General features: G+C 35.7%; 9 protein-coding genes, 1 long non-coding RNA gene and 1 other non-coding gene across 16 annotated transcripts; 4 read left to right on the top strand and 7 right to left on the bottom strand.

Moving 5' to 3' along the window:
• Positions 1-27,649: 27,649 nt before the first annotated feature.
• On the bottom strand, positions 27,650-27,756 carry LOC140828748 (small nucleolar RNA R71). Its single transcript, XR_012117314.1, has one exon. It is a non-coding gene; the product is annotated as a small nucleolar RNA R71 (small nucleolar RNA).
• Positions 27,757-40,484: 12,728 nt separating this feature from the next.
• LOC140828342 (cytochrome P450 84A1-like) lies at positions 40,485-42,417 on the bottom strand. Its single transcript, XM_073191331.1, has 2 exons — positions 41,434-42,417; positions 40,485-41,144 (listed from the first exon to the last, which is right to left on the bottom strand). The coding sequence occupies exons 1-2, from the start codon at positions 42,355-42,357 to the stop codon at positions 40,524-40,526; spliced, it is 1,545 nt and encodes a 514-aa protein (XP_073047432.1). The 5' UTR covers positions 42,358-42,417; the 3' UTR covers positions 40,485-40,523.
• Positions 42,418-45,798: 3,381 nt separating this feature from the next.
• Positions 45,799-47,290, bottom strand: LOC140828341 (GATA transcription factor 5-like). Of its 2 annotated transcripts, none has more exons than XM_073191329.1 (3): positions 47,168-47,290; positions 46,737-47,068; positions 45,799-46,639 (listed from the first exon to the last, which is right to left on the bottom strand). In XM_073191329.1, exons 2-3 carry the CDS (start codon positions 47,040-47,042, stop codon positions 45,971-45,973), a joined length of 975 nt encoding a protein of 324 aa, XP_073047430.1. In that variant the 5' UTR covers positions 47,043-47,068; positions 47,168-47,290; the 3' UTR covers positions 45,799-45,970. The 2 variants fall into 2 exon arrangements, with proteins under 2 accessions (XP_073047430.1, XP_073047431.1); XM_073191330.1 differs by having other exon boundaries at positions 46,737-47,046; positions 47,168-47,256.
• Positions 47,291-54,256: 6,966 nt separating this feature from the next.
• LOC140827017 (SH3 domain-containing protein 2-like) lies at positions 54,257-58,622 on the top strand. Its single transcript, XM_073189590.1, has 10 exons — positions 54,257-54,519; positions 54,917-55,039; positions 55,275-55,344; positions 55,538-55,689; positions 56,178-56,279; positions 56,511-56,711; positions 56,803-56,865; positions 56,963-57,112; positions 57,216-57,290; positions 58,265-58,622. Exons 1-10 carry the CDS (start codon positions 54,460-54,462, stop codon positions 58,379-58,381), a joined length of 1,113 nt encoding a protein of 370 aa, XP_073045691.1. The 5' UTR covers positions 54,257-54,459; the 3' UTR covers positions 58,382-58,622.
• An 8,425-nt stretch (positions 58,623-67,047) lies between these two features.
• On the bottom strand, positions 67,048-68,038 carry LOC140828339 (B-box zinc finger protein 20-like). The gene is made up of 2 exons (XM_073191328.1): positions 67,779-68,038; positions 67,048-67,662 (listed from the first exon to the last, which is right to left on the bottom strand). Exons 1-2 carry the CDS (start codon positions 67,959-67,961, stop codon positions 67,261-67,263), a joined length of 585 nt encoding a protein of 194 aa, XP_073047429.1. The 5' UTR covers positions 67,962-68,038; the 3' UTR covers positions 67,048-67,260.
• A 22,571-nt stretch (positions 68,039-90,609) lies between these two features.
• Positions 90,610-99,660, top strand: LOC140827014 (V-type proton ATPase subunit a3-like). 2 transcript variants are annotated; one of them, XM_073189587.1, is made up of 18 exons: positions 90,610-90,929; positions 91,793-91,837; positions 92,236-92,358; positions 92,434-92,541; positions 93,691-93,801; positions 93,882-94,055; positions 94,237-94,374; positions 94,791-94,898; positions 95,100-95,207; positions 95,365-95,513; positions 96,112-96,265; positions 97,280-97,440; positions 97,514-97,720; positions 97,895-98,078; positions 98,211-98,291; positions 98,398-98,591; positions 98,835-98,894; positions 99,219-99,660. In XM_073189587.1, exons 1-18 carry the CDS (start codon positions 90,780-90,782, stop codon positions 99,421-99,423), a joined length of 2,460 nt encoding a protein of 819 aa, XP_073045688.1. In that variant the 5' UTR covers positions 90,610-90,779; the 3' UTR covers positions 99,424-99,660. The 2 variants fall into 2 exon arrangements, with proteins under 2 accessions (XP_073045688.1, XP_073045689.1); XM_073189588.1 differs by lacking the exons at positions 90,610-90,929; positions 91,793-91,837; positions 92,236-92,358; positions 92,434-92,541 and adding an exon at positions 92,642-92,791.
• A 625-nt stretch (positions 99,661-100,285) lies between these two features.
• Positions 100,286-111,506, bottom strand: LOC140827013 (cysteine proteinase-like). 4 transcript variants are annotated; one of them, XM_073189584.1, is made up of 5 exons: positions 111,099-111,506; positions 101,757-101,839; positions 101,372-101,575; positions 101,052-101,285; positions 100,286-100,802 (listed from the first exon to the last, which is right to left on the bottom strand). In XM_073189584.1, exons 4-5 carry the CDS (start codon positions 101,245-101,247, stop codon positions 100,534-100,536), a joined length of 465 nt encoding a protein of 154 aa, XP_073045685.1. In that variant the 5' UTR covers positions 101,248-101,285; positions 101,372-101,575; positions 101,757-101,839; positions 111,099-111,506; the 3' UTR covers positions 100,286-100,533. The 4 variants fall into 4 exon arrangements, with proteins under 4 accessions (XP_073045685.1, XP_073045684.1, XP_073045687.1 ...); XM_073189583.1 differs by having other exon boundaries at positions 101,372-101,839; XM_073189586.1 differs by lacking the exon at positions 101,372-101,575.
• Positions 108,681-109,987, bottom strand: LOC140826895 (uncharacterized). Its single transcript, XM_073189432.1, has 2 exons — positions 109,972-109,987; positions 108,681-109,039 (listed from the first exon to the last, which is right to left on the bottom strand). The coding sequence occupies exons 1-2, from the start codon at positions 109,985-109,987 to the stop codon at positions 108,681-108,683; spliced, it is 375 nt and encodes a 124-aa protein (XP_073045533.1).
• A 2,539-nt stretch (positions 111,507-114,045) lies between the features above and the next one.
• On the top strand, positions 114,046-117,384 carry LOC140828338 (uncharacterized). Its single transcript, XR_012117159.1, has 2 exons — positions 114,046-114,181; positions 117,185-117,384. It is a non-coding gene; the product is annotated as an uncharacterized lncRNA (long non-coding RNA).
• Positions 117,385-119,942: 2,558 nt separating this feature from the next.
• LOC140827011 (BEL1-like homeodomain protein 7) lies at positions 119,943-125,733 on the bottom strand. Its single transcript, XM_073189580.1, has 5 exons — positions 125,064-125,733; positions 123,294-124,251; positions 122,424-122,803; positions 121,938-121,998; positions 119,943-120,811 (listed from the first exon to the last, which is right to left on the bottom strand). The coding sequence occupies exons 2-5, from the start codon at positions 124,242-124,244 to the stop codon at positions 120,158-120,160; spliced, it is 2,046 nt and encodes a 681-aa protein (XP_073045681.1). The 5' UTR covers positions 124,245-124,251; positions 125,064-125,733; the 3' UTR covers positions 119,943-120,157.
• Positions 125,734-134,279: 8,546 nt separating this feature from the next.
• Positions 134,280-138,894, top strand: LOC140826893 (uncharacterized). The gene is made up of 2 exons (XM_073189431.1): positions 134,280-138,737; positions 138,841-138,894. Exons 1-2 carry the CDS (start codon positions 134,280-134,282, stop codon positions 138,892-138,894), a joined length of 4,512 nt encoding a protein of 1,503 aa, XP_073045532.1.
• Positions 138,895-144,179: the final 5,285 nt, after the last annotated feature.

Here is a 144,179-nt window from a genome sequence, read left to right as displayed (position 1 = left end):
AGAAAGTCAGTTAGACTGGTCCAAGTCTGGGTTCCTAAAGGACTAATCTGTTTAGGACCCAAATAGATATGGGTACCAAGATTATATATTGTGTTTGATTGCAGGTGACATATACAAACAAAGAATCAATCTGGTATCTGGACAGTGGATGCTCGCGTCATATGACAGGGATGCAAATTTGATATCCCAACTGATCAAATACACTGGTCCAAACATCAGGTTTGGAGACAACTCCAAAGTTAAAACCATGGGTAATGGTAAGCTTATCCATGGTAATTTTAATATCAAAATTTTTTAATAGTTTAAATTTGAAGTATAAATTAATTAGCATCAGTTAGTTATGCGAAATAAATTCTCAGTTCAGTTCGACATACACACTTTTTCAGTTAAAGACTCAACTGATGATGTCATCCTAACTGGCAATCGTTGTGGGAACACCTACAAAGTTAGTTGGATTGATCAACCTTATGCACCAGTTTATTTTATAACTTCTAAATCATCTAAAAACTGGTTGTGGTATAAGATGTTGAACCACCTAAACTTTAAATCTATTGCTTATCTGAGTAACCATGATCTTGTAGCTGGTTTACCCAAAATAGATTTTTCAAAAGATAAAATTTGTTCAGCATGTCAATTTGGTAAACTAATAAGATCTTCATTCAAAAACAAGGGTTGTAAATCATTTTCCTAATGCTTAGAAGTGCTATATATAGATCTTTTTGGTCCTATACCAGTCATGAGCTTAGGGGGAATGAAATACACCTTAGTAGTCGTGGTTGATTTTCATGATTTACTTGGGTCATTTTTCTCAAATCCAAATACCGAACTGCTGCACAACTGATTAAGCTTTTGAAAAGACTATTAAATGAAAAATCAGTTGGGATTGATCGAATAAGGCCTGATCGAGGGACTGAATTCATCAATCAAAATATTTCACAATTTTTAGAAAATACTGGGATCAAGCATGAACTCTCAGCAGCAAGAACCCCTCAGCAAAATGGTGTAGCTGAGAGAAGAAATGAGACCCTTAAAGAAGCTGCTAGAACAATGATTGCTGATTCTGGTATTTCTCAAAGGTTTTTGGGCAGAAGCAGTAAACACTACATGTTACACTTAGAACAGATCAATGATTAATAAGAATCATTTGAAAACATCGTATGAGATCTGGCATGGACGCAAAAGTGTGGTTTTATATTTCAAAATATTCAGCTGCAGATGTTTGATTCTTGGTAACGGCAAAAATCATTTAAAATCTTTTGATGCTGAATCTACAGAATGAATATTTCTTAGGTATTCATTATTTAGTAAAGCTTACGGAATTTTTTAACAAATGCACTTTGAAGGTAGAATAGTATATTCATGTTGTATTTGATGAATCTCTGCTAACTGATAAGTCAACTGATCCAGTTGAGCTAGTTGATCGCTTTACAGATTTTAGTTTGGAGGATGATAATGAAGAAGTGAATCACATTAATCAAAATATCCTTCAAACACCAAAACCAGAAGTTCTGGATCAATTAGTTGGACAAGGAATTGTTATAATCAGTTGGTGCCAACTGTGTTGGGTGCAATAATTGTCCCTGCTTGGTAGAGCGATCGAACTGTGGTGCTTGAGCTTCTGTGTGGTTTAAAAGATTTGAGTTACACCATTACCACCAGCTATAGCTTTTGGTAAAGCAGTTGGTCCTACAATTGATATCAGATTCAAAGTCACGAGTTCGATTCCCATTGATTGCAAGGAGTGAAATTATTGGGAGGGAGATTGTTGGGTGCAATAATTGTCCCTGCTTGGTAGAGCGATCAAACCGTGGTGCTTGAGCTGTTGTGCGGTTTAAAATATTTGAGTTACACAAATACTACCAAATATAGCTTTTGGTAAAGCGGCAAGCGCTCGGTCCTATAAACTGATACAGCACCAACTGAAACTGAAGAAAATATTCAATTGCCCACTGAAACAGTTGCTGAGATGGACGCAACAAATGCTAAGTACAGATGGAAAAAATCACATCCTCCAGAATTGGTGATAGGTAATCCATCTGATCCGGTAAGAACTCGGAATCAAATGTTTAATCTATTTATTCATTCAGATTTCGTTTCCCAACTAGAACCTAAGAAAACTGATGAAGCTCTTGCTGATCCTAACTGGATAAATGTCATGCAATAAGATTTAAATCAGTTTACTCATAACAATGTTTGGAACTTAGTTTCAAGACCAGTTTCTAAAACCATTATAGGTACAAAGTGGGTATAACGAAACAAACTGAACGAAGATGGTTCAGTTGTACGCAAAAAAGCGAGGCTTGTAGCACAAGAATATAGGAAAGAAGAAGGAATAGATTACGATGAAACTTATGCACCAGTTGTAAGACTGGAAGCAATCAGAATGTTTGTAATGCCCAAGATTTTATATCATGTTAAATTACGATTATAGATGTTTAATCGAGATGAGTATGGAATACTAATTTAATGTGATTGTTAAAGGGCTATTACGAGACCAGATGGGCCAAACATTTAAAGTATACAACTTTTGGGGCAGAGTTGGTGGCGCCCGAGCGGTAAAGATCGACCGCTCGAGCGCCAGTGTGCATCAAAAAATTGTCTCGGGCAGAAGACTTGGCGCCCGGGCGGTAGTTTTTGACCGCCCGAGCGCCAAAGGTGCAATCCGGAAGAACACGGACAGAACATGCCGCGCTCGAGCGGTAGATTTGCACCGCTCGAGCGCCGCCTGAAAATGGTGAAAACAAGCCACGTTTCTTTAACCGACCAACTTGTATATATATATAAGAAACAAGCGATTCTCCTCAGAATGAAAGAGAGAAAATCGAGGAAGGAGGTCGAGAATCTTTCAAAGAAATCCTTACGCCTTTTTATTCCAATCCGTCCGTTAGATTTTAAATCTGACTTCGATACCGAGTTCCTATCAACGCAGGCTACTACTGGACGTAAGTTTTACTACGTTTTAACATGTTTTCAAATTATGATGTGGTTAGAATTGAATACACGTCAGATATGTTATTCTTGACATCTTAGACAGCGTAGAATCGAAGTCAGATTAAGAAACGGACTGAATATGGAATTGTTATGAATTTCAGAATGGAATTGACTGAGATGTGATGTCAGATTTGTACAGTGGTTGATTTTAAATTAGTGGTATTAGTATATACTGGTGTGGTATTACTGGTATCGCAAGATTGTACCATTGTACTGGCAGAATTTGATAAAACAGAGATGTTGTGATTTGATTTGAATATTAATACAGAATATCGATATTGTCATTGCCAGATTGAGTATTGACAGGCTTGGGTTCGAGACTTCGACAGAGTCAGAGTATCAGAGTGAAAGGTATAAATTAGTGTTGAGTTGGGATTGCACAACTCGAGTAAGGTTTGACTCGAGTTTCCCTAAATCACATACTTAGTTTATTACATTGATTCTTGTAATTGATGAGATTGATGTTTGTTGTCTATTGATTATAGCCACTACATGTAAGGACTGCTGATTCGCTAGTCATTGATTGATTTGCTTAGATACTGACTGTATGTATTGATTTCTGAGTCGTGGAGTCATAGGCTGATTCGCCTAGTCACCGGCTGATTCGTCAGGTTATTGACTGATTCGTCTAAACTTAAGCTGATTCGCTTAATTACAGGTTGAGTTGTCTGATTATTGGCTGATTCGCCTAATTACTGGCTGATTCGTCAGGTTATTGACTGAGTCGTCAATTCTGCGGCTGATTCTCCCAGACACTGGATATATGAATTATATCGATGCCGTTAGGGATTGATTCATTCCTATCGACTGAGATTCGGTATAATTATTATTATTCAGACATCGGGATCCCTAGGATAGAGTTGAGTCGAGTCTGAGACGACGCGTCAGTGGAGTCGAGTCTGAGACGACGCGTCGGTTGAGTTGAGTCTGATATGACATGTTGATTTACATTGTTTATGCCATTCATGATTATTGAATGTTTGATATTGATTTATGTATTCTGATTTGATACAGGTTAAGAATATTTCTTATATATGCTGTCGTATATGCTTTTATATGATTACATGTTTACATGGTTTATACTGGGATATTTATATCTCACCGGAGTTATCCGGCTGTTGTCTTGTTTTGTATGTGTGCATGACAACAGGTGGGGCAGGTTCAGGGTCAAGAAAAGAAAGAGGCTGGACTAGATAGCGTGGAGATCCGGGCTTCGAAGCAACTTAGGATTCAGCACTGATATGTAGTTGAACCTAGTTGAATCCTTGTAGATAATACAGGATGTGTATGTTTATGGTTAATATGTAATTTGAATTTAATTACATTACGTTTCCGCTTTGTATATTAAAAGAAAAATTTTTAGACCCTGTTTATAATTGATTAATTAGTCCCAATGATGATTAAGAACTTGATTAGCGTCCGGGTCCCCACAATGTTCCTTGCTTATGCCTCTTTCAAGAACAGATTCTACCAGATGGACGTAAAGAGTGCATTTCTGAATGGTCAGTTGCAGGAAAAAGTATATGTTGAACAACCACCAGGTTTTAACAATCACTCTATTCCTTTTCATGTTTATCATTTGAACAAAACCTTATATGGTCTTAAACAAGCTCCAAGAGCTTGGTATGAACTCTTTCAAAATTCTTAACTGATCATGATTTTACTGTTGGATCAGTTGATAAGACTTTGTTCAAAGTTTCAAAGAATGGTCATATTTTACTTGTGAAAATATATGTTGATGATATTATTTTTGGGTCACCTAACCCCAAATTATGTGAGAAATTTGCCAAGTTAATGCAGGAAAAATTCGAGATGAGTATGATGGGTGAACTCACATTTTTTTCTCGGTCTGCAAGTGAAGCAAATGGAAACTGGTACTTTAATCAGTCAGACCAAATATACGAAAGGATTGCTTAAGAAATTTGGCATGGAAACATGTTCAGCTGCAAGTACTCTCAAGAGTTCATCAATCAAACTAGAAAATGATAAAGGGGGAATATCAGTTGAGACGACACTCTACAGAAGTTTAATAGGTTCATTATTGTACCTACCTGCTAGTCGTCCTGATATTGTATTTTATGTTTGTATGTGTGCTAGATTTCAGGCAGATCCTAAGCAATCGTATTTTTCAGCTGTCAAACGTATTTTAAAATATCTTAAAAGCGCACAAAATGTGGGTTTATGGTATGCTAAGGACCCTTCTTTCAATTTAGTTGGATATTCATATGCAGATTATGCAGGATGTAAGCTTGATCGTAAAAGCACAAGTGAATCATGTCAGTTTCTAGGAGACAGACTGATTTCATGCTTCAGCAAAAAGAAAACATCCATAGCAACTTCTACGACTGAAGCAAAATATCTTGCTGCTGGAATTTGTTGTGCCCAGCTGATCTGGATTCAACAACAACTGAAAGACTGTAACGCTCTTTACCAGTTTTAACAAAATAGCAGCGGAATTTAAAATTTTCTTAAAAGAAAGAAGGATTTAAAATACATTTCCATATATAGTCAAAATTATATATACATGATCAATAAAATGATGCAACAAAATACAAAATATCATTTTTGTGATCATGTCCAAAATGCTAGCAAAATAGCATTCTTCCTTCCTATTATGCATATGACTCCGGCTCCAATCAACGTCCAGAATCGTCGCTCTGGTCTGCATCACATGAAATAACTGAAATGTGTATAAAACTTAGCAAGTGGAACTCTTACATAGCAATGAGTACATAGCATACTCTGAAAAACATGACTTTGAAAACATTAAATACCATCAACTCTGAAGCATAAATATCATAGCATGAATAACAATAACGATGGTATTTCTCTTTTCTCTGATGGATTGATATCTAAATAGTATCTTTGTCTCTGTACCTATATCTAGGGGTGGGTACGGTACGGTATACCGTACCGAACTACGGTACCGTATACCGTACCGAAAATATCGGTATGGAAAAATTCCATACCGATACCGATACCGAAAATTCGGTATACCGCACATTCGGTATACCGAATTTTCGGTATGAAAAAAATTCATACCGATACCGTACCGACACCGAAAATTCTGTCGGTATACCAAAAAATTGTCGGTATACCGAAAACATTTCCGGTATACCGACATTTTTTCGGTATACCGAACTTAAATTTTAAAAAAATAATAAAAATAAATTATTTTCTGTATTTCGGTATATACCGAAATACCGAAAAAAAAAATATCACGTACCGATACCGATACCGAAAATTTCGGTATGGTATCGTACCGTACCGAAATTTTCGGTATACCGATTTTTCGGTAAGTTCGATATTTTTTCCGGTACGGTTTTTCGGTATTTCGGTATTTCGGTATTTTTTCCCACCCCTACCTATATCCAATCGATATAAATCGATACTCTATTGGGATATAAGCCTATGGTCGTTAATCAACTAATTGCATGCAATATCTGACTATGTATATATCAATCCAATAAATCATTTGAACTCTCTTTTAGGCATTAAACCAAACACTTTGCATACTCTTTTCTTTTGTATTCCCTTTGATATAATTGAGACATAAAATGCCTCTAATATACAACAAAGTGTAATAATACATAGCATGAATCAAATGGAAGGGAATAACATGTTAAAACCATTGAAACACAATACATATAGTATCATGTGAGCACAAGGAAATGAATTCCACTTACAACACTTGGATCACTTGATTCTATTCTCTTGATACACTTCCTACAATAATAAACCATAAAATGAACCATCAATATCTCAATAATCACAAACCCATACTACAAAACCTATTAAACCAACACACTCAATAATCCGTAATTTCTCCTAACACCATAAACCAAGAAATAACCAAAGCCACAAGCTTACCTTAGCTCCTTGAACCAACAATGACCTTGTTCTCACTTCAATAATCCCACAAGATGCTAGAATCAAAGGAAGGAAATGAAAGAAATAATAACCCTAACGTCCCCTTGAGCTGAAGAACCGAGAGAATTGGGAAAGAAATGAGGAAAATGAAGCCAACTCTTGCATTAATCACTTAAAACCGTAAAACACGACTCTACTGTTCACTATCGCGGGTGCGCTGCTGATCTTACAGCGGGTGCGCTATGTGTACTAGACAACAACCGAAAATCTGAAAACGTCGACCGCAGGTGCGCTACAATACTGACCGCGGGTGCGGTCCGGTCTCTGCCCAAACACCGCGGGTGCGGTGGCTATCTGACCGCATGTGCGGTCACCTCTGTAGCCAACAACAAACTTTTGCAACTAAAATCAAATCGCAACGCTGCTTCTCCTCATAATTCGGAAACACTCTCCATAAGAAAGTTGAACCTCTATAACTTATCTAATCACCCCAATTGGCCTCAAACCAATTGGCTCAACCTACGAATTGCCATAAACTAAATCGCAACAACGCTACAATAAAACTACACATCATCTAATATCAACAATACTATAAACCATAAATCGCAAATCTTAACATCAAAACTATACTTAAACTTAACCAAATAGTCAAAAATCATATGAAATCTTAAACCGTACCGTTCACCAGGCTTGACTATTACAATCTCCCCTCCTTAAAGGAATTTCGTACTTGAAATTGACGTCATAGTGCAAACAACTCAGGATACTTCTCTTTCATTTCATCCTCTGGCTCCCACGTGGCTTCTTCAATCAAATGATTCCTCCAAAGGACTTTAACAATGCCGATCTCTTTGTTTCTCAACACTTTAACTTTGCGATCCATAATCTGGACTGGAATCTCTTGGTACGTCAAATTCGGCGTCAAATCCAATGGCTCGTGACGAAGAACATGGGAAGGATTCGCAATATACTTCCTGAGCATGGAGACATGAAAAACATTATGAACTCTATCAAGATCTGGCGGTAGGACTAACCTGTAAGCTCGATCACCAACTCTACCCAAGATCTCAAATGGTCCAATAAATCTCGGACTCAACTTTCCCTTTTTGCCAAACCGCATCACACCCTTAAGAGGTGCAATCTTCAAGAACACGTGATCACCAACCTCAAACTGCAAAGGCCTTCGTCTCACATCAGCATAACTCTTCTGTCTTGACTGCGCTGTCTTCATTCTTTCTTGGATAACATCAACAACATCAGCTGTCTGTTGGACCAACTCTGGACCCAACATCTTCCTCTCACCAATCTCGTCCCAATACAAGGGAGATCTACACTTCCGGCCATAAAGTGCTTCATACGGTACGTGAACTCAACAAGAGGCAATTTGGAACCCTAGCTACCAGGATAATCAATAGTACAAGCTCTGAGCATATCCTCTAAAATTGGAATAACTCTCTCTGATTGACCGTCGCTCTGGGGGTGATATGTTGTACTGAATGGTAACCGTGTACCCATAGCTTTGTGCAAACTCTTCCAAAACTCTGAAGTAAATCTAGGGTCACGATCAGACACAATCGACACAGGAACACCATGAAGTCTAACAATCTCAGCTATATACTCTTCGACATAATGGTTCATGGAATACGTCGTCTTGACTGGAAAAAAATGTGCTGTATTGGTCAACCGATCAACAATAACCCAAATAGAGTTAAAACCTTTCTGCGTTCTGGGAAGACCAGTCACGAAGTCCATCGTAATATGCTCCCATTTCCATTGAGGAATCGGCAATGACTACAATGTCCCAGCAGGTCTCTGATGTTCGATTTTCACCTGCTGACAAGTTAGGCACTGAGAAATAAACATGGCAATATCCTTCTTCATACCTGGCCACCAATATAGTCTATGAAGATCCCGATACATCTTGGTGCTACCTGGATGTATCGAGTATGGCGTGGTATGTGCCTCAGTCAACACGTCTCGCCGAATATCATCACCAGCAGGAATACATATACGGCCTCTGAATGCCACCAAACCATCTCTATTCATCTCAAACTCTGAGTTACCTCTCTCCTCTGCTCTGGCTCTCATCTCTATCAACTGTACATCATTAGCCTGCTCTCTATGGATCATGTCCGTCAATGTAGCACGGATGACCAACGCTGAAAAGCGAGCAAAGGTTCCCGGTACTACAAAACTATCTCCGCTCGTTGCAAGTCTAACAACAACGGCTTCTGAATCATAGAACTCAAAGAAGAACTTGACTTATGGCTCAATGCATCCGCTATAACATTCGCCTTACCTGAGTGATAACTAATCGTCACATCATAGTCTTTGACAAGCTCTAACCACTGTCTCTGATGCATATTAAGTTCTTTCTGAGAAAACAAATACTTTAAACTCTTGTGGTCCGTGAAAATTTCACACTTTTCGCCATATAAATAATTTCTCCAAATTTTCAGGGCGAAAACCACAGCTGCCAATTCCAGATCATGCGTAGGATAATTCTTCTCGTAGTCCTTCAACTGGCGAGAAGCATAAGATATAATTTTTCCACGTTGCATCAGCACTGCACCGAGGCCCTTCTTTGACGCATCGGTAAAAACAACAAAGTCTTCTGAACCACTGGGCAAAGCAAGTACAGGAGCTGACGTCAACCTATCTTTCAACTCTTGGAATCCACTCTGGCATTCATTGTACCACTCAAACTTAACAGTCTTTCTCGTCAAATTGGTCAACGGCAGGGCAATCTTGGAAAAGTCTGCAATAAAACGACGATAATAACCCGCCAAGCCAAGAAAACTGCGTACCTCTGATACAGTGGTATGAATAGGCCACTTCTGAATCGCCTCGATTTTCACTGGATCAACAGCTATACCATCCTTCAAGACAACATGGCCTAAGAAAAAATCTGCTCACACCAGAAATCACATTTCTTCAACTTAGCATACAACCTTTTCTCTCTCAGCAACTGAAGAACAACTCTGAGGTGCTCTGCATGAAGCTCTATGGTCTTGGAATAAATCAATATGTCATCGATAAAAACAATGACAAAGCTATCCAAATACGGCTTGAACACCCGGTTCATAAGATCCATGAAGACTGAAGGAGCATTAGTCAGACCGAATGACATAACAAGAAATTCATAATGAACATACCTGGTCCGAAACGCCGTCTTAGGGATATCACACTCCCTAACCTTCAACTGATAATAGCCAGATCGCAAATCAATCTTCGAAAACACTGTAGCCCCCTGCAGTTGGTCAAAAAGATCGTCTATTCGCGGCAACGGATATTCATTCTTGATAGTCACTTTGTTGATTTCTCTGTAATCAATGCAAAGTCGCAAATACCCATCTTTCTTCTTGACAAAGAGAACCGGAGCTCCCCAAGGCGAAGAACTCGGCCGAATAAAACTTTTATCCAATAGATCATGCAACTGAGTCTTCAACTCTTTCATCTCTGAAAGGACCATTCTATATGGAGCCTTAGAAATAGGAACCGTACCCGGAACTAGATCAATCACAAACTCTACATTTTGTCCGACGGTAAACCCGGAACATCATCCTAAAAAACATCAGGGAACTCTCTCACAACATCAATATCATCAATATTCAACTTAACCATTCTATCCATATCAACAATTGAAGCCAAAAATCCATCACAACCTCTAAACAACAACTTCTTTGCCTCAAGACACGAAATAAAAGGAAGGACCAGCGAAGTACCTGCACTGGCGAGCATACCTTCCTTATTGCCATCATCTGCAAATTTCACCGTCTTAGCAACATAATCAATCACTGCACGATAGGTTGATAGCCTATCCATGTCAAGTATAATATCAAACGCAACCATCGGAATAACAATCAAATCGACATAAACCACTCGTTCATCAATTTGAACAGAGCACGCATACACAATAGATGTCGGGCACAACACATCCCCAGAAGGCAAAACAACATTAAACTGGAGGGGAAGAACAGAAGGAACTAAACCCAAAGATCTCAAAAATAGTCAGACATAAAAGAATGAGTAACACATGTATCAATCAATGTCGTAGCTACTCTGCCTGAAATTAAAATAGTGCTAGAGATCACCAAAGAATCATGGTTCATACCTTCCTTCGTCATGGTGAAGATGCGACCCTGCACCTTCTCTTTACTCGATCCTCTTGGACAGTCCTTGGCAATATGGCATGCAGTGTCACATCGGTAACAAGTATGAGTACCAAATCTGCACTCTCCCCTATGATGCCTACTGCACTTGGGACACAATGGCTTCTCTGGATCAGATGGAACTGTCGATGCTTTAGAACTCGGCTCTAACTTGCCTTTCCCTTTAAAACTGCCCTTTCCTCTTTAGCTCGAACCCTGACCCTTTTGAGCAATAGCATGCTGCCTCGCCTGTCTCTCTCTTGCAATATCTTTCTCATCTTGCTCGGCTAACAAGGCTTTAGCCACAATCTCTTTAAATGTCACCGCTTTAGACATATTGATATCCCTCTTAATCTCTGCTCGAAGACCTCTAATGAAATGAGAACCCTTGTCTTTGTAATTGGAGGCAATATATGGAGCAAACAGACAGCCCTCCTTGAACTTCAGAATGTACTCATCGACATTCATACCTCCTTGACGAAGCTCTAAAAATTCAGTCACCTTCCGAGCTCTAAGTGCATCTGGGAAGTACTTGTCATAGAAAAGATCAGTAAAATCTTGCCACTTCAATGCCGGTACATCAACACCTACCTTGGTAGCATTCCACCAAATGCGTGCAGCTTTAACTAACATGAACACTGCACAACCAATTTTGTCCTTGTCTTCATAGTTAAGATGATCAAATATCGCCTCAAGTGCTTTGATCCACTCTACAGCCACCAATGGATCAGTGCTTCCTGCAAATTCCGGCGGATCCAAACTCTTAAAAGCAGTAAAGATTCCATCGGTTCCAACTGCTTGTGCCACTTGGCCTCTCCCTTGTCCTCTACCTTGGCCTGAACCTTGTAAATGGAGCAACTGTTGGATCTGCTCACTGTGGACCTTGGCTTGCTCTTTCAGTAACTTGCCGAACTCGTCGACAACACTCGATGAAGAACTATCTTCACCCTCTGACGATTTCCTCTTAGGAGGCATTACTCCTACAATGTGCTCACATAATACATATCAACTGATAACAATGAATAGATGTAGAAGAAGACATACCCGGACTTTTGAAAGTAGACGAAGTCATATGCATTGGTCCGAAGAACGGTGCTTTAATACCACTAAATGTAACGCCCTTGACCAGTTTTAAAAAAAATAGCAGCGGAATTTAAAATTTTCTTAAAAGAAAGAATGATTTAAAATACATTTCCATATATAATCAAAAATATATATACATGATCATTAAAATGATGCAAAAAAATACAAAATATCATTTTTGTGATCATGTCCAAAATGCTAGAAAAGTAGCCTTCTTCCTTCTTTTCTATTATGCATATGACTCCGGCTCCAATCAACGTCCAGACTCGTCGCTCTAGTCTTCATCACATGAAATAGCTGAAATGTGTATAAAACTCAGCAAGTGGAACTCTTACATAGCAATGAATACATAGCATACTCTGAAAAACATGACTTTGAAAACATTAAATACCATCAACTCTGAAACATAAATATCATAGCATGAATAACAATAACGATGGTATTTCTCTTTTCTCTGATGGATTGATATCTAAATATCTTTGTCTCTGTACCTATATCTCATCGATATAAATCGATACTCTATTGGGACATAAGCCTATGGTCGTTGATCAATTAATTGCATGCAATATCTGACTATGTATCTATCAATCCAAAAAATTATTTGAACTCTCTTTTAGGCATTAAACAAACACTTTGCATACTTTTTTCTTTTGTATTCCCTTTGACATAATTGAGACATAAAATGCCTCTAATATACAACAAAGTGTAATAATACATAGCATGAATCAAATGGAAGGGAATAACATGTTAAAACCATTGAAACACAATACGTATATTATCATGTGAGCACAAGGAAATGAATTCCACTGACAACACTTGGATCACTTGATTCTATTCTCTTGATACACTTCCTACAACAATAAACCATAAAATGAACCATCAACATCTCAATAATCACAAACCCATACCACAAAACCTATAAAACCAACACACTCAATAATCCATAATTTCTCCCAACACCATAAACCAAGAAATAACCAAAGCCACAAGCTTACCTTAGCTCCTTGAACCAACAATGACCTTGTTCTCACTTCAATAATCCCACAAGATGCTAGAATCAAAGGAAGGAAATGAAAGAAATAAGAACCCTAACGTCCCCTTGAGCTGAAGAACCGAGAGAATTGGGAAAGAAATGAGGAAAATGAAGCCAACTCTTGCATTAATCACTTAAAACCGTAAAACATGACTCTACTGTTCACTACTGCGGGTGCGCTGCTGATCTTACCGTGGGTGCGCTATGTGTACCGGACAACAATCGAAAATCTGAAAACGTCGACCGCAGGTGCGCTACAATACTGACCGCGGGTGTGGTCTGGTCTCTGCCCAAACACCGTGGGTGCGGTCACCTCTGTAGCCAACAACAAACTTTTGCAACTAAAATCGAATCGCAACGCTGCTTCTCCTCATAATTCGGAAACACTCTCAACAAGAAATTTGTACCTCTATAACTTATCTAACCACCCCAATTGGCCTCATACCAATTGGCTCAACCTACGAATTACCATAAATTAAATCGCAACAACGCTACAATACAACTACACATCATCTAATATCAACAATACTATAAACCATAAATCTCAACTCTTAACATCAAAACTATACTTAAACTTAACCAAATAGTCAAAAAACATACGAAATCTTAAACCGTACCGTTCACCAGGCTTGTCTATTACAAAGACTATGCAATCATTGCAAAAGAATCACCAATATTTTGTGATAATACAAGCACGATTGCAAATACATACAATCCAGTTCTTCACTCTAGGACCAAGCATATCGATATCAGGCATCACTTCATCAAATATCATGCTCTGAAGAAAGAAATCAGGCTTGAATACATTCCAATTGATCAACAAGCGGCTGTTATCTTCACCAAACTTTTACCAGAGACTAAGTTTTCTCATTTTCGCAACATTCTTGGTTTAATTGATTTGTCTTAATTATATCAATTTTTATGTTGATTATGTCAGTTACTGTTTATTCAGTTAGTTAAACATCAGTTGGTAGCTATTCAGGTAGTCATATATCAGTTAGTTAACTATATGTCAACTGATATCAGTTCATAATGCAGAAAAAGAAAGAGCAATGAATCGAAACAACAATTTTATTGATAAAATCTCATCCAGGTTACACGATTCAGTTCTCTTTCAGTGGCATCTTGCCAAAGGGACAACCAGTTAGACAATTCATGACAGTTAATTCTTCTGAAGCCTTCGGAAGAAGCAATCTTTTCCAGCACATTCCACTCATTCATAAGCATCAGATGAATAAGACATTCATCGGTGAAAAGATCGGAAGTATGGACGACTTCAAGATGCCTCTTATACTTTCTTCAAGTTGCTCTCTGCTTGTCAGTAGCAACTAATCCATCACGTTGAATGGTCTGGAGCTCGTGTATTTTGGTCCAAGTGGACATGACCTTTAACCAGACGAGTTCCTCGATAGTTTTCTTCGAACTCTCCAAACGGCGTAGTGTTGATGCAGAAACAGGGACGTTGGAATTGCTTGAACTATCCATCGATGTTTAAATATTTTTATCTAATTAATTTGCTCTTATTTATAAATAGACTGTTATTGAAGAAATAGAAGAAGCCGAAGAGACACTAGTCAACTGAAAGCCTTTGACTTATTCAGACTAAGCTTCTCTTACCCTTTCTTTTATTTATATGCATTTATTGAGGGGGAATATTGAATATAAATGGTTAACTGAGAAGACAATAGTCATTTGGTCATCAACTGATCATTCAGTTGCTGACATAACTGATCTTCTTCAATAAATTAACTAATTAATCGATAAATATTCCATAATAAGATATGTGACTGATAAGTATGCATTTAATTGATTTCTTTCAATTAATAGTGTTTTGAAACATGGCCCCGCGTAGCCCATTTAAATTCTACACACGATTTCATCACACGTACACACGATTTTATCTTGGAATGACACATGTCCAAAAATTTGAACGGTCACATACATATTTACTTGACCTGCCTCATTTCAGTTCTTCTTTAAGAGCATTTCAGTCTACAATGCAAACCAATGTACAGAGCTTTCTTTCTCGCAGATAACCAAACTTTTAGCAAATGGAAAATCAAGTTCCAGCATATATTCTGAAAACTATGGCAATTGATTTCGATTCAGTCCTGTCTGTCAAGGATGAGGATATCAAGAATCTGTTTCTAAAATTGGAAGCTGCTGGACTGAAGACATTTCTGGGACTTTCTTCCAAAGAAATTTATCCAAAAGAGATTCAGGATCTCTATGCCAATGGATTTATCTCTGCTGATGGTAACATCACTACCACCATCAACAATCAATTGCTGATAATCGAAGAAGAATTCTTCATCAACCTCTTTCAGCTGCCTACTGATGGGCTGGCAAATATCTCTGAGGTGAAAACTTCAGATGTTGAGGAGATTCAGACTCAAATATCTGCTGATGGACGGAAAATCAAGGTTTTCGATCCCAAGAAAGAGTTGAAGCCAGAAATCTAGTTACTGGCTGACATCGTAGCCAAAGTGCTACTCGCTAAAGTAGGATACTTTGTTGCTCTCACACTCGAGAAATTTAAAGTCATGACTGCTATCATGGCTGGAAAAAAGACTGCAATAAAATGGTATCATCTTCAACCTCCTCAAGAACATGTTTCAGTCTTCGAAACAATTCAAGGGATTTGCAGTGCAGCTCAGCTATTTGCTGAAAATCAAGGGTTTGGTGGGTGACTCCTCTGAGAGGTTATGCAAATTCAAGATTTTCAATGCCAAGAGTGTTCAGCTGCCGAAGCTCATGTTGGACATCTCTCCTGAACAGTTCATTAAGGTCAAAAAGGAGATTGAGACGCATGAGGCTCCAAAATCAGTCAGGAAAGCCAAAAAGACCGTTCAGAAGAAGACAATCAAGCACAAACTGATTGTCATTGAAACTGATTCTGAGAGGACTCCCCCTTTCGAAGTCATAAAGAAGCCCAGAACGGTCAAGACCAAACCAGCAGCTGTTCTGAGCACCATCCCAACTGAATGGCTGATGCAGTTTGGAGCTGAACATCCAATCGAGGCTACTCCTTTAAAAGCTACACCAGTTGAATCTTCAACTGAAGTTCAATTACATCTTCCTGCTGCTCAACAAAAGAAGACTATCACCGAATCTGGTGATAAGAAGAAACTTTCTAGAGTTAAAGCTCCACCGATCACTATATATGGACGCACTTCTCTACCATTTGTCAGACCCAAAGGGATAGTGATTAGAGAACTGATTGATGCAACTGAATCGGGACTGATTATTCCTCATGTTCTGACTGACTCAAAGGGAAAGGGCAAGATAACATAAGATCCCAGACCTACAAACATAATTCAGATTCATATTGACCTAATCTGGAAAGAGGTCAATGAGTTTTCCGAGACTAAGCTAAATGGCTTATGATGAATTGGTCAGGTTTAGGACTGAAGTGTTTGCTAGGAAACTACAGAAGAAATCAGTTTTGAAGAAATTTATTGATCTGGAAACTATAGTCCTGAAAATGGTCAAAGTGGCCTCAGTTGTTCAAACTTTACAGAGGAAGAAGTACTTTTTTGATCAAGTACGTGCAAAGAAGTTAAGACAAATGATTGTTCAGCTACGACAATATTTTGATCCCATCAGTCCAACTACCTTTAATGAGAAAGCAGTTCATAATCAACTGGACTCGGATCTTATAACACTGCAGATGGAGATTAAACATTGGGAACTGGATCAAGAACTGAGTATTCCAGCAGATTCCCACAATCTTTCATCAGAAGAGCAAGCTGAACAAGCCGTTTAACCCAAGAGCCATCCCAGGAACCAGTTGCTGAATCTTCTGAGCAAATAACTGCTTCTTCTTCAAAGGATGCACAACCATCAACTTCTGCTCCTCAATCCTCAACTGTGGAACTTCAACTAAATACTGATGCTAAATTATCATTGGCAAACATCGAGGAAGTTATTAAATCAATTGCCACTGATATTCAGCTGATTACTACAAAAGCAGTTGAAGAGCAAATAGCAACTGAAGAACTAGCCTAACAGACTATTTTGCAACCAGCTGAAGAGCCAGTTCAGTCGACTGTCACGACTGAACATGCAATTATCATAGAAACAAAAGAGCCAGTTCAGTCAACTACAATGACTGAACAGGTAGTTCTAGCAATAACTGAAGAGGCTTAGCTGCACTTGATACTAACTGAAGAGGTTGCCAGCTGAAAAGCCAATTACAATTTTAGTTGTTCAACCAACTGAAGAACCAGTCTCCATATCAGCTGAGCAACCAATAGAAAAACCAACTATTGTCTTGGCTGATCAACATACTGAAGAAACTTCAAGCACCACTGTTGTTCTGAATCTCTCTTCTCCTCCACAGCTTTAGCAGGAATCCATATCAGAAGATGTTCGAGAAATGGTTAGTGTTGAAACTTAAACAACTGACAGGGCCTTGGTGATCTTTAATCAAGAAAACATGGAGCGAGAACCAGAAACCTCTGGAGTCAAGTCCCCTGGTATAACAATGGCAACTGAATCTATGTTCGATGAAATTCAAGCCATTCAGACCGACCTTCTCAGTATGATGAATTCCATTTCTGACATCAAATCAACCCAACTGGCGCACACTATGAAGATTGATTCCATAAAGGAGAACACCTTCAAAAATCTTCAACAGGACACAAAGGATATTACGGATCTGTTCCTCCAGCTGGATCAAATACGGAAAGACCGAACGTCAACTGAAGCTCACTTCCATACTCAAGCAATGTTCAACAAACACTTTGACTATCTGGAAAATGTTGTCACAAAGAGAATGGATTTAATGCAATAAATTCTAATGAATTCTGTTTCAAACGTCAACTCGGAAGTTCGTATTATATCCAAAAAGGTTGATGTGTTTGACAAAAAAGGGGAAGAAGAAGAACAAGATTAGGAGAAGCAATCTACGAAGAGACCCAGTCAACCAACTGATCAACAAATCGGCTGAGAAAAGAGCTAAGAAATAGAAGATCAGTTAGAGGTTGAAGTATTTGGCAGATTCTGAAGATTATTTTAGTCAGTTAGAAGATTCTTTTATTCTTTCATTTTTTGTATGAATCTATACATTGAAAGAGTTGTCAATAAAAGATTATTTTATCTACAATGAGTTCAGTTGATCAGTTCATATTTTTTAAGTTTTGTGAAACACCAAAAAAGGAGAAATTGTTGGGAACTGAATTTCAGAAGCTTGACAAACTGAACATTTAATTGATTGAACTAACTGATCAAGAAGACTGATAGCAACTGATATAAAATATGCAAACTATCGGTTGCCCATAACTGAAGATTAATGCGAAGATAATCGAAGGCAACTGAACCAGATGACTGAATTACGCAGACAACTGACTGATCAGTTGGAAACTAATCAGTTGCTACAAACAATTGTGAGCTTATCAATTGTAACCTATCAGCTGATCCTTCAGCTGTACACGTCATCAGTTAAGTAAATGGCGTTCAAACGACAACTGTACTAAAGCATACCGCAACTAATAGTGAGATAGACGCATTTCAGAAAAGCTGCAGTGTACGACTGTCAGAAGAATGTTGACGTGGCCAAAAATGGATAGAAAGATTCAAATCGCATTCAATATTACCGTTGGAGGCAAAGCCTATAAATAGAAGAGAATAGCAGCTAAGAAACTCTCGAACACATTGAATCATCCCGAACAATAAACTATCAACTGAGTTGTTACTCTGATGAAATATTTGCAAACTTCCAAGCTCACGCTTATGTATACATTTATAGCATTCAAGGCTATACTTTGAGCTTACAAGCACAAACTGTTATTTTTGTAATAATCCATCTTGAAGAGATCAGTTGTGCTAAGTTATTTCAGTCCAGTTGAGTACTGTAAACAGTTTTGCAACTAAGAGTTTCAGTTTAGTATTGTTAAGTCTAAAACTTTGTGTATCGATCAAAGTCTTTTAGTGATTATCATATCTTTGTGATAGAAGGGATGACGTAGGAATGTTTGAAATCTCTGAATATCCGTAAAATCTTGTGTGTTATTATTTTGATTTTATTCTATCTATCAGTCAGTTTATTTCCGCACTTATATAGTTAACTGATTGATATCGACTGACAATATTCCCGAGTTTCAATTTATCACTAAACTGACCCAATATTCAAAGAATTTGTGAAAATCATCGTTGTTTATTCAAACCCCCCCCCCCCCCCCACTCCTTCTAAACACTCTTTTACCTTCCAACCGATCATTCAATAATAATTCGCTGGTTGTCAGTAGTCATGATGTCCTTGAATTGTACAACCGTTTGTGTGAATTAATATATACTTTACACAAGACTATTCAGTTATCATGATTGTGTTCGTTTTAGCCATGAACACATTCATGTTTCTGCAAAAGGGTCTATAATTGAGCCTTGCAATTCCTTTGAAGGGGCCCCACTTCTTTCTCACATAGGTGATTCTATATTGCTTCTCATCAGAATCATTAAAAGCCATAAGCTAATCATCAACATTCACTGTTTCATAATAGGAATGGACTAGGGATAACACCCACAGTGATTCTCCAAATTTTTGCGATTAGGTTTTCCCATTGAACCTTGTTCTTGGGATCTCCAGTCAACGTAGGTTGGATTTTCCTTCGTACCAATTTATTCTATAGGCCTGAGCCACATTCCTCTTGACGATTTCGCAACTAACTTTCTGTTTAATCCCTTGGTTAGCGGATCCGCTATATTATCCTTTGACTTTATATAGTCAATAGAGATAACTCCAGTTGAGAGTAGTTGTCTAATGGTATTTTTTTTACGACGTATATGCTTAGACTTACCATTATACATTCTATTTTGTGTCCTTCCAATCGCAGATTGACTATCACAATGTATGCATATAGTCAGCACTGGTTTTTTTCCATCCTGGAACATATTCTAAGAAGTGACGCATCCATTCAGCCTCTTCAACACACTTTTCAAGAGTTATAAATTCATATTCCATGGTGGATCTGGCTGTTACAGTCTGTTTAGAATATTTCCACGCAATTTTCCCACTTCCTAAAGTGAATACAATTCTACTTGTAGATTTTGAGTCTTTCATATCAGATATCCAATTTGCATCACTGTATCTTTCAATAACAGTATGATATCTTGTATAGTGAAGCCCATGATCACGAGTGTACCTTAAGTATCTTAGCAATATGAGCTAAGTATGTTCTTGTACAACTCATTAAGTACATCAGACTTCCAATGACTCGAGAGTATTCTAATTAAGACATACTTTCACCTCGATTCTTTGATAGATGCTGACTAGTATCGAGGTTCTAGCCAATGCAGAGTCATCTTTATTGAATTTCTTAAGTATTTTGTCCACATAATATGACTGACTTAGAACTAGCCTTTCAGATGTCTTATGAATTTTAATTCCAAGGACCACATCGGCTAAGCCCTAACCTTTCATGTAAAATTTTGAGTTCAATAACTTCTTTGTGGATTTAATAATCTTATCATTACTACCAATGATAAGTATGCCATCTACGTAAAGACATAAAATGACATATCCAGTTTCAGTGTTGTTTATGTATACACATTTTTCACATTCACTGAATTTAAACCCCTTTCTATCATGGCTTTATCAAATTTTTCGTATCATTTCTTTGGTGCTTGTTTGAAGCCATAAAGAGACTTCACCAGTTACAAACCTTATTTTCTTGTCCAGTCGCAGAAAATCTCTCAGGTTGTTCCATGTAAATTTTCTCTTCTAAATCTCCATTTAGAAAAGCTGTCTACGTCCATTTGGTGTATTTCAATATTTCGCAAAGTGGCAATCGCGAGTATCACATGAATAGAGGTTATTCTCGATACAGGAGAATATGTGTCAAAGTAATCTAGCCCTTCACGTTGATGGTAACCTTTAATTACCAATCTGGCTTTATACTTATCTATGGTTCCATCTGATTTCATTTTTCATTTGAAAATCCATTTACACCCCAATGGTTTGCTTCTCGAAGGAAGATTTACTAATTCCCACTTATGGTTTTGTAAAATGGATTCCATTTGGGAATTGATAGCGTCTTTTTATAGAGGTCCCTCAGATGAACTCATTGCATCCTTGAAGTTTTGAGGTTCACTTTCCATCATGAAAGTGATGAAATTCGGACCAAAAGATTTCTCAGTCCTAGCTCTCTTGCTACATCTAGGTTCAATATCTTGATCAAGCTTTTGTTCTTTTTCAATTGTCTCATATAATCTTTTGGATGAACTTGGTTCTTCCTTATATTTGCATGGAAACATGTGTTCAAAGAACGGTGCATTTCTTGATTCCATCGTATTCTTGTGTATAACACATATTTGATATTCATGTACAAGAACACGATACGCGCTACTGTTTTGAGTGTATCCAATGAAAATGCAATCAACAGTTTTTTGTCATATCTTTACTTTCTTTGGAGCGGGTACTGCTACCTTGGCAAGACACCCCCGCACTCGCAAGTATTGGTAGGAAGGGCTTCGACCTTTCCATAACTCGTATGGACTTTTATCTTGCTTCTTTCGGGGCACCTTATTTAAAAGGTAATCTGTTGTTAGAACAGCTTCCTCCCACATGTTCTGTGGTAAACCAGAACTTAATAACAATGCATTCATCATTTCTTTCAAGGTGCGATTCTTTCTCTCTGCAATGCCATTTTGCTGAGGAGAATAATGTGCAGCTATTTCATGTTTGATACCGTGTTGAGAACAAAACTCAGCATATTGTGATTCATATTCACCTCCACGATCACTTCTTAGCACCTTAATTTTCTTGCTAAGTTGGTTTTCAACTTCACTCTTATATGAGACAAATTTGTCAATTGATTCATCTTTACTTTTAAGGAGATACACATAACAAAATTTTGTTTTGTAGTAAACAAAAGTAATGAAGTATTTATTTCCAGCACGAGTTTGTACACCTTTTAAATCACATATATCACTGTGAATTACATCAAGTGGCTCACTATTTCTTTCAATCGTTCGAAAAGATGATCTCGTTAGTTTTGCCTCAACACAAATTTCACATTTGCGTTGTTTATCAATTTGGAATGCAGGAATGCTTTTCATGTTAACTAGTCTACGAATTATATCGTAATTAACGTGTCCAAGTCTACCATGCCATAAATAAGAAGACTCAAGCAAGTAAGCAAAAGTATTAACTTTATTCATCACGAGCTTAATAGCCATTACATTGAGTTTGAATAACTCATTTCAAACATAACATTTGCCAACAAACATTCCATTTTTCGACAAAACCATCTTATCTGACTCGAAGACAATGCAATGCGGAAACTATGCTTGTTAAGAAGCGACACAGACACCAAGTTCTTGCGGATGTCAGGTACATACAGCATATTTTTCAAAGTAAGTTATTTTCCAGATGTCATCTTTAGAAAAACTTTTCCTTGACCCTTGATTTTAGAGATGGCGGAATTTCCCATGAATATCTTTTCCCCATTCTCAGATTCCTCAAGAGTTGCAAACATTTCCTTGTCCGAGAAAACATGGCGAGTGGCACCAATGTCATCCACCACTCCCTTGGGTTAGAACCCACCAGATTAACTTCTGATATTACAGCACAGAGATTCATGTTCGAAACCTCATGGAAAATGTTCTCTACCACATTCGCCTCTCGGTTTCTTTCGGCTTCTTACATTCAGAGGCCTTGTGACACATATCATCACAGTTGTAGCACTTTCCAGAGAAATTTTTCTTCTAAATGATTCCTTGGTTCCCATGTTCAAACTTTTGTTGGAGGAGAAAAATGTTTTCTTTTTCGATCTTTGACCATGCTCAACAACATTTGCCTTAGCAGCAATAGGAAAAAACAATTGTCTTTCCGAACTCTTGTTGTCTTCCTCAATGCGAAGTCGAACTATGAGCTCTTCAACATTCATCTCCTTGCGCTTGTGCTTCAAATAATTTTTGAAATCCTTCCAAGCTGGTGGTAGCTTCTCAACATTAGTAGCCACTTGGAATGATTCGCTCAAAGTCATCCCCTCACCGTGAATCTCGTGAAAAATCACTTGGAGCTCTTGAACTTGACTGATAACCGGCTTTGAATCCACCATTTCAAAGTCCAAAAAGCGGCCAACAAAAAACTTCTTGGCCCCGGCATCCTCGGTTTTGTACTTTCTGTCAAGGGATTCTCATAGCTCTTTAACCGTTTTCTTTTCGCAAAACACGTTGTAGAGCGAATCGGCCAATTCGTTTAGCACATATTTTCGGCATAAGAAATCAGAATGATTCCATACCTCCACAGCACTAACAGATTTAACATCTCCCTCACCCTCCTTGAGTTTAGGAGCTTCATCAGACAGGAATCTGGTCAGGTTCAGCATCGTCAAGTAGAACAACATCTTCTGCTGCCACCTTTTGAAGTTCACACCAGTGAACTTATCATGTTTTTCACCGTGACTGGCTGGGACAGCAACCACAGTAGCACGTGGGGTAGCATGAGGGACAACTTGCACCACAGTAGGGAAAACATGACCAGTTTACTTTTGCACGCTGGTTTCAGTAGCCATATTTGAAACAAACCACATAATGAGTATTCTGTTTTAAGATTGCTACACAAAATATATGGAAGATACATAACAGAAAGTTCTGCGGAAAACCAATAAACCAGTACGGTGAACAAAACAGTAGTACAATGCTTAAAATAAACCAAACCGAGGCATGTATGAAAAACAGTGTCAATAAAACAGATTTGTCCCCTCCGGTATATGCTTCGAAGATGAATTTGGATGTCTGTTTCCCAGGATACAACGGAACAACCAGCAGTAACCTAGCACGAGGCACCACTATGACGAACTGAAAGGTACCTGAACTTTACCACGAGGGCAGAGGAACAGCAGCCGGAGGAAGCAGCAGCAGCCGAGACAAGAAAGAAAAGCTTCGAAAGTTTGAGAGTGCAGGAGAGTGTGTTGGTTGTGTTTGAAGGACTTGAGGCTGCCTCTATATGTAGGCACTCATGTTCCATATGGACAGTCACTACTGGCCATCCGAAAGGCCAAAGGTCAGACCAACTGGAGCACCAACAGTCAGGCCATATGGAGAGTCGGGCGGATGGAAGGTAATCTATAACAAAATTTTCAAAAATGAAAATAGAAAAAGCCAGGTGAACCTTGGTGGGAAATTTTGCCTTGATTGGTCCGACATTCGATGCACCCAGGTTGCGCTCGTACGCTTGCACACAAGTCAAGCCTTTTACCATTGCAAATCGGGCCCATGATTTGCACCACATTTTCCGGCGTGCGCGAAAGAGATCCTCTTGACCAATCTTTCTTACACCTTCACAAAGTGTAAATCAATATACGTTCACCAATGCTATGTTAATTTTCCTATGTGGGACATTTCTCACTTACCATCTACAAGCTTGTCCAATTTAACATTCAGAAGGACCAAGCCCAATATAAGTCCAACAACGACAACCCAATCATCTCTTGGAATTGCGGATAATCCTCCACTCCGTCGGTCCACTCGTGTTTGTAAGTCTACTCAACTACCTGATTTTGCTTACTCGTGTTATTCTAGCTTTTCGCTTCATTTGTTGCCTCTGTTCATCGTCTCACTGAACATTTATCTTATAGCGAAGCTGTTGGTAATCCACTTTGGCAGAAGGCTATGGTTGAGGAACTGACTGCACTTCATCAGACTCATACATGGGATTTGGTTCTGTTGCCACCGGGAAAGAACACCATTGGCTCTCGTTGGGTCTACAAGATCAAGACCAAATCTGATGGATCTATTGAACGATACAAAGCTCGTCTTGTTGCTAAAGGTTACTCTCAGAAGCATGGCATGGATTATGAGGAAACATTTGCCCCCGTTGCTAAAATGACGACATTTTGTACTCTAATTGTTGTTGCTTCTGTTCGTCGATGGAAAATCTCTCAGATGGATGTCAATCATGCCTTCTTGAATGGTGATCTTCATAAAGAAGTTTTTATGGCTCCTCCTCCTGGTGTTTCTCACCAACCTGGTGAAGTTTGTAGACTTTGTAAGGCTCTTTATGGTCTGAAATAAGCTCTTCGTGATTGGTTTGAGAAATTTTCTATAGTGATTACTTCGCTTGAGTTTATTTAGTCATCATGATTCCGCATTATTTGTCAGTGTACTCGTGCAGGTCGTATATTTCTGTCTTTATATGTTGATAACATGATAATCATCGGTGATGATACTGATGGTATTGCGGCTTTGAAGTCTGAGTTAGCTCGCTGCTTTGCTATGAAGGACTTAGGTTTGCTACGTTACTTTCTAGGAATTGAGGTTTCCTATTCACCAAAAGGTTATCTTTTATCCAAGTCAAATTACATAGCAGATCTGTTTGAGCGTGCACGTCTAACTTGTAACAAGATAGTTGATTCTCCTCTTGAGACCAATGCTCGGTACTCTCTGTCGGATGGACCTCCTTTGCCAGATACTATCTTATACTGTACTATTTTTGGCAGCTTGGTTTATCTCACTGTGACTCGTACAGATATTGCGCATGTTAATTATGTATTAAGTCAGTTTGTCACTGCACCAGCTACAGTTCATTGGGCTACTGTTCTTCGTATTCTCATGTATCTTCGGGGCACTCAGTTTTAGAGTCTTTTGTTTCCTTCTACTTCCTCCTTAGAGTTGTGATGAAACTTAAAATTAATAATTTATTATTTGTTAAAACTTGTATTTTAAAATTTAAGTTTCATTAAAACTATAAAATTATGTTATTTTAGTATTGTTTGTTTATATTTAAATGTCTTACTAAATATGTTTTATTTTCAGGTTTACTACGTGTTGGTAAAATAATTATAACTCAAGCTGAAAAAATTCAAATGTAGGTGATTCAGACATGTTTGGAATCCTTGTGAAATTATCTACAACTTTGCAGAAGACATGAATGGCTAAAAAGTTCATTAAGATGATCAAATTGTGCAAATATCACAAGGAGGATAGATTTACTTTTACTATGACTGGCTTATAGTAAAAAAAATCATAAATAATTCAATATTTAACCAAATGAGGTGAACCAAATGGCCACATTCATCTACAGACACTGCCCTACATGTTTGTTGTTTCGAGCAAAGTCAAATGCGGAGATTAAAGTCGTGCAACATAGCATTGAAAGAAATGCCATGGAATTGAAGTTGAAGGAGACAAAAACTACTATTACAACTACATGACATTAAGAACAACCGGTTGCGTGGCATTAAGAACTATAATTTTATATATATATATATATATATATATATATATATATATATATATATATCATATATTTCATTTAAACGATAGCGTGGCTCCGCCGGTTGTTCTAAATGCAATATTATGATTTAATACTAACATATAACAATCTAACATTTATTTTATCGCAACTAACTTTTATTTTTCGCATCTAACTTTTACTTTACTGCATCTAATTTTTACTTTACCGCAACTAACTTTTATTTTTTGCATCTAACTTTTAATTTACTGCAACTAACTTATTAAATCATATAATTCATTTAGGTAATAGCGTGGCTCTGCCGGTTGTTCTAAATGAAATATAATTATTTAATTTAACACTTAATTTATGCAGTTATATATATAATCATAGGTACCATATAAAAAATATCGATTAATTCGGTATTTTCTATAGTGGGAACTATACTATATTATGTGGGTGTTATTTAATTTTCTTGGAACCATTATTTATGGTGGTAATTTATTTGAGCCTCGAAAAGTTTATAAATATTTGAGCCTTGAAAAGTTTATAATTTGTAAACTTCATTATTGCATTTGGTAATTTATAAATTAATAAATTTAAAATTAAAATAACCTCTCTGTGGATTGATCTCGTGCTTACGAAATATATTACTTGCAGACAACCTACACTTGGGTGAATTATAATTTAAGTAGTAGCAAGTTTTTGACGCCGTTTCCGGGGAGGTATAAAATAAGTTTATATTTGTTATTTACGTTTTATTTATAAGTATTGTGTTGTTTTTAGTTGTATGAGTATTTGGAGTCGTAAAAAAAGTGGTAGACTTATTCAAGTATCTGAAAATAATTTAAACATGGATGATAATTCAAATAATCAAGATAATAATAATAATAATAATAATAATAATAATAATAATAATAATAATAATAATAATAATAATAATAATAATAATAATAATAATAATAATAATATTCAAGAACATGATCAATTAAGAACACTTAGGCACCATATGAACCCTATTAGAACTACTGCTCCATCTTGTTTAGTTTTTCCTCCTGATGCATCTAATTTCAACTTTAAACCTCAAATTATTCAACTTTACCAAATTTTCATGGCTTAGGTTCTGAAAATCCATATTTATATCTAAGAGAATTTGAGGAAGTTTATAATATTTATAATGATCAAAATTGTAGCATGGATATAGTTCGATTAAAGCTTTTCTCTTTTTCTTTAAAAGATAAATCTAAAACATGGCTACGAAATTTGAGATCAAGTTCAATAAGATCATTGGAAGAAATGCAACAATAATTTCACAAAAAGTTTTTTCTTTCCCATAGAACAAAAATTTTTACAAGACAAATTACAATTTTTTCTCAAAAACAAGGAGAAACATTTTATCAATGTTGGGATAGATATAAAGAATTACTTAATACATGCCCACACCATGGTTTTGAAACATGAAGAATAGTTTCTCACTTTTATGAAGGTCTAATACATAAAGATAGGCAAATGATAGAATTTATGTATAATGGGAATTTTGAAGATAAAAACCCAAATGAAGCTATGGAATATTTGGATTCATTAGCAGAAAATGCTCAAAATGGAGATAATATAGGTACAATAGAACCACCAACAACTAAAATCAATAATTCAACAAATGGGGCTTGTATCTTTAATCTTAAAGATGACATGGATATTCAAGCTAAACTTGCATCTTTAGCAAGAAAAATTGAGTCATTAGAAATGAAAAAGAATGGTCAATTAAAAAGTATTAAAGAAATTGTTTGTCATATATATGATACAAATGATCATGCTACAAAAGATTGTCCAATATTACCTTCATTTAAAGGATGTCTCCATGAACAAGCATATTATGTTAACAATTATAAAAAACCAATATTCGATCCTTTTTCACCATCATATAATCCTGGATGGAAAAATCATCCTAATTTTAGTTGGAGAAATTATAATAATGCACAACCCTCACAACAATATTTTCAAAATAATCAAAATCATCAAGGTTATATTTCCTATGTTACACCTCCAAGAAAAAACTTTGAAAGCGTAATTCATGCGTTGATCCAAACGCAAGAGTCTATCAATATTCAAAACAGTCAATCTATGAGTGATTGGAAAGAAACTCTTGCAAAATTTACATCTGCACTTAATATTCATGAAAAAGGAAAATTTCTATCTCAACATCAACATAATCATAAAAATCAAAATCGAGAATTAACTGATAATAAAATTGGTCAAATAAAATCAGTTATTACCCTTAGAAGTGGTAAAATAGTTAATGATCCATATAACAATGAAAACAAGGATCATTTAAAATCAAAGAGTAAGGACGATAATCATGATACTTTTGAGAATGATGATACCTTAAATTCTAAGAATAATATGGTGAATGATAAATCATCTGAAATAGTAAATGAGTCAAATAAATCTCCATTGTTTCCTCATGCATTAACAAATCATAAAAAAAGTGATACTGATATCTATGAAGTTTTTAAACAAGTAAAGATAAATATCTCATTATTAGATGTCATTAAACAAGTACCTTCCTATGCAAAATTTTTAAAAGACTTATGTACTATGAAGAGAAAATTGCATGTGAAGAAGAAAACATTCTTGGCTGAACAAGTAAGTTTTATTCTTCAAAATAATTCTAGTTTAAAATATAAAGATAATGGTTGTCCAACAATTTCATGTATTATTGGAGAAAATAAAATTAAAAAGCTTTGTTAGATTTGGGAGCAAGTGCGAATTTACTTCCTTATTCAGTTATGAAAAACTTAATTTAGGAGAATTAAAACCCACTTCTATTACTCTTTAACTGGCTGATAGGTCAATCAAAATACCTAGAGGTATTGTAGAAGATGTGTTGGTTCAAGTTGATAAATTTATTTATCCTGTAGATTTTATTGTTTTGGATACACAATCAATAGAAGTAAATAATGAAATTCCAGTATATTGGGACGACCATTTCTAGCAAATTCAAATGCTTTAATTAATTGTCGAAATGGAATAATGAAATTGCCTTTTGGAAATATGACTCTAGAACTTAATGTGTTCAATTTATGTAAACAACCAAGTATTAATGAAAATGAATATGATAATGAAATTGAAACAATTGTGGAACAAAATACACAAGAAGAAAACTTAAATCAACAATCTGAAGTTTTTTCAAAAGGAAGTTTTGAGTCTGAAAATAATTTTAAAGAAGATGATAATACAAAACTTGAATTAAAAGTTTTACATTAGAATTGAAATATGTATTTCTTGGTGAAAATAAAACATTCTTTGTTGTAATTTCCTCCCTTCTTTTACCAAATCAAGAAGAAGATTTAATTAAATTACTTAAAAAATATAGAAAAGCAATTGGATGAACTTTGTAAGATATAAAAGGTATAAATCCTTTAATTTGTATACATAGAATTCACTTGGAAGAAAATGCTAAAACATATCAACAACTACAAAGAAGTTAAATCCATATATGAAGGAAGTTGTTAAGAATGAAGTAGTAAAACTATTAGATGCTGGAATTATCTATCCAATCTCAGATAGTAAATGAGTAAGTCCAACACAAGTAATACCTAAAAAAGCATGCATCACTGTTATAAAAAATGAAAAGAAGAGTTATTACAAGCTAGGATTCCATCTAGTTGGCGTGTATTGATTATAGAAAATTAAATGATGCAACTAGAAAATATCATTTCCTACTATCATTTTTAGATCAAATTCTAGAAAAGTAGAATGTAATTCTTATTACTGTTTTCTTGATGGGTATTCGGGGTATTATCAAATACCTATATCATTAGAAGATCAAGAAAAAACTACTTTAACTTGCTCTTTTGGAACTTTTGCATTTAAAAGAATGCCATTTGGTTTATATAATGCTCCGGTTAGTTTACTTTTCAAAGATGCATGTTAAGTATTTCCAGTGATATGATTGAAGAATTTGTAGAAGTTTTTATGGAAGATATAACTGTTTTTGGAAACTCATTTGAAAATTGTCTTAAAAACCTAGAAGTATTAAAAAGATGTGAAGAAAAAAATATTGTTTTAAATTGAGAAAAATTTCATTATATAGTTAAATCTGGGATTGTTTTAGGGCATGTGATATCTGAAAAGGGAATTGAAATTGATAAATCAAAAGTTGATGTTATTGTTAATTTAACATCACCAAAAACGGTCAAAGAAGTTCAATCATTCTTGGATCATGCAGGATTTTATAGAAGGTTTATAAAAAAATTTCAGGATAATATCTAAACCAATTTCAAATCTTTTAACAAAAGAAACACAATTTGAATGGATTCAAAAATGTGAAAATACTTTTAAAAAAATAATTTATCTTTTAATTAAATCACCTATTTCACAACCTCTAGATTGCTCTTTATCATTTGAATTAATGTGTGATGCAAGTGATTATGCTATAGGAGTTGTGTTAGGATAAAGAAAAGAAGGAAAAATTTATGCAATCTATTATGCTAGTAGAACCTTAAATAGTGCCCAAATAAATTATTCAACTACTGAAAAAGAATTAATTTCAGTGGTATTTGCATTAGATAAGTTTCGATCTTATTTAATTGGTTCTACTACTATTGTTTACACTGATAATTCTGTCGTAAAATATTTATCAAATAAACAAGATGCTAAGCCAAGATTAATACAGTGAATTTTATTGTTACAATAATTTGATATTATAATTAAAGATAAAAAAAAAGAAAAGAAAATGTTGTAGCCGATCATTTATCTAGAATATTGACTGAATCATCTCATAATGAAATACCAATAAACAAAAATTTTCCAGATGATCAGTTGTTTTATGTTACTATTATGCCATGGTTTGGTAACATTATAAATTTTCTTGTGACAAATAAAACGTCTTCTCATTAGAATTCATAGGATAAAAATAAATTCTTGATAGAAGTTAAATTTTTTTATTGGGATGATCCTTACTTGTTTAAGTATTGTGCTGACCAAACTTTTCGATGATGCATACCAACAATGAATTAAGTAATGTTATTAAATTTTGTCATTCTGAAGCATATGGAGGTCATTTTTCATCCAATAAAACAGCTACAAAAATCTTACAATGTGGATTTTATTAGTCGTGTTTATTCAAATATACACATTTATTTTGCAAATCTTGTTAAAACTGTCAGAAGATGAGATCAATTTCAAAACAAAACATGATGCATTTTAATCTAATCATAATTATTGAAATATTTGGTAGTTGAGGGATAGATTTTATGGGTCCATTTCCATTATCTTTTGGATTTACCTACATTTTAGTCGATGTTGATTATGTTTCAAAATGGATTGAAGCAATTGCATGTAGGAGTAATGATCATAAAGTTGTTATAAAAATTTTAAAATAAAATATTTTAAGCTGATTTGGAATACCTAGAGCAATAATTAGTGATGGGGAAGTCATTTTATAAGTAAATCATTTCTTATTTGTTAAGAAAATATGATATTACACATAAAGTTTCTAGTCCATATCATCCTCAAAGTAATGGTCAAGTTGAACTTGCAAATAGAGAAATAAAACAAATTTTAGAAAAAACAGTTAATCCAACCCGAAAAGATTGGTCTTTAAGATTAAATGATACATTATGGGCATATAGAACTGCATTTAAAACATCATTAGATATGTCACCGTATAAGTTAGTTTTTGGTAAGCATTGTCATTTACCAGTTGAACTTGAACATAAAGCTTATTAGACAATTAAAACATTTAATATTAATCTAGATGATGCATGTAAATTAAGAAAATTGCAATTAAATGAACTTGAAGAATTAAGAAATGATGCATAAGAAAATTCAAAGAATTATAAAGATAGAATTAAAGTCTTTCATGATAAAATTTTTATGAGAAAGTCACTTGAAATTGGACAAAAAGTTCTACTTTATAATTCTCGTTTGCATTTATTTCCAGTAAAACTAAGATCAAGGTGGTCAGGACCATTTTTAGTTAAATTTGTTTATCATCATGGTGCTGTTGATATTGAAAATCATAAAAATAATTATGTGTTTAAAATTAATGGGCAAAGACTTAAGCCTTTTATAGAAAATGAAATTATTAATGATGAGTTTATGCCTTTATATGATCCATAATAGTTGTTTAATATTTTATTTTTTTTTTTGCATATTCTAGTTCATTTCCCGGGTAAGTGACGGAAAACGGTACACCGTGACTGTTTAAGTCATTTTTTCAGTTTCCCCAAAATAATTGAAATATATAATAATAATAATAATAATAATAATAATAATAATAATAATAATAATAATAATAATACGGATGCGTGTATTGTGAATCTTCGTAAATATTTTGCTTGTTTACCTGATAATGCTTTGAAAAAATTTTATAAAGCTAGATGTGAGAAACTAAGGTTGATGATGATATATGTCATACTGAATGATGTCCGTTTGATAATTGAAGCAAAAGTTCGATTGGTTGGGGAAGCAAGTGAAGTAATAATAATAAGACATATCCTAGGATTTGGTAAAAGCACATATGCCAAAAAGTGAAGAGCTAAACGTATAGGTGGATACCATAAATGTGCAAGGTGGAATTGTAAAGGTAAATGAAAAAATGTTGGAATGACATCAATGAATAGAGAAGATAAAATTTTATTCATTAAGAATGGTATGAGTAAAGAGCCTTTGGATAATTTTCTAGAGGTTCTTAATATGCATTCTAGTGAGTACATTCAAAATGAATTTCTTAAACTATGGTGGCAATTTCAACATGAGGAATAACAATATGGATGGTGGAATCAGCCTTACAAAGATCATACTGTAGTAACACATATCTATTTAGATAAGTAAATATATATATATACAATTTTGTCTTGGGAATTTGACGTTAAAAGACCTTGTTTGCCAATTTATAAGAAAATTGGATGTGAAGCATATCATCGACTCATAGAAGGCTTTGAAGCCGTTACTGAACGTAAAATCAGAGGAAGATGTGAGCCACAATCACAACTACGTTGTATATATGTGTTTTAATTTTATGCCATTTTTATTTTCTTTTATTAAGAATAATTTCTTGTTCAAATATTGACTTTTGACATGTTACGCTTAAAAGTTCATATGATGTGATCTAACAATTACAGAAAACATATTTCTAAACATGTCAACATCCCCCATAAGTAAAATAAAAAATATTTGTGTATTTTGTAGTTCTAGTGAAGGATTTGATTCAATATATGAAGAAGTAGCAGAAAAGCTTGGCATAACACTTGCTAAAAAAAATATTCATTTGTTATATGGTGGTGGTGAAGTTGGTCTCATGGGAAAAGTTGCAAAAGCTGCGCATGCAGATGGAAGTGAAGTCTTAGGCATTATTCCGATTATTTTAGCCAGTCTTACTGGACCAACAATAGGAGAAAAAATGAGAATGCACAACGTGTATGAACGAATTACTCAAATGATTGAACATTCAGATGTTTTCATTGCTTTGCCATGAGGTTTCGGTACTTTGGAGGAAATATTTCATATTGTTTGCTGGGCACAATTAAATATCCCTCATAAGCCAATTGGTTTGTTAAATGTTAACAAATATTATGATAAACTGTTATCGTTTCTTGATGATGTTGTGGAACAGGAATTTATTTCATTAGATTCACGATGGATGTTAACAAGTTAAGGTGAATTTATTGATTTACTACAAGGATTTAGTCATGAACCAGATATATTCTTATCTCAACTTAATTGACCAACATCCAAGAGTAAGAAAAGAAAATTCATATGATGCTAAACTTGGGATTCAACGGTATGTTTTAATGTTTTTTTAAGGTATGAATAATTTATTCTTCTCCTCTTAGTTTTTTTTATTATATGAAAATGTTGAGTAAGGTGTCAGTAAAATGCACCTGAGACGCATTAGTTAATAATTATTGGAAAATCACAATACGCTAGATTTTAATATTCATTATATTCAAATTACAGACTACAAGAAAAATTATTCTTTCATATATACCAATTTATATATATATATATATATATATATATATATATATATATATATATATTATCAATTAATATAAAATGTATAATAGATGTGTTCATTTATTTATATATATAATTGTGTGTGTTTTTCAAAAAAAAATAATTTCTAAAATTTTATGAGAATATAGTTAAAAGATATGGTTTGTGTGGTTGTTAACATGTATAATGGAAAGAATTTTTTTTTGTAAAAGTATAATATATACTCACACATCTTTTGTGAGTAAGTGGTGAGAAATGAGAAAACAATTAATAAACTTTTATTGATTATTAAAAATGGTTAATTACAAGAATATAACTCCCCTAAAAAATATTTATAACAAAAAGTAAATAAATAACGGCTGCAAAATACTTTATTCATTGTAATTTTTTATATATTTGATTGATGTATTATCAATGTATTCAAAAAAAAAAATTGTTTGTGCTATATAAGTTTTAAAGATAGTCGGATGTATCGATCACGTACAACTATATAAGTTGTAAACATCATTCTTTTACCGAAGCCGAGTATCGTGCTTTGGTTTCAACCACTTGCGAGATTGTTTGGTTACGTTGGTTGCTTATGGATTTCGGTATCCTTCTTCGTCATCCTACTCCGTTCTATTGTGATAATCATAGTGCAATTCAGATTGCGCGCAATTGAGTTTTTCATGAGAGGACAAAGCACATTGAGATCGATTATCACGTCACTCGGTATCATCTCCAGCTTGGCACCATCACGTTACCTTTCGTTCCTTCTTCTCCACAGATAGCTGATATGTTTACCAAGGCACAATCCGCTTCGCGCTTCTGTTTTTTGTCTGACAAACTCTCAATGCTTTTAGCTGTAGCATCATGACTTTGAGGGGAGATGTTAGAATATATTATTGTTAGCTTTGAAGGGTAGATTAGTCATTTTACTCTTTTGTGTTTACCCTAGCTATATAAACACAATTCTTTGTATTCTTTATTCAGTTTCAAAATACTGCAACTTGAGTTTTTCGCTCACTCTCTATTTTTCATTAAGTTCAAGTTTTATGATCGAAAATTGATACACCCCTCCCTCCATAGAACGGTGTTGACACTATATATATATATATATATATATATATATACACACACATATATATATATATATATGTGTGTGTGTGTGTGTGTATATATATATATATATATATATATATATATATATATATATATATATATATATATATATATATAGCACGTGCGTTGCACGTGAAATGTAATTGTCGGCGATTGTTTTAAAGGAGTACACATAAATTTGTGTATTTTCTAAGTTTGTTTAATAATAGTTTTTTCTTAATGAGAATGAAATTTCATGTAATATATTAGGAACGTTGGATTATAAGCAAATATGTTTTTTAAAGCAACAAAAGGCGAAAGAGGTTCTTAAAAAATTGGCTTGATGGGTATCCTCAATATAATTTGCATATATACATATTTAATGCACCAAAAGTTATTATCCCTAATTTTCTTGTTTGATTTGAAATTTTCCTAGCAAATTCTTTGATTTTGACGTAGCTTGCGATCTTATCCTTTTTATATAATCTCCCAATGTTTCATCGTCGTCAATCTCTATTTGCTTCTTATTTCGTTTGGTGTTTTGGCGAGTTTTATTGATGATGCAGTTGTTCCCTTCTTTTCTTCTATGATGATAAACTGAGATTCCGCCTTACTTTTCTTCGTCAATTTTCGTTTTCCGATCTTCCTTTCTCTATTCAAATTGTCATCAATTTTGTCAATACCTTCAGCTTCTATGGAACATATGGGACCATGTTTGTCTATGAAGTGATTTAATTTAAACAAGACATGTGTAGAAATAAATACTCAAACCTCCGTTAAAGATGTCGTCTTTTTAATCACTTCGTCAATTGTTACACACATAGAGTCAACAAACATTTTCTTCATCCAAATAGTAATTAGTTTTTCGTGCCTCTCTTCTGCGTCCAACATGTTTATTAATATTTGTTTGAATAAAAAGTGATAGAATTTTTTTAGAACAAAGAGATGGAGTAGTCTCAAGATATGAGAAAATCAAATTCATAATTATTGATGATAGACAAAAATGATGAATAATATCTTTTGACACATATATAAATGTTAATGTTGAGCTTGAAACGCAAACTACGAAACTGTTGAAATGAGAAGAAATTTATTTCTTTTTGATGAGTTATTATATCCATGATAGTTGATATAGAGAAGTCATAATTTACCATGAGTTTGCAGCATCTGTCTGGGTGCACAGTGGGTTGAAAAAAACAGATGTAGTCTGTGTTGATTTCAACTGATATACTCCTGTTTGATATTAGAAGAAAAAATTGACGGGGTTTATTCATAACAAGCAAATAAACAATGAACTTAATGAATTTTACTATTGTATTCTTGCATCCTCAGGTTGGTAAAATCGATAATTGGGTTCTTCGATTCCATATGCTTCATCATCTGTGCCTCATTCAAAGCAAGGTCGTCCCATAGATTAATATTAATGGATGTTAGCCTAGCATTGAAAACATACTTAGCTTGATCGCAAAAAGTTTTTACATAAACAAATAGTACAATTACGCTTACGTCGTATCCAATAAAACAATGTCTCTTTTGTATCCCATGATACCTTCTGGTTTGGTAAAAACAATCAGTTGCTTGACCTTTTTCAGAACACCTATTACATCTGTAGGAAAAAAGTGATTTTCACAAGGGCAAATTATTTTTAAAGCTATAAAAAATAAGAATAATATATGTATAATTACTTACGTTGATTTTCTATATCGCTCAGTTGAGGTGTTATTTCAGTAAATCTCCTGAAAGCCAAGTGCAGTTGCTGTATTGCTAGTTTTTTTGATAGCTTTGTAACGACGATACCTCGTTGGAATAAGAGTTCAAAATTTGAGTGAACATTTTCGTAATTCGAGTTGATGACCTTAACAAACGAATTATATATTATATAAGATTTATCTGTCGCCATTATTCCTTGAAATTGCTTAATAACATTCGAGAATATCAGCCCATGAATAAATGTCCCCTACAAAAAGATAGTAGAGTGAAGTAACTAAATATTATGCAGATTACTTTTAGAGTATAATGAGGTAATTCAAAATGAGACCTAACGTAATACAATGAGAGGAGAAACAAAAATATTAATAATTAATTAATAATACTGAAACTGTAGGAAGAAAAGAAGACTCTCAAGGGCAGCCAACAAGTCACATAATTAAATAATAATCAATAAATAATATGAATAGATAGTAATACTTATATAGATAATTAATAATACTTAATAATTAATTATACATAAAGTGTTGGAATATTAATAAGTATTATCAAGTCGGATAATTAAATAATAATTAATAATTAATATTAATAAATAATAATACAATATTAATAAATAATAATACTTATATTAATTAATAAATTATAATACTTAATATTAATAAATAATAATACTCAAAGTGAAACAAGTCGGATAAATAATTAATAATATTTAAAGTGTTGGAATATTAATAATTAATAATACTTAAAGAGTTGGGAACAAAGAAGGGCGATGAAGTAAAAACACAATTAAAATAATAATTAATAATACTTAAAGAGTTGGGAGAGAAGAAGGACGATGAGGTAAAAACACAATTAAAACTGGTATTAATAAATAATAATACTCAAAGTGCAGCAAGTCGGGCAAATGTTTAATTTTAAATTTCTTACTACGTGTCTTCAAAGGGGTAATTTGGTCATGTAAAGGTAGCAAAGCAGATTACTGTAGTATGATTAAATTATTCCTTCCAAAAACACATTGATTTATTCTCCTACACCTACAGTAGATAGAGTCAACCATTTAGTCAAACCATCTTGGAAAAAACATACCAAATAATGTACAACTAAACAATCCAACTTTAATCATACCTACCAAACTAGCCCTCAAAGTGCAGCAAGTCGGATAAATAATTAATAGATAATAATTATTAGTATTAATAAATAATAATAATACTCAAAGTGCAGCAAGTCGGATAAATAATTAATAGATAATAATTATTAATAAATAATAATACTCAAAGTGCAAAAAGTCGGATAAATAATTAATAATATTTAAAGTGTTGGAATATTAATAATTAATAATACTTAAAGAGTTGGGAGAGAAGAAGGGTGATGAGGTAAAAACACACACACACACACACACACACACACATATATATATATATATATATATATATATATATATATATATATATATATATAAATATATATATATATATATATATATATATATTATATGTGTATATATATTTATATATATATATATTTATATATATATATAACACGTGAAGTTGAATCGAAAACTTAGATTGCGAAAGACAAAAAGGTGGTTTCGAAATGAAACCAAACATCAGCTAATATCATATGCATAAAAATGTCCCAACAATTTGAAATAGTTTTTTCTTCGTTATAGAACTTCTTCCATCGACCTTATAATTATGAATCTTACTTGGGATGTTGTACAACTAACTGAATCTTTTATTTTATAGAGGATGATTGATTTTCATATTGCACGGAATCATAATTCTTTCAAGTTTTTAGATAATTTTATATTTTATGCTACATTGAAAATATTTGTCATGTAATAATTATGCTAAGATGTCTTACAATGGTTAGATAGAGTTCCCGGGAATTGTATATGTAGACTTTCTCAATCATCCCCTTGAGTTAGTTTTTGGTATTGAGTTATATCTGAGTCTCAATCTTAACATGATATCATAGTTGATACCCACCGTTATGTGTCAGAATTAGGGGTGTTCAAACTTCGGATAAAACCGAAAAAACCGAATACCAAACCGAACCGAAGACCGAATTTTGTAATTCGGATATAAATATTAAAACAGAAGTTTATTTGGTTCGGTTTCGGATTATATATGTCAAAACCGAAAAAACCGAAATTTCATTAAATTAATAATTTTTTTATATTTTTATTTATATTATATGTAGGACCGAGCGCTTGTCGTTTTACCAAAACCTTTAGCTAGTAGTAATGGTGCAACTCGAATCTTTTAAACCGCACAGCAGCTCAAGCATCACGGTTCGAACGCTCTACCAAGCAGGAACAATTACTGCACCCAACATTATATATTTTGATATGATATTTAGTTAATGAAAAATCATCTTGAATAATTTTTAGTTGATTTTTATTTGTTTAATGAATTTAGACCTTATATTTAAATATTTTACTAAGAAAACATGAAAAAGTTAACACATTATATTTTACAATATATTTATATTATTAATCTAAATAATTATACCAAAACCGAAATAACCGACCGAAATAACCGAACCGTTTTGGTAGAAAACCAAATCAAACCGGAGAAAAATGGTTCGGATATCGGATTATATATTTATAAAACCGAAAACCGGAAAAACCGAAATAAAAAATCGAAAATAGAACCGAACCGACCGATGAACACCCCTAGTCAGAATTGCCATAGTTGAGCCACCCATTAATGTCTTCATGCTCCAATTGTCAATTTATGGGCGCGAGAGGAGTATGTTAAGATGTCCAACATCTGTTGGATAGAGTTTCTGATAGTTGCATATACGGAATTTGACAATCCTCGTCCATTGAGCTAGCTTTTGGGTTGTCTTAGGTCGAAATCTCAATCTTAACATGGTATCAGAGCTCATGTTCAACGTTATGTGTTAGATTGTACATAATTTGACCACTCTTTAATGTCTCCATGCTCTAGTTTCGTTCCTGGACGTGAGGGTGTGTTAACTGTTAAGATGTCTAAAATCAATTAGATAGAGTTCTTGGGAATTGCATATATGAACTTAGACAATCATCTTTTTGCTAACTTTGGGGATTGAGTTAGGTGCAATTATAATATTTAACAAAGTATACATATAGAATTTTTATTAAACATCTCATAATAAAGAATAAATCCTACATAGACATCAGGATAACTTCAACTTAGTCCTATTTAAATTTAACCATTGCAATTTGCAAATACATCAATAACAAGCTTAGCGTTTTCATTATATTCTTCAATGAAATAATCAACTTTTTTACTTTACTCTTTTCTTCATTCTTCCACTCATGAATGTGATTTACTTGATTTGAATTGATTGTAATAATCCAACAAAATAAAATCCTTATTCATATAGTATTTTCAATATACATTAACAAAAATTAATGCACGAAAATATAATTCCATTTATCACGCTATATTAGTCGAGTGAGACGACGACTCGGGATAGCCACAAGTTGTACTGCCCTAGGTGCAGTGAGTCCAAACACATCATTCATATCAAGCTCACTAGGCGTCATGCCATCCGGTAAAGTCCAATTGAAGCAATGGCAAAGGTTAGCCAAGGTCAACTCCAATGCATAGAGCCCTAACTGCATACCAGGGCACGACCTCCGACCCGACCCGAATGGTATAAACTCAAAGTTACTTCCTTTAAAATCCGGTGCACCAACGTCTAGGAACCTTGAGGGTTTGAATGTGCTGGGCTCAGCCCATGCATTTTTGTCCCGGCCAATGGCCCACGAGTTGATCATCACGCGTGCCCTGGCCGGAATCCTGAACCCATCAACCACGGTGTCGACGGTGGTCTCGTGGAGGAGGAGGGGGATCGGAGGGTGGAGACGGAGGGTTTCTTTGGCGACGCATTTGAGGTATGTGAGCTTGTCGAGGTCGGACTCGTGGACTTTTCGGTCTAATCCCACTACATTAGCTAGTTCTTGTTGTAGTTTGTTTAGGTCCTCCCAGCTCTTCATTAGCTCTGCCATGGCCCATTCTATGGCCGATGCCACGGTTTCGGTCCCTCCAAACATGACATCCTTTAGAAAATGGAAAAAAAAATCATACAAGAAAATATGTATATATATATATATATATATAGAATGATGCCACGGTTTCGGTCCCTCCAAACATGACATCCTTTAGAAAATGGAAAAAAAAATCATACAAGAAAATATATATATATATATATATATATATATATATATATATATATATATATATATATATATATATATATATATATATATATATATATGGTAATTAAGATTAAACTAAAGCATCATCTCCAAAAAAATAAGCTGACACATAAATTAAAAATAGTATTACCATGATCAGGGCCTTGATGTTGTCTCTAGTAATATTTACAGCCGACCCTAAATCACTTTTTCCTCCATTTTCATCACAAAACTCCATTAACTCATCAACCATATCATCCTCAAAACCATCATAAACTTCATTACTTTTTCTATTTGTCTTCTTTTCTAGATGATCATCTATAATCTTATCGATAAATACATCCAACGATCCTCGAGCTCTATCAAGCCTCCTGTGTAAATCTCCCCCTTGGTAATTAATCCAACCCAACCAAGGCATGAAATCGAGAACATTAAATTCCCCGAAAAGCTTGGAAAATTCTTGCATGATCCTCAAGAATTCCTCTTGCCCTTCTTCTGATATGGATCCGAACGCAGCCCTATAAGTGATATCCCTAGTCAACCCAAGCACCATCTCGCCAATATTAACAGATGAACCTATCCTAGCATCGACATTCTTCAAAAACGAGTCGATCTCTTCGCGAACCGACGCCCACGATTCAGCCCTTTTTCGACTGAAAACCTTAGTGACACAAATCTTTCTCATCTGCCTCCAAAAGGGTCCATAGTGTGCAAAAGCCATGTCCGCTCTATTGTAGGTCAAGTAACTTATTGCAACCGTGGCAGGACGATTAGAGAACAAGTTGTCCTGTGTTTGTAGGACTTGCCTTGCGATTTCCGGCGTGGACACCGCCACCATGTGGAGCTGCCCCATTTTCAGGTGGCACAATCCGCCGTAGACCTCCGCCATCTCAGCCAGTCTGCGGTGGGTTAAATCTTTCATCATGAGCAAGTTGCCTATCAATGGTAAACCCTTTGGCCCTGGTGGAAAAGGGTTTCTTCTTGCAAAATTTCTCAACCAGATAGTGATGAAAAGGAGAAGTAATATTGGCAAGGCTAAGGATAAGTTTGGGTTGAATGGGATAAAATTCTCCATTGTTGTGTTTGTGCGCAAATATATGTTAGGGTTTTCTACATATACACACACATATATCTATAGAGAAGAAAAGTAAGTGGCAAGACCAAAATCCATGACGATCCTCTTCTATAATGGAGAATTTCTTTGGCTGATTAAATTAAATGCATCGGTATACTGCCAGAAAGAAAATATCACTGCATGACGTGCGTTTTGCCGCGGTTGGATAATTTTCAAGAGTATAAATGATTCTTCCTTTTTTTTAATAATTGATTATTTGATATGCTGTCCATTTATATACATATTATAAATGATTAGGATATCGCTATAAACAAAAGAATCGAATTGAATATGACAAAAAATTTAAGGTTCGAATTCGGATCAAATAAGTTATATTCGAGCTCGATTCGAAACTCGAATTTTTTTTAAAAAAATTGAGTTTCGAATTCGGTTTGAATTAAAGCTCGGGTTCTAATTCTCGAAAATTCGATATTTATTAATTTAGTGTATAATTATATTGATTAATTTAGTGTATAATAAAATATTAAGACACACAAACTAACGAACGAATAATTTGAACTCGATTTCGGTTTGAAAAAAATTTGAACGCATTCAAGTTCGACTCAAATTTGATATTTTTTTAGCAGGCTCGAAAAACTCGCGAACTGGCTCGATTCATTTATACCTAAGAATCATCACACTAGTTAAACATTATATTTTTATATAAATTTTTTAGTGAATTTTGAACTTCAAAATTTAAGTTTCGAATTTTATTTTATGATAAAATTGTAGCTTCTATAATTTATATTTTTTTACAAAAATAAGGAAGGTATTTTAGGCAATCTATATTTGGTGACCAAGGTTGTTAGTAAAAGTCATAACAATGTTTGGCATTTTACTTAAAAAAAATAAAAACTAAAAATCCTTAAACTCAAATTATGTGTTACCTTCTACTTAGTTTAATTTAAGAGTGGATCTCATGTGAGACCGTCTCACGGATCTTAATCTGTGAGACGGGTCAACCCTATCGATATTCACAATAAAAAGTAAAACTCTTAGCATAAAAAGTAATACTTTTTCATGGATGACCCAAATAAGATATCCGTCTCACCAATACGATCCATGATACCGTCTCACACAAGTTTTTACTTTAATTTAAACCCAAAAATTGGTGCGATGTTTATTTTGTTTCAAAAAAAGTGATTATTAAAAAAATTAGCTCTATAGTAATTTATTTACGAAACAATACTAATTTCTGATTTTCAGTTTTTCACTCTCGTTTTCAACCCTGCTCACTAATGAGTTTTCCTCATTTCTTCATAATCTGTAAGTTTCATAAATTTTTTTAAAAGTAGAAGTTGCAAACAAGCAAACAGTCCTTAGATATATGCATAAATAATGTAGAATAATTACATAAATTTAAAAATGATCTGGTAAAGATAAACCATGCGTTCATATAAAAAATATGAAGTCCAAAAATTAGATTGATTTTATCAAATCATTTCATTTCCTTCAGTGGAACCGAAGGCCTTCTGGCCTTGTACAGATAAAAGGCCGATCAGTTGGGCTTTATTATACCCATATGATGGGCTGTAAGCTCAAAACACTATGATGAATCCTGCCCCAATTTGATTCACATAAATCAGAATAATTTTTTTTTTCTTTTTTTTCTCTATTTTTTTTTACTCTTACGGATATTTTCAAAGTTTTAAAAAATTATCGAAAAATTTTCAATTACTTTCTAAATAAATTTTGAATCCACCCTTTATATAGTACAACCTCTTTTTTACATGGACGACAAATTAGAAAAAAGAAAGTTGATAATTATCTTTCATGAAAACCAAAGGTAGATAGATACACATCCCCACCACTGCCATCAAAGTACAGTCTTGAAAGTAAACTCTCTTGATAGTAGCTTCTATTGCTCTATTCTATTCCTGTTAGATTATCACATTAATCAATTTTTTAATACATATCTTCAATTTGATCTGGTCTATGAAAAATAATATTTTTATGTAAATATGAATCGATTCAACATGTCTCATGGACAGATATACGAGACAATCTCACTGGAGATTTACTCTGTCAACTATAGCTTTAATTTGACTTTGTCACTAAATTATTTTTGTTCATATAGAACAAATCAAGTATTAAAAATTATTTGGTCTTGATCTTGCAAGTCAACTATTATAGATGATGTTCTCAAATTTTAGGATATCTAAACAAATTAATGGATTAATTTCACAAAAACAAAATTATATTCCATTATAGTACTGTAATTAATATAAACGGCCCTTTTGAGTAAAAATGTGTATAATAATAGAGAAGTGATTAAAAAATGTAGTTGATTCATAACCATTCTCACATGGCATGCCGCAGTGCAACTTTACGGAACACCAATAATTGATTAATTTCATGGGTAACCAACCACATGATTAAAACTTTTACCCACTCCAAACCTTGGTCATTATCTTTTTTTTTGGGGCGAAAACTTGTGTACTATGAGTGCATAAAATTATTTTTGTAAGACAGATCTCTTATTCGAGTAATTCATTAAAAATTATTACTTTATGTACTAAGAGTTACTTTTTATTGGGTCATTCATGAAAAAGTATTACTTATTGTGCTAAGAGTTTAATTTTTATTATGAATATCGACAGGATTGACCCGTTTCACAGATAAAGATACGTGAGACCGTCTCACAAGAGACATGCTCTTTTTTTATTTTAAATCATTCAAAAACACATTTTCATAAGAAAATATAACATAAACTTATAGATGAGTTGGATATTCGTTTCACAAAAATTAATTTATAATATAACCTCATATGAGTTTTTGTGTTTATTAGAATTATCGTCATTAATAATTATTAAATAGAAATGGATAGGTAGATTGGAATTAGACATTTCAAAGGCAGCAGCGGTATTGATAAAAGAGCACTCAACAACTATGGGCTCCTACCACACCTAACCAAATGGGCCCATTTCATCTCAATCTTTTCTTTTTAAAAAATATATTATAATTTCATTCATTAAAGTATGTAATTAAAAGTAACAAGTTTACTCTTATCAATTTAAAAATCAATTACATCCATTTGATTGTGAAAATTAAAAATATATATTTTTAATATAAAATATATTAAATGGGAGATTCTCGTTTTTCTATGGATAATATCCTTATGAGTAGGTCTCTTGTGAGACTGGTAAACCCTACTGTAATATTCTTAGCATAAAAAGTAATATTTATTCATTGACGGCCCAAATAAAAGATTAATCTCACAAAATACGACTCATGAGACCGTCTCATATAAGTTCAAATTCGAAAATTGGAATTTTAAAATGATTTAAAAGCAAAGTTGAAATGGTATTATGAGTGCATAAAATTATTAAGTTGTCATAAATTTAATCATTAATTTAATTTTATAATTTTTTAAAATTCATAATCATTGTACTTAAGATTAAATTAGGAACCTGCAAATGAATTGATTATACAAAATCCATGTCCATGATTAACTCTTACCTCCTATCACCCTATAATCTCTCTAATTTACCACCCTACATTCGGCCACAAAAACCGGTAATTCCCACCGCCGTCGGTTTTTTCAAAGACCGGTCAAATTACGCCTAGCCTACTCTTAGAAATTCTGAACCAACAGATCCGGTTTAACCACATTCTCCTTCCTCCGCCGCATTTCTAAAACTCTCCGGTGACTATTGGAGTGAATTTCCTGTGAGAAACTGGGGCTGCAAGCCGGTCTATACTCGGGAAATAGCCGACCGGATTTGAACCGGACGCCACAAGCATTGCACAATGTTTTGGGGCCCAGCGGTCCAGCTCGCCACTGCGGGGTCTTTTGCACCTGACAATGCGAACAACGCCGTCCGGATATTACGACGCCGTCGGGTTCCGGTTTTCTCTTTTGATTCTTCGCCGGAGTTTTTTCCCGAGGTGAAAACCAGTGAGTTTTCTGAACCGGGTTTTCGAAAAACAAGGGGTTGAAAGTGGACGAACCGTGTGAAGACAGGGATGTTGAAGAAGACTCGGCGGCGCTCAACGGCAGCGACGGTAGTGACCACGGCCGCCCATTTGATCTGCACCGGTTTCTCCTCGGTTTCGTGGGAAGAGGCAACGGGAAGCACGGTGACCGGGGTTTCTGTTTCGTAGAAATGTTGAGTGGCGGAGGGTTCCCGGAGAACCGTCCATTTCTACCAGAAAAATTCCCGACTGGGCACAACAGAGAGAACGCTGAAGTGGAATCGTCCACGAATTGTGATAACCACTCAAGGTTTTCCAATTCATCAACCTGCAACAAATTTCAGAAAATCCACGCATTTATCAGTTTTTCACCCATTTCCGAAGGCTAAATTTAAACAGGAATTAATAAAAATCTAAACGTTTACCGGAACCACGAGGTCACCGGCGGAAAGGCTCTGAAATTCACCGGAAATTACGTCCGAATTTTCAACATTCCTTTCCTGGGGCAGCCTTTTGACCTCGTCATAAGCTTTTTCAACACACCCCTCCTGAAACTCCTTTTCAGGAGAATCGAGGTTAAGGAGGTCTTCAACGGGGAAATCATCGGAATTGACACTGTTCATTCCAGCGAAACACCATCCATCATCGTTGTAAAACACCTGTGAATTCGTTTTCATGGCCATTTGCGAGAGGAAACTGGATTTCAACGCTCTCGCTTCAATGCATTCCATAATTCTGAAATTTCAAATTCCCACAACTGAAAAGAAAAAGGGAAAAAAAATCGAGAAACCAACCAAAAGATGAAGAATTTTCGAAGACGAGAATGTGTTAATTTATGCATGGGGAGTGAAAATACCTGAAAAATGGAGAAAAGGTAGAGCACGGTATTCAAGACTGGTTCGTGGGCGAAACTGGTGGTTAGTTATTGGGATTTTTTTCACTTTTCCTTTTAGGACTTTTCCCTCTAATTTTCTTTTTTCTATATTATTTATCTAATTTTAATTGAAATTAAATTTACCAAAATCAGTAAAATATGCATTTCTATTGGATCATAAGATGAGATTATTCAGATAATATTAATATTTTTAAATTTTAACTATTGTAAAATTTAGATAAAATTTCGAATTTCATTAAATGATTTGTATATTTGTCATGCCATTTCACACACACATATATATATTTTTTTAATCTAAATCAACTTTTGGGTAAATATTTTAAAACTATATTAAGATATAAACTTGTATATTATATTTCTATAAAATTTTTTAATTAAAAAAATATGGCGTTAAAAACTATTTTTTGGATTTAATGATGGTGATGCAGACATTTAGTTTTCGCGGTAAAAATTTGTGTTAGATGATCTCACGAGTTGTATTTTGTGAGACAGATCTACTATTTGAGTCATCCATGAAAAAATATTATTTTTTATACGAATAGTATTACTTTTTATCGTGAATATCGGTAGGGTTGACATGTCTCACAAATGAATATTCGTGAGACCGTCTCACAAAAAATCTACTCTATTTTCGGATGAGATTGTCATACTTTTGTGTTAGTTAATCTACCAGCAGCATAGTTGCGCTTGTACAATTATTTTTTTCTAGGATTTGTGATTATTTAATTGTAGATTGTAATTATTATTAGGATAATAAAGATATAATTATATTAATAATATTTTTTTAAAAAGATAATTTGTGGATATTTCAATTTTAGGGAAAATAAACAATATGATACTTATTTTTTTATATATATAATTGTGGATGAGAAATTTCTTATCTAAATTATTTAAACCAGTAAACTATGCACACAACACAAGTGATATGTGAATTCAATACTTTAATAATTCTTAGCGGATATGATTTGGTAGTTATGAATAAAATGTAAATTTACTAAAATAAGTTAATTATTTTTTAGCAAATTAATGTAACAATAGTATTGTCGATATTTTTGTAAAATTCAATTGGTGCCACAAATTCGAATAACTAAGAACATCAAACTTTATATATAAAATAAAAATATATATTGACGCATAGGTACATAGATTATTAAATTTTTTGATATCTACTACTAAACAAAATAAAAAAATATTAAATACTATAATTTATAATAAAAACTAATGATTTTCTAAAAAAAATAATCGAAATATAGTTATCGAGATAATTAAATTTTTTTAATATCTACTACTAAACACAATAAAAAAATATAAATACTATTATTCATAATAAAAACTAACTATTTTCTAAAAAAATTAATCGAAATATAGTTATGGAGTTCCTGAGTTATACTATTATAGCAACTGATGTGGACAGGGCAAAACGAGTGAGCTTAAAGAGTGATTATACCTGGCTGGATGAATTATTCTCTTGCACACTGAAGATCAGAAAATATCCGGTTTGAGGAACATGCACATTTTAAAGAGCAGAAAACGTTAATGGGACACCGGGAAGTTTTCCGACTTGAATACTCTGACACGCTCATGCAAGTCAAATATTTGTTTGGAAAGGAAAATATAGTACCGGGAATCAGGGGCGGAGGTAGGTGTTCTTGTACCCGGGCTTTAGTCCGGGCGGTCCAATTTTTTAAAAAAAAATTATATGTAAATTTTTGTATAATTTTGGATAAATTTGATATTAGCGCGGGTAGATCAATTTTAAATATTAAAAGATGTTAGAATTTAAAATTCTAGTTCGGTAGCGCCAGATTCCTGGCTCCGCCACTGCCGGGAATGTATATTGAGTGCTTGTGAAAATAGTAAATTGAATTGAAAGCTTCACAATTAATAGAAAATGGATATTTATATAGAGTGAGTCTCATGTGAGACCGTCTCACAGATCCTAATCTGTGAGACAGGTCAACCCTACTCATATTCACAATAAAAAATAATACTTTTAGCATAAAAAGTAATACTTTTCATTGATGACCCAAATAAGAGACCCGTCTCACAAATACGACCTGTGAGACCGTCTTACACAAGTTTTTGCCGCGAAAATTAAATGCCTGCATCACCCATCATTAAATCCAAAAAATATTCTTTAACGCCATATTTTTTTGATTAAAAAATATTATAGAAATGTAATGTACAAGTTTATATCTTAATATAGTTTTAAAATATTTAGGGTTGATAACATTGTAGTTTTAAAAAATATTATAGAAATGTAATATACAACTCGTGAGACCGTCTCACACAAGTTTTTGCCATTTATATATGTACAAGCGATGATAACATTGTATTCAGTGTCTAGCCACTCCCGAGGGCTTGATGGCTGCCCCATACACTGTCCTCTGAAACTGTCACAACTAACATCCCATACTGCCATTGGTCTTATCACACATATTGTCTCTGGTACTGTCACATCAACCTTGTGTGTGCTAAATGACATGTCAATTATTTCAAAGCATGACTTCTCATACCTACGAGCCCATGATTGCCATGTCCCGGAATGCTTGGGTCATGATCGCTATGCGAGGCTGTAAATAGAACCCCTGATCTCCTCATGTCTTGTTACACTGCCCAGGCTAGGCTGAGAGCTCGGGCTCACACAAGCGTACGCTGGTCAGATTATCTTCCCAGGTTTTTGAAGTTCCGGGGATGGTGCCCAGCGGGTTCTTATCCTGGCTTTGAGTTATAGAATGTCCTGGGTTCCAACGCCTCTCTAGTTTGAGTTATAGCATGACTCGGTTACTTTCCGAGGTATCATCACTTCCTCTTTGAATAGTCGAGCTAAAGTCTTACTCGTTGTCCCGAGTTATCAGATTGGATTCATGCGAGAAACTAGTTGATATTTTTGAAATTGGCGGGCTAGGGATGATGTCAGAATGATGTAAACCCTAGAAACAAAAAAGACAAATGTCGCTTCGAATTCCAAGCATGTCTATTCAATTACCCGTGCAATTTCCCATGTATATATCGTTTGTTCGCTTATTTTGAGATCGACAGTTGGGATCACTTTCTATCGCCTATAAATATTGATTGCTCCACCTCATTTCACATTTTTGCATCCTTGCGCTATACTCTTCTGCTTCTTAGATTCTGGCGAACTCTCATCCTTCCTTCTTTCCGACCAATTTTTTCTCCATTTTACTCTGTAATTTTTCTTTTCTCTACGATCATGTCGAATTATACCTCTTAGATTTCTGGTGCTAATGTTCTTTGATTCTCAGACCTGGAATCTGCCATGCTTCGCTTTTTCTCCCCTTGTTTATTTTTCCACTACCACTTCTAAAAAATCCACACTATCCTTCCCTGTCAAGAAATCGGAAAAACCTAAATCCTCACATGAATCTGTCGGGCCTCCTCGGGTTCTAAAGATAGGCAAGGGAAAAGTCTGAAGGCTGATTCAGAGCCATCCGAAGGTGAGTTCGGACCTTCCGAATCCACTAGGACAGAAAATTGGAAAAGCATCCAGTGAGCATCGACACATGACAGTTCAAACCTTTCAAACCCTAGGCCGGAGCTTCCAATCTCACTTGTCCGATGAGATGTCAAAACAAGCATGACACATTGCAAAATCCAATTCGGAGCTTCCGAACTCCGCTTATAAATAGCCCATGACAGATTCATTTCTAGGAGCACCAATCATAGGTTTCTCTCTTGAATCTTAGTGAATCCAGGCATTTCTATTTGTTTTCAAAGGCTCGGAAAGTTCCAAAACGTCCTCGAGGAGGCGAAAATTCAAGTATCGAGCGGCAAAGTTATCGTCTCCAAAAGACTGACGACATATGAAGGTATGATCCGAGAGCATTACAAATAGTTTGGGGATCGAGTATAAGCTTTATAACGTATGTTGAAAAGTTATGAGCATACTAGCTAGAAAGAGCATGTAAGTCTGGAAAGTTAGTAATATTATCATGTTTGATGTCTAGGAACGTGGTAAGTAAACATCTAGTATCACCAGGATAGTTACTGACTGAGATATATACCTGAGTACATATTCTTATGTGTTGCATATTACTTGTCATTTAATGCAAGTTTGTATTGTCATATTATATATGCAACATATATCATATTGAGCATATTATCATTTAAGATAAGTCTTGAGTTTGGCGATTTTGTTGCTCACACCCCGACTTTAATCCTGGGCACCATATTCTCAAGGGGGATGTCTCAGATTGAACGGGTTATGCGGGCATGACAGTGGCTAGTTGAGAACGGTGTTTCTAGGGGAATGTTCAAGAGTGATATTCAAATTTTGATTTATCTTATTCGATATGATTGTATAGTAGTTTAAGACTTCCGCATTTCAGTTGTGTTACTTGTGGTATGTGACTTATTCATTGTTTAAGATGTTGAACTGCGATAGTCTTGATTATGATGTTTTTTTAAGTTTTGTCATTGCATGCAAAGAATATGTTAATGTAGGCATTTAGGGTAAAGGTGTTACAAAGATCCCGGTGGCGACAAGGATGGAGGAGGGACATGAGTGAACAGAGACGTGGGATGTGCAACAATAAACCATCGAGAAATCCTGGAAGTAATCGATTGTTAGGGCAAGAAGATAAAGAGAAAGTGAGAAGAGAAAAGTTGAAGGATGAGCGTCATTGATTTTTCCTTTTCTCCTCCCAGTACAAGAATCTAATCCAGAAAATATTTTACTTTGGGCCGTATGATATATTTGAGAATGAACTGAAATTAATTAATAAAGCATAGATAAGAAATTTGGCCGAAGTGCTTTGGAATTTTGTAGGCCCGAGAAAGTAATAAATATAGCTCAGCCCAAGAAAGATTGAACCCATGATATTGGTTCATCTCCTTACCACCGACCACGATCAGAAGTGGAGTGATCGATCAACTTGAATAATTTGAAAAAAAAAAAAAAAGACGAGGATAAGACGAAAATGATCCATACAATCAATTTCAGACAATCAAACTCTGCAATGTTTTCAGATTTTAGTAAATATTTATGTTTTTCAATGTTATGCTTTAAGCATCTAGTTGTTTATCTCTTCTTAGTTTCACACTCAATAGTAATCCTCTAGCTTTACTGTCATTTATTTTCCGTATTTAAATGTATATATTCTTACAAAAAGACATAAATATATATCATAACGTTTGAGAATCGGCCTGTGAGCAGATTACCAAATTTAATATATTATGTTACTCATTTAAAAAAAAACAAAGTAATATTTGTATAATTGTTATATTATTTTTAATTAAATAATATAAATAGCAACAAAATTTAACAAAATTGTATATGAAAGTTTGACGAATCCAAATCATATTTATTGGCTATTTTTTTTTTTTAAATAATTTAAGTAAATGATGAATGCATCATTTCATTTTTAACAATCGGCCAATCGGAAAATATGGGGAAAAAAAACCCAATTGCAATGTTTGCCATCCTTGCAGGAAATCAAATAACTCACTGCAAAGTTTGCCATTTCCTTATAGCATCCCCACGGGCGAGGAAGCTGCACGAGAAAGCGGCCTCCGATGGCAGAGGAAGAAGCACACGAAGCATCCATGCGCAATGATCAGGGTGGGCTTCGTGCGGAAAGTCTCCACGGGTAAAGTCCAATTTTTTTTTTTAAAATAAAATGAAAACAACAGCCAAATTAATATGGTCATCTAATCTTTTAAAAAAATTTAAAAAATCATGATTATATTTTAATTTATTATACGTAATTGTATATTTTTTAATAATGTTTTAATTATTATGTTTTTAAATACTAAATTATTAAATTAGATAAAAATATCATATTTCAATGTTATCTTTACAATATCATTTCATCGCTATAAGAATATACAATGAATTTATCAATACGATTAAGTTACCAAATTTATCTCATCAGATTTCTCACACTATTGAACATGTTTTTAGTCATTTTACAAATGTTGTGTTCTCCTTTTTTCCAAAGATAAAACAAGCTGCAACATCGGTTATTTGGGTTAGCGGATGTTACGATAAATAATACAGTTAGAGAGATGTTAAAAAAACATAAATTTTAATGGACAATAAAATATTATTTTTTAATTATTAATTTATTTAACATAATTTTGTTGTTATTTTTTTTATTCTTAGTTTATTCCTTATTCATATTTATAATTGAATCAGTTTATTTATCATGTGTATAAAATAATAAGGCTGCGTTTGGTTGGAAGGATAGGATAAACTAATGATTAGTACGTAAATGATAAAGAAAATGATTTTGGTAGGATTGTAATATATGGTGTAAAATAATATTATGTTTGGTAAACTTTTCAAGTGTAGGATAATTTTGATTTTCTGGATGAAATCCGGAAAATTAGCGACGGATTTTAACAACCGTCGCTATTAGCGACGGTTTTGAGAAACCGTCGCCGATCTGTTTTGAATTATTTTATTTACTAAAAAATTTGACATTTAGCGACCGTTTGAAAAACAACCGTCGCTATTTGCGACGGTTTTTTACAAACCGTCGCTAAACACCTGTCGGCCGGTGACTCAGCCGCGGTTGGCGGTCCGTCGACGGTCGACCGGTGGTCGGCCGGCGGCGGTTGTGGAGGCGGCAGTCGGTGGCGGGAAGTGGTGGTAAGTTTGATTTTAGGCGGGAAGTGGTGGTGAGTTTGAATTTAGGAGAAGGGTAAAATTGGAAAAATTGAAGGTATTAAGAGTGGGATAAATAATCCTAGGGGTGAGGAGGTATTATTTTAACCTACCTAATATAACCTAATCATTCATAGGAGGGATTGACTTGGTTAAATAATCACCCCAACCAAACGCCGGATAGAATAGGATAAAATTATCTATCCTACCCAATCACCCCAACCAAACGTCACCTATGCATTTAAAAAGAATGCAGTCTTATATATTTTATTAAGAATTTTAAAAAATATATAATTTAAGAAATGTAAAACAGAAATTAAAAGGAGGGGGGGCCCCCATTTAACTTTTCAAGGCGCCGAGTTTCAATTATAAATTTTTTAAAATTTGTTTTTTACGTTGATTAAAAAGGACTTAAAACTTTTAAAAAAGAAAAAAAAATTAAAAATCGCCGATCAAATCATTCCATCCACAGAGGAAAGGTTCCGTTCGGAGTTGCCATTCATCATTCAATCGCATCCCTACTCTCCTCCATTCTCTTTCGAATCGAAAATTCCAATACAGATTTGTTTTGTTCAAGCACACGCATATGTAGATACGAATCAAAGAGCTATTGATCGACTCGTTGATGGATGCTATTAGAAAACAAGCCTCCAGGCTCCGAGAACAGGTCGCGAGGCAACAACAGGTGATATTTTTTTCTCCTTATTCACAGATCAATATGTATACGAGCTTATCTGTGTATCACATACGGATTTGCATTCGAAATCACTTTCAGTTGCATGGATCTTCACAAGTTATCGGCTGTGTCGAATTGTGCGGTTTGTGTGTGAGTTTGATTATTTTATTTGTTCCAGAATTTGGAGTCCAGTGTACGTACCTGGAAGTGTAATCTCTTTGGTTCAGGTTTTGTTTCGTTGGCATTAATGTCATTTCCTTGGAAAAAATCAAGTTTTGACAACTGTAGGTGTGGTGTTTGTGGTTTGAATGTTGACTCATTAGCTCGCACTGGCTTCTAAGTGTGCATTTTTTTTCTGGTAGAGTGCGAGATTGTTATGTGTGCCTCATTTATGAGTTTATTTCAGGCTGTCCTTAAGCAATTTGGAGGAGGGGGTTATGGAGGTTCAGACAATGTTGCAACTGATGATCCCGAGCTCCTGCAGCACCAGAAGCTTGAAAGGCTCTACATATCTACTCGTGCTGCCAAGGTTACTTTTCTTCAGTTAAAGTCTTTTCCAGTTTTTGTATCTGTCAAATATCATCTAGTAAACGTGTATCTTCAAGTATGTGCACATGGGTGCTCACATGCATCACAGAGGCTCATTCTTATTTTTGGAATCTCTGGTGTCTCTGAATTCTGAAGTAAATTCCCTGAAATAGAGCAGATACTTGTGCCTTTGTAAAAATCTATGTTGTTTAATTTTTCTTGTCTTCCATTTTCAGCATTTTCAAAGAGACATTGTTCGTGGTGTTGAAGGGTATATTGTTACCGGGTCTAAGCAAGTTGAGATAGGTCATCTAAATAACCTGAATGCTACTCTTACATTGAATATTAATTATGCCTATCTGTGAGATGCTTTTTGTCACAATCATGCACCTCATATGGCTAGAATGTTTTACGATTCTTGGGGAACCAACTAATCTATCACTTAAATTAGTTGGTTGGTGTAAGGTGTTGATTCCTTCAGTTTTCCTGTTTTGTTTAGGAACTAAATTGTCGGAAGATAGCAGGAAGTATGGAGTTGAGAACACTTGTACCAGTGGCGACTTATTATCAAAAGCTGCATCAAATTTTGCACGAGCTCGTGCTCAAATGGAGAAAGAACGTGGAAATCTCTTAAAAGTCTTTGGTACACAGGTCATAATCATGACTTTCTCACCTCCAATGGAATGCTTAATTGTAATTATGTGCCATTACTTTTTATATTCCAGTTAATATTTTCCATAATCTTGTTTTGGAGATAATATTTAGAGGTTGCTTGCAGAGTTGCACATTACTTCCTGCAAACGGCATCATACCCTGTTTAATAATTACCCCAATTTTCAACTGCCCTTGTCGCTTCTTTAGTTTGTGCGGCACGATTATGTCAAATTTCTCCTTATGTCTGAGTACGATTTTTTGGTAAATTATTATCTACTAAAATTGGTGTTGATGGCTTGATGCATTGTTTTAGTGGTGGATCCTATACAATAGATATAGTTATATGTTTATGTAACATAACAAATTCACAATATTATATTTACTGTTGGTGTTAGGACTTTGGTTTAATAATTGTGTTATATCGCATTCCTTTTAGATTGTTTGCATCATATTTTAAAATTTTAAAGGCTAGATTCTTCTATCAGGTGGCTGAACCATTAAGAGCTATGGTAATGGGAGCTCCACTGGAAGATGCTCGCCATCTTGCTCAGAGATACGATAGAATGCGGCAAGAGGCAGAAGCTCAGGTACTTTAATGTGATTATGCTGTTCTGTGTGGAGGTTATACAAATTTATTTTCACCTTTTATGTTTCTGTTGTCAACAATATTTTGGCTTCTAGCATCAATTATGAATATTTTTCGTGATATTTATCCATTTATTATGTAAACTGTGAATTATCTCCTTTTATTTAAGTTGTATTTTATTTGATTTAAACTGCCTCTCACTAGAGGTTCTATGTTCTTTTAACCTAGATAGGCTGTTGATGTTGCCAAAAAACAAGCCAGAGTCAGAGAAGGAACTGCCCATCCTGATATGCTATTGAAACTTGAAGGAGCTGAAATTAAACTGCAAGAGCTGAAGTCGAATGTGGCCACATTGGGGAAAGAAGCAGCTGCAACAATGGCTGCTGTGGAATCTCAGCAACAAAGATTGACACTTCAAAGACTAATAGCCATGGTAATGATTTCTGATTTCTCAACTAACTGAGTTAAAGTTTCACTACCAGTCTTGTCAGTTGTCCCTATATTGTTTTGCTTCTGTATTCTAGGTTGAAGCAGAACGTTCTTACCATCAGCTTGTTCTTCAAATACTGGATCAATTAGAAGGCGAGGTAGGTCAGTTTTATCTGTTATGGAGAAGGAAAAGGGTAGCCTGTTGTGTGATTTTTAAGTAGAATCTGGAACATTATGCATTTCTGGTTTTTTTAGATGATGTCAGAGCGCCAAAGAATTGAAGGTGCACCTTCTCCAAGCATGGATAGTACGCCTGCTCCTCCATCTTATGAAGAAGTAAATGGTGCGAGTACTTCGCCTGCACATAATGGATTAAGTGATGGCATGGGATACTTTCTTGGGGAAGTAAGTCTCTTCTTATGTTGATGTGCAAGGTATGAAAGTATAATGACAGGAGACTTGATGGTAGTTGATAAATCATGTCCATTTTCCAATGCTTCTACGACAGGTTATGTACTCTTATCAAGCTGAATCTAATGTGGAGCTTAATTTGTCAGTTGGAGATTATATCGTCGTGCGGAAGGTTTGCTTATCCTTGATTGAGTTATAATCGATTGCCATCATGTTTAAGCAAGGAGACTGAAATTTTTCTGTACTCACAACGTAACATGTTACCTACATGCAAATACATGACAACAGTACAAGGCATGCGTTAATAAATATCTGTAGGTGATGGACTGATGGTTGATACTGAAGTTATGATAGTTATTTTAGGCTGAGGTTCGTGTGGAGGACATGGTTTTGTGACCAGAAAATAAATTATATTTAGCTACATCCACCTTAAGCTTGTGCACTCATTGGAAAGTCGTGGGTCATGTTAAAGGCTGATTGATTACCTTCAAGCTTTGTTTTAGTTGAATGTTTTGTTATGGTTTTATACGAAATCAACCATCTCCGTTGATTGTTTTAATATTGTTATGAAGCTGTGTATTGTGTTCCAAGTCTTGAATAAAAGCACGTGATTCCAAATGTTTATCAATATCCATCCATTCAGAGGTAATATTTCTTTCTTTTTTTTAGAAGAGAGAATCTAAAATTTCAGAAGCTGCATGATTGTTTTCCAATCGACAATGAATGTTGTCTTTCTTCATTTAGATACAGGAAGAAACAATGATTTGCACAAAAAAATAAATCGAACTAGCTGGATGCCTTCCAGTTAATCATAAAAAATTGTAAACATGTTCAATCCTTTGTTTGAAGTATGTGCAAGTTTGTGGTTGGGGGGCATAGATCACATCAATTTATAAGTGCAATTAAAGAATACAAATAATAGTCGTCTCCTGTTGCTTAAAACCGGAAGCATTTTTTGGACCATTATTCAATACTTTGCTATTGTTCTCGCAGCTTTCTCTGTTTGTCCTTCCCTCGAAACTCTTTATTTAACTTTGAAGTTTTCACGCTTATTTCTGCATTTCCTCGAGGATGAATTTTTTTATTTGACAAGTTCTTACGAAATATAGCAGATGAAACAATAAGTGATTCTTTTTTCTATTCAAGGTATCAAGTAATGGCTGGGCCGAAGGGGAATGCAAAGGAAAAGCAGGTTGGTTTCCATTTGGATACATTGAAAGACGAGAGCGTGTTCTTGCAAGTAAGATAGCGGAAGTTTTCTGAACTTATTATGGTGGAGAGTCGAATATTCAAGTACAACTTTTTGTTTTCTTTTATCCTTGATAAGCAAACGCATTTGCGCCAGCTTCCTTTGTGCTATACACTACCCATTTCCCGTTTGCTTTTATAATTGTATTATTGCTCCCGTGGTTAGAGCTTTAAGCAAACATAGCTTGAGAACCTTTCTCCTTTTGTTTTATAAATATGAATGCATGATTTCAAATTTTTCTTCCCTCCTGTTTCATACTTTCGTCCAAGGTTCTAAAATTTTCTAGGTATTAATCGGGCGTCAGACCACCTCCTAGGCCGCGTAGGCTTGTGGTATGCGAATTCATGATTTCTGTGTTTTCTTCATTTGAGTAGACAAACATGTGTTAGAACTAATTGGTATTCCATGGAATAAATTGTCCATTCTTTTAAATCTTCATTTGTTTTAGTTGGGGATTTAGCTCCTTTGTAGCCCATTAACTGGCCCACAAATGCTTGTATATTATTACGTTCTAACCCTAGATCTTCCATCAATATAATTTCTTCCTTCATCATGCCTCGAGCATCATGCCTACAGCCGGAGTTCTGTAACATTTCTTCATCATGCGACTCTACTACCCTAAGGCCGCCTAAGCTGACCAACGGCAACTGGCACTTTTTCTGTGCGGTCGGCCTACACTTAACGTCTAGGCGGCCGCCTTGATCTCGTTAGAGTAACAACTGTGGTATTCCTTCTAATATTACTTTCTAACTAAAAAAATACAAGTTGACGGCAAACGTAATTTCGCAAAATCTTACCTCCAACAAACTCTTATTTTACAACTCATAATTTTACAACTATCATCTTGTTACAAGAAGTCTTAATTTTGTCATTAAGATAGTCCAATGTGATTTGAAATCAATACGGGCATTGTTTTCTTGTCTTTGCTGTTTAGGCCAGTTGGACTAGTTGCGGAGCCTCAAGAAATAAAAAAATGGGCTGACATGTCACGCACATGCATCGCATACGTTCGGGTGTGTGTTAGAACAATAATACCAGTCAGTTCTAAAACATCTGACCTTTTAAAATACTTTATTAAAAGAGAACCGCAGATGTTTTATTTTTATTTAAACAAAAACAATTTAATGCGTAAATAGATAGAATAGCGAAAAACCAAGAAATCGTTTTATTATATATTTTTAAAAAAACAACGTAAAAATCTGTAGTCACATTCTCTACTTCCCTTCTTCAAATGCTTGTTTTTTTTTAAAAAAAAACATTACCCAAATACCATCAGAACCGCTTCCGTGTCAAAGCACTCTGCATCGGTTCACTCGACCCTACCCCTGCGGGCAGTCAACTGCTCGGATTTTTCCGAATCAATATATATATATTTTTTTATATGGAGATGGGCCCGGATCACTCATGTGGAGTGATCTGGGCCGTTCATTGCCCGTGCAGGCGGCGGTTGAAACAAACCCTATGCATCCAAACACATTGTACGTTTATTTCCCGTTTCAGTGTATCTAAACTTCAGGTAACACTATCGTACAGGGCCGCCTACAGGCATTTCATCCACAAAAAAATTGTAGTCCGCATTTTAGCACATACACTAGTGAGTTGCAGCATAGCATGCTTTCATCGTGCAATCCCTCCACATTGGAAGGTTATATATTGTTCAGTCATTCACTAGAATCCGACCCAAATAGTGGAGACCTTAAACCTCCCAAACAAGCATGAACTCCAAAACTTCACTATCATCCTCAAGTTGGGTCTGATGGCTTTGCATGATATGCAATCCACTGGGCCGTCACATTGGGAAAAAGGCACGGCAGCTCAAAATCTGCTACTTCCTCGCCGACCACCAGCAAATGAAATCTCTTGTCCTGGTCCTGTCTTTGGCCTTAGTCTTTCACTTTGCATTTCAGTTCAGTGTTAAATTTGAAACATTATATATTTGGACCGAAGTCTTGTTGGTCTGCTGGGTACACCCATGTCATAAAAATCGAGACCACACGAAAGAAACTTTGAGAGTCCCATCAAATATGTAAAATGAGTTCATAAAAGGCTTACCTTTGGAGATTGTTCTGACATCGGTTGCCTTTTCAAATAAACCCTTTGAACCTGTTTCTTCTTCTCTTCTGCCTTTAGCTTAGCAAGGCTTGGCCTGTAAAGAATCACGGTTCTACCGATCTGCCCAACGATTACTGAACCAGTTGTTACCTCCAACTGCTTCAGCACATCATCTAATTCTCCCGGACAGGTACCATGTATTTTGAGCATACATAATGTTGAACAATCAATGCAAATTATTATTTTTTTCATCCCTTTTAACACCAAATATATGAAAGCAAACTAAATTTCGATTCAACTTTAAGTGTTAACTGAAAGAACTTAGTGACAAATCCCATGATACCAATCAAAATGTCACATAAAAAACATCTCATCTCACAAAGTAAAAACGAAAACAGTAATTTAATCCATGGCAGAGGTATATTTTGTCTTGAGTGGGTATCATGTGAGACCGTCTCACGGATCTTAATCTGTGAGACAGGTCAACCCTACCCATGTTCACAATAAAAAATAATATTTTTTCATGGATGACCCAAATAAAAGACCCGTTTCACAAATATGACCCGTGAGACCGTCTCACACAAGTATTTGTCTTTTGTCTTTTGTCTTTTACCTAATCCTCAACATGAACTAGAAAAACAGACTGTCTAAAACTAACTAAAGAAATCCAATGATAAAACACATTAAATCGCACACATTTTCAATTGAAGACAGATAGATAAATGAGGCTGGCATTTTTCAGAACCACATTTTATTTTGCCTATTTGTGCAGTGTCTCAAATCAATATCACGAGATTATACTGCAAACGATGATGTAAGTTGAAAATGGTGCCTTCTCATTTATCTGGCAGCTTTACCGACCAATGAATTCTAAAACACACTTTTTACAATTATCTTGAGAAGTTCATTAATGGCGGGTGCGGGCCTCTAAATTGCCAAACCAGCCTAACTTACCTTGGGCCGCGAGTTAGGCGCCGACCTACATATTTTTTTAAGAAAAAAATACTATACAGTATCACAGTAAACATAGAAGAAAAATATATCTCAGTCAAATAATTTCATAAAATACTTAAAAACATTGAAATAAGAAATTGAGAAAGCATACAACATAATCCATAAAAGATAAAGTGGTTAAACCAAACATAAAGAAATTAAACAAATACTATAAAGTCAATTTTCATTAAATTTCATTTAATCTTGATCTTCTACATTAGCACAGATTCAGATTTTACCGGAGAAAAATAAAGAAGGAATAAGATAAAATAGTGATGGAGGCACATGAGACTTATTTCAATTTTTATATAAAACTTAAAAATATAAAATTCTACCATGGCCGCCCCGTTTAGGCCCGCCTCCAAACGGTATGCTATTTTATCAATCAAATCCGCTCAATTTTTATAGCGGGGTGGGCCGGCCCAACGGACCTGGCCTAATTTGACAAGTCTTAGTGCAAAAGTATAGACTGAAGCTTCAAGTTAAACACCATATCTAAATAGTTGATCTCCTGGGGAGAGTGGGCCCTTTGGAGGAAGCAGAAGCTTTTATCCGATCCATGCCTGTAAAGACTAAAGCCTGATGTTGTCATCTGAAAAACCTTGCTATCAGCTTGCAAAGTTCACAGAAACCCAGACATGGCTGAAAGAATATGCGAGGAAATTTTGAAAATCGATCCTAAAGATTCCACGTCATATGTGCTCCTTGCAAATACCCAAGCCTCTGCTAAAAGATGGCTGGACGTGTCAGAGGTTAGGAAAACAATGAGGGAAAGAATGGTCAAGAAAGAACCTGAGATAAGCTGGTTTGAAATGAAGAATCGGGTTCATCATTTCTCAACGGGTGATAAATCCCATCCGCAATCAGAAGGGATTGAATTGTACTTGAACCAAAGTAACAGATGAAGTCATACTACACGGATATGTACCTGACTCAGGCGTCGTTCTCCACGACATGGATATGGAGGAAAATGAATATAATTTGGGGCATCGCAGTGAAAAACTAGCTCTGGCTTTCGCTCTAATGAGCACAACAGATGGCGTTGTTATTAGGATAATGAAGAATATACGGGTGCGCAATGACTGTCATGTTGTTACGAAGTACATATCTATCGTCAAAAACCGAGAAATCATTGCCCGGGATGCTAGCAGGTTTCACCATTTCAAGAATGGACATTGCTCATGTGGAGATTATTGGTAAGATTTTACCAAAAAAAATTGTGATTTATAGGTTGTGCTCAAACTGCTGATTACACAATTAATATACAAATTAATCATAATTTGTATATAATGATGGCCTAAATGGTTTTTCACTTGCTGGAAATGTTCAGCTAGGTAAATTGATTAATTAGATTATTGGTGTTGTCAGCCTTGCAAATTTACATATAATTGGGTTTTCAGATGCTCAAAAAATTTGTTGATATGCATGAGGTTTATGGGTCTTTTTAACATGTTTTTCACTTAAGATTGTTGAATAATGATTAGCATTGAATGAGAGGAAGTGGAGCTGTCCCACATTGGAAAACGTGTTAGAAGAGTCTTCCTTGTTAGCTCCAAGTTTGAACTAAGAGTTTGCGCTCAATGGGTACCAGAGATTTTAGAAAGGGGAAGACGCTGATAGGCTGAGTCTCGTTGAAACATACACGCACACGGCCGACCGGCTCGGCCTGGTTTGGTGTGGTCTAGTCACCATATTAATCTTTTTAGACAAATTATTTGAAAAAAGATTTTTTATTTTATTTTCGAAATAAAGACTGCACCCATTCGGAAACATTATGTCATGTAGCCTATCACATAAACGTTCGGTTTGTACCAAAGAACGAATCTGTCTATGTCCAGAACAGTGCGCCCGTCCAGAATAGTGCATTTGATCCAGTGCGTCCATTGGCCTTTCACAGAAAGTTGTGCTCCTTCTACGCAGCTGGTGGACTACTACAAATAATCCATCAATCTACATTGATCGCACTTTTTTTTTCTCTCGCATCTTTGCTGCATTCTCTTCTCGTTTACAAGGCTTGAAAGTTTTTCATATTTCGTTCGCTGTTATCAAAAGTCGTCGTGCTGCGTTCTTTTGATTCAACGTCGTTATATCTTAGAGACGTTTTTCGCCAATGTAAATTGTTATACGGACAATTTCGTCTTGCGGACAAATGATTCATCCTTGCTTCGACTTACTGTTCTTTGTTTTTGTATACTATTACGTTGTCCAATATCCAGATTAATCACAAAGATAATGTTTGATTAAACTAATTTAAAATAACTTATAAATTCACATGGTTTACAAGTTTTTTTTATGATATTAGGCCATCTCCAACCCAAAACTCTATTTTAAAGCAACTCTACTCTAAAATAGTGCAGTTTCTGCACCAAATACAATATTCATCTCCAACCCATCTACTTAAAATCTTACTCTAAAAAAGAATATTATGATAATATTCTTTTTTATTTTATTTATATTTGCATTTAAATTATCTGAATTCGTGTTTTTATTTTAATTGTGTACTTGAATGTTTAAATATTATTCAATAAATTTGCGTGTTTGACATTTAATTATAAAATTATTATAAAATACTTTGTAAATTTATATAATTAAATATTTTAATTTTTATGATTTTATATTTAATTATTTAAATTATATAATAAATATTATCTAATTATTAAAATAATATAATAAATATTATACTATTATTTAAATATATCTAATTATTAATTAATATAATAATATCAAATTATTATATAAAAAATATTTATACATATTAATATAAATATTTATAATTAAAAAAACAAAAAAAAAATAAAAAAAACAAGAAAACAACTGCGCCACATTTGGGTGCGCCAAATGTGGCCCAGAGAAGAATGGTGCTGCAAATAGCGCAGCACCATTGGAGAAGCCCAAGCAGCAAACTTGGGTTGGAGATGCCCTTATAAGTTTTATGATCTTATTTTAAAATAAGCTATTAAACTTTTTGAATAAAATAATATAATGAAGTTTAAAGTATTTAGTAATATAATATAAAAATAATGTTAATAATCACGTATATATGTTAATTAATAATTATTGTTGTTAAAAAATATTAATAGTAATCATAATTATGCTAATTATAATAGATTATATTAAAAAATTATAAAGATAATATTAATAATTATTATTAGTTATTAATCAAGTTATATAATATGTAGACGAGAGTATATTTGAAATGTTATAAAATATATAAGGACAATTTGATCTTTAAAACATATTAAAATAATATCTTAAAAAAATTAGAGAATCCAATTTTTTTTTTGAAAAATGACTTACAAATTGTCAAAATGATTATTTTATAATTTATAAGGTGATATTTTTTTTTATAAAAAAAATATATCAAATAAAGTTTATAAGCTCTAAAACATCCTAAGTTGTTTAAGAGAAAGCTTATAAGCTCGATCAAACACTCTCAAAATCACTTTCAAACCTTGCATATGTAGACGAGAGTATGTTTGAAATGTCATAAAATATATAAGGACAGTTTGATTTTTAAAACACATTAAAATAAGGCAAAAACTTGTGTGAGACGGTCTCACGGGTCGTATTTGTGAGACGGATCTCTTATTTGGGTCACCCATTAAAAAGTATTACTTTTTATGCTGAGAGTATTATTTTTTATTGTGAATATGTGTAGGGTTGACCCGTCTCACAGATTATGACCCGTGAGACGGTCTCACATGAGACTTACTCAAATAATATCTTAAAAAAATTAGAGTATCCAATTTTTTTTTAAAATAAATAACTTATAAGTTGTCAAACTAATTATTTTATAGTTTATAAGCTAATTTTTTTTAAAAAAAATATATATATTGATGTGATCCTGGCGAAATGGGTGAGCCGGGTCGGGTGCTCCACCGGATCTGCTATCAATAATGTTGTTCATGAAAATGAGCACAATAGATGGATCTGTGAGCTATAGCTTCAACTGTGACCTGCAGACAAGGAGATGAACTCGTGAATTAGCGTCGGACGGGTGTCTGACGTGACCACTCTGATGTTTAAGTCAGCAGGTTGAAGACAAATAACACAAGCTATATATGTGAGAATATATGTGTGCTTGGGAGTTCAAAGATTCAGGGCCCCCCTAAATGATATGCATACCTATTATTTATAGGAAGGAAAATCAAGGATTACCTCGATTTACGCGTACACCTACCATTTATAGCATTTGATGTTGACTTCCTGTCAAGCCACCTTATTTTCTCATCGTGTCACATCAATAGGATTCTGTCAGGCATGTTTCTCGAGACAAGATCTTATCTTCTGAACTACTCGAGTGCGGCACTGTTATCGAGGTGCTCGGGTAGAATGCCTCCCGGGAGATTTATACAAGAGCCCGTGCATATGACTGCCCGGAGAGTAGAGCATGGACTTGCACCTGCCCGACTACAGAAGAATCCATCTGTAGACTCACTCGGATTTGAGAATCCATTTGATATTCCGGATCATCCATGACCCGGGCTCTTATGAGATATCATATATCAAATAAAATTTCAAAGTTTACAGGCTCTCAAACATCCTAAGTTGTCTAAGAGAGAGCTTATAAGCTCGATCAAACACTCTCAAAATCACTTTCGAGCCTTGCGTATTTTTGTCATCTATTTTTTACATGGTTCGATATTTGTGGGGTAGTTAGAAAAATTACATTGGTTAAATATATTTTTAAAAGAACTAAATCTCTCAAGTGTATTTTAAAATACTCAAATACACTTGCATTGAGAAATTATTTTTAAAAAATTTTGTTCCATCAAAATAATTTTTAAAAAATTTCCGTAATATTTTTGGTATTTCATATTTTAAATTGTCTTAGTTAAGCATCAATAATCTAAGTACAATACTACAACATATATTTCTTATATAATCCTCATCCATATTTATGAAAACGATATCATTCAAATATATATCAAGATATTTTTTCACAGTTTCTCATTTTATAAAAAAAAAATTCAAACATATCATCATTTAAACTTTGATAGGGAAAAGTCTCATGCTATTATATTTTCATCGTTTTATAAAAATGATGAGACATTAAATGATACATAGTATTTCATTTAATGTTTGACTCAAATTTTATAAACTATTAAAATAGTATAACACTGTATCATCCATATATAATTGATCATTCAGTACACCAATGAGCTAATACCCACGTGTGGTTTATTCCCGAGGTCTACATTGATGATAAATATAGAGAGAAATGAATATTTTAGTCTGAAGTTGTATATATTTCGCATCTGTGTGCGTTTTCCATATTCAGGAGACATAAGAACCTGCTCTTTTAGCTGGTGACATTAAAGCAATCAATTAAATTTATCAAATATATCGGGATCACTAAAATATTAGGCAAAAATTTGTGTGAGACGGTCTCACGGTTCGTATTTGTGAGATGAATATCTTATTTGGATCACCCATGAAAAGTATTACTTTCATGCTAAGAGTATTACTTATTATTGTAAATATGGGTAGGGTTGATCCGTCTCACGGATTATGATACGTGAGACGGTCTCAAATAAGACTCACTCAAAATATTATACAGATAAATTTGATTTAACCCATTTGAATTCATAGGAAATTTAGGGAATAACAAAAGGGAAAGAATGAAAGGAGATTCTTGATTTCACCAAATTTATTCATTTGTCCGCCGAAAGAGACGGCAGAATACATTTAATTACCAATGAAGTCCTGAGATAGAATTTTATGGCGCCACACTTTTCATGGAAAAAACTCCAAAATATCACTAAAAATCATGGGACTCATATTTATCCTAGACCGGCATATCAATGCTGATATTGTAGTAAATTTAAAGGCAACCTTCCGCAAATCTTTACAGTAACCAAAATGGTGAAGGATCGGGCAAATCCTCAACATGCCAACCAGGTAAACTCTCCATTAAATACTCTGATATGCTGCTGGTTGAAGATGAACCCTGATGGCCAACAAGCTGACTCTCGTAAAAAATGGATCTTTGTTCCGAATTATTTGAAACCGAATTCGACTGGAAACTCATGTCCGTGGTCACGGAATTCTTGATTTCTGTTTCTGATCTAAATTTGGTGGGGGGTGTTGGAACTTGATGCTCGGAATTGGTGGCCGGGGAAATCTGGACTCCGGTGAGAAGAAACCTGTTGTGCTTGCTGGTGTGTTCATTGGCTCTGTGTACTGGAACATCACACTCTTTACAAAGTAAAGCCCTGTCTTCTTGGCAAAACAGCAACGCCCTCCTTTCCTTTGTGATAATACATGGGGTATATAACATATGATTCTTTCGAAAATTCGTCGAAAAAATTGTAAGTTTCACCTTTATTTCGTAAAGAATTTACTAATGATGGGATGTTTTGTCACCTGGCAAACGTCGCAGCTCGGGGATTCTTTGCATAGAGGGTGTTGAAGGGAGAAACGGGGATGTTTGCGAGCGATTTTGTTGGCGTTATGGATTCGACTATCGCAGTTTTGGCAAAGGGCTGCCTCATCCGCAGTGCAGAAGACATATGCTTCCTTCCCACATTCATCGCATTGAATCTTCATTTCTTTATTGTCTTTTCTCTTTTGATATTTGGAGATATTGATAAAATGTTCCGTAGAATGGAAGCTAAGCTATTTGATATATAGAAAGAGTTCTGGAAGGAGACTTCAATCAATTTGTCTATTTTATTATGGAAAATGGTATATCACAGTTACAAATTAGGTTAAAAAATACATTTGAAATGACAAAATTATAGTCATATTTTATTTTTAAAGATACATATAAGATAGTTTAGTCATTTCAAATTTACATTGTAACTGAAAATAGGTAAAAACTTGTGTGAGACGGTCTCACATGTCGTATTTTGTGAGACGAATATCTTCTTTGGGTCATCCATGAAAAAATATTAATTTTTATGTTAAGAGTATTACTTTTTATTGTGAATATCGGTAGGGTTGACCCGTCTTGTCGGTATGAAAAGTCAAAGGAAGGGGGGACCAATGAAATTCATTAAATAAAAACGTGGAGGTTGCATATTTGACGCGTAAGGAAGTTGGACGGAAATGCGCGTTTATAACGCGTGTTCACACGGTCCAGGGGCTCTATAAATAGAGCTCCCCCCTTCATTCTGAAATTATCCCTTCTTCGAGTTTTCTCTCATCTTATAAGCATTTGAGTGCTTAGTTCTATAATATTTGTGAGGTGTTTGTTCTCCTGTATTAAGAGAGTGTGTGTTCTCTTTGGAAACACAGTGAGTGAGTTGTACACCACAAAATATTATAGTGGAAATTTTTTTCATCTTGCCCGTGGTTTTTACCCTAATAATTTTTAGGGGTTTTCCACGTAAATCTCGGTGTCCAGTTTATTCTTTATTTTCGACTTTTATTATCTCAAATTCCGCACGTGGGACCAACAAGTGGTATCAGAGCCTTGGTTTAAAATTTCTTAAAATTCTGAGTATGCTCTGTGGTTGCAGCCTAGACTGATCTTCCACATCAGAAAAGATTTTTTGAGATTTTTTATTTAAGGTAGGATTATTTTGTCCAGTCTATAAAATTGTTGTAGACATAATGGCGGGAAGGTACGAGATAACAAAGTTCAATGGAAGCAATTTTATGCTGTGGAAAATAAAGATACAAGCAGTTTTAAGAAAGGAGAATTGCTTGGCGGCTATTGGAGATAGACCGGTGGAGATTACAGATGATGGAAAGTGGAACGAGATGAATGATAATGTTGTTGCCAATTTACACTTGGCTATAGCTGACGAAGTTTTGTCAAGTATCTCTGAGATAAAAACAGCCAAAGTTATCTGGGATACTCTGACAAAGATGTACGAGGTCAAGTCCCTACACAATATGATTTTCCTAAAGAGAAGGCTTTATACTCTTCGGATGGCGGAATCTTCATCGATGACCGACCATATCAATACACTAAATACTCTATTTGCCCAACTCACTTCCATGGGGCATAAAATAGGGGAAAATGAACGTGCGGAGCTTCTACTTCAAAGTCTACCAGATTCATACGATCAACTTATCATCAACATTGCCAACAATATTCTTATGGGCTTTCTAAGATTCGACGATGTCTTAACTGCGGTTCTCGGTGAAGAAAGCCGGCGCAAGAATAAGGAAGATAGGTTGGTATCCTCGAAGCAAGCAGAGGCGTTACCGATGATAAGAGGAAGATTTATGGATCGTGACTCCAGTGGGAGTCAAAGGAGAGGTAGATCAAAGTCGAGAAGTAAGAAGAAAAATATTTACTGCTTTAAATGTGGCGGTAAAGGGCACTTCAAGAAAGAGTGTACGAGTATCGATAAAAGTTCTCAAGGAAATGTGGCCAGTACTTCAGGAAGTGGTGAAATATTATTCAGCGAAGCGGCAACTGTTGCAGAAGGCAGACACAAATTTTGTGACACATGGATTATGGATTCAGGAGCGACGTGGCACATGACGTCTCGGAGAGAATGGTTTGATCATTATGAACCAATCTCAGGAGGATCTGTATTCATGGGAAATGATCATGCCTTGGAAATCGCTGGGGTCGGTACTATCAAAATTAAAATGTTTGATGGCACCATTCGCACCATACAGGAGGTACGACATGTGAAAGGACTGACGAAAAATCTTTTGTCCTTGGGGCAATTGGATGACATCGGGTGCAAAACTCGGATCGAGAAAGGGATCATGAAAATTGTAAAAGGCGCGCTTGTGGTTATGAAGGCGGAAAAGGTTGCTGCAAATCTGTATGTACTTTTGGGAGAAACACACAAAGAGGCAGAACTAGCTGTTGCATCAATTGGTTCAGGAGAAGAATTAACAGTGTTATGGCATAGAAAGCTCGGGCATATGTCAGAACGAGGGTTGAAAATTCTCTCAGAACGGAAGCTGCTGCCGGGACTTACAAAAGTGTCGCTACCCTTTTGTGAGCACTGTGTTACCAGTAAACAACACAGATTAAAGTTTGGCACTTCTACTGCCAGGAGCAAAAGCATATTGGAGCTGATTCATTCGGATGTTTGGCAAGCACCGGTTGTATCCCTAGGAGGAGCGAGATACTTTGTCTCGTTTATTGATGATTTCTCTAGGAGATGTTGGGTGTATCCAATCAAGAAGAAATCAGATGCTTTCCAGATCTTCAAAGATTTCAAAGCGCGGGTTGAACTTGATTCTGAAAAGAAAATCAAGTGTCTGAGGACTGACAATGGAGGAGAATATACCAGTGACGAGTTTGATGCATTTTGTCAACATGAGGGCATCAAAAGACAGTCCACGACGGCTTACACACCTCAACAGAATGGAGTGGCGGAGCGGATGAACAGGACCTTGTTGGACAGAACAAGAGCTATGTTGAGGACTGCAGGTCTAGAAAAGTCATTTTGGCCAGAAGCAGTCAAAACCGCTTGTTATATTATCAATCGTTCTCCTTCAGTGGCGATTGATCTGAAGACTCCGATGGAGATGTGGACTGGGAAGCCGACAGATTATTCTCATTTGCATACATTTGGAAGTCCGGTGTACGTTCTGTACAATGAGCAAGAAAGATCGAAGTTGGATTCGAAATCCAGAAAATGTATCTTCTTGGGCTATGCTGATGGAGTTAAGGGGTTTCGCTTGTGGGATCCTACTGTTCACAAGCTTTTCATCAGCAGAGATGTTATCTTCGAGGAAGATAAAGTAAAGGGAGACAAAGGCACACAGAATTCAGAAACTACTATTTTTCAGGTGGAAAATAAGACAGACGAAGGTCAAGTTTCTTGTGAAGCAGTACCAGAGCACGAAGAACAAGAACAAGTTGAGTCTGAGGTTTCCAATGTGAGGCAGTCAACTCGAGACAGAAGACCACCAGGTTGGCTTTCAGATTATGTCACTGAAAGCAACATTGCATATTGTCTATTATCAGAGGATGGTGAGCCATCGAGTTTCCACGAGGCTACTCAAAGCTCGGATGTATCCTTATGGATGATAGCAATGCAAGAAGAGTTGGAGGCATTAGACATGAATAAAACTTGGGATCTTGTTACACTACCACGAGGGAGGAAAGCCATTGGAAACAGATGGGTCTATAAGATCAAGCGTGATGGCAATAACCAAGTGGAGCGGTATCGTGCTAGATTGGTGGTAAAAGGGTATGCTCAGAAAGAAGGCATTGACTCAATGAGATATTTTCTCCTGTGGTTCGGCTTACAACAGTCAGAGTAGTGTTGGCATTGTGTGCGGTGTTTGACCTACATCTAGAACAGCTAGATGTGAAAACAGCATTTCTTCATGGAGATCTTGAAGAAGAAATCTATATGCTCCAGCCAGAAGGTTTTGCGGAAATAGGCAAAGAGAACTTGGTTTGCAGGTTGAAGAAATCTCTGTACGGTCTCAAACAGGCGCCGAGGTGTTGGTACGAGAGATTTGATTCCTATATCATGAGCCTTGGATACAACAGACTGAGTGCAGACCCTTGTACTTATTTCAAGAAGTCTGGTGATGATTATATCATTTTGCTGTTGTATGTGGACGACATTTTGGTAGCAGGCCCCAACAAAGATCAGGTCCAAGGATTGAAGGCACAGTTGGCTAGGGAATTTGATATGAAGGACGTGGGACCAGCAAACAAGATTCTAGGGATGCAAGTTCACCGAGACAGAAGTAACAGAAAGATTTGGCTTTCCCAGAAAAATTATTTGAAGAAAGTCTTGCAACGCTTCAACATGCAAGATAGTAAGCCAATTTCGACCCCTCTTCCTGTTAACTTCAAGTTATCCTCCGAGATGTGTCCTAGCAGTGAAGCAGAGAGGATGGAGATGTCTCGAGTACCGTATGCATCAGCAGTGGGAAGTTTGATGTTCGCCATGATCTGTACAAGACCGGACATTGCTCAAGCAGTGGGAGCAGTTAGTCGGTATATGGCGAATCCTGGACGAGAGCATTGGAGCACTGTTAAGAGGATCCTTAGATACATTAAGGGTACCTCGAATGCTGCATTATGTTATGGAGGATCGGATTTTACACTCAGGGGCTATGTCGATTCAGATTATGCAGGAGATCCTGATAAGAGGAAATCTATTACTGGTTATGTGTTTACACTTGCAGGGGGAGCAGTAAGCTGGGTTTCAAAACTGCAGACAGTTGTGGCGTTATCTACAACAGAGACAGAATACATGGCAGCTACTCAAGGTTGCAAGGAGGCAATATGGATTAAAAGGTTATTGGAGAAGATCGGGCACAAACAAGAGAATGTTCCTTTGTTTTGTGACAGTCAGAGTGCCTTGCACATCGCAAGGAATCCAGCCTTTCATTCCAGGACGAAACACATTGGAGTACAATTTCACTTTGTGCGGGAAGTAGTAGAAGAAGGAAGCGTGGATATGCAGAAGATCCGTACAAAGGAAAACATAGCTGATTTTCTGACCAAGCCAGTGAACACTGATAAGTTTGAGTGGTGTAGATTCTCCAATGGTCTAGCGGAAACGTAAGCAGCAGGGAATGACAAGATTGAAAGGATGTGTGGAGATGTGTTTGATTCTCAATCAAATCTCCAAGTGGGAGAAATGTCGGTATGAAAAGTCAAAGGAAGGGGGGACCAATGAAATTCATTAAATAAAAACGTGGAGGTTGCATATTTGACGCGTAAGGAAGTTGGACGGAAATGCGCGTTTATAACGCGTGTTCACACGGTCCAGGGGCTCTATAAATAGAGCTCCCCCCTTCATTCTGAAATTATCCCTTCTTCGAGTTTTCTCTCATCTTATAAGCATTTGAGTGCTTAGTTCTATAATATTTGTGAGGTGTTTGTTCTCCTGTATTAAGAGAGTGTGTGTTCTCTTTGGAAACACAGTGAGTGAGTTGTACACCACAAAATATTATAGTGGAAATTTTTTTCATCTTGCCCGTGGTTTTTACCCTAATAATTTTTAGGGGTTTTCCACGTAAATCTCGGTGTCCAGTTTATTCTTTATTTTCGACTTTTATTATCTCAAATTCCGCACGTGGGACCAACACGTCTCACAGATAAAAATTCGTGAGACTGACTCACAAGAGACCTACTCATTTTTTAAATTAAAAAGGTTGCAAACACTATTTTAGTAGAATAAGGATTCATTGCAATTGGCAGCACGAAATATTTGTGTTGTGTTTTTTGGTGATAAATTCGAAGTGTAGCCGTATGGGGTCTCATTTATTGAAGCAATACAAGCATTCTTATTTTGCACAGAATAATTTAACTAATTTTTTTTCATATCCAGCTTCGTATAGGAGTTGGGGGTTGGGACAAAAATTAAATATGGGAAATTCTTTTATATAAGTCAATTAAATGGTGCAGATGATGGTCACATAGTGGTTATCTGTTATTTTATCCAAATTTCTTTCATTTAAAAAACCTAATGTTTCATGGTCCCCCTCCAAAAAAAAAACAACTCATGTATAAAAATTTCAATCGATGATTAGTTTGCTTTGTCTCAAGATGGATCTTTATTCATAATATATATCAATTCTGTTCATATTTATCGTAAAAAATATTATTTTTTTACTATGTTACTCAAATAAAATATCAACATCATAAGACTGTCTCGTAAGAATTTAATTTATGTCGCCGAGAATAAACATTTCTCTAAAAAATTTTTTTACTCATTATTAAACATTGGGCAAAAACTTATGTGAGACGGTCTCACGAATATTATTTGTGTGGCAGATCTCTTATTTGGGTCACCCATAAAAAAATATTACTTTTTATGCTAAGAGTATTACTTTTTATTATGAATATGGATATTGTTGATGATCTGTGAGACGGTCTCACATGAAACTCACTCTAAACATCGAGGTGGAGATTGCTTCTACGTAAATATCGACCATTGACCTAATGCACGTTTCTAAAATAATTATGTGGGCTCAGTAACTGACAAATAATGCCTTTTCATATTATATTCAAGGACATGTGGATAACTGCGGCAGAATATTTGAAAATAAAATGGAATTAAGACGACGAGTCTTTAAAAAAAAAGATTGGGAAAAATATCTTGTTTAAAATCGAATGAAATAATCGATAGTCATGCTTGTTTAGTGAGATCATATATATCTATTACGAGATATAAATATATACACTATATACAAATTATTTGAATTTATTGTGTAATTTTCGATTTGCTTAAAACATCGTTTATGTTATAAAATTAAATAAATGGTCTTGCTATATTATAATAGTGTTTTATTTATATTTTATTTTATGTAGTAATATTTTAGTTTCAAAAATTCGTAATTTTATTATAATTTTTTTTTAAAATCATTATTTATTTTTTAATGAACACATGTATGGTGTATGTCACGATCTATTAGTGATAAATTATTCTCACAAACACGATACATTATGAGTTTCTTTCGTCGTTTTCTCCAATATCTGCTAAAATTGTCAAAAAGTGGAATAGGATGAGAGATAGTGATATAGATTTAATTTCAAATTTTATTTTATTATTATTATTATAGTAGTTAACAATTAACATAATGGTATTAATCACGTCATGCGTGACAATTTTTTAAAAAAGCTCAAAAAATCTTGTCAAAAAAATTTCAAAACCCGAAAGTCTGAAACAACAAGTATAACTTCAATTTATATGTTAAACAAATCACTAGCCATATTTAATATATAGTAAAAATTTACGTAAGATCCTCTCATCTATCATTTTTGTGAAATGAATGTCCAACATACTCGATTTATAAAAAAAATATTAATTTTTATATCAAAAATAGTATTTTTCTTTCTAAATATGAAATGAGTTTGCAAGGTTTCAATGTTTGTCACATGGGGAAAGATGATTTTGGATCAAATTTAAAGTGCTGTTTATTGAAAAAAAAACCATATAAGATTATTAAATGGATTGTATTGTAGAAATTATACTTATTAATAATTTTTTTTATATAAAATCACACAAATATTAGAGAACTTATAATTTGAATTCAGGAATTAATCGCCTTATAATGTAAACATAGGGAAAGGATCTTTTTAATTTGGTAGAAATTAAATCGGGCTGTTAGAAAGTCAAACATCTATTTGTCCATGGATCTAAAAGTAGGGTATACTTTACAAAATGTGCTCTATTTATTACTTTGAATTGACTAGTCCTGTTTGAGGTAAAAATCTGAAATAATAGATTATAATTTATAAGATATATTTATTTACACGTAATTAATGTGTTCAAATTACTTTGAAGCTTTATCCTTTTACATTTTTTTTAATCAATAATTAGTTCACACAGAATAAAGAAATGAGTTTTTTTTTTTTGAGACGGTCTCACGAGTTGTATTTTGTGAGACGAATATCTTATTTTGGTCATTAATAAAAAAATATTATTTTTTATGCTAAGAGTATTACTTTTTTATTGTGAATATCGGTAGGATTGACCCGTCTCACAAATAAATATCTGTGAGTCCGTCTCACAAGAAACCTACTCTAAAAAAATGGGTTTTTCTAGCCTTAGCCTATAAATTTAAGGTAAACCATGTCTTCTTTTCTTTTCGTTTTGTGTTGGAAAATAGGTACTTCAAAAACTTTCTCAACTATATATAAAAAAGACAAAAAGCTTGTGTGAGACGGTTTCACATATCGTATTTTGTGAGACGGTCTTTTTTTTGGGTCATCTATACAAAATTATTACTTTTTATGCTAAAAGTATTACTTTTTATTGTGAATATCGGTAGGGTTGACTCGTCTCACATATAAAGATTTGTGAAACCAGTCTCACAAGAGACATATTCTATAAAATAAAAAAAAAACATTTTGGCTTCAAATTCATGTTATCTTAAGGATAATATCCCAGTGTCCATCGGATATCAAGATCTACCCGAGAGTCATGGACAATGACAAAAAACAACCTAAGTTGGGCCTAGGGAGATTCAATCAGTATTCTTAGTTGAAAATCCAATGCAAGCGCATGTAACTGTAAGGCCTACGATTTTGTTTGTAAAGTCTACTGGGCAACGATTTGGATCTTCTCATCAAAGTCGCGTTAATATTTTCTATATTTGGTGCCTTTGGAACGAAATGGTAGTATGCTACAAGTGAAGAATCACTTGATTTATTTATTTTAAAATCAAATGAAATGCTTGTTTCAAATATTAGTATAATTTTTTTTTGTGTAGATTTACTTATAGTACTCGTATGACACTAAAATTATAAGATTAATATATGATTACGGATTCTTACATTGCAACGTTACTCGAGAAGATCAATGAACATGTCAGGACAATTTAAATCGATCTACGAAGAACTCTTTTAGATCATGTTTTGCACATCTCACCTCGTAATTATTATCCAATGTAATTATCCATAATGTGAATTTTTATAAGCCAAAATTGTTGTTTATTTAATAACTTTACGTGAGACCGAGTGCTTTCTATTTTATCAAAAACTGCAGCTAGTGGTAACTGTGCAACTCAAATATTTTAAATCATACATCAGCTCAAACATCACGTTTCGATTGTTCTACCTGTATGGACAATTATTGCACCCCAACAATCTCTCTCCAATCAATGAGAATCGAACCTATGACATTTGCTCTTATATTGATTGTAGAATCGAGCACTTGTCACTTTACCAAAATTTATAGCTAGTGATAACAGTGCACCTCAAATATTTTAAATCATACAACAGCTCAAGAGCACTTTTCGATTGCTCCATCAATAAAGACAATTATTGCATCTCAGAACTTTATTATTCACATTTTAACTTAATTTGTTCATATAAACTATTAAAAATAAATAACTAATTAATATGAACAAGATGTGAATCTTAATATGATAATTTTTATATTTTATTTGAATGTATTAAATAATAAATATAATCATAATACTAAAATTACATAATTTCCAATCAATAATTACACATAGTTTTGGTATAAAATATCATATGCAAAATAAATCATAAACATGTCAATATTCATAATTTGGAAGGACAATTTTTTATAATTTTCTTAGTTTCTTTAAACAACCATCTAAAAAACATGCATACAAATCAAAATTTATTTGAAAATTCTTAAATTGAAAATAAACTAAACTCTCAAATTAATAACTTTGAATATCAAAATTAAATCTGCAGAAATTTATATCGGGCCAAAATATTAAATTTTCAAGATTCCAAATTCTTTCAGGACAAATAGGACATTAGATTAGAAAACATATCAGGTGCAAGCGCTTACTATTAGGCCAAAAACTATAATTTTAGTCAAAACGTAATTTTATTTGCTTTTACTTGTGACACGCAGAGTGCACCTACTTGAGTGCTAAATGGGCTGGTTGTTAGACCATCTCCAACCCACTGCACTACATTCTGCACTATAGTCTGCACTACAATAGTGTAACACTAAATTCATCTCCACCTATCTACATTACATTCTACACTAAAAAGAATATTCTCAGAATACTCTTATAATATTAATTTAAGTCAATAATAACTATTTATAATTTCATTACACAATTATACATAATAATGTAATTATATTATTTCATTATTTATTAGAAAATCGATAAAAAAATAGAATTATACAATCTATTTAATTTTAAAAAAATTTTAAAAAAATTTAAATTATTATTTATGTTTCAAGAATAAATTATTTTAAAAATTTAAAAATAAAATATTAATTATATAATTAATATATAATAGAATATTAAATATTTATAATTATTAAAAAACAAAAAAAAATTAAAAAATAAATCCAGCACCATTTTTGGTGCTGGATTGGAGTGAAAATCCTTGCTACACAATGGAGCAACTCCATTGTGGAGCAAGGATTGGAGTTGCTCTAAAGGCCCATGAATCTGGAGATGTACATGGTCTATCTGCTGGTGCTGTCTCATATTCCTTAGACAATCAGTCTTATCATTTTCTAAACCATCGGCCTTGTCCCAAAGAGTGACAATATTACCCCGTTATAATCTGACATCACTTTTTAACATCCACTTAGACAACCAGATCAAGTGGCACAACATCAGCAGTTTGATACACGCGAACTTTCCAGGAGGTCATCCGTCTCAGTACTATTGTCACTCATACATACTTAACCCAACAAAACCCCAAATTTTAAAATCTGTCTATTTCGAAAACCTTAATTATCGACCAAACCCTAAACCCAAAAAATTAAATACATCCACACCACCTTCTCCGATGAAATTGTTAATGAACGACAATTACCCATAAACGGTTGAACATCACATGAATGACCTCGAATCCAAAATTTGCACTTTTTAAAATCATAAATGTTGCGATCGGCCTTCGATTCCGGCCAAACGATGACCTACTATGGTTGATTTCCTTCTCCAATATGTTGGGTTTGACTGAATCGACCTTCTAATGCAAAATGCCGCTTCTCAAAGGCTCGAATTCAAACAAAAATGGGTCAAAAACAAAAGAAGAACTTTGAGCACTGAAGAAAGGATTTTTTAGCAATATATCGACTTCGTACTACGGACAACGACGAATTACGGTTGCGCCGACATGGGCTTACTAACAATAGCCCTAGTTCCCGAGTTGGGTTCCGTATGACGACGAATTCATTAATTTCAAAGCTTGGATTTATAGTGCAATTTTGAATTAAATTTCAAGATCTTGATTTGAGGATTATTTTTAATCACAAAAAATCTTTTCAGACGGTCTCATGAGTCAATTTTGTGAGACAAATATTTTATTTGGATCACTCACGAATAAAGATCCGTTAGACTGTCTAACCAAAAACCTACTCTTTTTTATTTCAAAAATTATATCAAAATGCAAGTAACAAATTTAAATTTTATCCATGTATTTTTTGATTTTTTTTGCATAGATCGAAAATTCAGTTATATCAAGGTAGAGGCAAAAATTGCTGGATATCAACCGTTAGGAATATAACATAATAATGAAGTAAATTCGATTGATCTACGCCTAAATATAATTTGTAAAGATTGATATATATGTGTAAATATAAACAAGAACAAATTCTAACATCTAGTCGTTGATATCGAATTTGAGATAAAAATTGACGAGATCGCACAAATACTGGAAAAAATATTCTTTTAAACATTTATGCAGTTTCTGATATGGTGTTATTACTGAATAATTGTATTTATTTAGGAACCCTACCCTATAAGTAACTATTTATATATGTTCTCTAACCATCATAAGAGAGTCGAGATTCGGCAAGTCTTGATGCTATTTATTCGAGATATGGTAAATAAGATATCAAGAGGTTTACCATCTTAATCCAAATATTATTCTTTGATTTATTTTATATTTATCTTAATAAAATACGATGACCACAATTAAATTATTTTATGGATTTGATAAAATAATCTAACATATGGGACGAAAAAGAACTCAACAGAAGAAACATAAGCAACAATTTAATTTATTTGGATTATGTTTGTAAACATCGATGTTTTTGGTACGGGGATAAGGGAATGACTCTTTGTTCATCTTCTTCTTTAGAGTGGTCATCGATGAGTTCATAATCTTTTTGGGCCGAAGCGGTATTCCCAGGGGTGTATCAACTTGAACATATGATTTATGTGGAAATTATACATTGTTTCTAATTACTATATGCTACATTTAAAACATATTGATTTTTTTTCTTTCAAGATTTGAAGCATGTTCTTGATTTGGGCTAGCATTCTAGTGCTTCAGGGACATGAGGTATATTTGGGACTCCCGACCTTTTCTTTGTGTAGTAAAAAGGTGTGTGGAAGGAAGTTCTTATAAATTCCGTACTTTAAGTGATACCAACCTATGCCATGACTTGTTTCCGAATTCCTAAAGCGAGATGCGATAGAATTGAGAAGATGTGTACTAACTTCTGGTGGAGTTGAAACGGAAGAAATAAAATGCATTTGAAAAACTGGGATACGCTTAGCAAGTCTAAACGTATGGAAGGTATGAGGTTTCGAAATATACAAGTTCTCAACAAAGCTTTGCTTGCAAAGCAAACTGGTACATTATAAATAACTCGATTTTATAATAACTCGAGTACTCAAATCAAGATATTTTAAACACATTGACATAATGGAGGTTGGACTGGGTCACAACCCGTTCAATATTTGGCGATCTCAGGTTTGGAGTAGGAATTTATTGGATGAAGGATTGATGTGGCGAGTTGGTAACACCAGATGAGTATAGATGTACAAGGGCAAAGGAGTTCCAAGATTTTAAGGTTGCCTGGGTCAACACATCCCCAATGTGAATGGTAATCTTATGGTGCAGTCACTCGTATCAAATGGAGGATGGGATGAGAACTTGATTAACTACAAATTCCCATAATTCGTAGCAACAAAAATTGTAAATATCCCACTATCAGCAACCGATAAAAAGGATACATGGTAATGGCGATATGATCCAAAAGAATTTTTTTTGTGTGCGAGAGGGATACCGGCTGGGGATAGGGATGTACACCCATCTGGGTAATCAATCGGACGTCACTATGAAAGCTTGGTGGAAGTTTCTATGGTCCTTAACACTACCACCAAAAATCAAAATATTTTGGTGGAAGATGTTCCATGCTTCCGTTGCTAAAAGCTGGAACATATTGAATCACCGTGTTCTAGTGTAGGGCAGCTTTCCCTTGTGCAATAATGGAAGGAAAACATCGAGCGATGCTCTATTCTTATGCTCGACCAGCAAGGTGGCCAGTTGGAAGGAAACTGAATTCTTTAACCTTTCTGACCGAATTCAGAACCAAGAATCAAGTGATGTATGCTGCTGGTTGATGCACGTGTTAGAGTAGATACCCTGTAAACCAACAGTTGACTAAAGAATTTATCGTCTCAGTTGTAAATAACAATATTTATTTTAATATAATTTACATTTCATGGTTTCCGAAGATAAAATCATTGATTATATTTTAATACAAATGAATCGTAATTCGATCTTGAAACTCATTTGTAAACACTATATACTCTAAATTTGTTCCTAGTCGCTTCAGCCGCCTAAAAACAAGGATAAATGTCGCTTGAGCTTGAGCCATGTTTCATGGTAGGGAAGTAGAAATGTTCAATCATACAGATGAGTAATCATACGGTGATTATACCGAACAACCCTTCCTCGAAATTTCCAAGTGTTTTATCATTCATTGAGAGGAAAAGTATGTGGTTGTGATTGTATATCATTAGTCCTTATAACCCGGGACAACACTGATGCTCTATATGCTAGTATTGTACTTTGACTCGTTTATCGACTCCACAAGGGTGACCAGGTGGCGAGGTTGTGTGCAATTGCGAAGTGTGTAGGAGCCAGTACATTGTAGTCGGGAATTTATCGCTCACCTACGGGTATGGATATCCTATGTGATCTAACAAAATAATAGTGCATGAAATCTCTGGTCAGATTATGAAATGTACATTAAGGAAAGAGTTATCTAATTGTCCATGCGATGACACTATGAATATTTCATGATTGTATCACATAGCTATCGAATTTAATATGAAACCCTCGATAAACCAATGGTTGATTATTCGATCTGGATATATGAGATGAAGGGACCATACTGTTCGTTAATCATAACTTATTGGTTCTTGCAGGCACTCTCAGTGATACCTAGTGAATCGTGGAGTGATGTTACTAGACGCTCTTACCATAATTCGATAAGTTTAATCAGAAAAATGATTTCTGACATTTTCATGATCAAACTTTGGTGCATGGAATGAGGCAAATTAGAGCAAACACGAATAAAGAAAAAATGTCCTGAATCACAAAGAGTTGTGAACCCATGACTAGCTGTATCTCTGAACCATTGAGAGTCACATAAGCATGAGATCATTTATTCCCGGTAAGAGAATAAATTCTCCTCGAATTTATATGAAATTATGATATAGTAAATTAAAGGAGTTGAATTTATGACAATCGAAATTTGGAGAGAATAAATTCAAGGAGTTAAATTAATAAAATTTGAGAATTTAAATTATAAAACTCAAATGTTGAGTTTATAAAAGATTTAATGAAAATCAGCTATGCATGATGAGCTTGTAGGAATACAAGTCCAACATACTAAATAATTAAAGTTTTAATGGACTTTTAATTAAACTAGTTGGACTAGTCTAATTAATTGATAAAGCACATTAATGTTAATTAAAAAACCCAAATCTACATTTATGAAAATTAGGTCTTGGATTGATATTATTGTAGAGAGGCCACATAACCCTAGCCTCTACACTCTAAGAATTCAAAAATCCTCTCATCTCTTCAAGCTAAAAATTTCGGCCACTCCTAAGCGTTTTAAGGGTTTGAACTGCCTCTTGATTTTTGATCTCTTCTAAATTTTCTAGTGCAATTTAGAAAATGAAGAATTGATCCAGTCGTGGACTTGATAGGAGGATCGGAGAAAGGACATTTTGAATAACGCTCATAGGAAAATACAACAAGAGTTATATCCGCTAGTATCGGAATAGCTGGTGCCAGGTGATTTATTCACTAAAAATATATTTACAAACACTTTATGAATGTTTGTTTTGTTTAAACCAAGTGTCTAATATAATATTTGAATGTCAAATTAAAAAAAATTTAAAACTTCCGCTGCATTTTGGACACGAGAAAACCGATTACATCACAGCACGAAATAAGGAGATGCGACTTTGAGAAGATGGCCACATGCGCGTGGGCGATTTGGAAGGAAATGAACATAATTATTAATAATTGCAAGCGATAAAAATATGATGTAAGGCCCTGTAATTAATTATCCAGTAATATGGCATAATTAGAATAATATTGAGTTGTAAACTAAAATAATTATTTATGTCAAATAAATTCAAGAAGTGTGTTAGAAATATGTATTTAGAATATCGGAGAATTTAACGATATAAAATACATATAGAATTTAAATAACACACAAGAGCAAATAAATGCAAAACCATGATTATTGGACATGTGTTACTATTTTTTTAGTAACTAAATATACATGTGTATATATATACATACACACAACTTTATAATAGAAGGAAAAGAGGAATCGAGAGAAGGAAAGAAGAAACCCAATTCCCGTCACTTTCAACACCTTCAAATTGGAGAGGCCATAACTTTAACGTCCGACGTCGAAATCTCGAACGTTTTGAGGGGTTTTCTTCCTTACATCAATAGCTTCATTTTGAATCATGAATCGCTATTTTTGATGCTCGTTTCAGCCCCAATCAAACCCTGTTTGTGGCTGCTGTTGTTGGGTCGGTTTAGGTGAGATTTAAGTTTAGTTCCTTGGAATTTTGTTGTGTGTTGGAGTGGGTTTTGAGCCTTGTGATTTCCCTGTAACTCCAGCTCGTTTTCTGAATTTTTTTAGCTCGTGAACAGTAACTCAGACGAGTTTCCGGTGGGTTATCGCCTCGAGACCGTTAGCGACTAGAGTAAACTTCGACCTTGTGAGTTCCTAATCCGAAATTTCAGCTTCTAAGCGTGATAGTAGGCTGCCGAAATTTGGATTTTTACCCGTTTCGATTTAAATTGTTTTCGTCGTTCGAATAGCGTATTATTGACATATTTATTGGATAATTGTTGTAGGTTGGGTCATTGAAAATCTTCGAGGTATAATTCAGCGAGCCTATTAATTATGTCGAATCGTTTTGTGTTATATCGAAAGATATTATAGTATGGTTGTTATCATTGGAATCAATCTAAGGATTATCGAGTTGATAATGGTTGGAATGTAGTTTTCATGATCGGCTTATTGTGGTTTTGTTTAGGCCGAGAGTCTTGAAGAGAAGTTGATATTGGAGTTTCAAGTTGGTACATGTATGTTACAGCTCGGTAACATACGACGGTAAAACATAAATTATGTTTAATTGCCATTTGATGTTATATGTAGGGGTGGGCAATCGGGTCGGGTTTTTCGGGTTTCACCCGACCCGAACCCGATCGGGTGTAATTTTCGGGTTTAAAAAGGGTTAATAGTCGGGTTCGGGTAGTACCCGAACCCGACAATATTTTAGTCGGATCGGGTTCGGGTTTGAAGTTGTTACCCGAATTACCCTATCGGGTACCCGATGTTTTAAAAAAAACCATATGGGCTTCAGGGCTTATAAGTTATAATTATTGGTCCAGCTTAATAAATTGGAAAGGCCCAAGTCCAAAGGCCAAGCTTATAATTCTTCTACGTTTCAGAATTCCAAAATCCAAAAGCAAAGCACCGCACGAGACTTCTACTTAGAGCGAGGGTCGGTGGTCCGTGATTGTGACTCTGTGAGCGGCTGGTGTTTTACAGAATTCCAAAATCCAAAGGGCAAGCTCGAATCTTGGCTTTGGTTGGTATTTTACAGTTGTTGGTATCATTCAAATCTTGTTCACTACGTGTTTGCTGAATTGCCTGTATCATACATTCATGCTGAAAATTGAAAACAATCGCATTTTGGACTCGTTGGCGTGAAAAGGTGGTTGTTTGGTGTCATCCAATATTAGGACAAGGGTTTTGTGGAATTCAGTGACCTAGCTAATTATTTTATTTTCATATCTAATCTTGTCTGTGGAATTGATAGAGCTTTCATATCTAAAGCTCGATTTCTGCTGTACTTTTCTTGATTTTGTTTAAGTTTGTGTAAATTAATGTGATTATGGTTATGAATTGTATTACTGGAGTGCATAAATTTGACAAAAAATTATGTTGTAAAAAATGAATTGAATATAGTGCCATGTTTTTTTTGTAAAAAATTATGTTGTAAAAATATATTTGGCCGTTAGTTTAAGCATTGTATATTCATATATTAATTGTGTGTCTTGTCCAGTAGAATTTTTCCTTCTCCAGTAGCATGTTATCTTGTTTCTTGTACAGTGCCAGTTTTTTGTTTCTTGTCCAGTAGCATGTTTTCTATTTTGATGTCATTGTGTTGCTGTCATTACTCATTGTTGTCACTTACAATTTGATTTTCTTGTTTGATGTAGCGATGGAATTTGGAGGAATATCTGAAACTCTTTCTTCGCCAAACATACAACCACAAAGTGACTTATACAAAGAGGTTAGTATGGACATTGATGATAAGGTTGATGAGAAGGATGATAAATTATGTGATTCCAAAAAACGTACTCGGACGGTTGTGTCTAGGTCACAATGGTGGGAACACTTTGAAAGGTTTTTTTGTGAAAATGAGAATGTTCAAAAAGGTAGATGCAAATATTGTTCTAGAGAGATTAAAGCTGATCCAAAAGCTCATGGCACTAAACCTCTTAAAAATCATTATGAATCATGCAAGAAGAAACCACATGAGGTTGAAACAAATCAAAATAGACTCTCGTTTCAATCAATTCATAAAAGTGATATAGATGCCTCTCTTGTTAACTGGAGATTTGAGCAACAAAAAGTTAGAGATGCATTGTGTTACATGTTGATTGTGGATGAACTCCCATTCAAGACGGTTGAGAACCCTGGTTTTAGACATTTTTTGTCGGTTGCATGTCCAATGTTTGATATTCCATCACGAAGGACAATAACAAGAGAAATTTACAAGTCCTATTTGAGTGAAAAGGCGAAATTACAGCAGTTCATAAAGGATAACTGTCAAAGGATGTGCATTACCACAGATACATGGACATCTATTCAGAAAGTTAACTACATGTGTCTTACTGCTCATTATGTTGATGCAAATTGGAAGTTACACAAAAGGATTTTGAACTTTTGCCCAATATCTGGTCATAAAGGTGAAGAAATAGGAAAAAGTATTGAGAGATGTTTACTTGATTGGAGTATAAGTACAATATTTTCTATCACTGTGGATAATGCATCTTCGAATGATGGGGCAATTGTTTATTTGCGGAAGAAATTTGACAATTGGGGAAACAATATTTTGGGTGGGAAATATGTTCATGTAAGGTGTATTGCACATATTATTAATCTCGTCGTGCAGGATGGTTTGAAAGGAAATGATGAGCATGTAGCTATTTCGCGTGTTAGGGGAGCTGTTAGGTACATACGGAGTTCTCCAGCCAGGTACAAAAGATTTCAAGAGTGTGTTCAACTTGAAAAAATAGAAACAAATAAGTTGTTGACTCTTGATGTGCCCACCAGATGGAACTCAACATACTTAATGTTAGAGTCGGCAATATGTCTTAAAAGAGCATTTGATGCGTATGATGAAGTCGATCTTGCTTACCGAATTGATCTTTCAAAAAAGCCATATGATGGGGTTCCAAATGAGCATGATTGGGAAAGATCCAAGCTTTTGCTGAAATTTTTGAAACATTTCTATAAACTCACTTTGCGTATTTCTGGTTCTTTGTATGTTACATCGAACATTATGTTTCATGAGATTAGTGAGGTTGACATGCTTCTTAAGCAATGGTTGGAGAGTGCTGACTTTGAACTAAGTTTGATGGCAAAAAAAATGAAAGAAAAGTATGATAAGTATTGGGGATCAACTGAGAAAATGAATATGATTTTATATTATGCTGTGATCCTTGATCCGCGACATAAGTTGGAGTTTGTTGAATTTTCTTTCGATAGAATGTATGGCAGTGTTGGGAAAAATGAGACCATGAAAGAACAAGTGAGACTTGGCCTTTACGAGTTGTTTGATGATTATAAACTGAGGCATTCCAATAACCTTCCAAACATTTCTAAAAGTTTATGCTCTTCATCAAATAGTTCCAACCTTGGCTCGCAAGATATGTCTAAGAAACGTTTGTGTGAGGCGGACGATGAGTCTGAAATGGCTATTAGATTGTCGTTGAAGCAAGAGTTCAAGATGTATAAGAGTGGAGGAAAAGGTGAAGTATTAAAGTCTGAGTTGGAGAAATATTTGACTGAAGATGTTGAGGAGGAAAGAAAGAACTTTAATATATTGCAATGGTGGAAAGATAATAGTCCTAGGTTTCCCATTCTTTCTCAGATGGCTCGAGATATATTGGCAGTTCCAATTTCCACAGTTGCTTCAGAAGCTGCATTTAGCACCGGAGGGCGTGTACTTGATGCATTTAGGAGTTCTTTATCGCCCAAGATAGTTCAATCTCTCATTTGTGCTCAAGACTGGTTTCGATGTGATACGAAACCAATTAATATAGAGGAAGATTTGTGTGATGTCGAAATGATTGACAAAGGTATTTTAATTTTATTTTATTTACTTTAGATATATCTCAACATTTCGAAGTACTAACATTTTATTTTCTTTGTTTATTTTGCAGAGTTGACAAAATTGGGTGTTGATACATCTATTATTGATGTTTGATTATTCTTGAATTATAGGTACACTTTATTGCATTTTAATTTTCTCAGGTTATTTGATTATTCTTCATTATTTTCTTGCATTTATTTTTCTCAGGTTTGTTTCCTGCATTGATGAAAAACATGAATTATTGGGACACTTTATTTTTTGTTTTATGATGTTCATTTTTTTGTTAATAAATTTACATCTTTTTATGTAGGTGATGAAATATTCCAGAAGATATTTTGCAAGTTGAATTCTGGAATATTTTGGTGAAGATCTAAGTTGAATTTTCAAGATTAGACTTGTTAATTATAATACTCATTCTATGTTTTGAGATAAATATTTGTTTATGCTCGATTTAAAGATTTGTTAATCATAATACTCATTCTATATTTTGAGATAAATATTTGTGTTTAACTTTTGTAGACATTCACGAGACAATATTATTTTCACAAGCTTATTTTCTCATCATATATTAATTTGTAGACACAAAAAGATAAAATGTTATTTCTTCACAAAAAAAAACCCGAACCCGACCCCTACCCGAACCCGACTTTTTCGGGTACCCGAAAAATCGGGTAGTGACCAGAATCGGGTCGGGTTCGGGTAATGAAAATACTACCCGAAAAAATCGGGTACCCGACCCGAACTACCCGAAACCCGAAAAACCCGACCCGTGCCCACCCCTAGTTATATGGATCGTGTTTATGACTTGTTGACTGTTGTAAATTGTTAAATGCATTTGTTGTGATCTATGTTTATTATTATGACATATTATTGGCATTTAGCATCGGGCATACAGTTATGACATTCATGTTGAGCCCTATCGTTCTTGTTAGCCTATTGTTGATATCCGTTGTTATCTGGCACTGTTGTTTATCTCGAGATCATTGTGTGGCTGATAGGCCTATACAAATGAGACTGTAGATGTGATTGAACAATCCCGTGGTTAGTGCAGCCTTTTGAGGTGAGCGCTGTGATTGTGTCATCTAGTTCGTTTTGTTGTGCCATCCTGTTATATCGTATCAGCTGTATGGAGACCGAGTCAGGGGTGTTATTCAGCATATCTTGGCATACCTCGCATACTTGGCAGAGCGGTTTAGCTGCATGACGATGTAGCTCCCCTGTGTTGTTGCTCGAGCATTATTCCAGTTGTTATCGTTGGCTCCTATTATCCCGATTATTCGTTGAGCCTTTCATGCATTGCATATTACATTTTATTATATGATTATGCATGATTTATGTTAGTGTTGTTATTGTTGAACTGTTTCATACCAGAATTCTAATCTCAGTTGTTTGCTGGGGGGGCTGCTGTGGTTGCTATTGGGCACCATGGTAGATCTCCCGAGTCGTTTTGCAGCATCAGGCTGAGGTTCCGGCAGTGGAGCTCGGGATTGAGGTTGGATTGTTTGGTTCTGTTCAGTGGAGTCTCCCAGTTAGTCTATATGTATGTCTTGAGTTTGTTTCAGTCTTGTATTATATTTTATTTTCCGGGGAGATGCCCCGTGTATCTGTAGTGATATTTGGTTGTTCTTGTTATGTTCTGAGGCGACTCTGTGATTTTAATGATCTGATGAGTATTTGGTAAGGTTAATTTATGTTTAGTCCTGGCCAGTGCGGCTGTATGTTGTTTAACTTTGGTTTTGTTTTTTAATGACTCTAGTTGGAGTAGATTTTGATATAAACTGCTGCTTGAGTTTTTGGGATGTCCTACTTACGGGGAGGTCATGCCGAAATTTTTCTAGGCCATGAGATCCGTTTTAAAGTATTTTAAACCTTTTTTCGCTGTAGTTTTAAATCGAACCATTATTGTTTGATCATTAATTGTCATTAGAGTAAATGAGCCTCACATATGAGACTGATAGTGGCCGGTGTTTGCGGTTTCTTGAAGAATTCTAATTCGTGCAGAGACTTGAGATTTAGGAATCAAATTCTTAAAGGAAGAAGTCGGCGACGAAATGGCAATCACCCCTCTTTGAAATTTGAGTATGGACGTGGATGCTTCATACATTCCACATGTGAATTCTTATGCTGTCGGGGGTGCACTTCGAGATCACAAAGGAAAACTGATAATGATTTTTGGACAATAAACAAAGTCATATGTTTCAGTAATACATGGTGAATTAACTATGATACATGAAAGTCTAAAGATTTTACTTGAGAAGAATATCAAGATGTTATAGCTACTACTTATGATAGATTCTCTTGTTGCGATGCAAACAGTCACTAAACTAGACGAGGAACCATTGCGGTGAGCTTAAGAAGAGTATCTTGAGTCCTGAGGTTTCTTCCTTTTGCCACCTTCAAGTCAGAGTGGCTCATGTTTTGACTAAATTTTCGGTTTCTTCCCCTTCACCTTTTATTTGGGTGCATGGGATTTTTCGGATTTTCTTGTTAAACTTGTATCGACTTGCACTTTGATTAGTCAATAAATAGTACACCTTTCTCTTATAAAAAAAATTAATAATAATTGAAAGAGCAATAACCCCAGAAAAGAATGCATGAGGATAACTTCAAAGAAAATATCATTTCAGGATGAGTTAATTCGACTACAAACTTATTTTCTCAAGTGAAAAATGTTGAAACCTCTTTAAAATCAATGAGTTATTATTTTATATTCTAAAATAAATAGTTGAAATCTCCAACTTATTAGTTTTTTTTTTTTTTTTTTTTGGTGTGCAACATCATATGTTCGTTGAAGTGTTTGGAAATATTTAAAATATTATTTTTATTCTTTAGAACTCCAATTTTGGAATAATTTCATCTGTGACCATATGAAAATACACGTTTCACAAATATAGGGATTTTCAATTTTGATTAAAAAATATATTTTACTATTGATTTATATTTATTGAAAATAGTGAATCCATATGCAATTTATATCATACATATAATGTAAAAAAGAAAATAGTATCAAATTCGAGACAAATGCGAAATCTAATTTAACTAGGTCACGAACTCAAGAATAATAATAAAAAATATATTAAAAGATGAGAAAATATCTTTTGGGTCATGATGGGATAATAAAGAATTTCAGGGGGTAAACTGCGATTATTCATTGTACAAGGAACGTGAATATTGCACCCTGGGGCGGTAAAATAAGATAATCCCATCCATCCACCTCTTATGTTCTCTCTGACAGTGATGTGATTCCATTCCCTCTGCATTATTCATTCAATCACCCAAATTTCTTAATTCTTAAGGTCACCTGAGATTTCTCCATACATAAATATCTGAACAGAGAGAGGAAATCGAATCGAACTGCTGAAGATGGGGGATCGGGGGAGAGGAGGATGCTGTCCGCCGATGGATCTGATGCGGTCCGAACCGATGCAGCTCGTCCAAATCATCATCCCCGTTGAATCTGCTAATCTCTCAATCTCGTACCTTGGAGACATCGGTCTTATACAATTCAAAGATGTTAGTATGGCTTGTTCTTTATATGTCTGTTGCTGGTGAAATTTTGATTTAATTTGAGAATTTTTCGGTAATGTGATGTAGCTAGGTTTTGCTATTGTTGCTTGGGTGATTGATTTATGCTTGTGATTGATTCTAAATTGTCTTTATTAATTTGTTTCCGAAGAAGATGGAGAAGTATTGATTCTAGTACTTGGTACTTCGCAATAATTTGCCGAGTTGGTCTCGAGAGAATCTGGATTACGTTTAGACGAAAAACAGAGATGTTGAGACTATGGAATGTGACTGTTGTTTGATTTGATTCTATTGGTTTGCTTGTTTGATTGATATTATGTAGTGTTTTGAATCAATATACTGGAGTTGAGGTTTATTTCGAGCGATGACATTGTGCTTAATTTTTGCAGTTAGAAGTTAGGGGTTTTAATTTGAAATTTTGTCGTTGCACTGATGCTAGCCTTTCTGTAAAAATTCTTCAGTAACCAGATATTTGCAGTTCTGTAGAAACTTCAGCCATTTACTGTGGCAATGGCATATCCAGGCTCCGCGCAATTAAAATCCATCTTCGTTAGGACTTCATACTTCATGGATAAAGTGTCTTTGAAAACTATCAAAAAACCTTTCTTTATGATAATATTTCTCGAAGTTGTAATCTCAAATGGCCATCAAGCGATGACGTGAAAGTTGATACCTGTTTACACACTGTTTTATTTAAATAGTTTTGTTTCTGAATGTTTTTTCCTGACTTGTATGAACTATGTTTGCTATAAGTATGCTCTTGGATTATTACTGTAAACCTTAAATTTGTTGCCTTTTGAGTTTGTGAGCCGCTTCATCTTAAATATAATGTTATAATTTCTTCCTTGCAGCTGAATGTGGAAAAAAGTCCATTCCAACGAACATATGCCACCCAGGTAAAAATGTCAGTCATTATTAGAAGACAATTGTTATAACTCAAATTGCCATTTGGATGATTTTGGCAAAACTTTAATGGAAGATATATTTGGGTAGTGACAAATTAACAGCATGAGATTGGAGCTTGTGTTTGTGATGCCAGGCTGTGTTAATGCAGCCGTTAGAATCTTCGTTTTTCTCTTGCTTGATTATCCTAGGAAAAACTCTTAAATTATTTATTCCATAAGAATGTCAATTGATTTTTGCTATATTCTTTTTGATTATCATGTTCATTCTTGTATATTCAAACATACAACTTATCACCTGTTGGTTTTTAATAAACGCATTCTGCAGCTGCATAAATTATTGGTCTAAATGGCCCTGCATTTTTTTCCTTTTTCTTTTGTTTCTTCTGAAGATTAAAAGATGCGGAGAAATGGCACGAAAGTTGAGATTTTTTCGTGACCAAATGTCAAAGGCAGGGTTGTCACCTGAAGCAAGATCTATGACACAACCTGTTCTTAGTTTGGATGACCTTGAGGTATGTTTTGGTTTTTGTATTTACCTCACTCTAACTATCAAATGCATTTGACCCTGGCTCTTCGCTGATTTTTAGGTTAAACTCGGGGACCTTGAGGCTGAGCTGGTTGAAATAAACGCAAATAGTGAAAAGTTGCAGCGATCCTATAACGAACTTGGAGAATACAGGCTCGTTCTCCAAAAGGCATGGCATTTTTATTTCTCAGTGTTCATAGCTTTTGTTGTAGATATCTATTGCCCACTTGAGTTATGCAGAGAAGTAGAAAAAATATGTAACACAAAATAATGTGAGCATCCTTCTTGTAGCTCCTTTTTGGGAAAAGCCTAAAAAAACCTTAAGTTGATCATTAATACAAAAGATTTATTCTTCCAGAACACCCGAAAAGTATCACTTACATAATGACCAACAGCAGTGAGAAGTGAAAAGGATATTGGTATGATTCATACAACTGACTTTTCTGTTCCATCACCTTACCTCCAGAATTCTCTCTGTATTTGTTTCACTGAGGAAGCCATCCATTGTTGCTAAGATTTGCTTATTACTGTTACGTTAAACTTACAACACAAGTTATCATAAAAAAAAGCAAAAGAATTTACTACACAAGTTATCATAAAAAAAAAGAAGCAAAAGAATTCACAACACAAGTTTATCAAATGCTGCATGATATTTGGGAAATATTTGGTAGTATGATTGTGTGTATTAGGAATTTTTTTGAGAATATGTGTTGTAGAAGATTGTGTTGAAGAATATGATGCATGGTTAGTTTTAATTTTTGAATCAATTACATCTTACTGTAGATGTCACGTCATAAAGATTTGTTGGGTTAGTGATGTCATCTTTTATTTATATTTTGTTATTTTATTTGTTTATGAAAATTTTTAATCTTTCAAAATGAAACATGTTGAGTTAAAATGTAATTGAATAATTGAGTATCAACATGTTTTTTTATTATTATCATTATTCTTCTTTTTTGGGAGAATGGAAACAAAAAGCATTACCAAACGCTGCCTTGGATTTTTTGCAGTAATGTGACATAAAGGATAATCTTGTCCATTGCGTTTACATATATCGAGAGATGTTTCTTAAGGCAGTACCAGCTAGGAATTGATGTCTATTACATGAAACGAATTTTTTGTGCAACTTCGATCCTTGATTGCATCTGCATAATTAGAGACCTTAGAAATATTCCCTTTTATTTTTGTTCACTGCTTACTTTTTCATTATTGATATTTTTAGCTTTTTTCCACATGTTCCATGTTTTTTTCCTAGTTTTACTCCATTTTTGGTTGATGACCCATGTTGGCTATTGTAAATGCTGTTATATTTCCTTAGGCTGGTGAATTTTTTAACTCTGCAATGAGCAGTGCTGAGGCTCATCAAACAGAATTCTCATCAAATCAAAGTGGTGAGGAGTCCTTGGAAACTCCACTATTATCAGAGCAGGTACAAATTTGAACTGTTGATATTTGATCCCGTTTAAGTTGGGGATTTCACTCTTATTCAGAGATTTGTTCTGCCATCAGGGAGTGACAGTTGATTCTACCAAGCAAGTTAAATTAGGATTCATCACTGGACTTGTTCCCAGGGGGAAATCAATGGCCTTTGAGAGGATTTTATTCCGTGCTACCAGGGGTAACGTGTTTCTGAAGCAGGCTGCAGTTGATGAGACAGTCATTGATCCTGTATCTGGGGAGAAGGTTTGTACAAACTATCTGGATTAATTTATGTGGTTCTTATGACACATTTACGGTCTGAGTGATGGTTAGATCCATTATTTGTTCAGTGATTGTGGTATTTAAAAAAAGGTTGATTACTCATGTTTTGCTCATGACTGAAGACCAATGTGGAGAAAACTAATTTTTGTTTTTTATGACATAGGTCGAAAAAAATGTATTTGCTATCTTCTTTTCTGGAGAAAGGTCAAAAAACAAAATTCTCAAAATATGTGAAGCATTTGGAGCAAATCGATATGCTTTCAATGAGGACCTGAGCAAGCAAGCTCAAATTGTTACGGAGGTATACAAGATACATTTTAGTTCATGTATTATTTATTTGTAACGGACCCAATTGTCACAAACCCGTCTCTTTTATTTTTTGCTCATTTTCTTTTCTAACATTTTTCTTAGTTTCTTATTTTTGCAATTTGAATTAAATTTGAACATTCCTCTAGTTGTTTCTTTTTCTCTTGATTGCCAGGCTGCTATCCTATGTTTTTTCTGTAGACAGGAAGTGGATTTCTTTCCCTTTCTCCCGCATATTCACGACACTTAATTTCTTTGGTTACTCTAATTTTCAATTATCTCTGGGTAGTACTTTGCGTAATTTTCCTCTCATATTAAATGTTTATTGTCTTTTTTTTTTCATTTTTCTTCTTTGATGATCTCATATGAGATACTGAAATTGTACTCGTGTTACTTATGCTTCCATTGCAGACCTCTGGTAGACTCTCAGAGTTAAAAACTACAATTGATGCGGGCCTGGTGCATCGTGGAAACTTGCTGCAAATTATTGGAGAACAATTCGAGCAGTGGAACTTCTTGGTCTGTGAACCATGGTTTAACAAATTGCTTGTAGTTTTCTTAATTTTTCTTGGGTTTATATAAAAAACAGCAGCTAAGCTGTGAATGATCAGCCATGTACGAAAGCCAGAGTGTTTTGGCATGTTAAAAGTTGTTCCTGTTTCTAAAATTTATTATATTTTAATGTCTTACGAATTTAATAAACTATTTTTTTTAATGAAGGTGAGGAAGGAGAAATCCATTTATCATACTCTGAATATGCTCAGCATAGATGTCACCAAGAAATGTCTAGTGGCAGAAGGATGGAGTCCTGTTTTTGCATCAAAACAGGTGACTACTATCCCCCACATTTTTTTTCTAATCTCTTATTGATTTGTGCGATGACAATTTTGGTTGCAGTTGTTGCTTTGAATCATGAGATTTCAAAGTGAAGTGCTATGTCTTAACATTATTGCTCACTCCAAAAGAGGATGTTTCTTATTTTCAGATTCAGGATGCATTGCATAGGGCTACACATGACTCCAATTCACAAGTTGATGCTATTTTCCAAATCTTGCAAACACGTGAAATGCCACCTACATATTTTCGAACAAACAAATTCACTACAGCTTACCAAGAGATTGTTGATGCATATGGGTGAGTTTTCTCTGTAGTGAAGAGATTTAATGTGATAGTGTTGGTAAACTGGTAAACACATTTAGATTCATTCAAGACTTCGAGTATAAGCTTTTTATTTTGGATATTCACTTGTCAAAGAGCTAATCAAATGGTGATATGGCAAATGGAACTGCTAGCATTTGAAATTTGAAAATACAGCAACATGTCTATGACTATGCATTATGACTTTATAGCATGGGAATCTTCATGTACTTTTTTGTCGTAATATAGCTACCTGTTTCCATGATTAAAAAATTAATATTCTACTACCTTAAAGTTCATAAAGCTGAGAATTTGTTTCTGGCCCCTAAGAAATGTTGTCAAGTTGCGTAGTAATTATGGACCTTTTGCTAACATTACGTCCTTCATAAATTTAATTGATGTTCCTGAGATAGTTTCTAGAGGTAGGCTTTTTTTTTGTTACATTTAATATCCACTTCCAAGTATTAGCCAAGAATTAATCCACACCTATGTCGTGTTTCTATATTACAATATCCGATGCATTGAGTGCAGTATTTGTTTTAAGACAAACTATACCCTGCATGAAATTTCATGCCACTCAGTTTACATGTTGCAGAGTTGCCAAGTATCAGGAAGCAAACCCTGGTGTATTCACCATTGTCACGTTTCCATTCCTTTTTGCTGTCATGTTTGGTGACTGGGGTCATGGCATATGCCTTCTACTAGCAACACTATTTTTTATTATCAGAGAGAAAAAACTCTCTAGTCAGGTAATCACATACTTGTTTGATTTATCTATCAATAGAATATTGCAATTATTGTTTCTTTCTCTCTCCTTTTATGAAAAACTTACATCTTATAAAAAAGTTTTTGGGACTCCAGAAACACATTACCATATAAAATCATCGGTTATTTTGCAAAATGTTACTGATTGTGTGCTCTATTGATTATTAACTCAGCTATCTCTGTATGGAGGTTGTAGAGAATTTACTTGTCTTTTAGTGTATCTCCTTAATTTTTCCTAAAATATTCATTTAATTTTTTGGTTTATTTTGTTTTGTTTTTTAGTCAATCGATAGCGTGACAACACATTAAAATTCTATTATTTAAAATTGTTAAAATGTGTAATGTGTTGCACATGCACTAAGTTTGTGTGCAGCTGCTAGTATTTAGTTATTAGCAATGGGACTTTTTTTCTTTTGTACAACTTTCTTGTTCTTTTCTAGTCACTTGTTGGATCATTTGTCCTGTTTCTGGTCATAAAATTGGGATGAGCAATTTATCACATTGAGCTCTGCTTATTTTCTTTGTGATTATTGTTTTTAAGAAGTTGTGTAAAATCATTCAGAGTTTTGAATGTTCTATTCCACAGTTGCAGTATTGTTTTGAATAGATCTCGCGAGTAGTGTCATAGTCATGTTTGGATGAGATAATATCTTTTGGAATGTAGAGGGTTAGTCGAGCAATTTGAGCAAATGCAAGTCAAACTACTAGTTTTAGTACGGATTTTCTTGTCACTTCGAAAAGCTTACATATACGTCCTGAGATGTAATGTTGGATAATGGTTTTGGAGATATATATCTTCTTTTTTGGTTTCAATAGGACCTTGTCATATTTTTTCGTTTGAGATTACAATTTTTGGAGCAAGGGATTTTTCTTTATGTTGACCGCATCTAGAATTGTGCTGATGACATAATTGATTTGGCATTGTGAGCTTGAAAATTTCTATTTCTTATATATGAGTGAAATTAGTGAAGTGATTTTATCGATCTCCATAAATGCAGAAACTTGGAGACATCATGGAAATGACCTTCGGTGGTCGATATGTCATTCTGCTTATGGCACTTTTCTCAATTTACACCGGGTTGATCTATAATGAATTTTTTTCTGTGCCATTTGAATTATTTGCTCGTTCAGCATATGTGTGTCGTGATACATCTTGCAGGTATTTCGTTGATCTTGAGTCTTATGTTAAATGTCGCAGCTCTGCTTGTATGTGAACTTTTAAATTCTTGTAGGGATTCTACTACTGTGGGCTTGATTAAAGAACGAGACACCTACCCGTTTGGAGTGGACCCTGCATGGCATGGTACACGCAGTGAGCTACCATTCCTTAATTCATTGAAAATGAAAATGTCCATCCTACTTGGAGTTTCCCAGATGAACCTGGGAATAATATTGAGCTACTTTAATGCCAAATTCTTCAAGAATAGCCTGAATACATGGTAATTCAATTTAATTCAAAAGATACTTCCTGATAACACGTTTGCTGATTAAATTTAGATAAATTTCTTATAGAAGTGCTTTGTTGGACAACTATTTGAATTGAAACTCAACGGATATTCTGTATAGTGACTAACATCTTCCTGTCTACTCATACTGACCCTGTGATGTCGCAGGTTCCAATTTATTCCCCAAATTATATTCTTGAACAGTCTGTTTGGCTACCTTTCTGTCCTTATCATCATTAAATGGTGCACTGGATCCCAAGCTGACTTATATCATGTTATGATATACATGTTTTTGAGTCCTACGGATGAGCTTGGTGAAAACCAGCTGTTCCCTGGTCAGAAGACAGCTCAGGTTGGGAATTACGGAAAATAAAATGTCACAGTCTTTTGATTAATTTCATTTCATCTCACTTCAATCGAAGCTCTTAATGCTTCCTGGGGTTTGCATAATTTTCTAAACTTATTTCATTATTTGCACAACCAGCTTGTTTTGTTACTGTTGGCACTTGTTTCTGTACCATGGATGTTGTTCCCAAAACCATTCCTTTTGAAGCGAGAACACAACGTATGCAAGTTTTTACCATTTTCTTTAGTTTAGCCATTACAAATTTGAACATAATATTCTAATACCTTGTCATATTATCTCGACGTTTTCTACACCATATATTCAGAGGCACCATGGAGAGTCTTATGCACCCCTTCCAGGAACAGACGAGTCGTTGCAACCGGAAGCAAATCACAATTCCCATGTTCACGAAGAGTTTGAATTCAGTGAAGTTTTTGTGCACCAACTTATCCATACAATAGAATTTGTGCTCGGGGCAGTCTCAAATACAGCGTCTTATCTTCGTTTATGGGCTCTTAGGTATCGTTTTACTACACTCTGTATTTGGCCTATACACGCTGAATGTTTGCCTTCCGCTTTGTATCTCTCTCTTCAGTTATACATGTATAATTAAATAATGTAAGGGTGTTTAGCTGAACTTATAAAATATATGGAGAACTGCCATCGATGGCAAGATCCCTAGTTCTTTCTGATGTTTGAGTGTTGAGTTCAAGTTGCTAACTAACTTTTTTTTTATCTGTTTCTTTGTTTGGTGATGATTAGTCTTGCCCACTCTGAGTTGTCCAGTGTGTTCTACGAGAAGGTTCTTCTACTTGCATGGGGGTAAGTTCATTGATTCCATTGAACTATTTATGTCTGTTGGTGTTAGTACGAATTGGTTTTGAACTTGTTTCATACTTCTTTCATTAAATTTGAGCGGCAATCATTCAAACCATTTTTTGATACCTTTTAATTGTGGACCATGTGGTTGACCCAATCAATGTTTAATCTGGTAGTTGACTAACATCTAATATTTAGTGAATGACAGGACATTTTATAGAAGTTCTGGTACTATTATAGACAAATGCATGATTATTATTCATCTTTAGCAATTGCAAGGACATCATATGATATGACCTGTCTCATCTAACCTTTCTTTTTTGGCAGATATAACAATGTAATTATCCTTATTGTTGGCATAATCGTCTTCATATTCGCCACTGTTGGTGTGTTGTTAGTGATGGAAACACTTAGTGCCTTCCTCCATGCCTTGAGACTACATTGGGTGGAGTTCCAAAATAAGTTCTATGAAGGAGATGGATACAAGTTTTATCCATTCTCATTTGCCTTAATCGATTACGAAGAGGAATGATACTGATACTTCAAGACAAATTACTGTTCAAATAATATTCAATGCGTTGTATGTGCATGGACAGGAGTCTATTGAAGGTAATGATTCTTTAAATTGTTGCCTGGGATTATGCGTGAATCTTTTCACGTTGAGCGTTCTCTTGATCTTGTATTCATTTGTGTCACTGAGCTTAATAAGCAAGTCTCGTGAGGCCTGAATTGGATGACGTTTAAAGTTAATGGTGTGTTTATCCCTTTACTGTTGATATGTATTTCCTCGTGATGTTATTTGCCTTTGAGAGCTGATGTAAATTTTTGGGATTCTAAAGTTATACTGTAAATCGACCAGTTGTGATGCCTGCCTCTGAAGGGGTAAATCTACGTTGCACTCGGTAAAATATCATCAAATGCAGCACACCTGGTTGGGTTTATTAATGTTTGGTAGATCTTCGATAGTTAATGCGGTATCTGTAGAATTATTTGTTTATATTCCAGAGATTATATTTCTCAAATTATTGAGTTGAGTGGTTGGGAGTTAGGATTAGAACTTCGAAGTCCAGCTAAACACGTGCATTGTCGCATCTTAGAATCACAACGAGATTCCACACAGAATTAGTAAATTAATTGATACCGGTACAAGGTAAATTTAACAGTTACGTGCACTTTATTACTTCTAGCCCATCTCTGGTGATATACATCACGCGGATTACTTCCTCAATCTAAAACTTGTGGTGCTAGGACGGAAGATACTTGTACAACGAATTTTATTAAAATTATTTTGTGGTCGTTGATTTGCCATGCCAACAAAATTATTCCAAATTCATATCATTCTGAAATTCCAGATTTAGCAGGGAAAGTAGTGTCTACTCGAAGTAAATGAATTATAAGAGCGTGGAAAATTGAGAAAGGACAAGATGCGGCAGCTTTCAAGGAAACACAATGAGTTACCAGAGTACACAATATGAAACCTAAATAACATTTGTTAATGTTCCATCGGTCATGAGGGTTGACTCAATTCACCTTAATTGCACCAAATCAAGTCAGTGCTTAGAAATTAAAGACGTTATAAGCACGTTTCCTCTTATGTACAGAGATGAGGGACGTGATTAACTGCAATTCGATACACATTTGGTTAAGTGCTTACAGCTGCAACAGTAGAAACCATGGAGTCCAGACGACAGATGTTGGTGCCACGACAGATTTTATAGTAGCCCTTCTCTCCCCAGTTTTCACCCCATGAATTCTTGATAATCCAGTATGGCTGGTCCTTCAAGCGAGTGGGCAAATATGCACCCGCACCGTAGCCAACCAACAACACACCATGATCCAACCTCTTGGAGCATATGAACGGACACGATACTCCTCCAACGTAAGTCTGCATGAAGACGGCATTGATAGCCGCTACACTCAGAGAGAGTAAAATTATAGTCATAGCTGTCCCGTGGTAAACATCTTTTGACTGGATAGCATCTGGTGCTTGACTTTAACGATGAGCTTTTTGAATTATGAGAGAATTTAGATAAGAATAAATCTCACAAACCAAGGGAAATTCAGTGAAGCTGGTGAATGATAGTGCAATTGTTATTCAAATAATTCCAATTTAATCCGTATGATGAACCTAATGAGATTGATAAATGCGTAGAAAAATACCAGCAAGAGGTCCATTCTTGACTAGATTGGCAGCAATCTGTTCTTCATCAAGGGACACAACGCTGAAGTTGGCTACCTTTGCAGCAATTTTGGTCTTGTCAAACTTGCAGCCTCCACGGTCTGTACCGGTGTATGGATAGTCCTCTTCTCGCATAAGTCCACCGGATTTTAAAGTACATTCGAAGGCACTACTCATCAAACCACCATCACAACCTAAGTCACAGTCTGTTTCTCCTGAATCGCAGCGCAGACAGTGAGAAGTCAGATTGACACATTTAAGAGGAGAGCAAGTAATGCGACAGCAGAACCGTTGTTCTCACCAGTAAAAAAAATCTAAACAGTAGAATTAACGGCTGCTTAGAAAAAAAGCATTTCGTCTCTTAATTGCATCTGATGAGACTCGAACTCAACACCTACACCATCTATGGGCTCATTGTGTTTCACATTCATTATTTCTAGTTTTAATTTGTACTTCTCTTGACTATAATTTCCACCTTCCACTACTGTCCGCACTGGACGTATAACTGTATCATCTGATCTCTTTAAATGAGATTGAGGACAAAACTCAGAAAATGACACAGTTTACAAGGATAGCAAACACATCTTGTAAAAAATCCACGGACGGTTCGATTTCATTGCTCTAGGTTTCACTAAAACCAGACGTTTAAGAGGCTGAAATAAGAGGGACAAGTCAAAAAGCCGAACCTCGTGGTCACAATCCACAAGCTGTTGCTCACTGAGACTCACAAGTTTCCCGGTCGCCAGATAGTTTGCACCTTCTAATGCTCCTGTTGCCATTCAAAAATTACCATTGAGATTTATCGTATGCTCAAGTTAACTAAATAGAACACAATTCATGAGTCAGCACTTCAAATCATTCAAACTGATGTAAGATAAATCAAAGAGAATAAGCTCGTTGGCAACCGTTTCTCATCGCACAAGTTGAATAAGAACTAATTTCAGCACATAGCTTGATTCGCCCAAATTGCAGCTAAATTTCTCAACTCCAACACTGGAACAAAAATCATATATCAGACCCAATGAAATAATTACTTGCATCTTCGTTTCTACCAGAATTTAAACAATGCAAATTTCAACTACAACTTATAAAGGTATGTGGATCTAAACAACTGTTATCTCGTCACATGCAATAATTGCTCATGTTGGATAACTTATGCTAGACATTTACCAACCTAAATACTAAAACAAAACTAACAGTATGCACGATGCACATTACTGTAAACCATATAGATAGTTTGCATAGATTCTAGTTAGCTTATTAGGGACTTTTTTGCATAGATTAGAGCTAACTGGCACGGATTTGAAACTTAAAGCAAAAATGTATGAAAATCTATACAAGTCTGATCTAATTTTTTCAGTCAAACCAATAATATCCAATTCTCTCCGAATATAATACTACGATATAAACAAGGAACTGTATCAGGTAGCACGACATAATTCAACGCTATTGCTCACCATCGATTCAAATCAGAAATTGACTGATCAGAACTTGTTGTTAAATTATTTCTCTAGATTTTCTGTGTTTCTAATCCTAAATGAAACTACACCAGAGAATCACAATCCCGTTCTTGATTAAATATAAAACGAATACGGAAGCGTACCTGAATCTTTAGCCATGGTTTATAGCGGTTTGATCTTCCAAAATGTAGAATTTCCTTAGGGTTTGGTGGGTATACGAAGAGATATCTATTTTCTACATCTGGGGACCATAACCTAACTGCTTTTTTAAGCCGTTGTAAAACTTTTGCCTATTTCTAATTTGGCAAACCTTCATCAAATTAGAAATTCCACATATGGTATCCACAATAAATATTCATGACATTTATGCCCTAAGTCAAATTCCTTATTTCAAAATAGACCACATAATGTTTGACTTATTATAATTGATGACCATATACATTCATTTAATTTTATAAGTGTCCCAAAAATTTTAACAATCTCCCACTGGACACATATACAATATAATGAATGTGATATCTTTAGTGTGCACATGTCGTGTCATCAAATTTGAGGACATTCCAAATTGACATAGGATCAAAGCGGTCTTCGTTGTATCAATCACAACTAAACCACATCAATGGTCACGTACATCAACATCACTAAATGACATAGATCAAACATGAATTAGTGGCATGAAAATTACATGCAAGGTGATCTGTTCATGTCAATTTTCAACTGGTCCTACTTAACTTTAGTGAGATCAAACTTTTAAACATAATTGCACAAAGTGTAATGAACTGAATAATACTTCATTTCTGATCAGAATAAAAATACATAAATAACTGTCTATAAAACAACCAAACTACAAACTCCCACTCAAACTAGAGATCATCCATCTCTACGACACCCATACGAGCAGTATGCTCATGAAAGACATTAGGCAGCAAACCCTTTGTCAAGGGATCCGCTACCATGGAGTTTGTACTTAAGTGTTCTATAGAAATCTGTCCACTTTGTACCCTTTCTTTCACAACAAGGAACTTGATGTCAATATGCTTCAACTTTGTCGGGCTCAGGCTTTACTCAAAAATATGGGGTTGACTATAAAGAGATTTTTTCTCCGGTTTCAACTAAGGACTCTTTTAGGACAATCACGGCAGTTGTTGCACATTTCGATATGGAGCTACATCAGATGGATGTAAAGACGGCGTTTCTCAATGGCGACATTGATGAAACGATTTATATGGTGCAACCAAAAAAATTTGTGTCGGGAGACCCAAAGAATATGGTTTGCAAATCAAAGAAATCCATCTATGGGCTTAAACAAGCATCTCGTCAGTGGTACCATAAGTTTCACGAAATAAATCTCTCATTTGGTTTTGAAGGGAATTTAATCGATGATTGTGTGTATCACAAGTTCAGCGGGAGTAAGCACATATTTTTGGTTCTATATGTGGACGACATTTTTCTTGCCACAAACGATATAGGCTTATTGCACCAAACTAAGAGTTTTTTGTCTAGAAATTTCGAGATGAAAGATCTTGATGAGGCCTCATTTGTATTAGGAATTCAGATACATCGAGATCGTTCTCGAGGTGTTCTTGGATTGTTACAAATGAGCTATATCGATAAAGTACTTAAAAGATTTGGCATGCAAGATTGTAAACCAGGAAACACCCCGGTCGATAAGGGAGATAAGTGTAATCTCAAACAATGTCCTAAGAGAAGTCTTGAAATTCAAGAAATGCAAAAGATTCCCTATGCTTCGGCGGTAGGAAGTCTTATGTATGCTCAAGTTTGTACGCGTCCGGATATTGCGTACATAGTAGGTGTGTTGGGCAGATATCTAAGCAACCCAGGTATGGATCACTGGAAAGCAGCCAAAAAGGTTATGAGATACCTGAAAAGATCTAGGAATTACATGCTCACATATAGGAGGTCAGATCATCTTGAGATCTTGGGTATTCGCGGGATGCCAAGACAGTATGAGATCCACTTCGGGTTACATTTTTATGTTAGCTGGTGGAGCCATTTCTTGGAGAAGTGCCAAACAGGCACTTACAGCTTCCTCCACTATGGCGGCAGAATTTGTTGCTTGTTACGAAGCATCAAATCATGCGATATGGCTGAAGAACTTTGTCACTGGGCTGCGTATTCTGGAATGGATTGAAAGACCTTGGATTATTTTGTGACAATAGATCAGCTGTGTTATATTCCAACAACAATAGGAGCTCGACAAAGTCGAAGCATATTGACATCAAGTTCCTTGTTGTAAAAGAAAGGGTACAAAGTGGACAGATTTCTATATAAAACTTAGGTACAAACTCCATGGTAGCGGACCCCCTGATAAAAGGTTGGCCGCCTAATGTCTTTCACGAGCATACTGCTCGTATGGGTGTCGTAGAGATGGATGATCTCTAGTTTGAGTGGGGGTTTGTAGTTTGGTTGTTTTATAGACAGTTATTTATGTATTTTTATTCTGATCAGAATTGAAGTATTATTCAGTTCATTACACTTTGTACAATTATGTTTAAAAGTTTGATCTCACTAAAGTTAAGTAGGACCAGTTGAAAATTGACATGAACAGATCACCTTGCATGTAATTTTCATGCCAATAATTCATGTTTGATCTATGTCATTTAGTGATGTTGATGTACGTGACCATTGATGGGGTTTAGTTGTGATTGATACAACGAAGACCATTTTGATCCTATGTCAATAAGATTAATGGACAAGATTGTTTGGAATGTCCTCAGATTTGATGACACGACATGTGCACACTAAGGATATCACATTCATTATATTGTATATGTGTCCAATGGGAGATTGTTAGAATTTTTGGGACACTTATATCATTAAATAAATGTATATGTCATCAATTATAATAAGTCAAACATTATGTGGTCTATTTTGAAACAAGGAATTTGACTTACGACATAAATGTCATGAATATTTATTGTGGATACCATATGTTGAATTTCTAATTTGATGAAGGGGCCAAATTAGAAATATTGTTAAATTATTTCTCTAGATTTTCTGTGTTTCAAATCCCCAAATGAAACTACACCAGAGAATCACAATCATGTTCTTGATTAAATATAAAATGAATACGGAAGCGTACCTGAATCTTTAGCCATGGTTTATAGCGGTTTGATCTTCCAAAATGTAGAATTTCCTTAGGGTTCCTTATTCTCTCTCTGTGGATGGGGATACGAAGAGATATCTATTTTCTACATCTGGCGGGGACCATAACCTAACTGCCTTTTTAAGCAGTTGTAAAATTTTTGCCTATTTCTAATTTGGCCCCTTCATCAAATTAAAAATTCCACATATGATGTATCTGAATTCCTAATACAAATGAGGCCTCATCAAGATCTTTCACCTCGAAACTTCTAGACAAAAAACTCTTGGTTTGGTGCAATAAGCCTATATCGTTTGTGGCAAGCAAAATGTCGTCCACATATATAACCAAAAATATGTGCTTACTCCCACTGAACTTGTGATACACACAATCATCGATTAAATTCCCTTCAAAGCCAATTGAGAGAATTATTTCGTGAAACTTATGGTACCACTGACGAGATGCTTGTTTAAGCCATAGATGGATTTCTTTAATTTGCAAACCATATTCTTTGGGTCTCCCGACATAAAGTTTTCTGGTTGCACCATATAAATCGTTTCATCAATGTCGCCATTGAGAAACGCCGTCTTTACATCCATCTGATGTAGCTCCATATCGAAATGTGCAACAAGTGCCATGATTGTCCTAAAAGAGTCCTTAGTTGAAACCGGAGAACAAATCTCTTTATAGTCAACCCCTTATTTTTGAGTAACGCTTTTTGCCACAAGACGAGCTTTGTACTTCTACACATTACCGTTTGAATCCCTTTTGATTTTAAAAATCAATTTACAACCAACAGGTTTTGTACCTTCCGGTAGTGGGACAAGTTCCCAAACTTTATTGTCTTGCATTGACTTATACTCATCATTAATTGCTTCGACCCACTTTACCGAATTGGAACTTTCTATGGCTTGACGAAAGTTGATAGGATCATCTTCCATCATGCCAACATTATCCTCATGTTCCTGAAGAAATACTACATAGTCGTCCAAAATAGCACTTCTCCTTTCTCTCGTGGACCGACGCAATGGCACTTGGACCTCAATCACTTCTTCAAGAGGTTTTTGAGTTTGTACCTCTGGGAGATCAACGATGTCTTGATTTTCTGGAATTCCGTTATTATTAATGACCAAAGTGGAATCCTGATCATTGTCTAAAGCAATCGGAATAGGAATCAATTCCTCATTAACCGTAGTGGAAGTTGATTCTTCCTCAAAGACAAAGTCCTTTATTTTATTCTTCCCCCCAAACTCAATATCCTCAAAGAATGTAGCTATACCCGTCTCAAAATTGACCTTGATTTGGGATCGTAAAACTTATAGTTGCTTGATCATTCAGAGTAGCCAATAAAGTAGCTGCTCACAGTCTTGGGATCCAACTTATTCTCATGTGGCCTATCAGGCCTCGCCTCAGTTGGACATCCCCAAACGTGAAAATGCTTCAGACTGGGCTTTCGCCCGAACCAAAGCTCAAAAGGTGTTTCAGCAACTGCTTTTGTCGACACTCTATTCAGAATGTATTATGACGTCTTTAGTGCCTCACCCCTGAGTGATTCCGGCAAGGATGAATGGCTAACCGTACTCCTTACCATGTCATGTAGAGTGCGATTTCGTCTTTCTGCTACACCATTCATGCTTGGAGAGCCTGGCATGGTGTATTGTAGGACGATACCACATTCCTCTAGGTATTTGGCAAAAGGCCCTGAACGTTGTTCACCCGAACCATCGTACCGACCATAGTATTCACCACCACGATCGGACTTTATTTTCTTTATCCTTTTGTCGAGTTGATTTTCAACTTCAACCTTGAATGACTTGAACACGTCCAATGTTTGAGCCTTTTCATGAATAAGAAATATGTATGCATATCTCGAAAGATCATCTATGAATGATACAAAGTAGCGTTGACCATTCCAAGAAGGTGTTGGAAACGGTCCACAAACATCCGTATGTATCAATTCTAAGACTTCCGTAGCCCGATATGCACCTAATTTCTTGCCTTTGGTTTGTTTTCCTTTAATGCATTCAATACAGACATTAAAGTCCGTAAAATCAATGGAATTTAAAATTCCATCCGACACAAGTTGTTCAACTCTATTTCTAGAGAAGTGGCCTAAGCGCTTGTGCCATAATGCACCCGAATTATCATTATTTAGCTTTCATTTTGTACCTTCGATTCAACAATTAGGGTTTCATGATATGAAACATTTGTATCAAGATAATAGAGATTGTCATATTGCATAAGTGAACCAGTTCCAACAACATTAGAATTAATAGATAACATAAACTGATTGTTTCCAAAGGAACAATTGTAACTAGATTTGTCCAAATAACAAACAGAAACCAAATTCCGTCTAAACGACGGTACAACAAAAGTATCCATTAAATCCAAATAGAAACCAGTACAAAGCAACAATCTAAAATGACCAATTGCTTCCACTTCTACCGACTTTCCATCGCCCACATAGATACTTCTTTCAGCATCACTTGGCTTTTGGTAGCTCAGGCAACCGTGCATTGAAATACTGATGTTAGTAGTAGCACCGGAATCTAACCACAAAGTATTTCTAGGTACTGAAGCTAAGTTAACTCCAGAACAAACCAAATTAAGAAATGTACCTTTCTTCTCGCGCCACACGCGATACTTGGCACACTCCTTCTTCATGTGTCCGGGTTTATTGCAGAAGAAACAAAGGTCATCACCTTAATGTTGTTTCTACTCACTCGGACCCGCAGCATTTACATTCTTTCTTTTCTTGCCCTTGTCCTTAGAGGTGCTTGCCAAATGAGCACTTTATGTCTTCTCTTGATTCAATCTCTCTTCCTTTTGGACACAGTGAGAAATTAGTTCATTCAAACTCCACGTTTCCTTCTGACAGTTAAGACTGACCTTAAAGTGGTTGAACTGAACCGGAAGAGAAATCAGGATGAGATGCACAAGTAAATCCTCGTGCAAATCCAACTTTAGTGCCTTCAATTTCAAAGCAAGATTAGACATCTCCATGATGTACTCCCTTATGTTTCCCTTGCCCTTATACTTCATTGAAATTAAGCTTTTAGAATAGTGCTTGTTTCAGCCTTATCGCTTTTGGCAAAGCGCTTCTCGATTTCTGCAAGGTACTCCTTGGCATTGGTGATGTTCTCAGACACTGCACCCCTAAACACCTCCGGAATGGCACGTTTGATGATCATCAGACTTATGCGATTGGAGCAATCCCACTTCTCAAATCTAGCTCTCTCTTCAGATGAGCTAATTTCCGTAGGAGTAGTGGGTTTCTCCATCCGAATCGCAAGGTCCATGTCCATGCACCCGAGAACTATCTGAATGTTCTCCTTCCAGTCCTTAAAGTTAGTACCATTAAGGACTGGTACTGAACTTAAGTTGGCAGAAATATTAGCAACATTCACTGAAAGAGAACATTAAAAATAAATAAATAACATGCTCACAACCATAATTATCAATAAAATTCAAAATTAATTGACAAATCCTATCTCAAGATACCTAGTGCACCATTAATATCAAGTCTTTGGACATTAAAATTAATTGCAAGTGATACAATAATGCATGACAAATAACAAACCCCTCTTTGGATTGATTTATTATTCTCATGTAAAATCCTTATAATCGTTACGTGTTTACTATCACAGGTAATTATGTAGTCCGGTTAACCTTCCTTTGAGCCGATTAATAATCGCATGAACTTACAAACTTACAAACATTCAAAATTCGTCATGAACAATCTACAAAAGAGATGTCACTTTGGCGACAACTTATTTCAATTTATCCAATCGGAATGATGAACTATAATAACTTTATTATCTAGTATGCCAATTAAATGAATTCAATCGAATTAAATAAATAATAATAATAAAATAAATAAATCCCAAAAAACTGAATCATTGGTCAAAGTTGCATGAAAATTAATAATAGAATAATAAATGTCCACCAAAAGTTCCTTGGTCAAAGCTTGAATTCATTCTTATTTTTGCAATCTCAACAGGAATCATCCGAAGAGAGAGAAAACTTGAGAGAGAAACCCACAAAAAAATGAACGAAAAGTATAACAAATTTCCATTAAAAATTGTTCTGGGAAGACTGAATCCATCCGTCATTGACCGACAAAAGAAAGACAAAGTAGTGAGATAAAACACAAACCATTGCACCTTTTACCTTTTTTTTTTTAAAATCCTCAAATCAAGAACAAGATTAAGGGCTATGATACCAATTGTTAAATTATTTCTCTAGATTTTCTGTGTTTCAAATCCCAAATGAAAGAAACTACACCAGAGAATCACAATCCTGTCCTTGATTAAATATAAAACGAATACGGAAGCGTACCTGAATCTTTAGCCATGGTTTATAGCGGTTTGATATTACGAAATGTAGAATTTCCTTACAGTGTGTTTGACAACCAGGATTTGAGAGGATTTCATGAGATTTGGAATTAGATTTGGAATTGGATTTGAAAATTCAAGTATTTGAAATTCCATTTGTTGTTTGGTTTAAAATTTAAAAATGGTATTTACAAATCTATTTCTTGTTTGGAGAAAAAAGGATTCGAATTTGGAATTTTAAAAATTTACTAAGCTACCCTTATAAATAATATAAACATAAATAACCCAAAGAAGCTTAGAAATTAATAATTCTTCTCTATTATTTGTATTTGTAAATTCAAAAATTAATTATTATTTATTAATCAACATAAAATAATAATTAAAAAATCATCAAACAACTTCAAACTTTAACATGAAATTAATTATTAAACGTAAAAAGAGACTTTGGTACTTATTATAATTTTTATTATATTAATCAGTAAATAACACAAGAAACTTATAAAATTTAAACGAAATCTTTCAACTTCTAAAAAAAGTCTAACCATGTAGAAACTTTTAGTGGAAAATGATGTGTTGGATAAAAAAGTAATTGTATGTTTTTAAAATCCAAATCCCACCAAATCTTATCAAATTTGATGGGATTTGGATATACTTACTGAAATCTCTTGAAATCTTATAAAAAAAAATTCGAATCCTTTTTTTTTTGAATAATCTTGTCAAACAGTAAAACTAGGATTTTGAAATCCAAATCCCATGAAATCCTCCCAAATCCTGATTGCCAAACACACTGTTAGGGTTCCTTATTCTCTCTCTGTTGATGGGGATACGAAGAGATATCTATTTTCTACATCTGGGGATCATAACCTAACTGCCTTTTTAAGCGGTTGTAAAACTTTTGCCTATTTCTAATTTGACCCCTTCATCAAATTAGAAATTCCATATATAATATCCACAATAAATATTCATGTCATTTAAGTACTAAGTCAAATTCCTTATTTCAAAATAGATGTTTGACTTATTATAATTGATGACCATATAGATTCATTTAATTTAATTATATAAGTGTTCCAAAAATTCTAACACTTGTACTCTGGAAATGATCAAGCCAAATAATGATTAATACATGCGTACCTGATTCTTCACGAGTTCAACGGCACCGAGATCTCTCCAGTCAAAAATCAGTCGGAATGTTGTTCGTAGGTAGGATCGGAGCCTTGTGTGCCTCTGCTGGAAATCGGAGTCTACGATTGAGGCCGAGAAGTTGAAGTCGGAGCTCCGTGCGAGTAAGATCGGAGAACTGAGTGACTCCGTGCACGGCGGAGGGGTCCAGCTTCTGGTGGCGCCTAGCTCAGCGCAGGTTAGCCTTAAACACTGAGAATCTGTAATCGTGTCCCTCCTGGGTCGCGTACTTCTTTCCGAACTTCTTATTAAACATCGTGAAACGGTGGTCGGCGTTCGGCAGTAGGTTTTCGCCATCATCTCCATGACTCCATGATCAACGACTTGCCGGATCAACAGATTCATTTGTCTTTATCATCTTTACAGGTATTTTTTGATGTTAATGATGAGACATTATACAATCGATTACATATAATTTATTTATCTAAAACTTGACTCAAATTCTACAGTTTTACATAGATTTGGCCATGGGTCGGTTCGGTTTCAGGTTGGATCTATTGGTTAGAGTCGGGAAAATCCCGGCTCTTAATCGTATCAGTCTCATGTTGTTAGCCTGACGTTCTGGTCCGTTAAGTCGTATTTTACTATTTTTTTTAAAATTAAAAAACATTATTATTTTTAAATAAAAAATTAAATAATAAAAACATATAAATTTTAAAAAAAGACTCGCATTTATAAAAACTCTATCAAATATTTTATTTTCTCAATAAAAAATTTATAACTCCTAAAATATTTAGTGAATCAAATATCATAGTTAGGACTCTAAAATATGATAGTATCATCGTAAATCTCGAGCTTCAATCATCATATTTTTTTCTACTTTCTGCATTCACAGGGAGTGCTCACGCCTTACTCCAGAACTTCTTCTGTTTTGCTCGTTCTTTCGACGATCCATATTGCTTAATCACTCGCATTTCTTTGTTCCATATGTTTTCTCAGTTTCATTTAGGTTTTCTCGATAACTTTTAATATCTTGTGTTCTTGTAGCACTTTTGACCAATCATTGAGCAAACATTGAGTTTTCAAATTTTCTGGCTCTAAGCTAAAACGTCTCTAATATAATGTATTAATTTCCTCAAATACTAAAAGCTTGCTCTACTGAAATCGTTGAAACTGGGCAAGCTAGAATTTCTTTTCATTATAGACAAAATCGGATATAATTGTAGTTGTAAAATGATTATCAAGTTCTTGAATGGAATTTGAGGATCCTCGCGAACTTTGTGTCCATTCCCTTAATAAAAGTTGCGATTTAACAAGTTTAGAAAGTATATTATTAATGATAATATATTGTGCTTCATATAGAACAATTTATCAATCATATTTTGTGTTATAACAACTATAACTATCATATAAATGAGTTTTCATATTAAATAAAATCAGTGAGATAGATGGAATCGTTTCCGTTGTATGTTCTAAAGAATCATAATATAATGTTAGCATTTCTTATAATTCATCTAATTGGTCACTAGCATCATTAAACACTGTTAAAATTTTACAAACACTAATGCATGTGTTTTTATTGATTTGAAAACAAATAAATATCAAAAGCATGAATATGTCGATGAAAAAAATATACATAAATCTTTATATTTAAAAAACAATAATAACAATTTATATGTTAAATTTCAACGTGTTAGAACGTCCCATGCAAACCGTTTAGGCCTCCTACAATTTATTTTGTAAAATTTACCTCATTGTTTTATAATTGGAGATGTGTTCATAAATAAATTGTGGTCCTACTTATTTTAATATGACATTATAATTTTTTTATTCATCTTGAATACACAAATTAAAATATGATATATGCACCTAATATGAAAAAACTTACCACCTAGTGATATTATACATATTTTAATAATCTCACTAACACTATAAATATTTACACCAGCATTAGAAAAGAAATTGAAAAACTTGAGACATTAAACCATATCCTTCTAAAATTATAAATATTAAGTTGAAAAATATTTTGTGCAGTCTGTGATTCGTTAAAACACATATATGTAAGAAATATTTTTTGAATGTTCAAAAAAATATCACTCTAATGACATGTAAAACTCATATATGAACGAAATTTTTAATATCACTCCAAATATCCGAACACAGTATTTATCACTAAAACTAAAAGAAAGTTGTGCAATTTCACAATATTCAGTCGTTTTTTCTCTAAATTGAGGTCTATAATATTTAAATAGTTGAGAATCGTTACTCATTTGAGACAAGATGCCACTATTTGAGTTTGAGAACGATCAATACCAATTTCCACTCGAAGATTCTTCTCGAATTGTTGCGTTAAAGTTTCATCATCACTTTCTTGTTGAAATTTGTAAATTTTCGAACAATATTTACATTTGCCTTGCAAATCATCGAAGGGGACATCACTTTTTCGAAATGTTTGATAAAGATATTAAATGTTTGGCGAGGCCGCTCGAATTCTAGGCGCCGTTAGGTTGCTCATACTTTCTTGACTTGGATGATGATTTGTTAGTTGGGCCTCTTGTTCTTGATATTGCTCCTAATCGAAAAATCAAAATCATAGATGTCGACATTGAAAGAAGGAAAATTGTGATCCTCAAACTCGAGTATGATGTTCTTTCCCTTACCCCTACAACTAGGGGTAGGCATTTGTGTTCGGGTATCGGATACCCGACCCGACCGATCGGTTATTACCCGATCAGGTCGGTTTTTTTAATCTCAAAATCATGTTCGGGTTTGTACCCGAACCCGATTTACAAATGTCGGGTTTGTTTCGGGTAATAATTTACTACCCGAATAAAAAAACGGGTACCCGAAATATTATATATATATATATATATATATATATATATATATATATATATATATAATGTTTTATATTTTAAATTAAGGAATAAAAAAAACTAAATCCCTAATTCTAATTATTCTACTGTCTTCACTCTTCACTCTCCGGCTCTTCGTTCTTCGCCTCTTCCTTCTTCCCTCCCGGCCTCCTGACGTTTTTCTGCACCTCAGCGGCTCAGCCCTCAGCCAGTCATCCGCCTCTTCTCAGGTGTGAATTGGTAATTTTTCTTTTAACTCGCATAATTGAAAAGATATCATTATGGTCAATCTTAAGCTTTTTCTTGGGGGAAATAAATAATAGAATGATTTTTAAAATATAATTTTCTCCTACAGATATATGAGGAACGTGAATCGTTTTGTGATTAGATTATAATATTTGTTCATACAAAAGGGAAAAGGTAAACAATATACGTACATAGTCAACAAAATTTAAAAAGTTATAAATGATCTATTACAAAATAAATGGATTTGTTCACTGGTATGATTGTATGAATGATGAAGGTGCTCGTGCATTGAGTAAATAAATGGATTTGTTCCCTCTTTAATGTATGTGTATACAACTTGTTCACTGGTATGAATGGTTTTGTTTTCATTGGATTTGTTCCCTCTTTAAAATGCCGAAAATATGTTTCACTGTCAATGTGCAAGAAGATTTTGTTTTGTGATTATTTGGGTTACCTTATTGAATATTTTGGATTTCAGAAATTTATTGTGGAAATGGAGAGTGTAATAAATCAACTAATGGAAGAAGCTGATATTACTGATGAGAACAAGAACATTGATGCTGATTGTGTTGAAAATTTAGATCATGATGGTGATAAAGATGAAGTGAAACCTGAGTCTAAAAAGAGAGCTAGGAAATATATGACCTCTAGATCACAATATTGGGAACACTTTGAAAAATTCTATTGTGAAAGTGACAAGGTGCAATAAGGTAGGTGCAAATATTGTTGTAGAGAGATTAAGGCAGATCCAAGAATACATGAGACTCGACCTTTACAGAATCACTTCGCTTCTTGTAAAAAAAACCCCATGAAGTTGCAACTAGTCAAACCCAGATTTCTTTTCAACCATCAAAAGATGATCCGAAAGAAGCGCAAATTGGTACTTGGAAATTTGATCAGAAATAATTAAGAGAGGCACTAACTTATTGGTTGATTGTGGATGAACTTCCTTTCAAAACAGTTGAGAACAAAGGTTTTAGACACTTCATGTCAATTGCATGTCCAATGTTTAGTATTTCATCCTGAAGGACAACAACCAAGGATGTTTATAATTTGTACATGAATGAAAAAGTGCAGTTGATGTCTTTTATGAAACAACAAGGTCCAAGAATTTCTATAACTACAGACACATGGACATCAATACAAAATGTGAATTATATTTTTTTTAACTGCTCATTTCATTTATGATGAATGGACTTTGCAAAAGAGAATTTTGAATTTTTGTCCGATTTCTGGACATAAGAGTGATGATGTGGGTAAAGCAGTTCAAAAATATTTACTTGATTGGAGAGTTGATAAAATCTTTACCATCACAGTTGATAATGCCTCATCAAATGATGGTGCAATAACATATTTGCAAAAAATGTTTGACAATTGGAAAACAAATATTTTAGGGAGGAAATATTTACATATGCGATGTATTGCACATATTGTCAACCTTATTGTGCAGGATGGTCTGAAAAGGAAAGACAAACATTTAGCTATCTCTCGAATTAGATGAGCAGTGAGGTATGTACGAGACTCCCCAGCAAGGTATAAAAGATTTTGCGAATATGTTGAGATCGAAAAGATATATACAAAGAAATTGTTAAGCCTTGATGTACCAACAAGATGGAACTCAACATATCTAATGTTAGAGTCAGCAATATCTTTGAAAAGAGGATTTGATTCATATGCCGATATAGATCTTGACTACGTGAATGATCTCTTGAAACCCCTGTATGATGGGATTCCGTCGGAATATGATTGGGAAAGGGCTAGTTTGTTGGTCAAGTTTCTTGGACACTTTTACAAGCTCACTTTGGCAATTTCTGGCTCTCTATATGTCACTTCGAACACCATATTTCATGAAATAAATGCTGTTGACATGCTTCTAAAACAGTGGTTAGTAAGCGATGATTTTGAATTAAGTGAAATGTCAAGAAAAATGAAAGATAAGTTTGACAAGTATTGGGGTTCGATCGAAGAAATGAACATGATGTTATATTATGCAGTGATTCTTGATCCTCATCACAAATTAGAGTTTGTTGAGTTTTCATTTGATATAATGTATGATGATATCACAAAGAGCGCGATGATGAAGGAAAAGGTGAAGAGTGGAATGCAAGAATTTTTTCGATTATAAAGTGACACGGAACTCCAGGAAGTCTGGTACGTTCTGCATTAGGTTCTACATTATTTTCAAAAGATTCTCAATCTAATAATTCAATGACTTTTCGAACATACTTGAAAGATGAGTTTAGAAAATACAAACTTGGTGGGAAAAAAGTATGTGAAGTTAGAGTTGGAGAAATATCTAAGTGAGGATCCTGAGGATTATAATCAAAATTTTGACATCCGGTGAAAAGTAAATTCTCACAGATTTCCTGTTCTTTCTCGATTGGCACGTGATATCTTAGCTATTCCTGTCTCCACTGTTGCTTCGGAAGCAGCATTTAGTACATGTGGTTGTGTTTTGGATGCGTTTAGAAGTTTATTGTCTCCTAGAATAGTTCAAGCTTTGGTATGTACCCATGATTGGCTAAGGTTGGATTCTAAGCCTATATGCGTGGAGGAAGATTTGGTTGAAATCGAAATACTTGAGAAAAACATATTTTTTGTCTCTTTACCTTTCTATATTTATTCTTAATGGTTATGTTTTATTCTCTAATGACTAATTTATTTGTTTTTTTTATTTTGGTATAGAATTAACAAACTCAGGGAAGGATTCAACCATAATTAATATATAATTATGAAAAACATCAACAATCGATTATTGTAAATTTTTAAAGTTTAAATTCATTATATTCGATGATGACTGTAAATTTTTAAAATTTAAATTTTTTATATTTATATACTTTAATAATGATTGTCTTAGAAAACTAATAGAATTATAACATTTCATGTACTTTGATTTGTTTAATTCGATGACTGTAAATTTTTAAAATTTAAATTCTTTATATTTATCTATTTTAATAATGATTGTCTTAGAAAACTAATAGAATTATAACATTTCAGGTACTTTGATTTGATTGGACAGATGATGATTTAGCTTGGAAGTTGGAAGATGATTTGCCACTTTTTTTAATCTACTGTTGATGAATTGAAGAAGTTGATGTTTTACTTTCCAAGATGATTGGATTGGTTACTATGTGATGGATTTTTTGTCTATGATGAATTCAAGTGGTTTTGCCTTTGATTGACATATGTTTTATTTAGATTGATGGTTTTCCTAAATTTTTTTATTGTTGTTGTGCTATTTTGTGCAGAATAGGTATTTACATATACATTGAGAAAGAAGATAAATTTTTTGACAAAAATTTCGGGTATCCGAAGTTAAGAACCCGACAACACACGAAATTTTCGGGAACCCGAACCGTCGGGTAGCACCGATTAAAGTTCGGGTACTAAATAAATTACTCGAAAATTTCCGGTACCCGACCTGAATTACCCGAACCCGTGAAACCCGACCCGACACCCACCCCTACCTACAACTTAATATGGTCATTTGTATAAAAATAAAATTGAAGTAATTAGGAAAATAAATTAACAATTGACAATAATCGACAATTGATATTTTGAGAATGGATAAATAAAGCTTGAATTGAAATTAGAGTTGGAGAATTGAGAGAAAATTGTGTGGAAAGAAATGAAAGGGATGGAGAGTATTTATAAGATAAAATTCAGGAAAAAAAATTCGATGATAGACCCATTGGTCCAGGTTGACTTTTGCTGCACATAGGGGTGTGCAATCAGTCTATTCGGTTACTCACCGAACCGAATAGACCTATAACCGATTTAACCGATTTTATTTTCGAATAACCGAACCGATCGAAAAATTCATATAAACCGAATTAACCGAACCAATTTTCAAATCGGTTATTTCGGTTATCGACTGAAATAACCAATATTTTTAAAAAAATGCAAATTTTAAAAAAAAAAACAATGGAGAACTTATAAATAACAAGAAACATTGAACAAAAAATATCAATAACAAATAAAAATATTGAAAATAAAATCATTGAATGAAATAGCTTCCTTCTAAGAGTGAGTCTCACGTGAGACCGTCTCACGAATCCTAATCTGTGAGACGAGTAAATCCTACCCATATTCACAATAAAAAGTAATACTCTTAGCATAAAAAGTAATATTTTTTCATGGATGAACCAAATAAGAGATCTGTCTCACAAATACGACCCGTGAGACCGTTTCACACAAGTTTTTGCCTCCTTCTAATGTATGAAAAGCTGGGTTTCCTTCTGATGCATTTTTAATGCCCATATGCAATTTAAATTAATATATATACTAATTCGGTTTAATCGAATATTTCAAATTAAAACCGAAACTGAACCGAATTAACCGATTGTTTAAAATTTCAAAACCGAACTTCCGAATTAACCGAACCGAATTTCCGAATTAATTCGGTTCGGTCGATTAATTCGATTTAACCGAAATTTTGCATTCCCTAGTTGCACAACTGCCACATCATCATGATTGTGCTCATCAACTAACACAAAATCGTGGTTGTTCATTTTATTTTTAACTAACACAAAATTGTGGTTGTTCGACTAACACAAAATCGTGGTCGCTTTGGCGGTTCAAACCCGTCGAGTTGATAAACAACCACTTGATCGTCGTCGTTGATCTCCAACGACCACTTGATCCGTTGATCTTGGTCTTACATTTTAAAAATAATAATTAAACAAATAAAACTTGTCGGTTAGGCACGTCCTACTCGTTGGATCTCCGGGTTTTATAACCTAAAACCATAACGGCTCGCCTTAATCCGGTTACGGTAACAATTCCGAGGCAAACCCGTTGACCCGATTAACCCACTCATTGACTATGGGCCGGGTTGTTCCGGATTCAAGTTCAACGCGAAGCATGGCCATATCTAGTTCTACAAATAATTAGAATCGTAATTTATTATCCATATATTAGATAGAATGAGTCTCATGTGAGACCGTCTCACGGATCCTAATCTGTGAGACGAGTCAACCCTACCGATATTCATAATAAAAAGTAATATTCATAGCATAAAAATTAATATTTTTTAATGGATAATCCAAATAAGAGATCCGTCTCACAAATACGATCCGAAAGACCGTCTCACACAAGTTTTTGTCTATTAGATATCATTCATAGCATTCATTTGTCTATTTTATATATATATATATATATATATATATATATATATATATATATATATATATATATATATATATATGATAAAGTTGTGGATGTGAAGGGTAAATTGTAATTTTACTATTGTAAGTTGGTTTATTTTGAGTTATAATTTAAAATTTGATTTTCATCTAGTAAATTTTTTTTTTGTTTTTTTCCATAACCATTAAATCCACAAGATATTTCTTATTTGATATTGATACTCTTCTACGTGAGTAATGTGACAAATAATAAATCTTATATTACACACAATAAAATATACACAAACAAAAATAAATAGATCGACGAATTTTTTCCTTCTATTTTAAAATATTGTGGATTGTTTTGCTCTAATTTCACTTTCTTTTTTATCAAATGAATGTTAATATGGGTAATACGATACTTATTCTCCTAACATGTGTCTATTAAAAAAAAATCAATATTAAATAAATCATATTCGATGGATTTAATAATTTTAAGTAAAAAAAATATCAAAACCAAAAATAAATCAGAGTTAAGATATGGAAACCAAATTTGATAATATATTATTAAAATTGTAAATTTTCATTACGACATAAATAATGACATTAAATAAAATAAAAAATTATAAAAGTGGGATGAGGCAATTCTCTTATTCTTCAATAACACATGAAAATTACAGTATGCTAATTCCCATGTTATTTAAAACATACAATTCTTCACAATTGATTTCTATAATATACATTCATATTTCAAATGGAAGAAACTAAACTCCCCTTTTACCTCCACACAGATCAAGATTTCAAACTTCATCTACTTTCACCATTTCTGTCGCTCATTTTCATCGGTTCATGCTACAAAGTCATGTAAAAGACGGGGAGGGACGAACCGTTGCTGCCGATTTTCAGAATCGATACAATCGAATTCTGTAATCTCAGTCTCCATAGCCAAATTTGATGCATTGTATGCATCAGATCCTCTTGTATTCACAAAACCATAGCGAGTATCATTACAAATTGGAATGCTACCACCTGCGCTCTGCTGCAATCCTAGTGTGAGTGAAATCTTTCCACTCCCATTTCCAAATCTTTCGAATTCCGAAATATGGTATGCAGCTTCAATAAATCGGTCGGTGCCATAATTCGAATGTCCCATAGAATCTTGAAAGAGAGTAGTCTCATCAATCTGCCTCTGCTCGTCTCCTGATTTTCTTGTACAGTACTTGCTTGGAGGTTGGAAACTGGCATTGTTATCTAGTTCCACCATTTCTACGTCGGGCATGGGGATGGAATTCGAGGCAAGGAGCTGGCCAGAAGAGGTCGAGGTTTGGTGAAAATCTTCTCCTTTCTCCTGAGATGTTTTTGCATCAGTTTTTGTGGTTCTTGGAGTGGTTTCTGAGGAAGAATTAGAGTCGACTTCCGCGTCACCGGTCTCTTCTTTGTACATTTCTTCAACCATGGGCTTCCAAAGCCTGACTCGAGCATTTATGAACCAATTTGAGACCTGAGGCAGCGAAATGCAGGTCAATAAATGCTAAACAAAAAGCACATTATATACCAAGGAGCAAAATTTTTTGAATGTTTGAACGTAGTCTAAATTTACATATTCAGAAAAATTAAAAGAATTCAAGTTTTTTTATTCAATCCAAGATACGACTGTCCGCTTTGTCCCATCATCCATACTTAGCACACAGATTTTTTTATAAAAACCGCAAATGAAGGGTCGTTAAGGCAGATCACAACCCATAAATAAATGATAAAGTGCTTAATGTTTTTTGTGGGATTGAAATTTGATAGGAAAAACAAGAAGAAACAATGAAAATGGCTTGTAGAGGCAAGTGTTGAATACTTTCTCCTTAAGAAGAATTTGTCCCGTGCTAAAGGTTTGTGGCAATCTTCTCCCAATATACAACTACAATTCTTGGATAATGAACACTAAAATATCCAAGTTCTATAACAAAGAAATGAATGAAACCCTCTCTTGTTGAAGAAGGAAGAAGAACAATATGTAAATGAAATTATGTGTTTTTGATTTTCGATAAATCAAACATTTAATATTTTTCATGTGAAAAAACATATGATCTTTTATTCATAAGGGTGTCCCTTTGCCATTGTAACTGACCACAATCATTAAACAATGCCAACAAAATGAAAAAATGCCAGAAAAATCCGAAGGGCCGCCTGTGGGCGCGTTCTGTGCGCGCGCCTGCCGAGAGCGCAGATCCGCGTGCCTGCTACTGTTCACCGTTTTTTTTTTTAAATTCGGTTTCCATCCCTTACATGTTCCGACTACTCGTTTGAAGTTCTTTCAACATTCGATGAACTCGCATCGAGTTTAATCCAGAACCACCGAACTTAATATTCGTTCATTAAGCTTCATTCTTCGTTTCGAATTTTTTCAATCAAACACTGCTTAATTTTCATTCATTAAGGATCAAAATTATCCAACACTTAAACATAGGAGGATGGAGACATAATTGAGCCAGAAAAGAAATATTCTTTAAATAATCCACTAAAACGCCAGAAATGAACTAAATGGTCGTGCTAGGGAGATAAACAGCTCATACGAGCTAGATTATTTCCACATAAAGTTGGTGATAATGATTTGTGTTAATGGAAAACGTGTCTACCTGACTTCTTGTTAGTCCCGTTTGCCTAGCTAGCATTATCTTGTCAGAATCTTTTGGATATCTGAAGAACAAAACCAAAGTAACATGTTAAATTGCAGAATTTTACAGACGAGTCAAATAGGTGGAGATTAAGAGAGCGGAGAAACAAAAGAAAAAGATTTTGGAGAATCGAGTGCTAATTACTATACTACAGGCCATTGCAGTGCAATTCAAATCTTTTGAATTGAACCGCAGCACGAGTGTTATGTTTTAATTACTGTGCCATATAAAAATACGGAGACAATTGATGCTAACCAACAACTACCCTCCTAGCAACTGCTCTCTAATAAGTAACATTGACTTTGTTATTATCACAAGTATCAGTGTAACTCAAATCACTTGCATGGTAGATCAAAACAAGCACCACACATTTTAATCGCTACATAGGCGGTTCACACAACAAGAGGGACAATTGAGCAGATACCAAACATATTATATACAACTTACGGATGGAGAAAGTGCTCGAAAAGCCAAGCACGCAAGATTGAAACAGATGTTTCAGGAAGTCCCCTCTGTGGCCTCCATGCATGCTGTGGCATCATTCCAAGCTGCTGAAGGGCTCTCTGTTGTCTGAGTTGCTTGTCCACGTAACGTAGGCGTGATATGACAATCCCTTTGCCATTTGAAGAATCATCTTGCTCACCAAGGTTTTTCCGTGCTCCTTGAATCTGGCCATTTATGGCATCGCGCAAGCAGCGAAAATGGCGAGAAATTGTGAGAAGGGCAAGTGCCGTGTATGGTTTAGCTGCCCCAGATCCAGCTATCACATCAAAGGAAGACACCACTATCTTCATCTGATGATAATACTGCTTGTATCGCCTGTCAACCTGAAACGATAAAACTTGAATAAGGAACAACCATGACAGAGGAATTAGGCATCCCGTGTGACATATATATAGAAAACAATTTTCATATACATAAACTTCTACACTAAGCAGTTTTCTAGAAAATAGATCTCCATATCAGGAAATAACCTTCTGACATCACGAATTCAAATTTTCGCAGAAACAAAAGTATTATAAAACAACACACCAATCAAATACATAGCACATCATCGATGAAGGAGTTTATTTCTCTCTATTTTTTTTTGTTTATTTTATTTGGGATATTTCATTGAGATTATCGAATATTTTTATGTTCTACATGCATTATTTACCTAAACCTTCTTTGATTTTGGTATGAAATATAAACAAAACAATGAAGCTTCTCTAATGTACTGAGCAAAATGAATATAATTTATCATAATTAAAAGTTATCTCAGAAAGGACTTAGGAGAAAAGAAAAACATAACGCAACATGACGAAAACTTAACATCACCTCGTCCATCATTGCCAAAAGCTTTGTCAATTTATTCTGCAAATCCTGCTTCTCAGCGGCTGGAAGTTCATTAGTGGAGTTGCTGCTTGACTCAGGTAGAACTGAAGATACCCCTGCTTGAGAAGGATCTGAATCGCCATCTCCCAAGCCCCCATCACCTTCTTTTGAGTCCTTTACTAACTCTTTCTTGAAACTTTGTTCCTTAATAGCTTTTTTGACATTAACAACTTCATCAAGCAGTTGTTGTGCAGCTTTCAGGTATTTTGAGTTAGGAATGGCTCGTGTCATGCTTGACATGCCATATGAATCGGATTTTATTGCATCGGCATTGGTTCCTTGAATACAAGAAAGCACATATTCGTTATAGCTCAACTGCCTAGTTCGTGAATTGTCATCTTCTTCGAAAGACTGGTTCCCACCCCTCTCATCATTAGAGAGTGATGGGTTCGGATCCAAGAATGGAGAGAAACTGGAAGTATCATTCTGATACGGGATCTGTGATATCTGCATTCCTGAGGGTATGTGTGTACCGAGACTAAGGGATAATCCTTGACCTTGAAGAACACGACCACCATTTATGGGGTGCATCATTAGCATCTCGTTTCTACCATCTTTCCATGAGCTTAAATCATGTTCTACAATTCGGGAACCTCCGAAATTTAGCATTATTTCTTGTTGAGATGAGCCAGGCTCAGAATTGTCAGCAGGCTGAATTTCAAAACAGGTGCTTTGCCTTTGAGAATTCCCAGCAAGTGCATCAGAAAACGGCCCCGAGGAAGGTGAGAAATTCATATACATCATCGTGTTTCCGGGAATAACTGGTGTTTCTGAATAAGAACCAGGCAAAGGATCCCTTGAATAGAGCATCGTTGCAGCATCACTTTGATTGTTTGATTTTGGAAAATATGTAGCCATGAATTTTGTTTCCAGATTTTCCTTCTTGGTTAACATCTTCCACCTTTGAAATTCCGGAAGATAATAAGAGGGCATCGAATTCTCAAGAAAATTGTAACCAAATAGCTAGGATTTTAACATTTGGATATATATTTTAATCAAGTTTGTGGTTGCAACCGCTGAGAATAAAGCTCTTCACAAATTATAATAAGAATACATGCTCAAATTTCTACCCATAGATTTGCCAATTTGATGGTAATCTGGTCACACTGTTATTATGGACAACTAAAAGAAGGATGCATTCGGCAACTTTTGTAAAAAAGAATTGTGTCGGTTAAGGTATTACACACACAAATATCATTAATTTTTTTTCAATACAGAGAAACAAAATCAATGACCGACATACTGATTGTCAAAAAGCATCACCCAAAAAATGATCAAGAAATTTCAAAATCAGCTATTTGACCATTTGAAACTAAATATCTTGTTCCATTCACAAAACCCACAAAAGATAGGGACGATTTTCCAAAGTAAACATAATTTAGATGAAACTATCAGTTTTAAACAAGAGAAACTTCAATGAAAAGGACCCAAAATTTAAAAGCTCAAAAAAATTCTCCCATACATCCATCCATCAAGAAAAGGAATTAAAAATTTTGCCCAACAAACGAGCAAGCAACAAGCACTGAGCAAAAGACAGCACAGGGTACAAATCAATAATTCAATAGAGACAGCAACATGTAAAAATATCATTACTTCAACATCATCTAATCCAAGAACCAAGAAGAGACAATCAAGAAATTTGCTTTTTCTCCACAGCTTAGACTACAGCATAAAATAAATTCAAAAAAGTCAAAGATTTTTTAATACACAAACCTGAAAAAACTAGTATGACTCGTGTGGCTTCTCGGGAACACAAGCCGCTCCGATCCGCTTAAAAAATCTTCCAGAAACACAATCCCAAGATCCCAACACTAACAAGAAAGAAAACAAAACAACAGCCTTTTTCTTTCCTCTTTGTTTATATGTACATAATATTATAATTAATATTATGTAAGAAAACCAGAGCGAAGGAACATTATCAACATCCCTTCGACTCCGCTACCTTAATAAACTCAAAAACACCCCCTCTCTTTCTACTTATTCCCACGTGCGAAATCACACACACTCGCACACACATGCGTAGGCTCATTTCTTTTTTCCACTCCTCCGCTAGCTACAATAAATCTACATGAAACTAAGCCCCTAAAAGAAGTCTACCCATTAATTCTTGAAAGCCCACGAGATAAAAATCGCAACTTTTTCTTGCATTTAATTTTGTTTGTTTGCTTTATAGAAATGAAGAATATATGTGAAGGATAATAAAAGAATATCTTTCTTAGCTGTTGTTATTGTTGTTGGTTAAACTCTTTGGTGGTGTTGATGATGTTTGGTTATGGAGTTTCAATCTCTAACAACCAGTTGGTGGACCTAAACCCTTAAACCTTCATCCTTTTCTCTCACATTTAAGCATGGGCGAATCAATGGTCCGGGCTGCTGTAAATATTCTCTCCATTTCATGCTTTATTTATTCTTTCTTTTTTTTTTTTTTCTCTCTCTTTTTTTTTTGGGTTATTTTTGTATTTTTATTGGATGGAATATTATAATTGGGTGGGAGATCTTTTATCTTCGTGATTTGTATTTTTTCTAGGTAGGGCGCACCAGCAGAGGGTGTCCCACGTTTTAGAAGTATTCTGCAAATTTTTGTCTGTATTTATAAATGCATACTAATTTAATATTTTATTAAAAATTTTATATTTTCAACGAATTTTTTTTGTAATTATAGTGTTTGATATTATATTATATTATATTATATTTTTTTTTGTGTAATTTTAACATTTTTTTTATTGAAAATTTTAATGTGACAATGTACAAATCAGAGTCATGTTGATACCTTATCATTTTCATGTCAAAAAAAACAATTAAAATTAAAATTAAAAAAAATAACAAACTAAAACTAAAATTTGAATGATCAAATTATAAATATATAAATGTGTGTTTTGAGAAATTAGAGTAGACCTCTTGCGAGACGATTTCACTAATTTTATCTGTGAGACAGGTCAATCATACCAATATTCATAATAAAAAATAATACTCTTAGCATAAAAATTAATATTTTTTTATTGATGACCCAAATAAGATATTCTTCTCACAAAATATGACCAGTGAGACAGTCTCACACAAGTTTTTGTCTACATTTGAATAATGACTAAATAATAAATAAATAAATAAATAAAATTTAAGTTTATTTTAGGTGGTGAATGTAATTTAACATGACGTTGTACAATCTTTAGAAAATCTGATTATTTTTCAAGCATGGTTTTAGATATATATAAGATAATTTCATTTTACAAATAATTTGAACAAGACAAAAACTTGTTTGAGACGGTCTCGCAGGTCATATTTGTGAGACAGATCTCTAATTTGGGTCATCCATGAAAAAGTATTACTTTTTATGCTAAGAGTATTACTTTTTATTGTGAATATAGATAGGGTTGACTCGTCTCACATATTAAGATCCATGAGACGGTCTCACATGATACTTAATCTTTGAACAATATTTATTTGTATATCACGTGGACAAATTAGAGAAGTATATTTTCGTTTTTTGCGGATTTTGGGGGCCCCAAGAACTTGGCTCGACTTTAAGAAAACTAAAACATTTAAAGTAATGTTTGCAACAAAAATTGATTATATGCTTTATATATATATATATATATATTTGTGAAAGAAATATCAATAATAATTTTATTTTTTTTAAAGTTTCAAACATTCCTGGAGTTTTCCTTTTAACAAATCACAAATGTATTCAGGTTGCATTTCAATGAATTGAATAATTTTTGAAAATAAATAATTTAAAAATATTAATTTCAAATTAAAAATTATGTCTATCTCGGATGTATAAAATAAAATACATCGTAATCACTAGTACAAGTCACTTAAAATCTACCTAAAATATAATTATCTAAATTATCCAAATAAATTTCAAAATAATGCACGTAAGTCATATTATATTATTAAGTTTGAGACACATAAAGTAACTAAATTTTGGTGTCATGGTCTGTTTTATTAATTATATATATTAATAAATTGTTAAAACTTTAATGTTTATGATATGTAGTTCAATGAATAGATTCTTAGTTCTTTAAACATAAAAATATAGGTTCAATTCATACTTGAGTTTTTTTTTTCTTTCTTTCTTTTTCCTATTTATTTTTTAATCAAAATTACATTATATTTCTTCATCATTTTTTACAATTATATTTTGATCATCGTTGAAATATAAAATAAATAAATTATAAAAAATATTGTTGCGTGCATAGATGTACTAATATTGTTTTAAGCTTTAGATATTGAATTTAACTTGCAACTAATATTACATATAGATTATATATGTATGTATGTGTGTGTATATATATGTATGTATACAAGATGATGGCGTGTATCGTCATGTATGGTACCAAAGTATTTTAAAGTTCCATTACAAAAATTCGAACTTGCCTCGTTGTAATTTATCATTGGTGGTTGGATTAATTATTAACTTTATTTATATAATGATTTGTTTTCGTCAACAGCAACAAAAAGTTCTCTCCAATTCTATATACCGTTTAATTTACTCAAACGCATACAAACATGTTTGCTTCGTCTCGTTGGATGCGGTTGATAAGATAAATATGAATTTACGTAAAATGTCATATAAATGATATAATAAGTAATTATGTTATCAATTTTTTATATTTATCAATTTTTTTTAATCATTCATATTACACTAGGGGCGGATCTAGGATTTCGACACTGGGGGCCGCTTAGTTTATTTTGTGACGGTTTTCTCAACAACCGTCGCTATATGGCGACGGTTATAAAATAACCGTCGCGGATTTTGCGACGGTAACCGTCGCTAAGCCAAAAAAAAAAAAAAAAGAGGGACCAGGTTTCGAAATCGGGTGGAGCAAACGTTATAATTGGCTTTAGCCACTGAGATATATGGACGTATCATTCATTTTGGGGGGTCATGTATATATATATTTGTTTATATATTTAGTTTAAAAAAAATTAATATATACTAAATTTTTTTTAAAAATTTTTTGGGGGGTCCGTGGCCTCCGTTCGCCCTACACTAAATCTGTCCCTGTATTACACGTTCACACTCTTCCTTCTTTCCATCATGAAAGTCAAGAGTAGGTCTTTTGTGAAACGTTCTCATGAATCTTTATCTGTAAGAAGAGTCAACTCTATTAATATTCACAATAAAAAACAATAATTTTTCATAGATGACCTAAATAAGAGATATGTCTCACAAAATACGACCCGTGAGACCGTCTTACACAAGTTTTTACCGAAAGTCAAACGGTCTTCATTCAAAAAAATTAATTTTATAAATCAAAAACATATTTATCGTACATTTGTCACTTATCTATCAACAATAATAATAAGATACAAAATTAGTAAGAAAAAAAAAGATATGCATATATACCAATGGATGTCATTAGGGTTTTGACAATAAACTCAAATTTATATGAGATTTTATCTTGTATAATGACATTTTTGCCCTCGGTTTTTGCCTAAACTTTTGCTTAGTGGAGGTAAAGCGTATTCATAAACAAGTGGGGATGGCATGTACGTACCAAACTAATTATATTTGCCTAACAACTTCAACACACTACCAAATTTTGATGGGCTTTCCTTTCTTGTCTATCAAAAGGCTAAAATGATTTAACAACCAATTATTTGGTCATAATGTCTAGGTAATGACGTGCAAGTTTTTTAATTAGATTTTAGTAAATTGAACATAGTTGATGATACCCTTGTAAGAGCCCGGGTCATGGATGACCCGGAATATCAAATGGATTCCCAAATCCGAGTAAGTCTGCAGGTGGATTCTTCTGGAAGCCGGGCAGGTGCAAGCCCATGCTCGACTCTCCGGGCAGTCATAGGCCCGGGCTCTTGTATAAATCTCCAGGGAGGCATTCTACCCGGCCACCTCGATATGAGCACCGCACTCGAGTATACTAGCAGAATAGGATGTGGGCGACTGTCCCATCTCTGACACCGTGCCGATGAGTTGACATGTCAGAATATAGGGTGTGCTCAGCCGTCCTACTATAATTAGTAGCTAGGTAGCACGGAGAACGAGGTCATCATTACTTTTTCTACTATAAATATCAGGTTCTCTCTTTACATTCGGAGATTCATTCATTCACACCAATATCACAGCCATCACTTGGCTACATTGGTTTTATTGCTTGAGTACCCTGCTGACTTAAGCATCGGAGTGGTCACGCCGGACACCCCTCCGGCGCCCATTCACGAGTTCCTTTCATTGTGTGCAGGTTACAGCTGAAGCCATATTACGGAGATATATCTCATTGCTCTTATTCCCATCATTATATTGATAGCAGATCCTGTGGAGCTCCCGACCCGGCTCGTCCATTTCACAAGGATCGCATCATTGGCGCCGTCTGTGGGAAACTTGAGCTCAAGACGTAGATATGGTTTCCATTCGAAGCAAGTCCGACCTTGCTCGGCACCACAGTAAGCCCAACTCTCCTTGGCAAACATAGAAGTCCGACCAGCTCGGCATTCAGATCTTATATGTGGATTTTATATGAGCTCGAAGCTCAGCAGCTATTCCGGATTGACGTGGAAGAGTATTTGCTATGTACTCAGTAGCATACAGCTGTAGTCTAGCTCAACTAGAGAATTTCACTCTACAGAAAATGAATTCGGATTCAGTATTTCCAGGTTAGTGATTTGGTTTTTAATAAAACTAATATAGCAGGAGAAACAAAATCTTTTAAGTCCGGGAGATACTAGGCCCCGGCACTCATATTCAGAGCCCGGGAGGTATGAGGCCCCGGCATCCGGCACTCATATTCAAAGTCCGGGAGATACTAGGCCCCGGCACTCATATTCAGAGCCCGGGAGGTATGAGGCCCCGGCATTCGGCACATTATATTAAGTCCAGGGATCCGTACTCTGGCTCGGGGCTCCGTACCTCGACCATTTATGAAGGCCAGGGCTCCGCACCCTGGTTATCTATTAAGTCCAGGGATCCGTACCCTGGCTCGGGGCTCCGCACCTCGACCATTCATGAAGCTAAGGCTCCGCGCCTTGGTTATTTATAAGCACAGGGTTCTCAAACCTGGCTCGGGGCTCCGCACCTCGACCATTCCAAGTCCCGGGACCTGCTCCCCGGCCCAAGGCTCCGCACCTTGGTTATTGATAAGCCCAGGGCACTACACCCTGGCTCGGGGCTCCGTACCTCGACCATTTATGAAGGCCAGGGCTCCGCACCCTGGTTATCTATTAAGTCCAGGGATCCGTACCCTGGCTCGGGGCTCCGTACCTCGACCATTCATGAAGCCCAGGCTCCGCGCCTTGGTTATTTATAAGCACAGGGTTCTCAAACCTGGCTCGGGGCTCCGCACCTCGACCATTCCAAGTCCCGGGACCTGCTCCCCGGCCCAAGGCTCCGCACCTTGGTTATTGATAAGCCCAGGGCACTACACCCTGGCTCGGGGCTCCGTACCTCGACCATTTATGAAGGCCAGGGCTCCGCACCCTGGTTATCTATTAAGTCCAGGGATCCGTACCCTGGCTCGGGGCTCCGCACCTCGACCATTCATGAAGCCAAGGCTCCGCACCTTGGTTATTGATAAGCCCAGGGCACTACACCCTGGCTCGGGGCTCCGCACCTCGACCATTCCAAGTCCCGGGACCTGCTCCCCGGCCCAAGGCTCCGCACCTTGGTTATTGATAAGCCCAGGGCACTACACCCTGGCTCGGGGCTCCGCACCTCGACAATTCCAAGTCCCGGGACCTGCTCCCCGGCCCAAGGCTCCGCACCTTGGTTATTGATAAGCCCAGGGCACTACACCCTGGCTCGGGGCTCCGTACCTCGACCATTTATGAAGGCCAGGGCTCCGCACCCTGGTTATCTATTAAGTCCAGGGATCCGTACCCTGGCTCGGGGCTCCGCACCTCGACCATTCATGAAGCCAAGGCTCCGCACCTTGGTTATTGATAAGCCCAGGGCACTACACCCTGGCTCGGGGCTCCGCACCTCGACCATTCCAAGTCCCGGGACCTGCTCCCCGGCCCAAGGCTCCGCACCTTGGTTATTGATAAGCCCAGGGCACTACACCCTGGCTCGGGGCTCCGCACCTCGACCATTCCAAGTCCCGGGACCTGCTCCCCGGCCCAAGGCTCCGCACCTCGACCATTCCAAGTCCCGGGATCTGCTCCCCGGCCCAAGGCTCCGCACCTTGGTTATTCAGTAAGTCCGAGAGACAAAAGGCCCCGGCATCTTATCTCAAGTCCATGAGACACGAGACTCCGGCATTTCATCTCATTTCTGGGAGACATGAAGCCCCCGATGCTTTTATAGAACAAAATCGATTGTCTCTTTGGGAATCCAAGCATGACTGATCGGGACAGCGAGTATGACTCTAGCCCGACTATTTAAGGGATGTGTGATGATACCCTTGTAAGAGCCCGGGTCATGGATGACCCGGAATATCAAATGGATTCCCAAATCCGAGTAAGTCTGCAGGTGGATTCTTCTGGAGCCGGGCAGGTGCAAGCCCATGCTCGACTCTCCGGGCAGTCATAGGCCCGGGCTCTTGTATAAATCTCCAGGGAGGCATTCTACCCGGCCACCTCGATATGAGCACCGCACTCGAGTATACTAGCAGAATAGGATGTGGGCGACTGTCCCATCTCTGACACCGTGCCGATGAGTTGACATGTCAGAATATAGGGTGTGCTCAGCCGTCCTACTATAATTAGTAGCTAGGTAGCACGGAGAACGAGGTCATCATTACTTTTTCTACTATAAATATCAGGTTCTCTCTTTACATTCATAGATTCATTCATTCACACCAATATCACAGCCATCACTTGGCTACATTGGTTTTATTGCTTGAGTACCCTGCTGACTTAAGCATCGGAGTGGTCACGCCGGACACCCCTCCGGCGCCCATTCACGAGTTCCTTTCATTGTGTGCAGGTTACAGCTGAAGCCATATTACGGAGATATATCTCATTGCTCTTATTCCCATCATTATATTGATAGCAGATCCTGTGGAGCTCCCGACCCGGCTCGTCCATTTCACAAGGATCGCATCAATAGTCATAGTTTATTCACTAAATTCATGAATAAGTTGGTAATGAAAATATATTTAAAACGAATTTTTTGACTGCATTAATTCGATTTGAAGTGCTGTGTGTGTGTGTGTCTATATATATATATATATATCACACACACATGTTCGTATACATTTGTCAGAGAAAATACGAAATAATTTAGTAATTTCTACAGTTATGTTTTGGAATTGTTTATACACAAATTATGTCGTTGTGACGTTGTGCTGTATTTATACCTTTTTAATAAGCAAGAGGATCTCAAAAGAAAATGCAGGATACAAAATTATTTACAGATTTAACCCTAATTCTATAGTAAAACTCATGTGAGACGGTCTCACATGTCATATTTTGTGAGACAGATATCTTATTTGAGACATCCATTAAAAATATTACTTTTTATGCTAAGATTATTATTTTTTATTGTGAATATCGACATGGTTGACCCGTCTCACAGATACAGATTCGTGAGATCGTCTCATAAAAGATCTACTTTAATTCAATTGGCCATGTTTGGAAGTATATTTACCCCATACAGTTAATTTGCAACTTTTGTATCAAGGATCTCATATATGTATCGTATATATATGTGATTTTTTTCTTTGGTTTCCATGTCATTTTAATATTATATGCTGCTTTGTGTAAAAAATATTGATTTGTTGGCTTAATTAATCATAGAAATATATATATATATATATATACACGAAGATATATTTTCCATGTCATTAAAATACGAAGATATATTTTCTAATTGTTATTTTTTAACTTTTGTATCAAGGATGCTACTTTGTTGTTTGTACTCATTGTTACAGTTGGTAAACATTTAGCTCAATGACAATTTTTTTTTTAAAAAACACTTTATTAAATTATTTATATCGTCATCTTGAACTAAAATTATGATTGTGAAAAAAAGATATATTTATATGTATATTTAAAATCTTTATTGATAATGGTTATCATAACCATATTCTTTTTATTTTTATTTTTTTTAAATCTAAATATGGAATTAAACAAATATAAGGGGTATTCTGTCGGATTACTAAAATAACAATAGGTCGAATTGTAAAAAAGAAAAAGCCTGCCAATGTTATTAATTGTTTTTAAAAGTACAAGGAGTAGAAGAGGGAGCAAGACAGAGAATGGGGATTCCAAGAAAGGTACAGAACCTAAAACAACGGTAATGACTATTGATATCTGATACCCCGATATGTCCCGGGCAGTTGATCCCGGGAATGCTAGGGTCATGGGTTAGGCCCATGAGCGATGCCCGGGTCAGGACAGCCCATCTCTCGAGTGGTTGATTCAGGACATAGCACTAGAGTTCTGGTATAACTTCTCTTCTGACATCTCGAAGCGAGGGAGGCATTTAATGATGTTGAAATACGCGCGGCCGACCTGTTAACATTAATGAGTGACTGGACAGATGGGATATGACCAATACATGATTTGACATGTCAGAACAATAGGGTATAATCAGCCGCCCTAGTATATTTAATGCGCACGTCCCAAAAAACGAGGTCATCATTATTTCCTCCACTATAAATACCAGGTTTTGCATTTATTTCTTCATTCAGATATTAATGAACATTTAACACACTCATTTATTGCACACCAATATCACAGCCATCACTTGGCTACATTGGTTTTATTGCTTGAATACCCTGCTGACTTAAGCATCGGAGTGGCCACGCCGGGGACCCCCTCCGGCGCCCATTCACGTGGTTGTTTTTCTTATTGGCAGATCTTTCAAAGGTCAACGAAGAATCTTCTTCCCAGTCCGCCGTCTTAGCTCATATTTCTTCCCGTATTCTTGATAGCTTACCTGGTAGAGTTACCGACCCGACTCCACCGTTCGACCCGGGTGGCATCATTGGCGCCGTCTGTGGGAAATCTGAGTCCTAAGACGTGGATATGGCTCCTACTAGGAGAGCAAACCAAGACGCCTCTCGAGCCCCAGAGGAAAACAATACACGTCTCTCTGGCGCAGGTGGTCCCCCCCCTAATGATCCTCAACCCACCATTCATTTGACTCCCGAAGAATTGAAGAAAATCATAACCGATGCTGTCAACATGGCTAACGCCAAAAAGGCTGCTTCTCACCAGGCCAGTCAGCATGAACAGCAGCGTAAGCAAGCACAAGAGGAAGAGAGAAGGGAAGAAGAAAGGGAAAGCGCAGGTTCTAAATCCCCCACTATCGCTGGAGAATTGGAAGAATTAAGAAAAAAAGTGAAAGCATTGGAAGGGCAGGCTGTCTCCAAGGGCGGTATTTTTGTAATCAAAGGCTGCCCATTCTCTGACATCATCGTCCGGGAACCACTTCCCGGGCATTTCAAGTCGGCAAAAATCAAAGATTATGATGGAAGCTCTGACCCTGAGGAACACCTAGCGCGTTTCGAAAATATGGCCATGTTGCACTGCTATGAAGACCCAATCAAATGTAAAGTATTTCTTACCACTCTGGTCGATTCTGCACAGAGATGGTTTGAAGGGTTGGCGCCACAAAGCATCTGTTGCTTTGAAGATTTTCAAAAAGTGTTCTTGCATCAATTTAGCAGCAGTAAAAAGTACAAAAAGACCGCCTTCAGTTTATTCGAAGTAAAGCAAAGGCAAGATGAAACCCTGAGGGCTTATCTCAAAAGATTCAATCGGGTGGCCCTTGATGTGCCGACCTGTGCACCTGAGACAAAAACCACCGCATTTATGCAAGGGTTATGGGAAGGGGATTTCTTCCGATCCTTAACCAAAAAACTGCCTGAAAATTTTGAGGATCTCCTGTCACGAGCGGAGAAATATATCAATATGGAAGAAGCGCAAAACCAGAAAAGAGAGGCCTTGAAAAGAGCAAGAGGAGATCGGACTTACAAAACTGAAGAAAGAGCTCCTAAGAAAAGTGGTGGGGGTCATTTCCCCCATGTGCCTTTAAAGATGGCTCGGGACAGAGAGATTCAAGAGTGCAAGTCAAATGAAGTCCTTCCTCCCCGTTCAGGGGTCAGAATCTCCAAGCCAGAACAAAAAAGGTACTGTACCCTTCATAAAAATTGTGCTCACGACACTAATCAGTGCCGAGTCCTAGGAAGAAATGCTAATAGACGTCCCGTGTCCGCGCCTCACCTGCCACGAGAACGATCTAAACAACCACCCTGGTTGTCCAGACGTTCATCGCTGAATATTCCCCAAAGAACGATGAGCACTTCAAGTGGAAGACGAGGAGGAGAAACGAGTACCCGGGAAGAGAGAATCAAGCCAGTGGGAGGAGAGGATCCTTCTCCGAGTCGAGGAGTAATCAAAATGATTTCAGGGGGAGCTACTGATGGCGACTCTAATCGGGCAAGGAAGGCAAGGGGTAGGAGGGAGTGTCTAGAAGTTGATAATAAAAGAAGAGACGAGCCGATTATAAGCTTTGGACCAGAAGATCTCCAAGGAGTGAGTTTACCTCACAATGATGCGCTGGTCATTCAGGCCCGCATCGCCAACTATGACGTGTTAAGAATTTTCGTGGATAATGGGAGCTCTGTCAATGTTATTTTCAAAGATGCCCTCATCCAAATGGATCTGCATGAATACCAGCTGGAAACTGTGGAAACCGCCCTGTTCGGGTTTGCTGGGCACGCCGTGTATCCAGAAGGGGAAATTGCTCTACCCCTGACTCTGGGCACTGGAGACTTGAGAAAAACTGTCATAACTACTTTCACAGTGGTGGACGCCCCATCTTCATATAATGTCATCATAGGGAGACCAGCCATGAATGAAATGAGAGCAGTGGCCTCGACGTACCACCAAAAGATCAAATTCCCGGTGAAAGGACAGGTCGGAGAAGTCAAGGGCGACCAGCCCTCTTCTCGAAGATGTTATGGAGAAACAGTCCGAATTGATCAGAAGAAGGCAAGAAGGGAAGGGAAGGGGAAAGAACACCAGGAAGAAGCCCGGGAAGGGGAAGTACACTTTGTGACGGAAGAAGAGCAAGAATCGGTGGAGATCGAGTCGGGAAAGACTATCCGGATAGCTCGGGACATCTGCGCCACCACCCGGGTAAAACTCTTGCAATGTTTAAAAACTAATGCCGATATCTTTGCTTGGTCTCAGCAGGAACTGACCGGGATCTCGCCCCAAGTGGCCGAGCATAGACTAAATATCCTCCCAGGGTCCCGGCCAATTAAGCAAAAAAAGCGACATTTCGGCCCGAAGAAAGATAAAATAATTGAAAAACAGGTCGAAGCATTGCTGAGGGCTGGACAAATTAGGGAAGTCCATTTCCCTTCTTGGCTATCGAATGTAGTTCTCGTCCCAAAGTCTACTGGGAAATGGAGAATGTGCGTAGATTTCAGAGATCTGAATAAAGCTTGCCCGAAGGATTGTTACCCACTCCCTCGGATTGATCAGCTAGTCGATTCCACTTCTGGGTGTGAAATCTTGAGCTTTTTGGATGCATATCAGGGATATCATCAGATCCCTTTAGCTACAGAAGATCAAGACAAAGCTAGTTTCGTCACGTCTGGGGGAACTTTCTGCTATGTTGTAATGCCTTTTGGACTAAAAAATGCAGGGGCTACATATCAACGACTGATGAATCTTGTCTTTCAAAAACAGATAGGCCGAAATATTGAAGTATATGTGGATGACATTTTGATTAAAACCCGAGAAGTCGCCCATTTCATCGATGATCTGATCGAAACCTTCGCCACTTTGAAGCAGTATAGGATAAAACTTAACCCGGCCAAATGTGTGTTTGGGGTTAAGAGTGGCAAATTCTTGGGGTTCATGGTCACGGATCGAGGAATCGAAGTCAACCCAGAAAAAATCAGGGCTATCATGGATATGCCCTCTCCTCAGTCGGTTCGAGATGTGCAAAAACTGACAGGGAAAATTGCAGCCTTATCACGCTTCATTTCCCGATCTGCACACCGTAGCTATCCTTTCTTTCAAGTTCTGAGGAAAGCACAGAAATTCGGCTGGGATGACAACTGCGAGCAGGCCTTTCAAAATTTGAAAAAACACTTGGCTGAATTGCCTGTCTTAGCAAAACCCGAGCCCGGAGAAAAATTGTGGGTCTATCTCTCAGCCACCGAAATTGCTGTTAGTTCCGTGCTCGTCAAGGAAGAAGGGACCGATCAGAAGCCTGTCTACTATGTCAGTCACGCCCTTCGCGGAGCCGAAATGAGATACAGTGAATTAGAAAAGATTGCTCTAGCTTTGGTAATGACTGCTCGAAAGTTGAGACCGTATTTCCTATCACATCCCATTGTGGTCCTCACTAATTCTCCTCTCGGCAGAATTATGACTCATGCAGAGGTCTCGGGGAGGATGATCAAATGGACTGTAGAACTCGGGGAATACGATATTGAGTATAAACCCCGGGCTGCAATAAAAGCACAAGCGCTATCAGATTTCTTAACAGAAATGATCCAGCCCGAGGAAGAAAAAGTGTGGAGGGTATTTGTTGATGGCGCTTCAAACATAGCGGGATGCGGAGTGGGGGTCGTCTTGATCTCCCCACTCGAAGAAAGGATTAAATTGGCTTTAAGGATTGACTTTAGGGTCACGAATAATGAAGCAGAATACGAAGCTGTCTTGGCAGGGTTGCGTGCTGCCCGTGAGATTGGGGCATCCCGAATCATCATTTATTCCGACTCCCAGCTGATTACTCAACAAATTAAGGGAGCTTACGAAGTTAAGAATGAAAAGATGCTCAAGTACTTGAATCTTATCACTTCTCAAGCGTCATCCTTCACAGACTGGAGTATCGAACAGATTCCCCGGGAAGAAAACACCGAAGCCGACACATTGGCTAAATTGGCGGCTTCCTTGACAGAAGTAAGCACCCGGGAGATTCTCTATTGTTCGAAGCTCGTATCCTCGCTTGAAGAAGAAACACCCCCGCTGAGAGAAGACTCTTGGATGACTCCTCTCATAGAATATATAAAGGAGGGAAAACTTCCAGAAGACCGGACCCAAGCTGTAAAGATCAGGAAGCAGGTACCCCGATTTGCCCTTTTAAATGATGTTTTATATAGGCGATCCTTTCAGGGCCCCTTACTCAAGTGCCTATCGGGGGAAGAGACAGAGTATGTCCTTCGGGAAATACATGAGGGATGTTGTGGGGAACATCTCGGGGGAACGGCTCTATCGCGGAAGGTTATTTTAGCAGGATTTTGGTGGCCCCAAGTAAACCAAGATGCTACCCGGCTCGTCCAGAAATGCCAAGGTTGTCAACATCACTCTAATTTCCACCACCGCCCAATTGCTAACATGCAACCGATCTCCGCATCATGCCCTTTTGACCAATGGGGATTGGACATCGTGGGTCCCTTTCCGCCAGTTCGCGCCCAGAAGAAGTTCCTCCTGGTAGCTGTGGATTATTTTTCTAAATGGGTAGAAGCCGAGCCGTTGGCAAGAATCACCGAGGATGAAATCATGAAATTCTTATGGAAAAACATTGTCTGCCGATATGGCATCCCCAGGAAATTGATTTCAGACAATGGCAGACAATTCCAAGGAAAAAAGATTACCTCTTGGTGTCAGGAAATGAAGATTATGCGATCTTTTACCTCAGTAGCCTACCCTCAAGCCAATGGCCAGACAGAGGTAACCAACAGGATCATCGTGCAAGCTTTGAAAGCCCGGTTGCAGGGGAAAGGAAAAGATTGGGTAGAAGAATTACCCAGCGTCTTATGGGCTTATCGGACTACTCCTCGGACATCTACTCGGGAAACCCCATATGGTCTGGTTTATGGATCTGAAGCAGTCTTGCCAGTAGAAATCGGGCAATCTTCCACTCGAGTGGAATCCTATTCGAGCAACAATGACTTATCTCGAGCCCTGGAGCTCGACCTTGTGGAAGAAAAAAGAGATCGGGCGGTCATCCGGATGGAAGCTTATCGCAGCAGGATCATAAAATCCTATAACAAGCACGTCCGAAGAAGGGATTTTCACGTGGGAGATCTGGTTATGAAAAAAGTTAAACCGGTGGGTGATGTGGGGAAGCTAGAAGCCAAATGGGAAGGGCCTTTCAAAGTAATCAGAAAAGTCAGTTCTGGTACGGCCTATTATCTCGAAGATCCTCAAGGACGTGTTCTTAAAAGACCATGGAATGCTTTTCATTTAAAGAAGTATTATGCTTAAGAAACATTTGTATCTGTTATTTCTACACTGAATGGAGGAAATTACTCGAAAGAATTCTTTTAAGTCCAGAGACCCGTACCCTGGCCCGGTGGACCCGTACCCCGGATAATCTTTTAAGTCCAGGGACCCGTACCCTGGCCCGGTGGACCCGTACCCCGGATAATCTTTTAAGTCCAGGGACCCGTACCCTGGCCCGGTGGACCCGTACCCCGGATAATCTTTTAAGACCAGGGACCCGTACCCTGGCCCGGTGGACCCGTACCCCGGATAATCTTTTAAGACCAGGGACCCGTACCCTGGCCCGGTGGACCCGTACCCCGGATAATCTTTTAAGACCAGGGACCCGTACCCTGGCCCGGTGGACCCGTACCCCGGATAATCTTTTAAGACCAGGGACCCGTACCCTGGCCCGGTGGACCCGTACCCCGGATAATCTTTTAAGACCAGGGACCCGTACCCTGGCCCGGTGGACCCGTACCCCGGATTATCTTTTAGGACTTATACCCAACCCGGGTAAACCGTATCCCATTTAGCAATCGAAATTACGAAATTTTTCTAAAGGGAGCAAAATCGAAAAAAAGAAACATGCATACATAGATCAGAGGAAAGAGGTTACAAAAAAAAAAAAAGAAAAAAAAGAAAAAAAAAGAGAGAGTTATTTATTCCGCAGGAGGGTCCCGCTTATCCATATCTTCCTTGTCATCATCTGGGAGAGATGCAACAGCCTTCTCCAAATCTGGGAAATCTTCCATATCCGCTGGAACCAGGCCAGCTTCCTCGAATTGCTCCAAACACTTGTTAAAGCCTTGTTCAAAGTACGGGAAAGCTTTTCTGGCCAGCATTCGTTTAAAATCCGAAGACTTCAGGAAGTGTGACATCTGCTCTGTCTGGGTTTTCCTCAAAAGGGCCACTGCCGCCTGAAAGTCCTCAGCTCGGACCCGGTGGTATTCTGCATCTTCTCTGGCAGCCAGCATCCCTTCTCTAGCCTCAGCAGCCATCGCCTCGAAATCCTCGGCACGAGCCCGGGAGGATTCTGCTTCTGCCCTGGCCGACTGCGCCTCCGCCCGAACAACAGATAAGTCTGCCTGAAGCAGATCCATCTGCTGTTGCCAAATGGCCTTCTCCCGGGCCAGGACATTCTCATGAATTTCCCTGATCCGGTTTACTTCCTCTTGGAGCTGACCATGCGCTCCCTGAGCGGCCTTGGTTTGGGCATTAGCTCTCTTGGCTATCTTCGCCACTCGTTCATGCCCATGAAGTAAAGAGGTAATACGCCCCGATAGAATCCTTTTATCACAATCAAGAAAGAAAACATGCCAAGTCCCGGCCTCTTACGAGGTAACTCGGGAGCAGAGGATCCCATCACCCGGCTAAAAGGCCCGGACAGCATGGGACCCGGCGTTCGGATATGTTTAGGCCTACCTTTTTCGGTTTTCGGATTGATGATTAGTTTAGCTGGTGTTAAAACATTTGCAAGGAATTAAAAGAAGACGCAGGAATTAATTGTCTAAATTTTCATTAAGGGAATGGTCGGCGTCGTATTACAGAAATTTCAGTGGCCACTCGACCTTTCCACTCATCCATCCAGTCAGTAACTTCTTGAATGCCAAGATTGACAAAGGAATCAGTGCTCGAGACCTTATTTAGATGCCGCCATTCCTTCCACAACATAGCATGCAGCAGGTTTTGGTCAGTCAGCAACTCTTCAATGCGGGATACCCCTAGTTCCCGCCTGTATTTCCTCGTCACCATCCTTTGAGAGCGAGTGAGGACTGTGCCGTTCAAATAAAGAAGGCCGATGAATTGAAGCTTATGCCAGGTACATACGACTTTGGCCAGAATGTACTCATCGACATTCTTTTTGAAAAGCTCTACATAGGGACGTAACTCCGCTGGGATTTGACTTTGCACACCAACAGAAGAGATGGCACTGCTGCAAGTGCTGGAGTCGCTGGAGCTCGACATTGTTCTGTTGGTATGGGTGCATCTTATCCACCAATTTATTTATAGGAAAGGGAGGAAAAGACGTTTGGGATGAGGGAATGTGAAGAGCCTAAGGTTAATTAAAGCATGCCGTCATTTATTGGGAAGGAGAATGTATCATAGCCATTAAGACCAGTGCACGTGGGCGATTATTAAGGGCCTCGAAAATTACGTGGGGTAGACCAAAAGGCGGATGCAGTTATCAAAACGACCCCGAATATGAAAGGTTTCCCGAGATAATGTTTAATGATAATGCATGCATCATTATGACTACCCGGATATCACAAACCTTGGAGCTTCGTATCCTCTCTAAGAGATTGTCAGGGCCCAACGTAATGTTTCAAAGCAAAGCCGGTGATCAACCATTACCGTTGGGATACTTTTGTTTGGTTTGTTCAGCAGGTATTCAGTAATAAAGACTTATACCAGATCTTAAAAATACAAAGCAAGGATGAAACAGAAGAATAACTTTATTCACTTGCTAGCATTTCTACTAATTACAGCGGAGTATTCTTCTTCTACAAAGAGTATCCACATGGTTTTCCATTTCCTTAGCTCATTTGGGGAAGACTTGAGGAAGCCCTCGGTGCTTGTAATGCCCGAGAGGATTTTCATCTCCTTAAGCAACGTCAGCTGGTAGATGTAATCACCCTCGAAGATGTTCACCTCTTCAGTCACGTTCAGACGTTCCCGATACTTCTCCATCTTTACCACCAGTCTAGAAGCATTAGCTTCTCCGGTCTCGTGGAGAAGTTGTAATTTCTGAAGTTTCTCCCAGTAACGAACAATCTTATGGAACACTTCATCTTCTATCTCGGTTTTCTTCTTCTCAACTAATCGCCACGAGACTTCTTCCATATCTGAATTCGACGGATTACTGGAGCTCGCCATTTGACTCTTGTGACCAACTATTTAATGGTAACTTGGAAAAAATAAAAAAGATGTTGCTATATTTATAATAGCAAGGGGCTAATCACAACCGTCGAATCTTTGGATACATAGACGGTCAGGACGGACATTGGGAATTGCACCAGAAAGTTGAAAAGACGTACACGCCTATCGAAATATTGCGATAAATCATCCTCGAAAACATAAAAACGTGGGAGATATGATTGATTGATGTACATCGCGAGTCTTCACCATACACCGACGTCTGTGTAGCTATGCTCAGTCCAGAAGGTGTATCAAAATGGCTTTCCTGATCGGGCACAAGGGACTAATCGGGACAGCGAGTAGACTCTAGCCCGACTATTTAAGGAAGGAGTGATGATACCCCGATATGTCCCGGGCAGTTGATCCCGGGAATGCTAGGGTCATGGGTCAGGCCCATGAGCGATGCCCGGGTCAGGACAGCCCATCTCTCGAGTGGTTGATTCAGGACATAGCACCAGAGTTCTGGTATAACTTCTCTTCTGACATCTCGAAGCGAGGGAGGCATTTAATGATGTTGAAATACACGCGGCCGACCTGTTAACATTAATGAGTGACTGGACAGATGGGATATGACCAATACATGATTTGACATGTCAGAACAATAGGGTATAATCAGCCGCCCTAGTATATTTAATGCGCACGTCCCAAAAAACGAGGTCATCATTATTTCCTCCACTATAAATACCAGGTTTTGCATTTATTCCTTCATTCAGATATTAATGAACATTTAACACACTCATTTATTGCACACCAATATCACAGCCATCACTTGGCTACATTGGTTTTATTGCTTGAATACCCTGCTGACTTAAGCATCGGAGTGGCCACGCCGGGGACCCCCTCCGGCGCCCATTCACGTGGTTGTTTTTCTTATTGGCAGATCTTTCAAAGGTCAACGAAGAATCTTCTTCCCAGTCCGCCGTCTTAGCTCATATTTCTTCCCGTATTCTTGATAGCTTACCTGGTAGAGTTACCGACCCGACTCCACCGTTCGACCCGGGTGGCATCAATATCCAAGGAGATAAGTTTGACCTATCAGAGAAAGTATGGGAGAGTTTCTGCCCGCTATTTATGTCATTCACCCTGTTTCATCGGATATAGAGATTCACTAAAGGCTCAAGTCGCTCGGATTCGTTGGAAAGTCATTCGAGAGCTCAACCAAGCCGACCTCTCATATTTCCAAAATCTCGTCGATTAGCAAGACGTTGTCGACCTCCCAGCAAGGTCTTATCCGGCCTGCCAGCACATATCATTGCAGTGATTGGGAAAGTCTTGGCCGACCTCCCGAGCTGAGCTCTCTTTAAAAACTTGGACAAACTCACTGCACAACAGACAAGCTCATGCCTCACAGGAGCTTCTAGTCAGATGTATCAATATATCATCCACAAAGATAAGACTCGTGGAGATTTAATATAACCTTATTTAAAATTCTGAAAATCTAGGGTCCAACTGGGGAGAAGTCCAACAGATTTAGAATTCTAAAAATATCAGAGTTTTAGTCGTACAAGAACTCTACTCACATAGTAACTATTCTCCTATAAATATCAGGTTTGGGTCGTTGTTTATGGATTCATATATTCACTCATTCTGAACACATACAATACTCTCTTTAATTTCAGGTCGAAGAACAGGTCCTAATGACAATCAAGGAAGAGGTGTGGCAAATTTCAGTATGGATCAGTTGGCCAAGTTGATTAATAGGCAAATGGAAGAGGCCCTCCATCGAAATCGAGCTCCGCCACCCCCACCCCCACCTATGCTTGAGCATCTAGAAGC

Source organism: Primulina eburnea, chromosome 3 (genome assembly GCF_022965805.1).
Source record: "Primulina eburnea isolate SZY01 chromosome 3, ASM2296580v1, whole genome shotgun sequence".
Classification (NCBI taxonomy): domain Eukaryota; kingdom Viridiplantae; phylum Streptophyta; class Magnoliopsida; order Lamiales; family Gesneriaceae; genus Primulina; species Primulina eburnea.
This window is presented reverse-complemented; position numbering and strand designations above follow the sequence as displayed.

Coding starts and splice junctions, on each gene's coding strand:
- LOC140826893 (XM_073189431.1), top strand. CDS start 134,280: ATGGCTCCTACTAGGAGAGCAAACCAAGACGCCTCTCGAGCCCCAGAG. Junction 138,738..138,840: donor TGGATTATTTTTCTAAATGG/GTAGAAGCCGAG, acceptor AATTGATTTCAG/ACAATGGCAGACAATTCCAA.
- LOC140828342 (XM_073191331.1), bottom strand. CDS start 42,357: ATGGAGAATTTTATCCCATTCAACCCAAACTTATCCTTAGCCTTGCCA. Junction 41,145..41,433: donor ACATCAAGGCCCTGATCATG/GTAATACTATTT, acceptor CATTTTCTAAAG/GATGTCATGTTTGGAGGGAC.
- LOC140828341 (XM_073191329.1), bottom strand. CDS start 47,042: ATGGAATGCATTGAAGCGAGAGCGTTGAAATCCAGTTTCCTCTCGCAA. Junction 46,640..46,736: donor CCGGTGACCTCGTGGTTCCG/GTAAACGTTTAG, acceptor AATTTGTTGCAG/GTTGATGAATTGGAAAACCT.
- LOC140827011 (XM_073189580.1), bottom strand. CDS start 124,244: ATGTTAACCAAGAAGGAAAATCTGGAAACAAAATTCATGGCTACATAT. Junction 121,999..122,423: donor TTCGAGCACTTTCTCCATCC/GTAAGTTGTATA, acceptor TTTGTTCTTCAG/ATATCCAAAAGATTCTGACA. Junction 120,812..121,937: donor CGGGACTAACAAGAAGTCAG/GTAGACACGTTT, acceptor TCGCTGCCTCAG/GTCTCAAATTGGTTCATAAA.
- LOC140827017 (XM_073189590.1), top strand. CDS start 54,460: ATGGATGCTATTAGAAAACAAGCCTCCAGGCTCCGAGAACAGGTCGCG. Junction 55,345..55,537: donor GTCTAAGCAAGTTGAGATAG/GTCATCTAAATA, acceptor TGTTTTGTTTAG/GAACTAAATTGTCGGAAGAT. Junction 56,866..56,962: donor TGGATCAATTAGAAGGCGAG/GTAGGTCAGTTT, acceptor TGGTTTTTTTAG/ATGATGTCAGAGCGCCAAAG.
- LOC140827014 (XM_073189587.1), top strand. CDS start 90,780: ATGGGGGATCGGGGGAGAGGAGGATGCTGTCCGCCGATGGATCTGATG. Junction 94,056..94,236: donor ATCCTGTATCTGGGGAGAAG/GTTTGTACAAAC, acceptor TTTATGACATAG/GTCGAAAAAAATGTATTTGC. Junction 97,441..97,513: donor TGTCGTGATACATCTTGCAG/GTATTTCGTTGA, acceptor AAATTCTTGTAG/GGATTCTACTACTGTGGGCT.
- LOC140827013 (XM_073189583.1), bottom strand. CDS start 101,247: ATGAGTAGTGCCTTCGAATGTACTTTAAAATCCGGTGGACTTATGCGA. Junction 100,803..101,051: donor CAAGAATGGACCTCTTGCTG/GTATTTTTCTAC, acceptor CTCTGAGTGTAG/CGGCTATCAATGCCGTCTTC.
- LOC140828339 (XM_073191328.1), bottom strand. CDS start 67,961: ATGAAGATTCAATGCGATGAATGTGGGAAGGAAGCATATGTCTTCTGC. Junction 67,663..67,778: donor CGAGCTGCGACGTTTGCCAG/GTGACAAAACAT, acceptor ATTATCACAAAG/GAAAGGAGGGCGTTGCTGTT.